The 110,923-nt window shown below is 38.4% G+C and overlaps 2 protein-coding genes and 1 long non-coding RNA gene across 5 annotated transcripts; 1 reads left to right on the plus strand and 2 right to left on the minus strand.

Moving 5' to 3' along the window:
* Positions 1-19,642: 19,642 nt before the first annotated feature.
* LOC122178341 lies at positions 19,643-24,682 on the minus strand. The gene is made up of 2 exons (XR_006178293.1): positions 22,713-24,682; positions 19,643-21,417 (listed from the first exon to the last, which is right to left on the minus strand). It is a non-coding gene; the product is annotated as an uncharacterized LOC122178341 (long non-coding RNA).
* Positions 24,683-31,371: 6,689 nt separating this feature from the next.
* CTPS2 (CTP synthase 2) lies at positions 31,372-88,892 on the minus strand. Of its 3 annotated transcripts, none has more exons than XM_042867675.1 (20): positions 88,691-88,892; positions 85,379-85,588; positions 83,395-83,565; positions 82,998-83,098; positions 81,023-81,139; positions 79,597-79,680; positions 75,383-75,463; positions 73,942-74,093; positions 73,576-73,708; positions 70,450-70,538; positions 69,622-69,716; positions 68,236-68,298; positions 67,595-67,638; positions 45,266-45,362; positions 44,088-44,143; positions 42,377-42,473; positions 38,979-39,123; positions 35,689-35,694; positions 33,812-33,922; positions 31,372-32,215 (listed from the first exon to the last, which is right to left on the minus strand). In XM_042867675.1, the coding sequence occupies exons 2-19, from the start codon at positions 85,542-85,544 to the stop codon at positions 33,853-33,855; spliced, it is 1,767 nt and encodes a 588-aa protein (XP_042723609.1). In that variant the 5' UTR covers positions 85,545-85,588; positions 88,691-88,892; the 3' UTR covers positions 31,372-32,215; positions 33,812-33,852. The 3 variants fall into 3 exon arrangements, with proteins under 3 accessions (XP_042723609.1, XP_042723610.1, XP_042723611.1); XM_042867676.1 differs by lacking the exon at positions 88,691-88,892 and adding an exon at positions 87,698-87,737; XM_042867677.1 differs by lacking the exon at positions 35,689-35,694.
* Positions 88,893-88,958: 66 nt separating this feature from the next.
* Positions 88,959-106,200, plus strand: SYAP1 (synapse associated protein 1). Its single transcript, XM_042868051.1, has 9 exons — positions 88,959-89,244; positions 91,770-91,888; positions 94,039-94,105; positions 95,773-95,846; positions 96,027-96,166; positions 97,539-97,684; positions 102,784-102,842; positions 103,503-103,650; positions 105,068-106,200. Exons 1-9 carry the CDS (start codon positions 89,052-89,054, stop codon positions 105,193-105,195), a joined length of 1,074 nt encoding a protein of 357 aa, XP_042723985.1. The 5' UTR covers positions 88,959-89,051; the 3' UTR covers positions 105,196-106,200.
* Positions 106,201-110,923: the final 4,723 nt, after the last annotated feature.

Consider the following 110,923-nt stretch of genomic DNA (forward strand, 5'->3'; position numbering starts at 1 on the left):
GGAGAAAGTCTCACTTTGACCAAAAAAAAAAAAAAAACACAAGAAGCAGTTCAGCGCTGTTGGAGCCCAGTCTCCAGTGTGGGTATTGGAACTGTGGTCTACACTGTGAACTCACAGTCAAAAAAGACACAAGAGGACCTACTGATGAGAAAGAAAAAATATGAATGATGAGGAAACAGTCATTAGTGGGGGAGCTGGAGGGAGGGGTGTTAGTAGAAGTAGTACATTGTCAGACAGTCCTCTTAGGAGCCAGCTGTTGATGAAAAAAAAGCATTCTTCACTTGTTGCTAAGCCTGTGTGTCTTGCAGCTGAAATTCAGCCATGACACAAATCACTGGCAGCCTTGGAAGTAGCTGGGGGATCCCTTCCATCTCAATATTGACCCTCTGGCCCTGAGCCTGAACTGAGCTCAGGATGCAATGCCTTTCCCTTGGAAAGGAGATGAGAGGAAATGCAGTGTCTCTGGGCCTTCAGCTGACTGTCAAATTTGGTGGAAACTGAACCACAAATGTGAAATTTATTGAGATAAGCTGAAGGTAAACATATTCATTCAGCATGATAGAATGGGCTTAGTTTCTTAGGAAATCAAACTAATAAGTAAAAACTTTGATTATTGTTAACTTTCTGGTTCCCAGGGAAAGCTGATGATAGTGTCACCAAATTGATGGGCTCTGTGTAAAAGTCCACATTTATTCGAAGAAGCATAGAGTATCCCAAGTTGAAAGGGACCCACAAGGATCATGGAGTCCAACCCTTGGCTCCACGCAGCACCACCCAAAACCAAACCCAGTGTCTGAGAGCACTGTCCAGACGCTCCTTGAACTCTGGCACTCTGGCCATGCCCACAGCCCTGGGGAGGCTATCCCACTCAGCCTGTCTTTGAAAGACCAGGCTTTTAACACATACGTGTCTTTCCATTGGAGAAATACTAAATAAGTAGTCTTCCACTCTTCAAGATTCAGCATTGCTTATTTTTCTCATACGGATAACTATTCCAACTCACTAAGGAATAGAGTGACTGATATCAGGAAAAGATGCTGTCGGCATCTTACTTATTTGCTTGCATACTGTAGCTGGTGGAAATGTAGCTGTACATGGATAGCCTTCACAGTACCACCTGAGAGCAGGTCACAGAGACTCCTTTCTCTTTGGAGACTGAGTAAGCAGCTAATGCTTCATGCCTTCATTCCCACTTGCAAAAATCTATTGAGAATCTTCACTGAGAAGAGGCTCCAATCTGTTCTGATTCCATTTGTAAAATATTGGCCAAGTAACTACTAATAAATACTCCGCAAATCCCAGTGGCACGTGATGTTTGGTTCCTCATTGCTCTTTGTGAAGACTTGAAAAAGGATCAGGCTTACTTTAGTTTGCATTTTGAAGGAGAGCTATTGCTACTGTAAAGTCTTCTATACAAATTAACATTGATTGACAGGTAAAGCACTCTTAATGCTTTTCACTTTTCTCTCTCTACTGTGAGAAACTGTTATAGGAAACTCTTATTGGGTTAACTCATCATTCTTGCTGCACATACAGAAGCATACTGAATCAAAAGTGTGGGACTTCAGTTAATTATCACAGTGTTTCTGATTTCCTTTCCAATCCTCTGCTAATTTTAACTCATGTGTTCTCACGATCCTAATGAGGAAAGTTCCCAAACAATCCCAAGAACAAGTTACTTCATGAGTTTGCCTCATTCCCAGCTATGTCCCAGCTCTCATCTTGTCTGATTCTCGTAACTAGAAGTGCTGTTGAATGCTTCACTATTCATGTACGCCACATCTTTCTGTTCCTTGTGTTCTGCAAGCTGCAAATATACAATGTCACTGTTGTATTTTTTTTTTCATTCTGGCTCATTCATTTCTTTCAAAAATCACTTGTGTGATATGTTTTCCCAAAATTTCTCAACGCAGATGACTGTGCCAAAGAACTTTGATAAAGCAAATATTTGTTAGAAGTGAAAAAAAGAGCATTAAAATATTATCTCAGAAAGAATGAAAATGAAATCCATCTCAATATTAGGCAATGAACAAATGAATTATTTGATATGATTACTGGGTATTTTTAAACAGGCACTGAGAAGTCTGGGGGAATGCTAGGGAAAGGCCTGGACCAGTATTCCTTCCTAGTGCAGTACTAGAAGTGTACTCTGTATTATAGTCAACATGTGTACAGCAAGGTTGTCACTTTCAGTCTCAGTTGGTCTGACATTTAGAAATATTGAGTACACAGTCTGTGGACTAGAAGAGCTTCTAGTGACTGTAAAAAAAAATTGCTTTTTCTAAATTAAATACTCAAGTGGGAAAATATATCAGTCAATGTCTTTTTTAATAACTGTAACAAATTATTCTTCTATTCCATTGGTATAATGCTTACTCTTTTTCAGAAGTCCTTCTGAGTCTATTTACTCAGTCTCCTTGTCTAATGCACTTTATTTCATTCTTCTGTATGGAGCTGAGATATATGTTATGTAAATATATAATCACACATATTTTTACTAAACTTCAGGTACTGCAACTGTTTCATTTTTAATCTCAAATTGTGAGATTTAGTCACTTTATTTAATTTTGCTTGACCTTTCCAAGTCCATATCCTGTCCTTACTAGTGCAACACATTACTCATTCAATTCTTGAGGCACAGGTAGTACTTTGGACGAATGCGACGACAGCCCATCCTCTAACAAGCTTACAGCTGACATAAAAGATGACAGAAGAAGCTTGAGCTGGGAGCAATCAGTGAGTGATGACATTTGCACAGTATACACTCGAGGATGAATTGGCCACAGGTTATGTATAGATCATCATGTCCTTGATAGCATGTAGCCATGTAATCAGGATCTGAAAAAGGGTTCAAGACATGAAAGCAATGAAGCTTTAGAGCAAAATTCTTGTTGTGAGGATAAAGGAATAAACTCATGCTCCAGTCCATTTGGCATATTTCTTTTTGAAAGGACTGTGTGAGGCTACTGCCTGTGACAGAGGGAGAGTGGATTTTCCTGCTTTTTTTGCAGTGTTTTTGTATTTACCTAATGTGGACATGGGAGAGAAAGTGGCTTGGTAGGTGTAGGCTTGCAGAAGGTGATTTGCCAAAGCTGTGTGTATGAGCTGCTCACATCCATGCATGAATGGACAAAGGGATGCTAGACAAGATCTGTCGAGAAAGCAGGCTCTTACTAAATGGCTTTCCAGTTGCTTTCCTGCCTGTTCTTGTGATAGATCTTGGCCATCTTCAAGAGATGGAAGCACTGGGTTTATTACACCAGAGATGTGCATTAAGTAAAATATTGCAGTGGACCAGCAAATTTTGAATAAACCCAGCAATGGCTGCTAATGTGCAGTGCCTTTTTGTACTGTCACATAGTGCCAACTCTGAAAACTTGCTGGACCACATTAAGGTAAGCAACAAAATACTTTCCAAATAAGCAGTTTGTCATGGGTTTTGGAGAGCTGATAAAGGCAGGAATGAGAAGGGAGTGATCATATGAGCAGAGAAGGGAAGGGCAGCATGGCTGGACAATAATCTCACAGTTAACTGGGATAGGTTCTTCAAAAATGGTTTCTACTCAAGCTGCAAATAGTGTATTTAATAATAAATAGAACTGTTGGCAGAGTGGTGAGACCTTTTCAGAAAAAGAAACCAAATGATTTATTTTATTAGATAATGGAGGATAAAGTATTTGCACAGGCAAAGCATAACTGAATACCAATTTCTCTATAGCCCTCAAAACACTGCTGCAGGGTTAAAGTAGTGTCTTTCCTTCTTTTCTCCTTTGCCTACCAATTGCTTTTTGGCTGCGTACACACAAATGCACAAACATTCATATCTTCCCACAATCTCCTTTGTTAGATTTGCATATATTTCTAGATTTGAAATAGCTTTTCCTACTGTAGAGAATAGTTCTGTACCATTACTGCTAGCTTCTTAAATACAAGCATTCAGGTGGCAAGGACAGGGAACATCCTATTCTGCCTTTGTGCTTTTGTCACCAGTCATTTGTAGAGACTGAATCCTGGCTAAAATGCAGCCCTCCCTAAATGATTGCTAGCCTAGAAAAAGAGACATCAAAATGAAAATCAGCAGAGGAAAAAGGTGGGGTTTGACTGCAACTTTTAAATTGTTTATCAGATCTCAATTAGGAAGAATTTTTTACATGTGAGAGGGAAATCCAGGGGCGAAGAAATTCCTGGACAGAGAAATCCAGGAGCGTGTGGTTCCTGTACAGCACCCGCTGTTTGCTTCAGAGCTCCTGAGTTTCTCCATGATTTTAGCTGTGTCTTGGTAGAAACAGGGCAGTCTTCACTGAACACTTCATTTTCCATCACTCTGCAGAAGCCGGGCAATTACGTTCTTAAGAACTTTACAAGCACCTCTACGTGCTTTTGCACCTAGATATTTCTACAAAAACCTTCTTCAGATCCTTCGTTCTCTGCCTGCTTTGCCTTCCTCAAATCCCCTTTGCTCTGCCTGCTGAAAGTGCGGCATCAAAAAGGCATCTGGTGTTTCTGTGATTGCTGTCTGCCTCCCTGGCCATTCACTGTCTACCCACAGAAGCTTATCAGCTAATTATATAGTCCAGTACGGACAGTCTTTGACCTGCACTCAACCTCATGGGATCTCGTTCTCTGAACAAACACTCCTGAGCACAACAGCAGTGCAAATACATTGATGAAATAGAGAAGAGACTCTCTGCACAAAGATTCTAAAAAGCTCTTCTCCATTTTCTGTTGCTGTGGAAAAATAAGTTGAAGTTGTTCTTGTGCAATTCCTTCATGAGGTGTCTTTTGCAACACACCCAGCCTGTGCTATTTCAAACCAAAGCTGCTGCCTTTAAAAGCATTCCTGACACACTGTGCATCTTGAGTGCTGACAGAAATGTAGCATGCTTTCCTTGTTTTGTTAAAAGAGTTTTGTTATTGCACTTTATCCTTTTCTGTCTTGCTCTTTGTAATTTGCTTTTAGGTGTCTTTCTGGCATGAGAGATGTACTTTCCTCCATGACTGGGTAGGGAGTGTTTGTTTCTCAGCTCTCTCTATCGACATGTTTCACCTTGCTCTGGGTATTTCAGGATAATTCACTGCTATCAAGGATGGAGAAATACAGTAGATTGAACTTTCCAAAGCTAGGCAGGAACAAAAAAAGATCTTGGGTGTGATGCCTCAAGAGTAGGATTTCACATCAATTTTGCTATGATTTGGTGAGGAAAATGACAAGAACAAGCTTTCCTCACTGTTAAGACCTGCAGAAGCCTTTGAGGTCTTCCTGCTCAAATCAAGCCACAATCTGTTCTCTAGAAGACCACCAATAGTTGTAGGTATGGAAAGCTATAGAAAGCTATGGCCTATATCTCTTAATCCTTAATGAAAAGTAACCCAAGATGTCCCTGTGTGGAGATGCATCATTCTAAACTTTCTGAATAAGTTTAGGGAGAGGGAAATCAGGTAAAGTGCAGAGCAGAGAAGGAAGTGAGAGGACTGACAAGAAGTATGATCTGTGACAGACTCTCCAGAACATGGGGCTCCACCATCACCCTGGGCGTTAAACTTCACCTTGCTATTGACCAGTTTTTTGGGATGCAATTCTGAGTAGAGATTATGTCCTGGAGACTGTTAAGCTACTGACCCACAACTGGAAAAAAAAAAAACAGAAAACCCCAAAGAAGTTTCAGACTATCTTCACAGGACTTTTCAGAAAACATGATTATAGGTGCCGCCAAACCTACTTCCTGCCAAGACTTTGCCTGGAGAACCTGCTTCTCTCTTGTCAATCCAGTCCACTTTGTTTCATTCATCTAAAATAAGTAATGAATTATTCCTTCATGTTCATTTAAAGATTCTGGACTAGACAATACGGGCTCTTCAGTAGCTTATATTTGTTTCAAGTACAGCTTTGTTTCAAAAATAATTGAAACTTCAGATTAATCCAAGCTTTGTTTTTGTTCTGAGCATAGATTTAAGACCAACTGAAGTTACACATAAGCAGACTGCTTTCATAGTTTCCTATGAGAAAAAGACTTCATATCCACCTTGATATGAAGTGAAATGATTGTTAATATCTTGAATGCATTAAAAAAAATATGGTTCTTGGATTTAAAAAGAAAGGAAGAAACAAAGAAGATTTGTTGATAGTTATTAATAGACAAGAAGACACTGAAAAATGTGCTAAACCCTGGAGTGTTCAGCCTTCTCCCACAGTCTTTCCCCATAGTTATAACAACATTAGTATTTTCCTTGGGAATACTTTACTTGTTAGAAATTAAAATTCATTATCGTCTAATTAAATATTCTGATTTTAGATTGTCATTTCCGATTCTAAATATAAAAGTAATTACCCGCACATGCGATCCCTCTAATGAAACAATTTTATCCTCATTCCCGGAAGTAATATCAATGCTTTTGTTGTTTCTTGTAAATGAAAACCCTTTACCATAACAACCTTTTGAAAGTCAAGTAGAAGCTGTTACATAGATACAAAGGAATTAAATAATTGCAGCAGCAATTTAGCAACATTTTCGACTTAGAAGAGAAAAAAAATAAATATGAAAGGACAGTTATTATGCACAGCTATATAGTACAGCTTTTAGCTTTGTTTTCAAACCTGTGGAAAAAAATGACCCAAAATGTGCTACTGAGTCTTGAAATCTGCAACACTGGGATGCAATGATAAGTTGGTGTTTTCTATAAATCTCAATAAAAACTAAGTCCCATCCTATCACTTCACCATGCCAACATCTCTCTGCTGCTCATAAAAGGCTTTTTAAAGCGTGAGCAGTGTATTCATAAAAGATCTTGCTTTCAGGAACAATTTTCTCAAGTACAAACTTGACAGCCATGTCCTGCAGGACCTCTTCACTTTCAGTATGCCATTTCTAGCAGACAAGTGTTTCTGCTAGTATCACCTGCCAGTATCGTGATTTGGTTCTATCAGTCCTGTATGCCCTACACTGGGTTTTTTGTGATTGGCACAGTGTCACAAGCTGGCTAAAATGGAAGTCACGCAAGAAAGAGATTCTTCATAAAGGACAAATCCTTAATGGCACATGTAGTGTTTTGAGTGAGAACTTACCAATAGTTTACACAAGGTCAGTAAGTCTTTTCCAGTCTCTGCAGGACATGCTTTGCATGATCCAGCCAAAGACCACCTTTCAGCTTTCCCACCCTTTTACTTCAGTCTGTTCATCCTGCAGCTGCTCAGTATAACAAGATCATTTCCTTACCTCCTGTGTTTCCAACTGATGAATTCCAGCTTACAGCAGGAATTTTTGCTACTTAGCAACCTTGCATTTCTGACTTTTACAATTTTGTTACTTCTCTATTATGTCAAGATTTAAGATCACTCTGTCATTCCTGTAGTGCTCCCGACTCCCACCTGTCACAATGAAGAGTTCACCCAAGTGTTCTGCTTTTTCTGCCAAACTCTAAGACATTTTTGAGTCCTGCAAACAGTCCATCAGGAATCGAAGTCTTCTCTTTCCTCCTACTGATTATTTCCCCTCCACTGCATGCCTCTTGCCATCTGCTTATTTGCCATTTCCTCAGCTATCACGCAAATAAAAACACAAAACTCCAGACAGATTAGTAATCACTGAAGAGGAAATGTTTTACTGAAGTCCAGACGCACTGAAGCTATCTCATTTCTTTTGTTAATTGACTCATGAGGTATAAGTTTTACTTTGAATCGACACAATCTACTGTCAGGAGACTGTAAATTGTGGTGGCTTATCCCATTTGCCATCTAGTTCCTAGTTCCTTGCCTTTAATTATTCTTTCAGACTTATGAGATTAATACTGTGTAAGTTCCTAGCTTATCTGCATTCATCTCTTTGAATTCAACTTTGTTTGCAGGAATCAGCATATTTTACCATTAAGTTCAGAATTACTTGATTCAACTGAAGATGAGGTAAAATTTAATTATTTGTAATGCTATCTTTAGATTTCCATAATATGCCTATCTGAGCATCTGTATTGCTGAAGAAGTCTTTATTATCTCTTTTAATGTGCATTACAAACTCTAAATAAGTGCCTTTCTTGAAGTTCTTACTTTATTCATAATCTTCTTAATTTCCAAATTGCAATTTTTTTGTTGATCCATGCCTTGTTTTTTTTGCAGATCAGACACACAATCTCCTCTCTCTATCTTGATTCTGAAGAGATTCTAGACTGCTCAAATGCAAGCAGTCTTATCAGCTTCAGTAAAACTAATGATAGAAAGTCATTTGCTTTGCTATTCTTTCTAACATCTTTATAATCATTCATTTATATTCATATGTATTTCTGGTACTGTAAGAGAACTAGTGAACTTAACATTGTTAGATTTAGGAGAAACAAGAAATACAAAGCAAGACAGTAGTGATTATTAAATCAGGATGTTGCCAGGTTATAGAAATTTGCTAATACATATAGAATCATACAATCACAGAATGGCCTGGCTTAAAAAGGACCACAATGATCATCTAGTTTCAACCCCACTGCTATGTGCAGGGTTACCAGTCTCCAGACCAGGCTGCCCAGAGCCACATCCAGCCTGGCCTTGAATGTCTCCGGGGATGGGGCATCCCAACCTCCCTAGGCAACCTGTTCCAGTGTGTCACCAGCCTCTGCATGAAATACAATACTCTTTACCACACTTAGCCACCTTAGGCTGTTTTCTGGACCAACACACTGAAATAAATGCATATGCACAGGTCTTTTGAATGTCATGTATAAGTGGAGGGAATTATAAGATGCTACATTCATTGTATTCTGTTCATTTCGCTCCTCATTCCTTATCAAATCAAATACTATATTTCAGTATAAACAATGAGATTGTCTTGGTGTGAGAAAGTCAAATGGGTTGTCAAGATATTTCAGCACTGTCCCTGGAATGGCATCATTTGACTAAACTCATAGTATTTCATAAAGGACTTCATGGTAATCAATGGCATCAAAGTTTCAGAAAAACAAAACATTGAAAGTCTGTATTAATGTGTCTTTCACGGTATTGGCATCTTAACAAAATGAGACATTTGTTTCAAAGCAGCATGCTGCAAAACCCCTGCAGAGGAAGCCAAGTGTTAATATTTGAAATGTGTAAACCAGGAGCTTTCCTGGCCCCTCATCCTTTCCGGAGCTACACAGTAGATTGGCTGCAGCCTTTTCAGCCTCCCTCACTGACAAGGCATTCCAATCACAGTTCTGACTTCCATCCTATTCAGCTGCATGGGCCTCAGACCCACATCACAGCTCTGCTTCTGCTGCTGCTGCTGATTGGACTCCAGATCTAATGTGTCACCTTACCTCATCTAGGGCTGTTGGTGAATCAGTCACCATGCAGGCACTGCTCAGATCCTGCAGCATGCAGGCCTGTCAGATAGTATCAACGAAACCCAATTTCTTAAGGCAACAAGGCTGACAACTCAGCCAAAGAAAGTACGATCTCTATGGGAGGCAGTGATGAGAAAGTCTTCCCCACTCCAGTTCTTCTGAACAGCTCTGATTCCCCAGGCTAAGGAATAGCCCAACTGGGCACAGCTTGACTGAAGCCTACCTACATTTCTGCTATACCACTTCTTTGGACTCCGTACAGGAAGAAACATGGTAACTTCTGTAGTACTCACCTTTTCTTGCCAGTGGAGAATTTTATTCTGCCTGGAAAAGTCCTTTTTCAAATTAAGCACACTGTACCATAGCAAGTAGCAAGCACAATTTCTGAGGTCCTATGGCAATCCACAGGGCCCAGGAGAAGTCAGCACCTTTTGCTGCTGAATGGCATCTCAGAAATACCAAAGTAGTTCTCTGAGTGCTGATGGCCAAAGATTCTTATCACACCACAGGGTGTTAAAAACTAATTTTGGTTTCCGTAAGGACTTTGCAAAGCACAACTTTTCTTCTCAGACTGTGTTGCTAACCCTTGCTTTCATTTCCATGCCTAGTCACAAATTATCCCATTGATTGACGTAGAACGCTGTGAGGACAGGTTGCTTTTGACATCGAATCACTTTTTAAAAAATAAAGTCTTCACTAGGAATAGATGAAAAAAGTCCTTCTGGTACTTGAGGGGAGCATATAAACAGGAGGGAGAATGACTGTTTACAAGGGTGGATAGTGATAAGACAAGGAGGAATGGATTTAAACTGAGACAGAGGAGGTTTAAGTTAGATATTGGAAGAAGTTTTTCAGTAGAGGGTGGTGACACACTGGAACAGGTTGCCCAAGGAGGTTGTGGATGCCCCATCCCTGGAGGCATTCAAGGCCAGGCTGGATGTGGCTCTGGGCAGCCTGGTCTGGTGGTTGGTGACCCTGCACATAGCAGGGAGGTTGAAACTAGACAATCACTGTGGTCCTTTTCAACCCAGGCCATTCTGCGATTCTATGATGTGCTTTGTCAGAGGCTCATGCAGATAGAAACACAAGACCTGTTAAACTCATAAGCAGACACCAAAACAATTTCATAGGCCATACTTCCATTAATAAAGTGTACTCTAACAAAGGGCTAACATCACTTGAGTATCTCTCACTTGGGGATTTTGAGTGCTTTCAGGACACTTTGAGCTTTGAAGTGATCTGCTGTCATACAGAATGGGGGCAGGAACAAGGTCAGCCTGCCAATAGGCAATCCGTCATCATGAGTGTATTAGCATTACACAGACAATATCAACAATCCCCAAGCTGTTCAGGCACATATTTATAAATAAAACAAACACCCAGCATTCAGGGCACAGGCATCACACCCTGCTTTGCATCACAGAACACAGGTAGAGCCCAGCCCAACTGTACTTTGCGCAATCCAGTCTTGGTGCCTCTGAATTCCTGACTACACCACTTGCTCCAGTAGTAGCTCCCAGCGCTCAGCAGTAGAGATGAAGGGTAGGGGAGCAGTACTTTCCCCATCTGTCCCTAAAGGCATTTCTCCTGGCTCCCAGCCCAGTGTGTGGATAAGCAGCATTCCTGTGGGGCATTGGTGAGGGTCTCTGATTCTCTGGAGGAGGAGGAGATAAAGAAAAAGATGTCCTGGGGCAGGAAAACTGACCCTGAACAGCAATGTTCACTGTAGAAACACGTCCCAGGCTTGCCACCTCAGCTTTGTCCCTGTTCCAGCCAAACACTTGCTGAACCAATTTTCTCCTAATCAGCACCACCCTTTGTGAGCAACATAGGAAGTTTCCCATTTTCTAGATACAGCAAAATAGTGTTGAGATTGAATTTCCTCCCTGGAGAGAGGCAGAAGAAGAAAAACCTTATTCCACATCTGTTCCTACTCTAACAGATCCTCAAAGCAGCATTATCTACAATACCCAGAAATAAATTTAGCTCGCTGACTCCTGAACGAAAGAACAGGACAATCAAGAATGACATAAAACCTGAGCTGTTGCTGCCTCTTTGACTGACAACTCTTTAAACCCAATGTCAGAATGACAGCATGTCCAGGCAGTAAATGACTTAAGATGCAATCTGGCAAGGTTACCTAGACTCCTCCATTTCACTTGTTCCGAAGTTTATCTCCACAACATTTGACTCACTGAACAAACATCAACAGTTGCTGCAGCTATTTTCTTCTTTCAAAAGTGAGGTACTCCTACTGTGTGACCCTCAGAACTAGTAGTACCATGACTAAAATACCCTAATTGGATGGGGGTAGTATATGCCTGCTGGACAATAAATATATTTTTTGCAAACAGTTCCCATCGGGAGTCTTGGAAATCATACAGTGTAGTTAGTTAAACACTTGGCTTAGCTTCAGTGAAGAGATAACACTCAGATATAAAAAAAGAATATCATATTGTGGGAACTTCATCCCATGGTTTAATGGCCCTTGTGGAAGCGTACAAGAAGCTGTGCACAGAACAAGGAAACAGGCAAGTAGGCAGTGGTCCTGGCAAATGGCAGAGTCATTTATTCTAATTAACTGAATTAAATTACAGGGGTCAGGCAAACTATCTTTCCACTACCAGCCAACAAAATCAATACCAAGGATTAGTCATAGCAAATTTAGTAGTGTTGCCTGCTATGAAGGTGGCTGGACATTTCCTATTAGAAGGCCTAATTTCAAGCTAATTATTCCTTGCAAAACTTCATCTGTCTGAACTGAAATTTTCCATATGTGATATCCAACTCTGACAGATCCTTCTGGAAAATTTTAGCAAGAGGCCAATCATGTCCAAGAGCAAAAATAGCAAAGAGAAAACTGCTTGGCCCTGCTCCTTGCTATGGCTTTTCTTTCTGTCTTCTTGCCCCTTGCTTTGGAGGAATGATTTGAAATGCACTAGAAAGTGGAAGCAAGCATCAGGAATGTGACTTTCACCTCCTCAGAGTCTCATGGAGTATCCCCAAAGCAAAACTCTGCTAAGCATCAAGTTCCCAGACACTCCATGGATGCTTAGTAGAGCACGACAGCTGTGCTGCACTCACCAAGGTGGTATCCATGGTCAGAAAGCTCCCTGAGTGCAATCCAGGGAGCAACTTCACTGCAGTCCTAGAGGTGCTGACTCTGCATGATCAGGAATGTCTGGACTAAGAGAGGAAGGAGGACTGAAGGATGCAGTGAGTATGTGACATCAGTAGGCAGGAAAGAACACTGCTATTTCCCCTACTAATGAGAGAAGAAAGGTGGACATTTTTTCTAAAAGCAAACTTCTAAACAATAAATACTAAAAAAAGATAGTAAGAGAAGGTGCTCATTAATTGTTACTAATCCTCTTGCTCTTCATTCTAGCAGATGTGCTGATTATTCCTGGCCTACAACACAAAATGTAACCAAAGCAAATCCAATCATGCAGCAGAGCCTTCAATAACTCCATCTTCAGGATGCCACCAGGAATTCTATTCTAACCTGTTTAATGAGTTTGGGAGTAGCTGTCAGAGCACAATTTGGTGATCTGTTTTAATCATCTTTCCAGACCACTGAGCAAGAAATAAAACAGCATGTTTTATTATCTGGCTTGCTGTGTGCTGGGGCTTGGTATTTTTTCAGTTCTTATCTGAGAAATTAAATCTTTCCAGGACTGGCTCCAAAAAGTTTATGCTCAGTTCCATAGGCTGGAGCCTCAGAGGTTAACCTAACCATAGTGAGTGCCCTTTGCAGAAATGACTGCTGATCACTGTGCTATCACTTCCCTGCTGGAGGTGAACATTGCCCCATCTAAATCAGGAGAATTAGTTGTTTGAGCTTTCCTTAGGTGGTCTTGTGCCAGTTGATAAATTGACTTACTATTTGGTAGATGGTAGTTCAACTTGGCTTAGTTGCCCTGAGGTGAATGTAGAGACCTCATGTTTCATCCACCTGAGGGAGCAGTCCCCTTTGAAATCATCACAGGTTTTCCAGAAGGAGCCATCTGCCTCTATCCTAAAATTGTATTGCATAAATTCTTAACGCAAAGTTTATGTCTCAGAGCATCTGTTTTGCTGCCTATATAATGCTGAAAAAAACAACAACAACAAGTGAAGATTGCCCTGATGCTGACGTATTTCAGCAGCTGACAGACATCTGGGTTGGAGATGTTGGGAGAGTGGCATACAAACTCTTGTAGATGAGCAAAGTAATGTGCACTCTTTATTCACTAAGGCTTCCTATGGTACCTATCTGCCACTGGAGAAGGCTGGCCTATTCTGTGTGTCTCCTCCCCTGTGAATCTGAATTCTGAAAATGCATGATAAGAAAAACAAAGGCAATTCAAATCTGCATAAGATCACATTTTGTTTAAAAAATTGCCATAAATTTGCATGGTTTAGACAAAAAGTCCAAACATAGTGAAAGCATATGCATGTGGTGCGTTTATGGGCAAATCTCATTCTAATTTTCATCCCAAAATAATTTAGCCTTGGTATTCTTAACAAGCAAGTGTCATTGAACAAAACTACGTCCTTCAGTGTCCTTATCCACACTGGTGGGAAAGAAGATACAGAGCAACGAGAAACATGCTTAACTCTTACAATTTCACTTAATTCTTCAAAATACAGGTTGAAAACATGAAAACTCATTTCAATCTGTGTTAGCTATCAGGTATCCTGATTTTTTTGAGGGCAGATTTTGATTTGACTCATATCTTGGAGGAAAACCACAGGGAAAAGACTAACAGCTGGCCACCTTTAGGAAGATGCGTCTGTGGTTCCAGTCATAGCAAATGACTAATCCAAATTCAAGCAAGTGTGAAAGAAGAGGAAGATACAAATGAAGACCCACTTCCCTCCCTTCATCTCAAGTCACAGCATTTACCTGTGGCAGCAGTGCAGAATTCAAGCTTGGCAGGAACAGCCACCAAAGTTGTTCCAAAGAGACAAAGGATCCCATGTAAAAGCCTGGGCAGGCATTGCATCTGTGAGCATCTTCCCTTGATACACACACCACCCTTTAGAGAGTGTATGGGCCTCCTTAAGAAGACTACAGAAGGTGGGTCCATCCCATGGCCTCTGACCTGCGTGTGGCCCAGGACAGCCAGTGATGCAGCAGCATAAGCTTTTAACATTATTATGGGATTTTTAGCAGTATTTTTCATGAGTCAATTGCATTTATATTGAGCACGGACTATGTTGGCAATAAGGGAATGCTGTGGAAGGGAGGGCACAGTGCAAACTCGAACTCTGTTAGGCCTTTTTCTTTGTGAACTATTACAATAAATAAATAAATAAATAAAAATAAAAATAAAAGAGAGGGAGAGAAAAGAACAAATTGCCATTATTTTTTTACATCAGTGAATAAGCTTACCTCTGACTTCTCATACTTCCAGCCTCAAAAGTCTCCTATTCATGTAAGGAACAAATAGATAATCTTGTTTTCTTCATACGGTGTGTCTTCCTGGTTTTGTTCCAACGTGGATCTTGTATTCATTATTAATGTTGTAGAAATAAAACACGCAGCTGTTCATAACAAGAAGAAAATGATATTTTAGGAGTAAAAGATACCAAAGGGGGTTTGTATTCTCTGTTCTTTCCAATCCTAGCCTCCTTTCATCCTCAGGATGAGAATACAGGCAATTTGACTATTTACAGCCTTTCCTTTTTGAAGTACAGGCTGTTAAACTTCTTCCTAGTTGAAGCCTTAAGAAGTCCTTCCTTGCAGTTCTCTTGATGCTGACTCTCTTTATGGAACCAACCTGCTAATGAAAAGAAAGTCCTACGTTCCTCATCACTCCCTGGAAGCTAGTGAATGAAACTGATGTGAATATTCAGATATTTAACCAGCCTGCACTCTCTAACCTTTAACTTTTGCACACGGTTTGGATGGGTGCACGCTCCGCTGGGTGAAACACTGTCAGGATGACTGGGCCCAAAGTGTTGTGGTCAGTGGACTTAAATCTAGTTGGCAGCCGGTTGCAAGCTGTGTCCCCCAGGGCTCAGTGCTGGGCAGCTTCTATTTAACATCTTTATTAATGATCTTGACGAGGGGATTGAGTGCACCCTCAGTAAGTTCGCAGATGACACCAAGTTGGGAGGGAGTGCTGATCTGCCTGAGAGGAAAAAGGCACTACAGAGGAACCTGGATAGACTGGATCAATGGGCCAAGGTTAACTGTATGAGTTTCAATAGGGCCAAAAGTCAGGTCTTGCACTTTGGTCACAACAACCCTACGCAACCCCAGGCTTGGGGAAGAGTGGCTGGGAAGTTGCCTGATGGAAAGGGACCTTGGTGTACTGATGGGCAGTCAGCTGAATATGAGCCAGCAGTGTGCCCAGGTGGCCAAGAAGGCCAATGGCATTGTATCAGGAGTGATGTGGTGAGCAGGACTAGAGAAGTCATCCTGTCCCTGTACTTGGCACTGGTGAGGCCTCACCTCAAGCACTGTGTTCAATTTGGGGCACCTGAGTACAGAAAGGACATGGAGGTGCTGGAGCAGGTCCAAAGAAGGGCAACAAGGCTTGTGAAGGGCTTGGAGAATGTGCCCTACGAGGAGAGACTGAAGGAACAGGGGCTGTTTAGTTGGAAGAAAAGCAGGCCGAAGGGAGACCTTATTGCTCTCTTCCAATACCTGAAAGGTGCTTACAGCAAGAGCAAGGTTGGTCTCTTCTCAGTGGTGACAGGACGAGGGGAAATGGCTTCAAGTTCTCCAGGATAAGTTTAGGTTGGATACCAAGAAAACTTCTTTACAGAAAGGGTTGTTAAGCAGTGGAATAGGCTCCCCAGGAAGGCGGTTGAGTCACCATCCCTAGATGCATTTAAAACCCATTTGGATGTGGTGCTCACGGATATGATTTAGTGGAGGGATGTTAGAGTTAGGGTAGGATGGTTATGTTGTGGTTGGACTTGATGATCTTTAAGGTCTCTTCCAACCTGAGCAATTCTGTGATTCTCTAACGCTAAATGCCAAAGCTCTCATAGTTTCATAGCTATGGCATCATGAACTGCAGCCTTTTAATAAGCTGCTCTATTGATTCTGTTTCTCTCATAGACAAAGTCAGCCCTGGTCTAATGATCCAGCAGTTCTTTTGGTGACACCTGTTCTCAGTCTTACCCAATGTGTTGAACTCTGAAATATCTGCTTCCCATCATATCAAATAGAAGGTCTGGCATTTTAATGAGTGTATCATAGCGAGACTAGAGAAAGCTTAATGAAATCCATGCTGGGATATTTCATTATCCTACAGGCAATAAAGCCACCAAAACAAAGCCATTCATTATCTTTCCTATTAAGGAAGAAAACAAGCAATCTGTATCATTTAGATTATATTATTGTCCTCCCTGGTCAAAAATAATAGTGCCATAAAGATCATGAAAAAAAGCAATGTATATTATTCGGTTGTTTGTTTCCACAGTAGGAAATCAGTATTTTAAAAGTAAGAATAAGCTTGAGGGCTCAACTGCATTAAAATTGTCTATTTTACAGCTCATTGCATTGTTAAGTAACATTGCAGTGCAATTTGGGCTGTGGGATATAGTTTTACAAAAGGGTAGACATAGCACTTGCAAATTTCTTTTAATGTCCCATTCCCCCAAATAACACGTTACATAGAACCAAGTTCAATGTTTGGATTTTTAAATCTTCGCTAAATGGTAATGACTATGAGCACTCACAGCAGCAGGCAGCTTCTGGACCCTAATCCTGAAAATGTAATTGTTTCAGAAGTGCTGTATTAAACACTTCGGAACTGCTTGTCTCTGTTTTCTGTCTTGTTAGAACAGCTTATAATCTCCTCGTGATCCTAGTAAGAGATTTGGTGCATTTGGGTATTCCTCCAAACTCTGTGGTAACAGGCTGGAAATAATTAGGTAAAATGCTCTGTTATTGCCATAACACCCCAGAGAGCCAGGTAAGCACCTCCTCTAGCCAAGTGGCTGCCAGGCACTACCTGAAGCCCTACCTACCAGAGAGGTCTGGCCATATCCAGCAAGGGAATACTGTAGCTGGCCATCAGACCCTAAGGTGAAAATGTCTGATCTGAGAAGGATAGCTCTCAGCTTCCTATGCTTAAAATGGAAGGAATGGGGACCTTTACCACAGCAGAATCCCTGCTGTCTGCAAGCAGAAGGCACTTAGTTTAGACATTGTGTTTAGTGATGATTCCACCAGAATTAGTCCAAGGCAGCTGTGGTCTAGATCGGAGTAGGTTCGTGTAGGGTTTTGATTCAGCCAGGTTAGGATTTTGATTCTAGGAAATGCATTTTCACAGTTTCCGTAGTGCTTTTATTTCAGTAAAACCAAAATGAGATTCCAGTTGCCTTGGCTGTGGGAAGTAATCTGAAGCCAAAACAAGTGGTTTAGAGGCACCAGTTGAAATCAGATGAGGATGCAGAAGAACAAGTCATGATAATGCCCAGCTCTAGAGTGAGGTCTCCTACAAATTAATGACAAAAAAAAGGTGGTAGTAAAGACAGACTGTGAAAGCAATTAAGTTCCAGGTTCCCCCACCAAGGGTTTTCCCAGCACACATAATTTTTTTTAAGAAGTTCACTTGTAACAAGATTTCTTATTTAGTAAAATAAATAAAAATCATGAATAAAACATTTTTCATTTTGTGAGGGAAGGGGAAATTTTGGATTACATTCCATGTTTTTAATAAAAAAAAACTTCATTATTGAATAGTTATTTCTTCAGGCAACTAGAATGATTATTCAATGGTAGCATTTCAGTTCTATATCATTAAATAGACTAAAAAGATAAAAAGGCATCCTCCAAAGTTGAACTTTTCAGATTCACCATTACACCATTACAATATTTAATTGTAGGTCATTGGCAGAACATCTTTTGTAGCAATTTGGCTTTAAAGCAGTGAAGTTCTTAATGCCACTGTAACATAAATTTTCCATGCCATTTTCAGATTAGCTGAAAGCAGAGGACAAAATATTGCCTTTGGGTACATTAATGTAAGTTGCACAGACAGATGAACTTAATTTAGTGTTTCAAGTTATAAACTCTCATTCAAATACATAAGAGCTATATCTGACTCTTAAGCTGGTGTCTAAAATATATCTCAGTTTAGGTCATAACGCATGAAACTATAATCTGTATTAAATTAGTATTTGCTGAGATGAAAAAATTTATATAGTACTTATCAGACACAGTGCTTTCCAAAGGACATCCATCTGGGTGAACTGAAGCGTGTGCTAACAAATTCACTTACTTAAGGTCATGCTGTGAGGAATAAGACCAAGTCTCTCAAGTCTCCCAAGACTCTAATAAGAAGGTAACTTCTCCAGAATCTAAACCAGATATGATTATGCGTGATCACACTTCTATCCTAGAAACCACAATTCTAGTCAGAGATCACAGAATCACAGAATTGTAGGGGTTGGAAGGGACCTCCAGGGATCATCGAGTCCAACCCCTTGTCAACTTGTCAACCTTCACCACTCAGTTCTTCTCTGGTCATCCGAACAACATCCTAGACAACGTTTGTGTTTTCCTCTTTCTAATCTTTGATACAATAAATGCAAACAAGAAGAAAAGCAGGACTTTTAGCAGATCTTCCTTTGTTTTTATTCCAGGCTTGGTATTCAATAATGCTCTGTACCAGCCCTGCTACTGGCAGAAGGCCAGCAATGAAACTTGAAATCAAAGGGAGACAAAGTATTTCATGTTCCCTATTAAATACCTCTGGATATAGCCCAGAATTTTTTTAAAAAGCCCTTCTTAAGAAGTATATATATATAGATGACAACAGAATTGATTGTCATTTTACCCAAAAAGGTAATTTTTATTTTTATTTTTAATATTTTAACAGAAAGTTGATACAGTATCTACTGCAAATATTAGGTCATTAGATGATAAGAAATACTCACTGACTCATTGACTTGACTTTATTACTAAGTAATAAAACTTCAATAACCTTTGTTTAACGCTAAATAAAAACTGCATATAAAAAGATGTTTTTTAAAAAGATATATCTGAAACTGAATAGCCATGGCAATAGAGCAGAACACGTTCAGGATGACTACTAGATTCATAGATAATATGGACAAAATGGTATAATTGTCTTCATTGTGTATGGTAGTTTCAGAAAGCAATATCACTAAGAAGAGATGGGAACCATTTGAGAAACATAGAAGAAAGCATAACAGGCATCTAGTTGTTGATTCATCAAAGAGGACGTAAAACTAATTTCAGAGTAAATAATAGCTAAAAACCCCGGGTTAACATAAATTCGTATATATACACATACATACACACACACACACACACACACACACACACTGAGATGGTCAAAGATATGGAATGAGAAAGAAAACCCTGTAAGAATATTTTGCCAGAAGCAATGTTTATTTGCCAAACACAAGGGCTTTTTCCTTTAAAATTCTCTTCAGGAGTCTCACAATCAGTGATGGTGTGAGCTGAGATACCCAAAGTGCAAGACATGAGATGAAGTAAAAAGATGGCACAAAATGCAGCGTTAAGAGTTTCCTAAAAAGTAAAGATCCTTTGAGACAAATGTTTGAAAACTCAGTTTCAGAAATGAAAGATGTTCTGGTCTTTCCGTATAAAGACTCACTTCACCTTATCATCCCAAAGTTAGAACATCCATACTGTTGAAAAAGTTATGGGCAAAATTCAGTGGTAGATACTTAGTGTATAATCAATGAATATTAAGATGTTATAATGCTTTCTCTCTCTAAGTTTTCAAAGCATCAACAAACGTGAACGAGAGTGACAGCGAGCAAAACATCTGGTATTAGCAGCAGACAACACCTGTTCTTTTATCAGGTTCATGCTGCCAAACACTGCATTCAGTATAGCCAGAATTTTATACACAGTAGATACAAAAAAGACAAATTAACACCCTTGCAAATTAAGGCTCATCAGCATATAAAATCAAAGCAAGCAAGCAGACTGTATCACAGCTTTTTATCTCTTACACATTCACATATTCCTCTACGGGAATGATGACCAACAGTTGTTGAAAGTACCACCTTAGGAAAAGCAATCTGAGAAAACAGCCACTGGCCATTCTATTTTGTATCTGCATTTTTACTTTACACAGTTATATTTTCAGTTATGCTGAGGGTCTTGGTCAAACTTTTACATTTGCATCACAGCAACACTAAGTGGAAGAGCGCATAAACACCGACTGTCTGTGTTGTACAATTCCTCTAACCTGCCCCACTAATGTCCTGCCAAAAGTTTCACATCAACCCCAGGATTTAATCTACACAATTTTCAATTTAATAAGCAGTCATGTCTTCATTTCATACAGAACTCAGAGCTTCTTTACTGTATGTATGTACTGTATGTACTGTATTATTTGAGTAAAAAGGACTTACCACAGGTATAATCTCATCCCTAATTCAGTTACTTATGCCAGCAGCAAATCTTCTAATTCATACCCCTCAAGAGGTCTTACTCTCCTGCTCACAGCACTGTGCTGTCATTGGACTTCATGTGAGCAGGAGATCTTCATGTCTTCAGTTGGTCAGAGAGCAATGTTTGTTGGTCAAGTGGTTTTATTTCTTAAAGTTTGGGTAAATGTGAATGAATGTGCTCCTGAAGAGTGAAATCATAGAATCGCTAATGTTGGAAAAGCCCTCTAAGATCATATAGCCCAACCACTAAGCCATCACTCCATGCCCACTAACCACGTTCCTCATGGTTCTTGAACACCTCCAGGGATGGTGACATCACCACCTCCCTGGGCAGCCTGTGCCACTGCCACACCACTCTTTCTGAGCAGAAGTTTTTCCAAATATCCAACCTGAAGTCTTTGTGAGGCAATAACAACATCAGCAGTAAGATAGGAAAAACCTTCCAATGCAATGTACAGAGAAATAATTCTGAACTTCAAACCTGCTTTACGCTCAACTGACTAAATTTTGTTAGACATCATATTATGCTCCCAAGACTAATACAAGGAAAGTATATTAGCCAGCCATAAGCCTTCGAAGTTAATGTCTGACTGTTCAAAACTTACTCAAATTTCTCAGATCGTGCTTTTCCAGGTAGCAATTGTGGAGGGATTACTCTGGGGAAAGTTTTTTTGTTGTTGTTGTTTTGTTTTTATGTTTACAAGCTTCCTTCAATCCCTTTTGGAAAAAGAAAAAAAAAAAAAAAAAAACTAAATTAAAATTCTGGGTAGGACAGATAAATGAGTGAGTTGCATAGCCAGCAGAGAAAAAGCTAATAAGCATTTCTCAGCCTGAGGTTGGCACCAGCAAAAGCCTGAACACTCAGCCTGAAGTTGGCACAGTTACGAACCAGCAGGAATAATAACTGGACAGACAAAGTAGCAGTGTAGCAAGTTCCAAGCATTAGAAGGTAAAAAAGAGATGCTGTCACTTCTTCCTGTTGAATCTTCACCATTCTAGAGAAAAGGATCCAAGGCTCACTTGGCTAAAAAGTAGAAGCAAAACAGATTCTTTAACCTACTTCTTATGGCACAAGATTAACAAAGGGGGAGTCTTGTGCTCTGGGGCTCCTTTGTAAAAGGTTGCTTTTGTATTTTGTTCAACAACTACTTAAAATATATGCACACCTGGGCTCAGGTTCTCTTGGTTTCAAGGACACTGGAACAGGTTGCCCAAGGAGGCTGTGGATGCCCCATCCCTGGAGGCATTCGAGGCCAGGCTGGATGTGGCTCTGGGCAGCCTGGTCTGGTGGTTGGCGACCCTGCACATAGCTGGGGGGTTGAAACTAGATGATCATCATGATCATTTTCAATCCAGGCCATTCTGTGATTCTACCTATCTGTTGCCTAACCTGCAGAATCACATACTTACTGTTTCTCTGACAACGGAATGGTGTTTTTCTGCAGACAGCTCCAACATCAATAAGACCACAAGGGATACTGGCTTTTAGAAATAGTGTTAACCTTGTTGAGTGGGCAGCCTCCAAAGGAGGGGAAGTCTTGCTGCTTCTGAAACTCAGGAAAAGATTGGCCAGGAGTTCCCAGTCTCCTGGGAAATGGGTTATAATTTCCAGTCAGTCTCACCTCTATGACTGGTAAGGTCAGCTTACAGGAAGATCTGCTGTGAGATAATAGTGACTAATTACCATTTTGGCACCTACACATCATGAAATGGATTCATCCAACCACATATATCTGAGACATTTGGGCCAAGTTCTTCTTTATGGTTCATGACAAGAAAAAAAGAAATATCCACAGGTAATTCCTCTGATTTGCTAAGGATGATTGAAAAGTGCCTGCTGTTTGCTAGCAATTATAAAAGAAGCCTGTGGTAAGTAGCTCAAATATAGACATTGACATTTTGCTAAATTGATACTGTACAGGTGCTTAGATGAGCATGGTTCAGCCATTTTAATACAATGGTAGTGGAACTGCATTTTACATCATGTACTACCGCTTAAGCAGGACACTTACCAGGCTCAAAGGGGGCTCAGATCAGGCCATCCAGCGTAACCTCAGCACCGTGCTATCTGGTTTATGATCTCATGTGGGAACACTGTCCCAGCAACTCAAATCAGGATGGCTGTATGGAACTTTATGAGAGCTTTCAGCAAAATAAATGATGACACAAAGTGAATTTAGTCACAGTTTGAAGTGGTCAATCCTGCCCACAAGTGCTCCATAAATGTTTGGTTTGGAGTTTACTTCAGAACGGATACAGCCAGATCTTTCAACACACATTCAGGATGACAGCTTCTGGTTCAATTAATGTGCTTCCAGTAGCTGGTATAAGTGTGCTGACATCCACATCAGCATTGTCTGAAGATTTCACATGTAGAAGTCTTGTTTCTGTTCCACCTCATGGCATTCTTCAATGGCACTGCTGCCTCCCTGCTGTGAGTTGAGCTGATGCCTGGTGGCTTTTCACACTTGCTTCAATGAGAAGAGGGCAGGAAAAGAAAGAAGCTGAAAAAACTGTTCTGAGCATCAGTAACAATGCCTTGAAGTACCTGATACCCAACCTCTGACATCTTTTCCCTCACAAACAGGCAGTATATCTGGGCAGCTAAAGAAAGACCAGTGAAACACAGGTTACCTGCTTAACAGGACATGGGACTTAGTGACATGGAAAAGATCAGCGTACTCACTGCTTTATTTGTCTTGGGTCTCCACTGGCATGCTGTGCTCTCAGGCCTCCCAAATCCTTGCATTTAATGGCCACGTTTGCTGGAGTGAATAATAATCATTGCAGCTGGAATTGGCCATAATGACATAGCATGTTGCTTAATGTAAGCTATGGGCTGATGGGATGTTTCTGGATGTGTTTTCCCAGTAGTCCTCTCTGAACCCAGGTATGGGGAATTCCAGAGCAAGGCGAGATAACCCTCCCTATCCTTCAGTATAAAGAATCAAAGGCTGAGAAATCCAGATTGGCTCAGCACTATGCTCCCACTTGAATATTTCTGGAAGCTCTTTGTAACAGGTGCCCACCTGCCAGGCCAACCCTGATGCTGGTTTTTAAGGATGTTTCCTTCATTTTTAAAACATAATGAAACCTTGTTTGCCAGTCATCTCAAACCCAATAGTCACTGAGATGACCAAGAAACTTATCTGTGGTACATAGTTGTGACCAGTGTTGTTTGCTTTAGTTCCTCCAAAAAAAAGTGAGATCTAGTGCACAAAAACTGCTGTCAGGAACCAATCGTACATAGTACATGGAAAGCATTTGCTTCAAAACTGCACTATTTCTCCAATTGCTAATTTAGACATAGACAATGAGGAGCATGTTCCAAACTTGAACTAAATGACATCTGAGCTCAGATATTTTAATTCTCAAAGAACTCTGTGAAATAAGTTTATTGAAGCTACTATTTGCTGATGTTATGGTATGCAGAACTTAGAGCAACCCATCCTAACTATTCCTTTAAATAGACTGAGCTTTAGACTACACTTTAATCTAAGACTCAAGTCAGTTCTTAGATTATCCAAATCATATTACTGTTAAACTTCACCAGCAGCTTCCAAAATTTACAGTTCTTTAATTATTAACCAGACAGCCCACAGAGGTAAGAAAGACAGACTTAACTTTCCAGCAGCATTCTTGAAACACAGAATTGTTATCTCCATTTCAGGTAAAGCTAGTTTTCCAGTCTCTGATTCAAATCTGTGAAAGTGTGTTACTAGAAGGCTGATAACAAATAGCAACAAATTTCCTCATCTAAGAATGTTATGAGAAGAGACAATATTTCAAACAAAAGATCAAAGTTTAAAGATTAAAGTATACAGTTTAACAGACATTACTCTAGCAGCTGGTCAGCTAGGTTAGACCAGGATGTTAGATCCTACAATCCACGAGGAATTTTAAGGATCAGGGAAACAGTATTGAAGATAAGTCACTTATATGTGAATAAAGAACAGAACTAGTCCACCACAGTGGACTTCATAAAAAATTAAAATTAAATAAAAAAAAAAATTTTAAAAAAAAAAAAAAAAAGCCATACTGGTAAGAGCAAAAAGAACCAGCCAGAGACTGAAAAAAATCAACATTCCTGAAATTATTTAAGAATGAACTTTCAACTGAGACCTATATAGAAATTTTCTTTGGCTAGCTAATAGATGCTTATGTAAATATTCCAAGTCATCATAAGAGAATGTCACAAATACACAAACCTTCCTACTCTCAAGCTCATCAACAGTCTCATGAAGGCAATTCGGTGTCACCTGCAAATTTACTGAAAGTGTGCTCAATCCATTCATCTAGATCACTGTGAAAAACATGAAATAAAACTAGCCCTAATACTGAGCTTTGAGAAACATCCCTGGTGACTGGCAGCCAACTAGGATGAACTTAATTCACTGTCATTATTTCAGACCTATCAGTTATTCAGTCAGTTCTTCACTCAGTGAACCATACACCTATCTAAGCTAGGAACAGACAGCATCTCCAGGAGAATTCCATGGGAAGCAGTGTCAAATGGTTTACATTTAAAATGCTATTTTAAAACACAGATAGAAGATATTCACAGCTTTTTCCTCATTTCTTAAGTAGATGATCTTCTCATAGATCAATTTATTCAGGTAGGACCTGCCTTTCATAAACCCATACTGGCTGCATCTGGTCACTTAATTCCTTTGGTTTTAGTCCTTAATTCATTTACTTCTGTAAGCACATTCTGATCAACAATTCAGATACAGAAGAATGCTGGAAAAGTCTACTCAGCAACAAAACCCCAATCAAAGTGAAAAATAGTATGTTCATTCAATTCACTTGAAGACTGCTCACTGAGAAGATGCATGAAAACCTTTAACAAGGTAGCAGCTATATCAACAGCAAGGACAGGGTGAACTAGTAAGAGGAAAAGTTTATCTGGAAGCCTTCACAGAGCTTGCTGCTATGGATTCGCTGTTACCAAGAAAAAAAAAGCACGGTTATGAATGAAGTGCTGAGGCACAAAAGTATAACGGGATTTTCACGTAGATGCTCAAGTGAAGAACTCTCCTTCAAATAACGTACAAGAATCACGTGTTACTCAATCCTAGGTATAGAAAGGATTATATTGCTTCTTTGTTCCTTTGTCATGTTGCAGTGAGTTTCCCTAGGATACTGGAGGAGATCAAACTCTCTCCCAGAGCAGACTGTTATTCTGACTTCCTCCTCAGTTCCCTTTACTCCCTCTGCCAGCAAATTTCAGCCACATCACGTTACACACACTACTACACATACTGTTATAGAGAAGTAGGGGAAAATGAGCTTCACTCAGTCCCATATAGGTTTCTACTGACCCAGTTCTTTTCTGTGCTGCTCTGGATTCACTACCAACTATAGCCAAGCTGACTCACAAGTCCTACACACTGTTACTATACTCCATACTGTCATCATGACATACACAGTTCGAGGAGAACATTTCATTTGCTTTGCTATCTTAACCATAACATTGCCCCCATAAGGAGGTTAGCTCAGACTGGTAACTTGCCTTCTGCTTTGACGCAAAATGTCTTTTAACCTGCTTGTACATGTTCTTGCACAGAAAGCACCCCCTACTTTCAAGCTGCCCACTGTTTTCCTGAAACAGCAGGGCTCAGGTGCCTGCAGAAGAATTTAGGAGAATCAACCCAAGTTGAATGCCAGGTGATAGATAGGAAGCCCTCTTTGGTACCACACTGTAATCAACGAAGTCATACCTGTGTAATAGGAGTACTGTGCGCTTTATGAGGCTTCAGACAAACAGCAGGCTAATGCAGAAACTGGACCACATCTCTGCAAATATTCCCTCAGGAGAAATAGTCTGATTGGTCAAATAAATGTTCCACAGTGTCATAGGAAAACTAAGATCTGTACCTCTCCATCAGCCTCTGCAGGTAGTTGACAAATAAAGTGAGAAACTTAATTCAGCTCAGCTGCACCTGACTGCAAAAACAACAAAAAACAATTCTTATTTCCAAGGAATTTCCAATTTCACAAAACACTTATTTCCAAGGATCTACTTTGGTCAAAGCCTTCCATAATATCATTATTATTGTTACGAAACTGTCAGTAATGAGGTTAAGAGGTAGCTAGAGTCTCTCATAAAATCACAAGTTGGCTGAGATTGGAAGGGACTTCTGAAAGCCATTTGGTTCAACCCACTGTGCAATCACAGAATCACAGAATGGCCAGGCTTGGAAGGGACCTCAAGGATCATGAATCTCCAACCCCCTGCCACACGCAGGGCCAACAACATCCACATACAACACTAGACCAATCTGGCCTTGAACACCTCCAGGGACGGGGCATCCACAACCTCTCTGGGCAGCCTGTTCCAGCACCTCACCACTCCCTCTGTAAAGAACTTCCCCCTGATATCCAACCTAAATCTTCCCTCCTTCGACTTAAAACCATTTCCCCTCATACTGCTGTTATCCATCCTTTCAAAGAGTTGATTCCCCTCCTGTTTATAGGCTTCCTTTAGGTACTGAAAGGCTGCAATGAGGTCACCCCGCTGCCTTCTTTTCTCCAGGCTGAACAAGCCCAGCTCCCTCAGCCTGTCTTCATAGTGGAGGTGCTCCAGTCCCCTGGTCATCTCTGTGGCTCTCCTCTGGACCCTCTCCAACAGCTCTCTGCCTTTCTTGGACTGGGGGCTCCACACTTGGACACAGTACTCCAGATGGGGCCTCACAAGAGCAGAGTAGAGGGGGACAATCACCTCCCTGTCCCTGCTGGCCACCCCTCTTCTGATGGAGCCCAGGATATCATTTGCTTTCTGAGCTGCAAGAGCACACTGCTGGCTCACGTGAAGTTTTTCATCTATCAAGACCCCCAGGTCCTTCTCCACAGGGCTGCTTTCAAGGACCGCTCCTTCCAGTCTGCATGGATGCCTGGATTCCTGCAGCCCAAGTGCAAAACTCTGCACTTTGCCAGTTTGAACCTCATCAGGTTCACTCAGGCCCACCTTTACAGCCTGTCGAGGTCCCTCTGAATGGCATCCCTTTCTTCCATTGTGTCAACCGCACCACTCAGCTTGATATCATCAGCAAACTTGCTGAGGGTGCACTGGATTCCTTCATCGACATCATTGATAAAGATGTTAAAGAGCACCGATCCCAAGACAGACCCCTGGGGGACACCACTCGATACCAGCCTCCACCTGGACACAGAGCCATTGATGACCACTGTCTGCGGCCTTTCAACCAGTTTCTTATCCACTGAGTGGTCCACTCATCAAATCCACATCCCTCCAATTTGGAGATAAGGATGTGGTGGGGAACCATGTCAAAGGCCTTGCTCAAGTCCAGGTAAGCAGGGACACATAGAACAGGTTGCTCAGGATCATGCTCAGAAAGATTTTTAATATCTTCAGAGAAAGAGACTACACAACCTGTCTGGGCAGCCTGTGCTAGTGCTCCATCACCTGCTATTGTCAGACTACTGCTGATGTCCTAAATTATTGATACAAGTACAGCCTGTAAGCCTAAGCAACAGCCAAACAGTAACTCAACAGAGAATGAAAAAAATACTGATTTCAGAGTCTGCTGTGCTCCAAGTATATCTTTTTAACCAGTAGTACTTAAACTCAACTTTTGTACGTTAGGTCTTCTGCTCAACAATTCATGCTTCCCACAGATGAAGAACAAATCAAGACAAGGTCACAGAAAGCACAGAAGCAGGTCATGCCCCTCAGAGTAAAACTCTTTTTTTCCTATATATCTTTAATTACATTCTCCATTTTGGAATGATAAATCCAAAGCAAACTGCTTTATTCCATTTTTATTCCTTAAAATCCAAATTCTATGGTTCACATACAGATAAAAACCTGTATGCCTTCAGTTTAGAAATGGCACACTGCTGCCTCTTGTCAGTTCAAGTAGGAGATAGATTTTTCATGGCAGGGATGTGTGTACCTCCAGAATTTAGTTTTTTTGTGTAGTAGGAAGAGGATTGACAAAGGTACTGGATATTTAAGGAGCTGTTTCCAGCTTTACTCCACACTGTTTCCCCCTCAACTTTTTGGGATAAATCACAACTTCTCCATAATGCAGCTACACAAAACCAATTTCAATAGTTTCCTAAGACATTTAACTCCTAATATTTCATCTTGATGAACTAGGACCACATGAACCAGACAGATATGACCACAGACGTAGAAAATTCAACTAGAAATGACAAAGTGAAAAATTCCCGACACTACAGTTCATAGTGATTCTTTAAAACAACATCTTAACACTTCTGAATAACACAAATATATTTGAAAATGCATTTCAACATTACAGATAGAATAAGAAAATTCTGGTTTCAAAAACCAGGAGCCAGTATCTCTTATAGGGGAAGACATACAGTGATACCAATTCCATCAATATCTTCTATTTCTAAGGCACATATTTGCAGATCACTTTAAAACTTTAAAACAATCTCAGCCAAGGGAACATATTTTTTACTTCTTTAGCATTAAAAGTTATTTAGTGACAAGAGAAATTAGTTGTGCAACTTGAGATTTCCTAAAGCAATGCAAAGTTCTCAAACTCACTGTTTTACAAAGCTGTAAAAGGGATATGGTACCTTTTATTTTTGTACAGATATTTACACAGACACTCTGAATGGCTTAAGTTGTAAGAGACTTCTGGAGATCATCTAGTCCAACCTCTCCCATGCCTCCAAGAAGGGCCACCTAGAACACATTGCACAGGATCATGTCCAGGCAAGTTTTGAAGACCTCCAGAAAGGATAATTCCACAGCCTCTCGGGTGACTTGTTCCAGTGCTCCATCACCTTCACAGTAAATAAGTTTTTCCTCATATTCTAATGGAACTTAGTGTGTTTGTGCCCATTCCCTCTCATATTGCTGCTGGCTGTTATTGAAGAGTATAGTCCCATCCTCATGACACCCTCCACATAAGATATTTGTGTACTTTGATGAGATCCCCTCTCAGTCTCCCTCCAGGCTAAAAAGGCTCAGCTCCCTTGATGCTCCAGTTCCTTAATCATCTTTGCACCGCTTTGCTGGACTCCCTCCAGGAAACTCAGAACCAGACACAGCCTCACCAGGGCTGAGTGGAGGCAGAGTATAACGTTCCTCAACCTACTAGCAATGCTCTTGTCCAGCAATCTGAATGTCTTTTTGGACAAAAGGACACACGCTGGCTCATGGTTAACTAGTTTTCCACCAGGATTCCCTGGTCCACAGAACTGCCTTTCCAGCATGTCAGACCCTAATCTGTACTAATACATACGGTTATTACTCATTTAACCTCCACTTTCTGAGCTTACCTATGAGGATGTTATGGGAGACACTGCTGAAAATCTTCTTGTTGTTCACTTTGACTTCAGCCAGTACTCTCTCCCCATCTACAAGGCCAGTTCTTCCTGATCTCTTTTCTTCCACATGCTTAAGGATGACATCCAGAATCAGTTGTTCCATCAGCTTCCCAGGGACAGAGGTGAAACTGACTGGCCTGTAGTTTCCTGGGTACTTCTTGCCCTTTTTGAAGACTCAAATGATGCTGGCCATCCCTGATCTTGCAAAAATAATGGAGTAGCCTAGCAATAATATCTGCCAGCATACTCAGCACTCGTAGCTGCATCCTATTGGGGTACATGGATACACATCATGTTTGCTTAAATGATCAATAACAACAGGAAACTCTCTCCAAACTTTATCTTTTGTCTCCAGAGTATGAGATTCCTGTGGGCTGCTGGCCTTAGCAGTAAAGACTGAAGCAAAGAAGCCATTCAGTAATTCTACCTTCCCTGTACTCTTCATCACTAGGGCACCCATCCCATTTATGAGTGGGTCCACATTTTTCCCTAATCTTCCTTTTGCTACTGATGTAGCAGTAGCCCTCACTGCTCCTGACTCCCCTTGCCAGATTTAATTAAGTGGGCCTTAGTCTTTCCCATCACATTCCTGCATACTCTAACAATGTACAAAGTGGCCTGTCCCTTTTTCTCCCACATACTTCTTTACTCTGAGTTTACCCTGGAGCTTCTTGCTCATCCATGCAAGTCTTCTGCCCACTTCATTTGAGTTCTTACTCGTAGAGGTGCACCGATCTGAAGCATGGAGAAAGTGAAGCCTGAATATTAACCATATGTCTTGGAACACCTACCTTCTACGGCTCTAAGCCCACAGGATTCCCCCAAGCACAGGAAGGTTTGTCTCACCTGAAGTCCAGGTTTACAATCCTACTTATTGCCCTGCTTCCTCCACACAGGATGCTGGACTTCACTCATCTCACAGTTACTGCAGCCAACCCTACCCCCAGCCTTCATATTTCCAACAAATGGTTCCAATAACTAATGCTGCTAAACCTTGTACTAACCTTTTGATCACTTAAAAACACCACTTCACCAAAACCAAAGTGAAACATAAAGCTAACAATTAAAAATTTTCTTTGTAAGAAAGGGGCATTCCAGGCATTTGGGCCCACCAGTTACAGGTCCAACCTCTGTGACAGCTCCATTGTTGCCATTCAGCTCACGGGATCCAAGCTGATACAAAGTACAGCGTATCTCATTGTCTCAGTGATTCGGGCTGCTGTGCTGGCTTTGCAAGGGCAGCCTATACTTGTCACACAATGGTGTAAACTTGCAATTTCTAAATGAAAACACAGTTTTGTTCTACTGGGGAATGAGCCCCGTGACAATGGAGGGATCAATGGATGCAAGAAAACAAGGGTAAACTTTAATTCCTCATTACATTCAGTACTGAACTTAAATTAGTATTATGCAGCTGGATCCCAGATTACACTCCAGGTTTCTGACTGGTTCTTCTACAACCTTCACACAAGTGCACAGCTTGCATTTTAAAATATGAGCATATTTCCTTTCTCTATTATAGAATTTAAATACAAAAGCACCTTCTACTTCACTTCTGTAACTTGGTAGGTCAGAATTATGTTTGGTACAACATTTTTCAGGGAAAACAGAGAAAATAAACTCGAACTGTGGTCAAAAGGAATCACTTATAAAGTGAAGAGACATTTATATCCAACATCAATTATTACAATCATAGAGCTGAAACAGAGAAACAATTTCTTATTTGTACATACTGAGCAGCAAAAAAGTAAACTTTATATATACACACACAACAAGCTTAACAGAGAAGCAAATCTGAATCTGTTTTATCTATGAACAGTAAAGAACAACTTCCCCGTAAGTATTTTGTGCATTTCTACCTCATACAGAAGAATGAATGCATTTTTTCTTACTGTCCTAAGGTGGAAAAATTCAAACCTTCCCTTAAAGCAAAAATAACTGCGAACTAGTGAACTAACACATATTCGCCTGAGATCACTCTGAAATATAGGAGAAGATCAAAAATGATTAATAGCTGAGTGCACAACAATTTATATCATTTTTTAAAGCAAAATATCATTTATACAGAACAGGTTTTGCTAAAGAGAATTACTGAAAACAGTGCAGGAGGAGATACTACAAGGACCTCAAGCAGCTTACTCTTCCACTTTCTTCACTTTGTGTTCAATATTGACTTGTTTCCAACTTTCTGTAACATAAAAAGAGAAGGGAAGGAAGAATGAAAGGAAAAAATAATGATTAAGAGCATTTCTTTAACTCAGCTTAACTCATGATTGTTAGTTTCTCTCAAGTCCAAAGCAGTTTTATGATAAGTACTATAGGTAGATGAATTTCACACAGGTCAAACAGAATAAATAAATTTAAAAAAAAAAAAATACAACTAAATATGATCTACATGCATATCCACCTCTGATTAATGTGGAGAATCATTCCCATGGAAAAAAAACAAACAAACAAAGTGAGCCAATGCTTCTATCCTTTGTTTATATCTGGATTAGTTATTTCTTTTTAGACTAATTATGTTGAATATAGTTGGTAGCCACTAGTGACATGTCCAGAGAAAATGTGCTTGACTACTTTAAAGCATCATATAAGAACATTCATGCAAGCACTGAGAATGTCACAAGTGCCTTGGAAAACAGAATTATCACTTGTAAGTTCTACTGAGAAAAGCAAGATCAAAGCTAAAGAGTCTATCCTGTATTATACAATCTAAAGAAATAGAGCTATGACGATGTTTGGAGGTAGGGAGGATGTGGGCAAGAGTGAAAAGGAACATTATGCACACTTATTTTTTGGTCATTCTAAGACACATGTCAGTATGATATCTGTATGGATCAGATCATGGAATCACTAAGCATTCTGTTCTCCTGTCATAACATAAGATGCAATTTCTAGCACCTCACACCAGTTTTTTATCGTTCATGGAAATGCATCATTCATATGCAGCCTTAATCACTTGTTTAGTAATTAAGCACAGCTGCTTAGTAACTAAACCACGAGTGGAATAAAAATCACAGGAGGCAAAGTTGTATTCTGCTTACAGAAGTGCTCTGAAATACTGAAAAAATGTTAGTGTACATGGATGAGAGTACCACACCAGCCACAACTCAGATTAATGTATCAAGAAAATTAAGATTTACACCCAGATTCTGTGTTGGTCAGGTGGCTCACAGAAAATCTGATCTCCAAATTGAAAAGGAGTTTATGGCTACCATCTTTGCAAGTGAAAGAAACAACCAGACCTACAATAAACATCAGTGCAGCAAACAATACTACAAGTTCATAAAACTTTCGTGTATCTATCACTACACAGATTAAATCCAACTATTTATCTTGGGATATGTTTTGTTACATAACAAGGCAACAAACAAAATTACAGATGAATGTTAAGACAAAATAAAAAGTCATGTTAACACAGTGTACTCAAAATGGTCCATACCTGCAAACTGAAGTAACAAAAAAAAAAAAAAAGAACTTCTGAGTGTACTTTCATTGTATTATCAAACACTAACACAACTCACAACTCGATTATGTACAGCATCTTACCTATAAGCTGTACTCAAAACACTTAGCAGACTTTAATAATGCAATTGCAGAGTTAAGCAGAAGAGAACAATTAAGTGCTGCAGGCAAGGAAGAAAACATTGAAACAGAGAAACAATTTCTTATTTGTTTTCTGACGGGATTTGAAACAAAAGGGAGAATCAAGGTAACTTTGTCTCCTGTTGTAAGTAAGGAATAAGTAAACGTCATAAAGCAGTATCAAAACAATTCATTTTACCTCAATAGCATCATCCATTTTTGTGTTCTCATACAACCATTTTAGCTTGTTTCTGATTTAGGAAACTCTTTCTCTGGAGAGCTGTCATCACTGAGGTCACTGTAGCTTTCGCTGTTAAAAGCAATACATAGTTACAAAACATGAACAGTGATACAAGTTTGATTTCAAGCCCTCCCACACAGATGATGTACATGACACACACTTTCCTCAAATGTTTCCCATTTCCAGAAAACTATTTTAAACTAATTCTGGTATTTTAGAATGTATTCCTCTACAGGAATGGGCTTAAGTTTGAAGTCTAGAAACTGATGAGGAACAATATTTCACCATACAAACAGGATATTCAATTTTTTTCTTTCCCCTGCTTGGATACTGTGTGTTCATTCTACAGTTTGCTGTGGTGTCACACACATGCGATTGTGATCAACAGCATGGAGAACAACAGGTATTCAGTGTTAGACTAACAGAAATTTCTCCTTTAGGATAAAGAAAATTATATTTTAACCAAGAGAAAAGTTAATACTATTTACTCAGAAATCTTCTATTTAAAGTATGATTTTCACTCTTGCATTTTCACCGAGGATCATTCTGACACTTTCTCCTTTCATTTTATCCCCTTTTGCTGTATCTTGAGAGAAGTAGATTTTTTTTTTTTTTTTTTTTTTACCTTTTTTTTTTTTTTTTTTAAACAGAACAAGCTGCCATGCAAGTGATCATTTTATAAGTGGCTAGAAGAAGGAAACAGTGAAGGACAGGAATCACCACAATGACTGAAAGAAAGAAGCGCCCACAAACCACATTCGTAGCCAGCTGGACAGGATCTTGTAGAATCTATTCAGTGATACCTATCAAGTCTCAACATTTATCTTAACTCTGCACAAAATGCACCTCTCCACAAAATACTCCAGACTTAGCTTCCCCCCACACCATGCTTCACCTCTACAGTTTGCTTTCCACATACATGACTTTCCCAAGATTAGAATTCAGCAAAGGAAGCCCAGGGAACTAATGAGTACAGTAATAGTGCTGGCCAGTTCTCTGATACTGCAGAGAGTAGCATATGGTTAACAGAATACACGTGGAGATCTCTAACCTCATTTGTGTGGGAGCACCAGTACCAGCACTGGGTAGCACATCCACTCCAACCACTGCACAACTGCCTTGCCACATCGTGCTCTTATCATGCAATTTTCTCTCTCAGCCAACAGGACTTCAGTCATGTAACCCCCTAGCTCAGGTCGGGATCTCCCACTGGGCCATCAAGCACATAAGCAGCCTATGACCTACCGAGACACAGCTTTTCAGTTGATCTTCAGTAACTGCAGTGTTTCAAGGGGAACTATGTAATGCCATAGTTAGAGATCTTTAATGTAAACTCTAATGAGGAGTGGTAAAGGAACTGCACTCATTCATACTGGTACATGATGAGTACTGCTTTCTAGCCCTAAGTCCACTCTCTCCATTTTGCAAAAACACAATCAAAGATAATGTCAGCCATTTTAACAGAGTGCAACAAGAGAAATGGAACCAACTGCCATCTCATTGAATTTCTACCTCTGACTGCTTGGAAAGACCCCCACAGTTACAGCAAATCACTGTAGCAACTTTCATAAAAGACAAGGTCGGTATTCCAACTACTTAAACAAGTATTAAGACTTTACCTACAGCATTCTGCCCTTTCTTTGCAAGACATTCACATTGTTGATGCAACTCTTGTAAAGAGTGTGTCATATCAGACTAACTACAAATGCTTGATTTGATCACTCCACCAGCTGGCAAACAATTACACAGTTCAAGTGAGGAAAGTGCTGTTAACAGTATGATCAAGCATGCCAGATGCACACACACAAACACAACATCACTGACACCGTACTTACTTCTTTCTGAAAGTACCCATGGAAACACATGGAATAAAAATTCAGTATTATTAAACATTATTATATTTTCACATCAAAGCAAAATAGCAAAAATTGTCTACAGAACACAGAGTAAAATTGCTGATTGCAGAGGCATGCAGTTTCATGATAACTTTGGATTAAACCCAAAACCTTCAGAGAAGAGCTCCATTATGTTTTTCTTTTGTTGGCTCTGCTGCCTACTGGCATAACAAAAACACATGCCAGAGCTCCAAACATCTTTACAAGGCCCCTGGAAATCTAGGTAAAAAATGCTTCAGCACCAGGAAGGTGAATGGAGAAGAGCCCAAGTTCATCCCCAGGAGAAAGATGGTACAGTATAACATTTGATTCCACAACCCAATGAAGGGCTCTGGTCACTGTGTTCTTGACTATTCTGCAGTAGCACCCCAAACTCTCTCCTAATTTAGAGCCCTGCTGGGTGTAAGTCAGTTTTATTTCTCACAGGCAGACTACAGTGGCAAGAAAGATAACGCAAATACTGAGGTAATGGTCAGCCCTTGGGTTACAGACTCAATAACTGTCATTCTCAGTTTTTGCTGTTTGAATCATTTATCTAAGCATCCACAGATAGTTGTGGCATTGTGTTAACAAGAACAATTTAGGCTCCCATAAAACCTGAACCACCTCAAGAGATGAGCTGCAAACAGGCACATGTGAATCTTGGCATATCCAGGCCTGTGAACTATATCTTCAAACCAATAATGATATATCAAGTTCAAAAGATTTACTGTGATATAAACCATATTCAGCTGATAAATAATCTGAAGAAAAACTCCAATCACTACCTCTCAAGAAGAAACATGTGCTTCTTTCCAGATTACACTGAGTTGCTACACAGATATTAAACACAAAAATCTACTACTATTATGTGTGATGTATAAACCTTACCTAAATGAGCTGGCTATGAAAGTGGTGAGGAGAAAAATAAATAAGCCTGGCCTCACAGGGCCTTATATTTATACTTCAGACCAAGAGAAAATCAGAACAAAACACTGAGTATGCACAGCATCACTACATCTAGTCAATCATTTCAGTCTTCTAAGACAGTCCACTGAGTGCGTAGAGATGAAGAATTGTGGTCACTTCAACCCCTTTCTAATCTAGACATAGTTAATGGAAATACAGTACCCTAGCTTGTATTTTGCTTTGCAGTGAATTGCAAGAGGAGTTGCAGTACACATACAATCAGACTGGAGTTAGCAAACATTCTCTGCTGAGAAATTACATTATGGTTTTCTGCTTTGTTTCAGTGCTTTTCCTCAGATCCCCATCTTTTCACAACATAGCAATAAAATCAGCTCTTTGCATGTTTGCCATTATTACCAAATCCACACCCATAGCAGAGGTTTTTGTTCTACTGACAGAAGTTTCATCACATTTACTATGCAGTCTAATGCATGGAAGGAGACAAGATAAAAGATTCAGTATGATATGAGAGGCAGCTAAAAGTTTTTAAGGGCACAAGAGCTATCTATGGAGTGCTACAACGCTTCACCTCAGCAACCAATCTCAGCTGCAAAACTACGAGAACAAACACTCATGAGTAACTTTAAATCTGTATTTCTCAACAATCTGCTCATAAGCTCCAAACTGCCTGCTTTCCATGTTTTTGTCACAAAACACGGGGAACCGTAAAAATGGGTGCTCCTGGTAAGTTTTATTTGTTTCACTTGGAAAATCTTTCAAACTCCTTTGAAAACTAAGCAGTTAACACAGTTTCAGAGGAGCATTTTTCATCTTTTTTTTTTTAAATATATAATTGACTAAAAAATCCTTTTCCAGGAGTGTTAGCAATGTAAACATCTGTTACAGCAATGCTATCCCAAGTAAAGGCAGGAGCTAAGCTAAGTGCATTTCTTCATCAATGCAAATCAAAGATAAATGTAATTACATTTAGTATAGGCTGTGGATGTTTGAAAGAAATAATTGTTATAAGCTTTCTAGAACCTAGTAAAAACAAATCTATCAATTATTATTATTTACCTCACACACAAAAAAATCTGAATGATTAAAATTACAGCTATTAAAACTTTGTGCAATAGTTACAATTGCAGTCACCTCTATTCCTCAATACGTATTTTCAAGCTTTTGTCTCTATAGAACAGTACTATCCACCATCAGCATTTGATTCTATGCTTCCATAAAACACAATTCAATTAAAGAATCCCTTCATCATATACCAAAGTCTCCTCACTTCCAACATGCCAGACTTCTGCACTCACATAATGGGGCCTGGGATAAGGTTTTCATTAGGACACAAAATAACGAAATCTACAACCAAGAGGCCAGAACGTATCTGGTTGGATAAAAGTTCCCACTGTCAGCTGAGTCTCATGCACAGGATTCCATTCACACAGCATCAAGACATCTTCATCTAAGCTTGATATCACCAGCTTCTTACCAGCCAATGGAAACAAGTACTTCTAGGGTATAACACCTCTAAAGCACTCAACTATTAGGATAAGCTAATTGACTTCTTAACAGAGCATACTCTCTGACTGCACAAAATGACTTGGAGTGACTAGTTCAAAACTGTCTGTGATGTTCTGTGTGAGCTTTTTTGGTGGATACTTTTTTGTTTGTTTGTGGCAGTCAACAGCATAACTACAACTCACGTAGTCAGTATAGGGTGAGGTGCGCAGAAAATCATCTCCTCAAATTTGATTAAAAGTCTTGTTATGACATGTCTTAGGTTTAATGTTCAATGACATCATTACTATTCTGAGGTCTAATGGTTTAAATTAGAAATCCTTTCCACTCAGCAGGCAGAGAGTGGTTGCGCTGTAATGAGCAACGAAATTCCCTCCTGAAAGTTCTTCCTATGCAAATGCTTCTATTTTAGCCTTAAAGTGCTTTCCTTTTCCAGTGCTCACTTTCTCTGGGCATACCTTTCTGTTTTATTTCTGCAACAATGAAAAACATAACTGGGTAAGAATTTCATTTCATTGTAAATTAACAGAGTAGGCCAGAAACCAAAATTAACTTCACTTTGCTTTACTAAAGGTTTTTTACTTCCTTCTGGTTGTAACAGGGATCAAACCCTCAGAACCTCTGTACATGAAGAAGGGAAGGAATAAGCTGTTTGCAGACACATTTACACCAGAGTTTATGCTGAGCATACACAGGAATAAATATATCAATATATGAAGAAATCATTTTTCTTTCCTGGTCTTCTGAGCTGATGGACAGAATACTCCTCCCTCCAATAACATGGTTGAAACTGCAGGCAAATAAATAAGAAAGATTACCTTGGAGACAATTTACATCCACGCTGCAAGTATGCGTTAAGTGTTCCAGTTGCTGCAAGCAACAGCCCAAGGTATGGAGGTGAAGGTTTCATAGGTCTTGAGGAAAACTCTGGGTGGAATTGAACTCCCACAAAATATGGGTGATCTACAAGACAGATGTCATAGAGAAAATTAAAAGATCCAAGAAGAGAATACTAGAACAACTGTTGGAATAAAAATTCTTGAAGATACCACATAAGAGTCAAGAAATCAGATCAGCATGTGTAAACTTAAGGATGATAACTTCAACTTTTTTTTTTTCATGGAAAGCAACTGACAATGGTGGCAAAAGGTTAGTAAAGCAAATCAATGAAAAATCATCCCGATTCAACCTTAACGTGCCCAACAATGTAATTAAAAGCTGGATTATAAATATCTACAGACATGTACAGGAGAAAACAATGCTATGTAGGCAACCATAATTTAACCATTTCCCAAGCTTTTTTCCTACTGTTCTGGTATCCAAAATTTATATTTATGCATGCATATTCAGAACGTGCACCTACATGCATCTAAGTGGAAAATGAAAAAGTTTGTAAAAGACTAGGCACTACAATACAGCAACTATTTACATACTAAGAGACGAACACGGAAGCTATTTACACCAAATTTGGGGAAAACAAGTTTCAAACAATTTGGCCTGGAAGGGAACTGCTGAATCAGTAACACTGTTTCCTGCTATTGAATAAAGCTGCATCATGTAGTCTCACATACAAAGGCCAAAAGTCCTCGTAACAACCCCTAGGATTTTTTGCTCCCACAGGAAAGGTGTTAGGATAGTCTCTCCTTTTGCTTAGAAACCTCTTCCTAATTCAGAAGCCATCTTATTTACAGACAAATTGCATCCATTTCCTATAGTGCACTGCTTTCCCACTGTATGTTCTGTGATGAAGGATGAGAATATCATCAGCATTTAGTGTCATTTATTACACTAATCAGTAGTCTTCTCTTCAGTCTTTAGCTGCTTCTCCAGTCAAAGCAACTCATGAATACTGCTTCTGCACCCCTATCTTTCTTGGAAGGATAAGGATGGAACAATATTTTTGTGCTCTTTCATGCCGTGCACCTGTTCCATCTCTAAATATCAGTTTAAAGGAGCCTAATGTTAACCATTTCTACTAGCAGGACACAAGATGAAAGTAAGTACAGATCTCTTCTGATTGGCCAATTTCCAAAACAATCCCAAACATTCAAGGAATTTCTCTGCCATATAGAATAAGTGATAACAAGAAAGTAGGGGTTTTTATTCTCTGAAGATAAACAATATAAGCAAGTATACTGCTCTTTGTTCTGTTGCTATGCCATAAAAAGAATCTGAGATCCTAAATTTATCCTAAAATTTCTCTCTCTCTGCTATGAAGTTTAATTCTTTAAAGCAACAAAATAAGACAAAGCATCAAATATTTCCTGCGGAGATGTTTTCCTAAAAGCTTTGCCTAAGCTATCTAGTATGCTGTTATTTCTGTTCTTCCGCTTCAACCCACCCTCCTCTCTATGATGACTTTAGTAATCAGCCTCCTTGCAGCCCGTTGTGAAATAATTCCAGGTTTTACTGCTGCTTTCATTCTTTTTACAGTAACATGTAATTTAAAAAATCCTGCCTGATTTATTTAATTATGCTCTTTATAAAAGTTGTTTTATGCAGGACAGATAAAATAGTCTCCCAAACAGTCTCAGCTTGCATAAGAAAATTAATCTGCCATGACAGTTAACAGTTAATGAATTCATATGTACTTTTTGCTCTGAGTTTACTCTCTATGTACAGTTGCTTGATATTTCAAATAGATGTCTATACTCAAACCCTGGTTCAAAATGACAAGAATGTTCTTCAGCATACTATGGAGTATAAAAAGAATTCTCAGAAACATCTTTTCAGAAATAGCACTCTATAGAATGATAGTGTAGTTTTATGATAAGTTTCTGTGCAAGCTTATCTAAATCAACAGCATTTGAGGTCACTTAAAAAAAAGCTTGTAAAGTAGCCCTCATGTTCAGGAGTCTGATACTCGCCTAGCCAATGGTGTCTTAACAGTGAGGAATTACTCAAAGATTCAAGCAAAAGCTAAGAGGCTGTCTCTATGAGCAGAACTATGTAAACATTTAACAATAAAAAAAAAGCAGCATACTTTCTTATCATTTTGAGAGATCTTTTCAAAAAAGCATCTAGCCATACTTGGTGTAGTAGTCCAATCCTATCAGATTTTCACAGAACTAAGCCTTTTTATTTATATGAATTACTTCCGTGAAAGACAGGAGTTTGCTTTCTGTATGATTTTCATACTCCATTTTTTTTTCTGATTCTAAATGGGGGTAACTGAAGGAGACACACATTGAGTTTGGAAGGTACTTCAGTTTCTAGTCCTATCTCCTACTCAAAGCAGGGTCAACTTGAAAATTAAGTCAGGCTACTGACTACTTCACTTAGTCAAGTTTAGAAGGTCTCTGCAAAGATGGGGATTTATACAGAGATGTTTCTTAGCTTGGTTATACTGCATGTATACAACTCAGATAAAATAAACCAGTTATTGAAACATGACTGAGAATATCTGAGGGTACTTAAGGCCAATGTAATCACAAAGCTGTTTTTCACCTTTAAAAGGCCAACATGATCAGGGGAGGTCCCTGATGGCCAGAAAAAGACAGTCATCAATCTCATCTTCAAGAATCATTAACCTAAGGAACAGTACAGTCAACTTCAACTTGGCAAATGGCAAGATTACAAAATAAAAGCTACTCCAATCCATTTTCAGACACAAAGGAGAGGAAAGGAATTAAAAATAATCAGTCTCTGAATGAGAGAAGAGCTGTAGCTTTCCTTTACCCTGACTTTAGCAAGACTTTTAACATGGTTTCCTAGCAACCAAATTGGAAGCTATGGAAGGAATGGGTAAACTACAAAATGTCCTAAAAATGGCTAGACTGCTGGGTTCAAAGAACAGTGGCAAGAAGAAGTCCAACCAGTTGCATATTTGGAGACAACGAAAAATTTGACTGGATATGGCTCTCACCAACCTGATCGAAGGTAGCTGTTCTGAACAGAGGGTTGGAATAGACAACTTCCCAAAACATTCTGTGATTCCATGTAGCACTGAGCTAGAATTACAATATTTTGCAGAAACTGTATGTATCTCTCTGATAACCTAATTCATGCAGAATCCCTGAGGAGAAATATAAGACAGTGGCTCTTGAAAGCCACTGAATCTTAATTTATTGTTATACACAAGTGGACTCAACAGTAACTCCTAACATGATCCTGGCTGTTTCAACAGGTAAGTACTGACCTACTTGCCATTTACTTACCTACAGTTTATGTAGTTTTAACAGATACAGAAAGTACTACAGACAAGTGAGACACTTACTCTCCAGTTCAATCATTTCCATTCTGTTTCCTTCTGTATCATGGCCAACAAATTTCAAACCTTTCTCTTCAAAGCAGTGAGTTAATTCTGGGTTCACCTGAAATATTGAAAACAGTTGTAGTTTTATTTATTTTTTGATGCAACTTTTTGATATAACTGTAATGCTTTTATTATGTATGCAAGAACAAAAATATTTGGAAAAAGAGCTGAGAATTTTTGCTTTCTTTGTTGAGACTCGGGTAGTAGCTTTCAAAAAATAGGCATGCTTACATTAACATGAGATGAGTCAGTAACTTAAAAACTTAACAATAAATACAAACAAAAGATTAAAGACAGGGTCCCTTTTGCTCACTATCCTCCTGATCCTAAAGAGCATGTATTCCTCATTTTTGAAATGGCCAACTATAGCAAGTGGAAGGCTGTTCAGTTCAACTGTCTATGGCATAAGCTGTCAAAAATCACCCAGACAGGAGCTCTAGAATGAAATGTTTCATCTCCTTGGTAATGTTCTACTTACTTCATTAATATTCAAACTGAACACCCTTACCACCATTGCACTCTTTTCCCAGCTTAAAGGAAACTTAGCGTTGTTTGAACCAGATTTTACCATGCATACATCTCACAGTTTAGGCCCCTTTAGAGATACTTTCAAATGCCTTCTGAACCATTTCTGAACTAACACAGCATTCCCAACTACTGTCAGTTTCCCTAGACAATAGCATTTTGAATATATAGAGATGCCTTTCCTCAGATGTTCTCGCTGAAGAGGACCTATACCAGAGGCCAGTAGAATTGGGATAATTGCTAGGATGCAAGTGATCTGGATTAGCATCTAAGTTATAGATGCCTGAAGTCTGCCTATGTTTAGATTATAGCAGAATGTGGACTTTCTGAGCATAATCTAAACCCAGTCAGCCCAGGAGCAATACACTTAAAGATTATAAACCTACACCTTTCAGATATCTCATAGTAAGTCAAGTCAGGTAGTGGTTAAAAAATAGTCTAAGAAACAATCTTGTTACTACACTATTCCCCTTTCTTTAAAACTTGTAATAACACCTCTGCAATACCGTGTCCAGTTTCAGGCCCCTCAGCACAAGAAAGACGTATTAACAAAATACTGTGAAATCTATAGGATGTCCACTGGGACATTTAGGGGACTGAAGAACATATAATGCAGAAGAGACTGAAGGAGCTAGGTTTGTTCAACCTGGAAAAGAGAAGGTGAAGTGTGGAGGTAGTTGTTGATTTCAGCTATCTAACGGGATGGTATAAAGGAGATGTAGCCAGACTTTGCTTGGAGGTGCAAAGCAGAAGAGTGAGACATTAAAGACGCAAACAAACACGGAATTTCTGGTAGATATAAAGGAAACATAGCTCGCAATCAATTGTTAAGCAAATTTTCCAAAGATATAGATATATAGATAATCTAAAGATATAGAGCAATCTCTCTCTCAGAATTTCTCAGCAAGGACAGGACAAAACCTTGAGAAGTCTGATCTAATTTCAAAGTTAGCTCAGCACCAAGCACCTATGTAGGTGAACCAAAGCATGAATGTTCCTCACAATATAAATGACTAAACATTAGTAAGTCTTGTTCTACGGTTATGTAAGAAATCTCCCACTGGCTTTAATAAGAGTCATGTCTACCGAGTGAAATAGTTTGTTTAAGCTTTAAGTTTTGAGCACAAAGTCCATTAGCAGTGCTTACCTCATATCGATGCCTGTGTCGTTCCTCCACAAACATTTCATCACCATAAAGTTTCCCTGAAAATACAACAAGAAAAACTAATACTAATGCATTGCTTCAACTAATTATAGCTAATAATTTAAAACTCAGAAGTTTTTCATGTGGAAAACTTTGTAACAGGACACTTTATCTCACTCCAGCTTTCTGGTTTTTTTTGGAATCATTTTAGTTTCTACTTAAGTTTATTCAGGATTCATACTGAGTATTCCTCAACTAGAAATAGCTTATAAGCTTCAGAGTTTAAATTGTAAATGTCTAAATAATAATGAAAACAGACATTTGAGTGAAAAAGTAACATGAAATCCCTGCTAGTTTTATAACAATCATATGCAAAATGTGCAATGAAGTTCCACAGCCTTTTGCTAGCATTCCATCTTAACGGATTATACTCGGCAAATGGCATGCTCCTACTGACAAACAGAACATTGCTTTTCTCTCTGGCTTCTGATCTTTTTAGCAAATGACTCTTGCAGCTCTCTTGAATCTTCTACATCACAAACTAACAAGAAACAAGTTCAAGGTATGCAGTAAACCAGAATTTAATTACTTCTCTCACAGCGACAGCCCAAACTCTGCTTTATCTTAGCATCATTAGTAGTACTGCCTCATTTAAGGTGTTGGTACAAGAACAGAGCTGCCAAAAATTATCTCTAAGATTCTGAAGAGTGATAATACTGCAAATACTAAAGATTAAAATCAGATTTTTTCATTAAATGGACATGCATACTGCAGTGTGATCTCCTGCTGAAATAGATATAACTTCTAAAAACTCAGAAGGACAGTTCCTATAGGTTCAATATCACTAAATACTAATTAGGGCACGGCAATACAGAAAATATATTTATTTAGAAACAAGAAATTCTATTTTACATGGTTTTAGTATCACCTGTATTAATGCTGTATAATAAGAGTCCCAAATGGGCTAATAACAGATCTAAACATTATTGATTATTTCAAGCAGTGTAAAGCACTGGGTTCTAATTCAGCTTTTCAATGAGACTTCAGATTTTCTCATTTCACGGAAACATGATCAGAGTGAATAACATCAAGGAAGCTGCTTGCTTCAGGTTGTAATTCTTTAATAAAATCCTTTAACACCCTATACAAAAGGCAAGTGAAAGAACACAAGCGTAACTTACTTAAAATAGAATTTTGTGTTTTGAAAACGGTCCTCCTCTTCCCTAGTCTCATTGTTCCACCCATATCTCCAGGATTGTGTTCTGGCATGTCGATGACCTTTAGAGAAAAATTGTTTAAACACTGTTAATGTCCAGCAAAGAAAAAGAACAGCACAACAATCACATAACAGGCTTCGTAGATTTATAAGTATTAACATCACTCAGTTTCCTGCCATGCTTTTCCAATTACTATTTGCCTTCAGTTTTCCTAACACTTCATTCTCTCTGTTTACTAGGCCCTTTATTGTACTCTTCCTTATACTATTCTTTATATTCAATTTTCTTTCTTATACCAAGCAGCAGAGAAAGCTGTCTTGTTAAGACAGTGGAGCTCCTTTTTTTGAGGGGAAGAGGGTACAGGGCAGCAAAGAGAAGACAGCACTCACGGCAAGGCTATATAAACCTGTAAAAGCAGAGAACTAGAACTGGTGACCCCAGCACACGTGTTGTCTCAGATGACAGACATAAGTAACTTAACAGAGGGAGAAGATTAACAAAACTTCCCTCCTAAATCACCGTTACCAAAGACTTGGTTTGATTTGTTTTTTGCTGGTTTTGTTTTTCCAGAGTATGCAGTAACAACACTAGAGGCAACCAGAACAAACTTGTTCCCTCTGAACGCCAGGCAGCACTTCTGTGCTTGTGCAGGTAACAGAGCATCACAGAGGCTGTTCAGAGGCTGTGGAGTTTCCTTCCTTGGAGATCTCCAAGAGGCGCTTGGCCATGGGCCTGGCACCCTGCTGTTCTGGGTGTCCTGCTGGGGCAGAGGCTGATGGACACAGAGGTGTGTGCCAGCCTCAGCCATCCTGTGACTCTGGATCATTCTGTTTCTCAGACTGCCTAAGAGTATACAGAATACTGGGCTGCCATACATGTAGAACATACTATTTAACATTTAGAGAAGAGAATGTACAAAGCCTGTTATTGCAGACTGAAACAGATGGATCAAATGGCTGCCTGTGGGTTAACTAACATGGTGGAATTCAGTGGCTGTGAGAAACAACAGTTTAACAGAAGTAGCGTAGTTTAGTTTTTCTCAGTTTGAAAAATCTTGACGAGTCTCATAATTGTGCTTAGAGAAATTGTGTCTCAGAGAGGTAAAATCATTCTGAATAGTACGAACACATGAACTGAAACAACCACCCACATCCCTGTATTCTCTACGTACACTTCGTGAGAAACAATTGACAAGGCGAGGTTCTAAAAATACAAATATTCACACATACGGGTAAATCTGGAATTGGATTTTTATTAACCTTAATTTGCCCTCTGGGAGTAATGAAAATGTTTTCTGATGATACACTTCATAAACTGAAGTTATTCAATTTAGAAGAGATGGTGGAAAGTGCTTAGCCTTTGGCCTTGTGCCAATGCATTTCAGCTGTGCAATTATCTCTGCATAACCTTATACCTTCAAAATGTTATTTATAAACTACATACTCATTATAAAATGTCATGAGCAGAAGTTGTGATCAAACCCCTAGGATATTACAAATCCTCTAATTGCCTCCCAAAAACATGAAGATGAGGACTGTGCAATGTGCTCGGCTTAGAAGTATATATATATATATACATACACACACAAAACAACACCAGCTCAAAAAACACACAAAAACAATGCAGTAAACCCACGTTACTTCAGAAACGGTGAAACTATCTGGTTTCCTTTCATTTACTTAGAAATAATGTTAGAACATTTACAACAACCTGTGTATATGTCAAACACTGCCCTCCAAAATCACATACAAGTTTTCCAGGAGGTGATTTTCCCCCCACCACCACTTGCCCAGAATTTTAAAGTTGCACTCTAGACTCTTGTCAAATGGATGTGAAATGGTCACAAGCAGCTAAAAATGTTTCAAGTATGTGCTTCTGTTCCAATCACAAAGGTTCCACTTCAATGTCTGTTTAATGAATATTTAAAGTTGTCAAGAAAATTATTACTAGGTTTTCCCCTGGTTTTCTCATAACAATTTAGATTTCACAATTTCCTTGCTATTTATTATTTGCTGAGCTAAGATCTTCTATGAAAACATTATGAGAGTAACACAATGAATAGAAGAAAGGATGGGGATACAGTGAGGGAGAAGGATACAACTCAAAAGACATTGTGCAATTCGAACTTAGCAGTTAAAACACTGGCTCCAAATGAAGTGGATCTGCCTATCCAGGTCACAGGAGATTTCACTAAATTACTGTGCTTAAATGTGTTTTTCAGGAAAATTCAAAATCAGCCATTATCAAATAGCATAATGCCAGGCTACAAAAGCACAGCTTTATCTGCTCTGCTGATGTCTTTTGCCAAAATTTGGATCAGAATCTAACACAGGGCTACAAGCCCAACAAAAATTCCACTAGAAGTCTTCAGCATTTCTCCCAATTTGTCTGTATCTTCTGAAAATACTGGATTAGTATTTGAAACAAGATCTTCCTTCCTGATACGCTCCATGGCACTGCTCAACTTCAGCAGCTACCAGCACACAACTCTCAACATTTATACATTACATGAGTTTGCAATAACATCTGTGCAAGCAGCTTTCAAAGGAAAAGCACTACTGCTGCTCTACTAACCAAGGCAGTAATAAGAATCAGAAAACCAATTCATATTACGGAAAACTTTGCTCTATTTTACAGAATTTATTTGAACAGATAAAAGACAAATCATCAAGTGGCTGTTACTGTGAACAGCTGACTAGATTCTTCAAAGAGATTGTGCTTTCCTCCATAAAATAAATCTTACCCATGCATTAGCTCTTTGAAGAGTAAAGAATGGCAAAGGAGGAGAGGAACCACAAAAGCATCAGTAGGGAGGATGCAATACAAGAGAAGACATAAATCAGTCTTGTTTTTGTTTTTCAACCCAAGTCTCTCAAAACTGTTAATACTACAGGGATTTTGCAGGGATCACATATTACACCCCTGACAGTCAACATCAAACAAATAATGAATCACTGACACAACACACCACATTGTAAGTGTAAAACAGTCCAAGGGTCTTAAACCACACAGTTGATGAACAGCAACTTTAACTATCCATGAAATACAGTTTTCTTTCAGAAATCTACCACTTGGGTTGTTTTGTTGCCATTAGAAAACATATAAAAGTTAATGAGAAAAGCCGAGACACTCAACATACAGCAGCGAAGGCACTGAAAATGCAACAACTTGTATCACTTTACTAATCACTTCAGGAACATTAATGCTTTGTCTCTGTTTTGTTTCAGGTCCTGCAATGTCACAATATCTCTACCTTGGCTACCCTGGGTTTTGTTTTGTTTTCGCTAATCTCTTCCCCATCCCATTGGGAGACAGGGAGAGAGTGAGTGAAGGACTGCATGATGCTAAGCTACCTGCTCACCACGGTAAGCAAGCATTTTTTCATTCTATTTTGCTTATTTTAATAAAAGAGTATGTTTATTCAGAAAAAACTTCCCTGTGCTTATTAAGTTTTAAACAAACAGCAACAAAAAATAGACAATTTATAGAGAACCACTGCAGACAGTTCTGAAAGCCAATGTTACACTAGCCCTAGTGCCAAAATCCTGTGACAAATTTAATTAGCTTATTAAGCACTCAGCTGAGTCCACTCTGCAGAACCATGCACACAAAAGAAAAACAACTCAAGACAATCACTGTAACTTTAATTGAAGCAATTTGTTCCGATGAGCAAGCCTGTTTTCTTTTCAGCTCTTTTATATTTAAGCTACAACTTTCTACAGGAGATAATTAAGGCTGAAGTAGTTCTTAAACTCATTTACACTACAGTTATGCTTCTTCTACAACTTCCAAGCCCTTCTACTTTTGTTTTCATCAAATGATTCAATGGCTTGGCTTGAAAGGACTTCCAAGACCACCAGCACATACAGGTCCAACTCACTGGCATGGGTAGGGCTGCCCCAAGCCCCATCAAACCTGGCCTTGAGCACCTCCAGGGACAGAGCACCCACAGCTTTTCTGGGTAGCCTGGGCCCATGCCTCACCACTCTCTGAGGAATTATATAGAAGAGATATCTAGACCTCTGGAAAGCTCTCCTGCAATGAGTAAAGGAATTTTCTTTTCCCACTTCCCATGAAGGAAACAGCACTGCAGTTTATTTCCATGAGTCGTTACCCTCCTTACGACAAATACATCATAACCTTTCTCATCTCAGCTGGAGAACTGATAGAACACAAGCAAGTACTGCTTATCATATAAATGTAATTTAGGCACTTACTTTAAATTTTAGGGTTTCCCAATACTGTAAACAGCAGTCTAACAAAAAATTTAAAAAGATGACAGAGCTAGGAGATAATTTCAAATACAATTTTGTGAGCTAGATTATCTCACAAAGAGTACTTTGTCATTACTGTCTATCCAACAGCTGTGCACAACTCAGTTTCAGAAAACCAAAAGGACTGATATATCAATTTCATAGCAAAGATTAATTACCCTAATTAAATGTGCCAGCCACTTCAAGGATGCTTCAAGTCTCATGCTCTACATTACACTTAATTATTTCCCGATTCATCTAGGTGGTGATTATCCACCTAGATAAGCTTTAACTGGCCAAAGACCATCTTGTGTTGAAGAATCTTAATTCTAGCAGATTATTTCTGACCTGCAATCTGAATTCCTTTTATTTAAAGCACAAGCCACAACGTGCAACATCCATACCGTCTTCCCCATCTGTACTCCCTTCAAAAACCTTATAAACCTCATTGTCCAAATTGTAATGTAGTTCTGCATTCCTTACATCAATTCTCTAGCCCTCAACTTGAAATGACAAGAATCTCTTGGAATTTGCTTTCCTTATTTGCACCTACAGAGGTATATGGAACCAAGTTCTGCATGATTAGAGTTAACATGCCAGCACAGATATACTTGTGCACTTTTTGTTTGCTGGATCACTAAATCAAAGTAATTGAAAGTCCACATATTCATTTTTATGCACAGATATAGCAGACACTTTTAAAATATGAAATCCATCTCCAGAAAGGGAAATAAGAGAAAGTAAGAAGAAAAAGAGAAAGAAAAGTAGATATATGGATGCACGTGGAGAAACCCTAGCAAAAAGTCTAGGGGAAAAGGAGGCTGAGGAGAGACCTTATTGCTCTCTTCCAATATCTGAAAGCTGCTTATAGCAAGATCAGAGTTGGTCTCTTTTCACTGGTGACAGGATGAGGTAAAATGGCCTCAAGTTGTGCCAGGGTAAGTTTAGGTTGGATATCAGGAAAAACTTCCTTACAGAATGGGTTGTGAAGCAGTGGAATAGGCTCCTTACGGAGGTGGTTGAGTCACCATCCCTGGATGTGTTTAAAAACCATTTGGATGTGGCGCTCAGGGACATGATTTAGCAGAGGGTTGTTAGAGACAGGGTAGTATGCTTAGGTCATGGTTGGACTCTTTAAGGTCTTTTCCAACCTGAGCAATTCTACGATTCCAAAAAAGCAAGTGAGGACAAATAGGTCTAAAGATCATTATTTACTAACAAGCTTGTACAAGCTTATAGGAAATATTTTACCTACTAGTTCCAAAGAAAGTAACATCTATAGAGTACTATCACCTCTATACTACGCAAATCAAGTAGGTATTTAATTAGTATGACATCAAGTGAACACACCCAAAATAATTCAGACATCCTCTGTGAAAAGTGTGGGTGGCAGGAGAGAGATCACTTCAGCAGATAATGCAACAACCCCCTCAAATGCTACGCACAGATGTTCACTGAGCAATCAGCAGAAGCACGCCAATATTGCCACACCACAAAAGTTCTAGGCTGTCACCAGCTGGCACAGCATCATACACAACATACAGCCAGCACAGCAGGAACTCTCCTACAAAGTATCACAGAGCCCATACAATTTCTCAAAAGTAAGTGGTGTCCATACAAGAAATCATTTTTATCCTCCCTCCCACACTTCTACTAGGCTGGGTCTAAAAGGGCAAAATGAGGTTAGATAGCATATAAAAAGTTTAAGTTAAAAAGAACAAGTCTAAAAAAAAAAAAAAACAACTGCAGAGTTCCTTCTCAATTATTCAGTACCTTACTTTGCATTAAAGTCAAGGATGGGAGGCAAATATAGAATTAAGCTTTCACTTCTGGGTGACCTTTTCATTTTCCTTCTACCTCTCTGTCAGCAGACACTTTTTTTAAAATGTGCTGTGGGGGGCAGGTATTTATTTAAAAAAAAAAAACATCAGCTGATAGTCTTTATTCGTTATTCATTAAAATGACACAGTTACAAACAGAACTCATATCTCATTAAATACATCCTCCCACATAACTAGGCAACTGATCCGACTCCCTCACTTTTTCTTCTTACGCTCTGAGGCAGGTGTTTGATTCCAGTTCTCACTCCTGGATGTCTGTGATGTTATTATGAACATAATGGAAGTCCTCAGCTGTTGCATAAAATCTCTTCTTTACAGGTATGAAACAAGCATGTTTCACCACCTCTATTCGGTATATGAGAAAACAACCAATAGAAAACTAGTAGAAACAGAAACCAGGACTTCTGTGACCTTGCTCCAAACCTTGCTCCTTCATTTTAGAAACAAGGCTGCACTGGCTCTTTAATGTCACCCAAAGCAAAGAGATGATTAAATATCCTGTCACTTAAGCTCCAGTCAAACAGAGGCAGATGTGTTAGAAGAAGGTACTAATACAAATACATTCAATATGTGACAGGGCCAATGTTACCGAATTTCAACAGCAACGATTCATTTGTGTTAGGGAATTCATACTGTCCTGTAAGTGGTGGTAACAAACAAGAACGCAAAACTTGCAAGGAATCTAGTTATCTCTACTTTAAATACATTGTGTTGAGAAAGTTTAGAATACCTTCCTAAGACAAGGAAAAAAATGTTCACAAAGTCAAGCAGTGCAAGAAAGCAATGGTTGCTGAACTATGTTGTCTGCAGAAAAAGCATGTCTACTGCAATTTATCAAAACTTATTTTTCAGTTTACAGATTAAGCAATAGTGAGGTTTTGCCATTTTTGCCAGGTTCCTGGACAACTGTTTGGCTTCCTTCTCCTCAGACCAGAGTTAATAGCTTCATGGAAAATTAATCTGATCCCTACATGGGCTCCCTGTAATTAGTCAGGCCAAATGATAATCCCAATGAGAAGCCACAACTAAATAAAAACGTTGTCTTTTAGCCACAATATAATAATCAGCAGGTGTTTATATATAAAATGCATAACTCCACACTCTTCATACGCTGATTTTAGGACTTATTATCAGAGGAAGTGATGGATAAGAAAAGGTGAAGGTGCAGACATGGTGGGAAAAATTCATTTTAGTAACATCTCAGAGGAAAACCAACATTTGTCCTTTTTTTTTTTTTTGATGCTTTGCCAGTTCTGACATACAAAGGCCTCATAGCATGCACAGGTATCCTTGGTTCCAAACTGGTAATAACCTTAAGGCACAGTCCCACATGGCACTTGGTGCACACCTTCACAAGCTAAAGGCAGTTAAAACTTCTTCATAAAACCTTCTCCATTCTTGGTTCCAAATCCAAGGAGTTAATTTTAAGAAGCAGCTACTTAAAGCTGTAGTTTGTTTCAGGAAAGAGGTGAACTTCACTGTACTTCTACTACTGGAGAGAGAAAAAACGCCTGTGTTGAAGATAAGGCTCATCATCAATCTAAATTAAACTGGCTCTGTGGTTGAACTTTACTTTCAACTTAACAGAATACAAATCTGTTTATTTGAAGTCCTGTTTTTACAATTCACAAAAACTAAAAATTTCCAAACTATTACTGATATTATTTATTGAAGTTATGATCATCTGACCTTGATTTGATGTTATCTAATTAGAAACACAAAATTAGGCCAGATACATAAGCATTATGGCTTCTGACTATAGTTTTCATTAAGTAGCAATATATTCCTGCCAATAGGCTGTAATTACAAATAAGACATTTAGACAACTGCTCAATATTCTTAGTGGCTAGCTAGTTTTCTCATCAGCCTGTCTATATTTCCTTGACTTAATCTTAGTTCTTAATCACATCCCAGGATAACACTTGACTTCACCAAAAGGGAGAGGGCAAAATAAATTTAAAAAGGATTCTCTATCAGTCTTTTGTGCTTCCATTGTTCCAAATTCCCCTATTAGGAATGACTGAAACAATTATCCACAGCAATTTTAAGAGCTTTTTGACAGTGCCTCTTTGGAAGCAAACCACTAAGTATCTACAATATTTACAAATCACTTCACTGTAGCACTAACAAATAGGGGATTTGTATGCCACAGGTAAAACAATTGCTTTACAACATTTTTATTATATTTCACATACGTAAAGAAAACATCAAACATCTCAAAATAAAACCAATACGCTCTCTGTATGTGGCATTTCACACTTACAGACTTCTGTCTGAGAAGCAGCAATTAGTGCTCTTTCTCTGAAAGTGAGCTCTAAAGCTCTTACCACTAACCACATACAATACCTGTTTACTTGTCTCTGCATTTTGTACTGCTGAGTGACTAGAGCAGCAAGGCTGATCTGGCTGTTGTAGCAACAGTACTGAAGAGATTTAGAGGTGCCTACTAAGGAAGCCTTAAAGAACAGCCTTCATTTCTGTCTCCCTAAGAACACCTCTCATGGTTGCTGATGTTCCCCAAACTCATCAGATCCTGGAGAAAAGTAAGAGCTTCTTTCCTAGAACGTAGAAGCTGTGGTGCCTCATCCCTGGAGGCACTCACAGCCAGGTTGGATGGAGTCCTGGGCAGCGTGAGTTGGTGGTGGGCAGCCCTGCCCATAGCAGGGATTGGGGCTGGGTGGGCTTTGAAGTCCATTGCAACCCAAATCATTCTAGGATTCTAACATGCACCTTTACTCAAGTATTGTGGCACTGTCTCAGAAACTCCCTTCTACTTGAGTAGCAAGGACAGAATGGCTGCAGCAGGGTCACAGTGGTCCAAGGGCTGCTCATAGCACAGTTCTGATAGAAGTCTTCAGTGTCTGAAATCCTGGGCATTGAGTATTTTAATGGCTCTGAGTGCCCACTGTCCCCAGCCAGTGTACCCTCAGGCCTCCCATTCAACAATACACACTGCTACATGTGGCAAAAAGTACATAATTCTCACTCTCCCAACTCCTGATGTTTAAAACAAAATGCAAAATAGTTTTAGAAACAGAAGCCAGAACACATTTCCCATCTTTCCCACATGCAAAGAGAAGAGTAATCAATCACATCAATATAGAAAATGCCATCTTCAGCTATTGTCTTGTTCTTAAAGAAAGGTCCTCTAATTCATATAACATCAGGTCTCTTTTCATTAAAGATTAATCACCTCAGATAAACTGCAAGTGTACATTTTTGATTAGGTCTTTCCAGGATTGAAATGATTAGACATGCAGTTTCTGATTTCCCTTTGGATCGTGCTGGATCATCACATACAAAGACAGTTATCCTGGACTTGCATGAAAGCAGAATGTATCTCTAGACAAGACTGAAGTTGGACAAAGCAGCTTCTTACTAATATTTTCAGGCTTTGGGATTTAGACATCTCAATTCCAAGTAATTCCTACATTATGTGACAACGCTGTTTAATAGTGTGCACATCTAGGCTTCTTTTGAATAGCCTGTCACCTTTCACATCATTGAGAACAACAATGCTTTGAAAAAAAAACTACTGAACCCAATCTTCACATTGCCTCATCAGCCTCATGTTCTCAAAGAGGAAGGGCTCTGAGGCATGACTGAGACATCTAGAGAGCCCAAGCATCTCCAAGACCAGAGGTGACTGAAAGAAGACCAAATTGTTGGGGGAGATAAAGAACTTTCTAATGCCATTAGTACAGCATTTGTTTTCTTATACTTGGTCTACTTGAAACTCAACAATATTTTACTCCTCAGTAAATACATATGTGCCATGCTGAAATGAAGGTTTCTACATTTTTTGAGCACTCTTAGGAATTAAAAAAAAACTTCATGAAGGAACAAAAAAGTGAGCAATTACATTAACTGTAAGTTTCAGCTGCAGCATACTTAAGTACTACAATCTTAAAGCGCTGCTGCATGTGTCAAGGCTCAGAAGGCAGAAGGATAAAACCTCTTCTTGAAGCATGTTCTCCCTCAGAGCTGTCTCACATAGCACGGAATATCTATATCACAGGCAGCTTCAGCAATATCATTGTTTGTCTGCCAGATGTGTATAAATGACACGATAAGCTGACACATATAGCTACAATGAACAACACATCACCAATTTAAAGCTGACTAAAAACAATGCATCATATTAAATCATTCATCTCTTAAGCAGCCGCACCCAGCACTGTTTAAAGGAGGCACCTTCAACATGTATGAAGTATAGTTACAGTATAACAAGGATAACCAATAGTTCAGGTTTGTGAGATGAGACAACCCTTTTACACGTCACCACTAAAAGCTTGACAACAACGGTGGTTTTAACGCAAGGAATGCATCACTCCTGACACATAAAAGATTTTACAACCTGTCTTCAAATTCTAACAGTTTCATACCTCTGAGCGATGTCAGGTTCACCACAATGGCTGCAGTGCAGCTCTCTGAACTTCTCACACAATATTATTTAATTATTTTCAGAAAACCTGTTAAGTGCATTTGTTTTGTTTTTTTTTTTCTCTCTCCCACAGCCTGCCCTTTGTCTTCTCCTACTGTGTTGGCAAGAACACATGGCATTAGCAACATTTAGGAAGCTCTACTTAGTTCTATTTAACTTCAGATGGCAACATGAGGGATTGATGTTTCACAACAGGCATGGATAAATGTGCATTGTTTATACTACCATTGATTCCATACAAATATTACTCTGCTGCTTTATTTGCTAAGAAATCTAACTTATTTGAGTCTTGTGTAAGACTTACTCATAAAGCAAGTAAGGAACTGAGACCAACTTGTTAAATTATTCCATCATCTTTCTCCACTCCAGGAAGTAACCCAGTTTAACAGAGGGCTTTCATCTAATGACTGATGCCTGGAAGCTAGAGATGATGCACAAGCAGTATAAAAGCAGAAATAACTGAATACTAAGCACAATAGTGCCCACTCTCTCTTCTCACATACACAACATCCACAAATATACGCTCCCAGTTATAGCCAACCTCACCTGAGCAGACATTTCTATGCTGCAGTCAGACTGCAACATAAGCCTCAGATACACCTCAAATGACTTCAAACTTGCCAGGGTTCATATGCAAATAACAGTGGTGACAGTACTACAAAATAGACCAAGGAAGCTGGAAAAATACCGGAGGGTTAGGGTGTTAACCCATCAGCAGAGGATTAAACAGGATGACTGAGATAGTTGCTGCCCCCAGGTGACAGCCCCACCTCTGTAACATAGGCTGTCTCTTCCAGCAGTGTCAGTGGCATGGAAATCTACTGATAGACAAACCCAGTTTATAGTCCAACATGTTACAATTGACAAGTTGGAAAGATTCACCTGCCATACAGCCACCAACGGTGGCAAAAAACATGTGATAAGGACAAAAAAAAACAATAGCATCTGAGTAACCATCCCACTTACGCCATCATTAAACATGCTTCAAGATCTTGTGATCACAATGCCATAAGTTCCACCACTCCTACCACTAGCAGTGGTACTTAAACTTCAGCCATCTCTGCAACTAGTATTCTCTCACACTCCAGCAAGATGGAATTGCTTGCATCAATCATGTCCATACATCAGTTTACTAGGGCAATATACAGCAATAGCCAGTGGAGAGAGAATTCTGAGTCTGCAGACACCATCATGAAAAGTGAAATATGGTCATCACAGGAGCACATAATGTGTGTCCCAAAGCAGATTGACAGCACATGATCAGCTCAATTCTTTTTTTTTTTGTTAATGGTCTGGTATCTAACCTACAGTAAAAACATCAGTTCCAAAAGGATATAGTACTTGCTAGTGTGACTTTTCAAGCCCAGGGCAAACTGAACTGAATTATGCCATGAATCACAGGAACAATATAGACCCATATGCCCAAGAAAACACAGGAAAATGTGTAACCAAATCTGAAATGCTGTTTCTGGACCTAAATGTCAGCTTACAAAAATGTAAGTCAAGACTTGATACCAAATACTTACTGTTCTTCAGCATGGATAAATGCTGCTGCCTGCTAGCTGCACATCACCTGATTGAGGCAACAGTAATGTATTCAGACTTCTGTTCTAATACTGGCATAGTGATCGCAATTTGTTACCACTGGAAACATTCTGCCATTGCTGGGTTGAGATGGATAAACTTTTTACCTGTATTGGAGTAGTAGTGTGTCCTGCAAAGCAATCTTGGATAAAGAGAATGAACTGCTCATGCCTGTCAAACTAAGTTCCCTTGTCAATTCTGATAGAGAGCTCAGATGTGTCACACAAGTCATTGGAGGTCATTGTGGTCTAAGTGAGAGAGAAGGACAAAACAACTTTAGGAGATCCAACTACAAGTCCCAAAACTGACACTGTCATTCAGATAGGCCCCTACAGACTACAGTAACTTGTGAACAAACTGATCTGAAGAACATGGACTCACCCCAAATACAGCATGTAACTCTTGTGTAACTTCTGAGCAGGTCACCTAAATTTCCAGACATCAGTTTCTCACTGCCGTGGGAAGATGTTTCAGTAAAACTCGTTATGCTATTTGGCAATCAGTTGTCCTCTTTAATGAACCTCTAGCAAGTTAACAAGGCTGATGTACTGAATTCCTAAAGTTGTGAACCCTCAAAATATAAATTATGCTTTTATTCTAATAAATATGCAGTAGTAAAATGCTTAAGACTGGCAATGTGCCTGCGGTACAAGGGAAGACAAGTCATTTGAAATTTAATCAAGAGTCCTGCAAATACAGGAATGTCAACAACACCTATCAGGCACATCAGGTTCCAGACACTGCTTCTAGAAGGGAAGAAGTGTTTTAAGGCTACTACATTCAAAAGCTATAGGCAAGAAAAATGAGCAGATGGGGGAAAGGGAACATTAACAGATCACCTGGTAATTCATCACTACTAAAGTTTCATCGTACACCAAAGGTGGAAAACAAGATGAAAGGAGAAGAACACAGGACATCCTTCACTCTGCTCATGGAAAGAAAAGAAAAAGAAACGAGGTTTCCTAGTTACCTCGTCATGAATAACCAAGGCACTCGGACATTAACAAAACTGTCTAATAATAAACAACAGATCTGATAAGGAGGCTGTGGAGTCCCCATTATGTAAGTCACTTAATAATAGGTTAACCAGATATCCAGCATAAGCAGCAGTGACCCCAATTAGAGGAAAGGAAAAAACAAATTAGATGATTTCTAGAAGACTCTCCCAGTCCTACTCTAGGAAGTGAGAACAAACACATGAAAGTGGGTTGTTAATGCAAATGAATAGACAATTCATTTAGCAAAGTTCACCAAAGGGAGTCTTCCCAGGAAACCACAAAACTTACCTGAAATGTATCTTAGACCCATGCATCTACAGTTCCAAACAATCAATCCATTTCCCAACGACCCACAAACCTCTTGGTTCAGCAGTGCTGGTAAACCTTCTCAGTAAGTGACACAGAAAGCAAAAGATCTAGTAAGTGGGCCTGCAGCTAAACGCCAAAAAGAGAACTGAAGACATCAGGTAGATTAGAAACTACAGCCAGAGGCAGCAACTCATCACACTATGCAAAAACAGCAGCAGTATTTCATTCTGTGATGGGTTGTGAAGCATCAGCCTGGGCAGAATATCACTCAAATATGCCTCACAGACCATCATCAATTAAACACTGCAAAACCTGCTGAATACAATATTCAGTTATGCTCATTTTTCAGAATCTTAGATTCATCTTTCCTATTTAGCACAGCTCCTTCTTTTTTCATTCCTATCATGGGGTGCTTTGATTTTTAATTTTGGCAACCAAAATTCGATCCCAGAGCATTTTTCTCCTATGCTAGGAAACAGCACCAAATTTGGGAAACTTTGGCAGTGGTAATTATCAATTCACACAAAGGGCACGTGATTCCTTCCTATTTTGCATACATAAAAAAAAAAAAAAAAAAAAAAAAAGGAAAACTACATTTATCATTTTCCACTTAGAAGAAATAGTATACGTATCTACACATAACCCCAAAGCAGCATTTTTAGGCTACTGGGGGTGTGGGTATATCTGCAAGTAAAAGATACACAAACTGAAGACAGAAAACCTCTCCAAGATAGCCTATAAAGGCAAAGGAAACCTACCCTAAGTACAACGATAGATGCTGACAGTGACCAATTTCAGAGATTCAAAAAAAATGTATATATTACTCATTTACACTGGTAATGTATCCTATTCACATGACTACTGAAAACACAATAGGAGTAGTACAATGACTTAATGACAAATGCTGGTTTCATAATCAGGGTGGAGCATGAAAGCCACTATAAAGGCAGTTCCAATCTGAGACTCTCACTTGTGCTGGATACATTTGAAGGCTCTGTATTTTGAGCGAGGTAAGCACAAACTAAATATATTGAGTGTTTCTATTATCTTCATTTGATTTTTTAATTCCTACAAGAATTGTGAGTTTACAGAAAAGGTCTTTTCATCTAGTTTAAGTATTGATGATATGCTTGTGCACCAATGGACAGCGTCAGCTGTATTTCAAAAAACATTCTGTGCATGAGATGATTATTGCCTGCTTTGTTTCCAGTCATTCTTCGAGACAACACCCAAGAAACATGGAACATTTACTCAATGACAACCTTCTGAAATATTTTACTCAATATGCTTTAATGGAGGGTAGCACTAGTGCACTGTCCATTGGTGGGCTGAAAAATCTGCTCCAGAATCAATTTTCACAGTACTTGAAGGTAAGTTTCAATTGTTTTATTCACTGTGCTTCCTATAAAACAGATACGAAAAAGGGGATACAGGCAGTGATACTGCAAGGCAGATTCTGTGCTCAAATGGTTTTACCAGCTCCATAAAAAATCCTTATTAAGGATTAGTTTATGAAACTTTACTTGCATTAATGAACATTAGGGAGATAACATAACTAAGTGGGAAGTTTATAACTAAGTCCTACAAATTTAAATGCAAAAATCTAATAAATTATTTATGGCATTCAAATTTCACCTAGAATATTGCACCTGAGTTTTATAAAATAATTTTATTTCAATCAAAACAATGCATTTTCAATCTAGAATATATATAAAACACCTATAAATAAAGTAAATCAGTACAGCAAGTTTAAAAGTAAGAGGCATAGGCCAGTTTCTATGCAATCTAGTTCTCTACCACTGAAAATAAGAGAAGATTCATCACTTCTGAAAGATTCCAAGAAGAAAAAAAGATATCAAACTAGAGAGAAATGTCTACATCCTGAGGCTGAGGGGGAAAAAAAATTCCAACTTCTCTACCTAAGATCTTTCCTAAACTAGATTAGAACTCAATTTAAATTCTTTTGATAGGCAAATCCATAAATACTGGTTTTTGGATTGCAAGACAAGACACTGGCACTTTTTGCTGGAGATCTGAAAGAACTGTATCTCAATGGAAAATTCAGTAGTTTAAGAACTACAGGAATACAGTTTAGTTTTTTATAAGAAAAAAAGAAAAAAGTCACCTAATAGAACGCAAGTTGTCTTCCCTTGTAAAGCCACCTATCAGAAATCAATTACTAAAACTTTTAGGAAATGTGATAGTATATTCAGAACGATATTGCTTTTTACATTAGCTGTAGGCAGTTTAGGTGGCAGGACCCATTTCCAGAGATTTATGGAAACAGAAGTGCTCAAAAAAATACAGATGTTTTGCATCTGGATATCAGACATTGTCAACCACCCACTCTGTATGCAGAAATACATGGCGCCATAATAAATCAACAAAATAGCAGAACACGACAGTACAAAATAGGCAAAAAGTACTAAGAAAGCATTTTAAAGACCTAATTTATATTTAGAACTATTTTCATACTAACAAGCCTGATCTGTGACGTTAGCAGAATACTTACTGCATTAAGATGTCACATGAATTAAAGAAGCTTATAGCATAAACCAGATTTATTCTACTAACAAGAATTTTCTAACACAGTATTCCTAGTAAAGAGAAGAAAAGGGGAAGGAAAGGGACCGCCAGGCCCAAGTCCACAGCCTACTGAAACATGTTTTCAATAGTGTTTTGTTGGTCCTGGATCTAATAAAGCAGCAGGTGGAATACATATTGAGGACTACATACACAATGAAGCTGCTGCACTTGCTGCATTACCTATGTTTCATAATGTAATCCAAACAAAACTTAGAAGACTGAAGTAACCTGAGTAATACTTGTAGTTGGGTGGTGACAGATGCATTGGCTTTTTCACACATATGCAAACGTCTTCATAGTACAAAACACATCCAAGTATTCAGGTTATTTCACATACTGAAGCTTCAAATTAAAAGCAAACAGCAGCTCATAGTTCTTAAATAGTTACTGTAGCTTTGTTAACATTTTTGAGAGGCATTAGCAAGCACTGTAGTTCTAGTTTAACCAGTAAAACTGGTTAACACATCACCAGTAACATCTTCAAGGAACACTCTTACTGACTGCAACAATTCTTGGTAATAATCCTCACTAGAAAACAGTTGTGGCAATTCACTTCATTCTTTTTTCCCTCCTCCTTCCCCCTCTCCCCCAACAAAAACAGGATTCATTCTCACTTGACAACGTAATTAAGTTGTTGGACAAAAATAATGATGGAAGCATCAGCTTCGACGAGTTTGTGATGCTAATAAAAAAGATCACAGGACAATAAAGCATCTGCCAGAATGAGCACCGTTCCTTTGAGGGAGAAGACACGGCATCCACGGACACTGCGTGCACCTAAACCCACAGATTTCCTTGTTGTAATTTCAAAAAATACACAATAAAGATTTATATGACATAAGCTTTGTATTGTGTTTCCTGTCGACTAGGCACAATTCCCAACAAAAGTGCCTCAAAATTAGTTCAGAGCTACTTGTCTTTATTTTATGCTACTAAAATGCTATTTGAGAAAATGTCATCACATAATATGACATTTTGAAATGCTAAGTTCAATTTTTCTTAAATAAAAAAAAAAGGCATTTATTTTAAATAACAATATAAAATTACTATGGTAAGCATGATGACTACAATATTCCAACCTCAGTTTCAGGTTGTAGATAAATAAGTACATATTTCCTGTGTTAGAATTTTATAAATGAGAACACACACATATGTAAGAGCTGAGTGCTTGCTGCTGCAAATTAAAACATCCATTACAGCTTTTTTTTTGGTGTGGTTTTAATTTCTCCATTTCACAGTTCCCTTGTCACGCTTGCATTTGTCTGAGTAATTCATGGGGATTATCATTTACTTTATTAAAGGAAATGAATGAAGAAGAAAAAGGAAGTAACTTCAATACAAAATAATTTAAAGGATGAGGCATTAATCATTCTATAGAACTCTCAATTTTGGACAGAATTTTATTATCAACATCCTCCATTATGCTGATAGAGCAATTAGGTCCAGATCTCAAGAGTTACTTAAGGACTTAGGAAGCAACTTAGTGATAAAGCAAATCAAGCGCATTAGAGACCACATACAAGTGATCCCTATACTTGGATTTCTTCCCTAACAGAGTGGAATCCAGTGCTGTACCACAGTTGCATGCACAGCAGCCTCAAAAATTACAATATTTAAACAGTAGGAATGTTCTACTGGGCTCTTGGGCCATGCTTTTACACAAACACTTCAGCTGTTAAACTGTGTCACAAGTTCTGGAAGGCGAAAAGGAAATCATAGTACTTGGTACTTTTTTTCTGGTTTATTAAAAAAATCATTGTCCTAAATTACCAGTATACTTTGATGTCAAAACAAAATGTGCCATATTCTCATTTGCGTGCTAAGCAACACTAGCTACTTCACACAAATAATATCACAGAATTATAAGATGTTTCTTTACATAACACATAGGACACACATTCCTTTTCATTTGTTAGGAAACATTTCGTGTTTTAGAATTTAATCTGGTTATGGGCATCCTGTACAAGAAAAGCGGGCATCAACTCACAAGTGTGTTATAAGAGTGTCACCTACTGGCAAAGTCTACTTCTAGGCAATTTCCTGCAAAACACAGATGCCATGCAACACTTCAAGCTTCACAATGCTACAAGAGATGCTACCACAGTTCTTTATGACCTGTCACAACAAGACTTAACTTAGAACAAATACATAAGAATCCTTGCTGGAACAGTTTCATTATGCTGCTGTTCTGTTTGCTTGCTTGCTAGAATGGTACTAAACAGCTGAAATAAAGTTTCAGCTTTTCATTTTGTTCTTTACCAAAAAAGAAAATCTAAGCTTAATACTAGAGGAAGTGAACGCAAAAGACAAGGGAGATGGACACAAAAAAATATCTGTTTTTCCACCCAGTGAATCAACCTCATTAGCAGTTCAGACTGTACAGATTCTTCTTAAAGGAGATTTTAAAATTGTCATTTGCAACAGAAAACTCATACTAAGCACTGCTCTCAATGCATTATTTTTTTCTCAACAGTTATCTTCCCAGCAGAGAGCTGCAATTATTGCTGTTATTATCCAAAGGGCTGGAAAACAGAGCATATAATATATAATGGGAACATAACCTGAAAATAACGAGTCAAGATGATGATAAGGAACATCAGGGACTGATCAATGATCATATATCTGTCTCATTTGCCTCAGGAAAATCAAACATACTTAAAACTAAAAAAAAAAAAAACCTTAATACGTTATTCAATGCAAAATGCATGGTTGGGCAAAAAAAGGTAAAAACTGCTCTAAAGATCATTATCTTTTTTTTACTTCAGACTACACATCTTTAGCTTAAGACTAAATGAAAATACTGAACAAATAACTCCAAATCTTTCAAACAGAATTTATAACCCACAGTCTACTAATGTTTTCAAATTCTAGGTAGCAACTCCTCTAAGTCTTCACTACATCTAATACTTTATTCTTTTTCCTACTGGATTTTAAAAGAATATTTGGGGTATTTTCACATTATAAAGCCATTAGTTTCCTCTTTTTGTTTTATATGCAGAGATTATCATTTTTTTCCTCATCATTTGAAATCTAAAATAATACATCTAGCCATTTACATGCTCAGACTATTAATAAGGATACCTCCCAAAACAGGCAATACAGGGTTTCCCTCCTGTACCAGGTTTCACTTGGGTGATTTTGCAAAACCTAGGTCAAGTAATACTGTCATAATGAGTCAACAGAGCAAGAAGACAAGCAGCTGAATGAAGCAGATATTCAGCATTTCATGCAACACTGCATTTGCACTTTCAGTTCTGTGTTCATTATTTGTCAAAGAAGCACAAGTCACAATTGCCTCATCACACTGAAACTTCTTACAACACTGTTGTTTTTTTTTTCCTAATACAGTGTTCTTCTGTAGTACAACTTGTGCCACTGTTATTGAGAGACATTAACAATAGTAATCACTCACAATTTCAGTCACTTGTATTTCTTCTGGAAGCTTAACTCCCAGTTATTCAACAATCTCAATTTTTATTTTTTATTGAAAAAGAAAAGTTCATTTCCACAACCGTAAAGAAAAGCGTGAAAGAGAACAACCTGCAGGGACTAAAAAGGCTAATAATAAAGCAAAGTATCCCTTCATTTTTTTATATACATGCTTTAGAAGAGACTATTTTGGTACGTACTGTTCTGAGTACTTGAATGCTTAACAAATTAACAAGGAATGCAAGATGTATATTTTATGGTTGCCCCAGAATTCTCCTGATAAACACTGTAGAACATGTTTCCTTTTAAAAACAGAAGAAAACAGAACTGATGCCTCACTAGTGCTTCTCCTCTCTCCTTTCAGCTTCCAAAAGAACAGGAATAAAATATATATATATATATGCTGCTGTGGTTCTAAGTCAGGACTCAGCTGAATCACGCAGTGGCATCACAAGGTATTATCAGTGCTGACACTGTTTCCAATTAATTTTCATGGATAATGAAACATCTGCATCAGTCCAGCAGTTCACAAGCTTCACTGATCTGCTGCTTCTCCAGTCTTTTTTATTGATTTGTCATTACACAGAACACCTAAAGTTTTCAGCACAAGCTAAATAATCTGTTTTAGCAAAGTCTTAGCATTAACAGATATTGACAGTATAAATTTATTTCTTGGAACAATTTACAGCCGTTTCTCACCCAGAACTGAGATGTCAAAGATCAGATTAAGGTGCTGACCAGTATTAACCAATTTCACAGCCTTAGTGCAGCTTAGAACAAAAGAATCTGTTATACATACTGAAAGCATATTGCTTCCACTGTAAATACTGTATTAATCTTCTATGACACTTACATTCGCTCTATTACTTTCTTCATTCAATGCCAACACAACTTTCTTTATAAAACATATACTTTGCTTGACTTTGATTGCTAACTGCAAATCACTCCGTTAATTACTTGTGGAATATAAACTTTGTCTGATATACATTATAATACACACTACCATTTCAGCAATGAAAGAAACAGCCAGTACCACTGCAGACAAGCTTCTATATTCCAGACTTCAGTTAACTGTTGATCTCTGCATATGAACTAGCAAACAATCCTCAGAATAATGGAGGCAAATGGGCAGTTCCACCTCTTCCTCAAGCAGGCTTCGTGACCTGACTGCACTCCAAAAAGTTATCTGAGCTGACCAGATGAAATGTAGTCATATGAAGCTATATAAGATGTATTCCATATTACTTGACTTTAGGTCCCTGAAAATTATGAGTCTCTTTGCACCAGGCAGAAGTATCTCGCATCACCTACACACCTAATTTAAACCACCAGCTCTCTGCCGCAGTCTTAGGCAGCACTAACCCCCCAAAAAACTGATTGTTGCTACAATGCAATAGCAGAAACTTTCTGCACATAGAAAAAAAAAAAATCACATTAATAATGTAAAGAATAATGAACTCAAATTGCCAGTGTTGAAATCCAAATGACACTCAAATCTTTTTAAAGCAGCTGATGGTGATTCAAACCCACAGAAAGCAAGGTATATCAATTGTTCAGAAGACTAAAAAAAAAATAGGCATTGATAGCATTATAACCTTTGCCAACTGAGCTTGAATTACCAGAAAAATAAGATAACTTTGAAAAACCACAAACATCACTTTTGGCTTAAGTTAAAAATCTTAAGGTGCCAAAAGAAGAAACTGTGCCCCATTCTACCCAACAACAGTAAAATATCCTGCATACATAGAATTGTCACTAAAAAACCCTAAAAGCAAAGTCATCACAGGATCAGCCTCCTGTATTATCACTCTTGCTTCCCAAAACAATTATAGTAAGCTTTCAACAACTTCCACATTTCACAACACATTGCTATTTATGAAATGGATCCCTTCAGTGAAGAAGTATGTCTTCTCATACTTTCAGGAAGGCAGAAAATCTCACAATTAATGAAATTGTTGCCGTCTCAAGTTAAGTTCAAAAGCTCAGACTGGATTATCTCTTCTACATACGTAAACAATGACAAACAGGTAAAACACTTCTAAAAACTCCCATTTGCATGTTGCAGATGAAGCAGATGTGAAAAAGTATTTTACTTTAAAATCCCAATAAAGCTCTTTTGAAGGAAGTTTACAAGCTATGTTTCTGTATCACAAGCAATGCACTTAATTCATCACTAAAGGATCTTACACAAAGGTACTACTTCATTTTCCACGTGTTCGTATCTGTCCTATTTTCACTTTTACAAACCCATCCCTACTGACCCATTTTAAGTTTTATTGTTATGGATAATGCGATAGTACATTCTCCCAATCTAGAACATACACCCAGAGGAACTCCATCCCAAAATATTACCATTGGCATCCCATACTGAGAGCCCTGGCTTACCTACAGCACTGAAATTTTTCTGAAAAGGAGAACCTTGAGATGAATGTGCATTGGGGGTGGGGTCAGCAGGAAAGAGTGCCTACTTTCCAGTACTCAAAGAAAGAAAAATTTTTCAACAGCTTTGTTTTTAACTCTTCCTGTGTAAGTTTATATTTTAATGGCTTTGCTCTACACTTTCCAGCTTCTCTTTACATTTTATTCTCCAGTAAAACTAGTGTTATTGTCTACTACCAGCATTTGTTACAGCTAAGGAAACTATTAAAAACTTAATAATAAAATACTGTCGTGGCAAATTACAGAAGTGAGCAGGTGAAGGCAAGGAACTATCCAAAAATAAAATGCCTATATAAGTAAACGTGAATAAAGACAATGGACATCACTTCAGGTAACAGATCAACTGTAACTTCCACAGGGTTCACTTATTTCTAACACAAAACACACACAGGAGAAATATCAGTACTTACAACAGGGTTTTTTGTGTCTGGGTCAAATTCTGTAGAATTTGCATCTAAAAAAAAGTTCAAAAACATACATCACCATTGTTCTACAAGCACTACAGACTCATAAGAGCAGTTCTGTGACACTTTTCTACTTGTCTGCATCTCCACTTCAGTCTTGCCTGTTGAAAGACATACTGTACTACTTTGGAAGAACTCTCCTGTGACCTCAGTCACACACACTACATTTCCCAATTGCCAAACTTTCTTCATCTCCATTTTTAGTGGTAGCAGTTCACTGGTGAGGTAAACCTCTTCAAATTACTGCTGCAATGGGTATTAATTTAGTAACTCCAACAAAGTATGCAAAAGCAAGCGAGGCCTAATTTCACGTTTTAACTCTTGACCACACCTGTACACTCCAGCAAGAATGTTCACAAAGGTGAACAATAAGAGTACTGCAGAAAATGTGCTTAAGTCAGGAAGCAAGTTACAGGCAATCTGCATAACAGGAGTTCCTGCTCCTTTGTACACAGGGTGCTTAGCTCTCGCAACATAACTATTTTGAAGGATAATCCTAGGATCTACCTAAAAATAGATAAATATTTCATGTATAGAATAAAACTCCATCTAAGCAAACCACATCCACACCGGCATTCTGAGCTCACCTTTCCAATTTAAACAGTTTCTTGCAAATTCCACAACCGCTAATTGCATTCCCAGGCAAACTCCTAAAAGACAGAACAACAACAACAAAAAAAACCCAGAATTTAACAGCAGAAAGAACAGGGCAGATAAAGTACTTACTGTTCCATCTTAATAAGACTGTTCAGAAACCTTGTGTATACTCACAGACTTACCAGAAACAAAAATGTCAAACTCTTCAGACTTGGAGTACTGTGAATACGTGTGAAACAATCACGCTGTAAACTCTTTCAAAAACTGTTCCTTTTTTTTTTCCTCCCATCTTCTCAAATAATTATTGCAAAGAAACAAAAGCTGAAAGTGTCCAAAATCTAATTTTATTTTAGCAAATAGCCAAATAGCCACTGTTACTTATAGAATTGTACCAAATCTAGAGTGAGGACCAAAGCTCCAGGGATTCACACACAGAGCATTTAGCTCACAGGCCATATGGAACTTTCAAGAATTGTTATAATAAGATATCAGACAAATCAATAAAAATTAATACTGCACATCTCCAAAGACACTTGTTTTCTGCACACTGATTAGTAAGTACGATACTGATTTCACACTCAGGGGACTGGAGCACCTCCACTATGAAGACAGGCTGAGGGAGCTGGGCTTGTTCAGCCTGGAGAAAAGAAGGCAGCGGGGTGACCTCATTGCAGCCTTTCAGTACCTAAAGGGAGCCTATAAACAGGAGGGGAATCAACTCTTTGAAAGGATAGATAACTGCAGGCCGAGGGGAAATGGTTTTAAGTTGAGAGAAGGAAGATTTAGGCTGGATGTCAGGGGGAACTCTCTCTTTACAGAGAGAGTGGTGAGGTGCTGGAACAGGCTGCCCAGAGAGGTTGTGGATGCCCCGTCCCTGGAGGTGTTCAAGGCCAGGTTGGATGGGGCCCTGGGCAGCCTGGTCTGGAATTAAATGTGGAGGTTGGTGGCCCTGCATGTGGCAGCGGGTTGGATATTCATGATCCTTGAGGTCCCTTCCAAGCCTGGCCATTCTGTGATTTTGTGACATTGAGGTACACAGAACCTCCATGCAAAATGTGAATAAAGTAAATAAAGCCTTTGGAATGCAAAAGGTAGGAAAGGCCTTTTTCTTCCTTCCTTACATAGCAGCTGGAGTACATAACTATGACCCTAGGCATAATTTATAAGGCATATGATGCAAACAGCATACATACAATCAATCCTAAGACAGAATCCTTTATTAGTATTCAATTGACAGTATTCTTCTTTTTACTTACTAACAATATAGTAGATGTCCACGCACCTGTTCTAGCAGGTTGGGAAGACTACTTTTTTTAAATATCAAATTAGCCTTCTCTACACCTCCAAAACACAATTACTGACACTAATGATCTTACCGAGGAAAGGTTTTTTCTTTGTTCTTGCCCAGGAGATAGCTTGGAGTTTGCCTTCTGTTCCCCTAATTCCAAACCCTCCTGGGACGAGAATGCCACTGTAATGACAGCACACATAAAGCATCTAACAAATACAATCAAGTCACCAAAATAAGTCTCTCAGATTGTATGGACTTTTCATTACAAAAGAACAAAAACAGTGCACAAAAGATGTGTCCTACTACCATGCAGAATTTAAATGTGGGGATTTGTCTTATCTATCCATGTGAATTCTCACCTGACTCTTTACTACACAGTGAAGTTCTCACTGCTTTCTACAGCTATTAGCAGTGTACTCACTAAGCGAATATGTTTATTCACCACTGCAGAATCTTAAGACCAAAACTCAATGACTACTGAATAAAACTGAAAAAATAAACGCATCTAAACAACAAGTTACATGTCCTTACAAATAAAATTGAAAGCCCAACAACAATTCATACCAAAAAGGTTTTCAGAGTGGCACAAGCATTTACTAAGCTTTTCTCCACCTTTCACTGTGATCCATGTCCACTGACTAAAGTCACTGACAAACAGACCTGTTCTTTAAGGAAACTATTTTGACTAGCTATCCAAAGCAACTAACAACTGCAATATGTCTAAAGAGATTAAAACAGAGTTTGAGGATGCAGGGCAATTCCACAATTTGTTATGTTTCACTGTCTTGACACCAGTCATGCAAGGCTGTCCCATTCCGTAAGAAACAAAACTTCGGATACACTGAGAAGTGATTCACTGAAATAGTTTTCATCACATTAAGTAAATACCACATTCAAGATACAAAACACTCACTCTGCTTTGCACAGCTTGTGCCATGCCTGATGGTATTTCACTGAGTTCTCCGCTTCTGTAGAACGTTCAAGTTCTGTTGAGTCTATATACTAAGGAGAAAAACAAAAAAAACATAATATAATAGTATTTTCTTCCACAGAGAAAGCAGAACATACTATATAAGCAACTTCTACATGACACAACTACTAAGAGCTTCAGGTGAATTTCTCAGTAGAATACAGCAACTACAGTGAAGACTCAATGTTTGCTCTACTTGCTGCACCCCATGCTCCTTTCTTTGCACATCAGCTCCAGAGCTCTGCTCGTCTCCAGTCCCTGTTTTCCTGCCCTCCAGGTACACAGACTTGCTACAGTGCTCAACAGCCACGTACCCAGCTTTAGTTTCTATGGAAATCTGGGCACCAATCGAGGGCTGGGGCTGACCTTGTACTGACATCCAAATGAGATGTAGCTAGGATGCTTATTTTACTAGCTTTTGGGTGCCACTGCTTATCTAATCTTTAAGACTGGATAAACTTGCATTGTCTAGCCTGTCAGAAGGACACTCATGTGAGTTGACTTGAAAGCATGAACTGTAGAGAGCAAGCCAGGCTCACTGTTTATGTCTTACCAGAGATCTTGCATTAGAATCAATACTGCCACTAGTAAGCATGGCTCCTGAGGCATCACTAGAGTAAATGACTGGGGCAGTTATATACTGCATTAGAGTCACAAAATATCAGAGTTTGATTCATGGTTTTAACAGTCTTTCTGAAAATAGCATAGTTAGTAGCATCCTGCTGTAGTGGCCACACGCTAAGAATTAGATTATCTGAAGTGACAGTATTCATTTGTTTGTAAAGAAATTAAACAGATATAAAGATCGGCCTATGATTTTCCAGATAGAGTTGCCTCCTAGCTAATATTTCTCCTTTTTCCATTCTTCAAAAAGCATCAAAAACACAACAGAAAAATAATTACCTACGGGCCTTGCTATTTTACACTGGTACAAGAAGACAAACTGAAAGGATGCTTTAACACACTAGGAAATTGAGGAAAAAACTAATTACAGCTAAAGTTAATTGTAGTTTCCCTGCCAAGCATAGAGAAGCAGCACGTTCAAGCAGCATCAACAATTTATCATTCACATATGTCAGATATTATGTTGCGTGCAGGATCCCACATACAATATTCAGAAGTTCCTTTGCAACACAGGTTTATATAGAGAACCTTCTGATGAGGAAAAAAAAGTTGATGTATGCAGATAAATACAACAGGAATCCTTGTCAGCTAGCACACTTCAGCACCAAGCTGGAATGAGTTTTAGCAATCAGTTATTCCCTTGCTTGTTAATGGAAAAGCTCCACTGAACTCAGCTTTAGATGCAAGTAAGCCTTGTTAACCATGTACCTGCAAAACTAGGCATAATTCTCCAGGGATGGAGACCTCACAACCACTTTGGGCACACTGTTTCAGGGTTTGACTGCTTTCACAATGAATTTTTTTTTCCTTTTTTCTTCTTTTTTTTTTTTTTTTTTTTTTTTTTAAATTAAGTCAACACTTGTTACATTCTCTCAACCTTCTACTGCACGCTTCTGGAATGAGCCTGACTTCATCTTCTCTTCACTCTCTTGGATACAGACAGCAATAAGATTTCCCCCAAGCTTTCTTTTCTTCACATTGAAGAAACTTACTCTGCTCTCTTCATACATGTGCACTTCAGCCCTCTGATCTTTGTTGCCTGACTTCAGACTCAATCATTATGTCAGTACATAGACTGTACTGGGGAGAAGAAAACTGAATACCACCCCTCATACACAATCTTAAAAGTGCTGAACAGAGGGGAAACAGTGATTACCCTCAGCTACCCTCATCATGTGATGCCACTTACTACCACAGTGTTGTGCAGGATGTTGGAGGCCTTCTTCAAAGCAATGGCACATTGTTGGCTCACACTCAACTTGTCATCTACTTGCAACTCCAAATACCTCTCCACAAGCTACTTGTTAGTCAGTCATGCTGCATCCTGCACTACTAATGAGGTTACTCAATGTCAGATGCAGGACTAGCATTTTCCCCTGTTCAATTTCACAACACAATTTAGCAGAGTGTTGTCAGAACTAGTGTAGTATGGTTAGGTTGCATAACCTAACCATCAAGTTTGATAATCTTTAAGGTCTTTTCCAACCCGAGCAATTCTATGATTCCAACATCAGCTCCTGTCAGCCCATTCCCATAGCCTGTTAAGGTCCCTCAGAGTAATAGCCACCATACAAAGAGCTCCCCTTAATTTAGTATCATCCTCAGACTTGCTCAGGTGCACTCCATCTCATCTTTCATATAATTAACAAAGGCATTAAACAATTTGTTTTTCTCAGTTTCTTCTGTTGGTAAGAAATCTCTTTCTGCCTCCCTAGGAAATACATTAACACACTCCATTCTTTGAAATTTTTTTCTGTAGGGCTTCTTCAACTGCCCACTTTGATTGATCTACCTACTACCTCTTCCTGAAATCACACTAAACCAGCATTTTGATGCTGATACTTTGTGACTATTTACTACTACTTTGCTATTGCAAGTTGCCAAAGTATCCTCTGTACCCATTCATAATGACCAATATACACTCCCACACCACTTCTCTGCCCCAGACCTTCCCACCCCTAGCATCAAAGCCCTAGAATAGAAATGGATAGTTAACAGCAGTAACAAAGCCAACAGCAATTTCTCTGTGTCATTCAACTTTCTATTCTTATTTTAAGACGACAAATTCAATCCTTATACAAGGATCCTCACAGCAGATTTTAATAAGAAAATAAATAGCTTTTTAATTTGTCTATTATCTTGTCTTTCTTAAGCTAATCTCACTAACACAATAAGCAGTCCCATAACAAATGAAACCTAACCTTGAAAGTAAATCAAATAATCAGATCCAGTGTGGGATTATCAATAATATTTTCAGGTAAGTTTAGTTCCTAATAAAACAATTACATTCCTAAATGCTGCATTAAAAAAAAAACTGTTTAGCCAATCTGTATTTATTCATGATTCATTTTCTAATTTTCATCTGAATAAAAGCTGCTTGACATGATGGCAGTTCGTAATGTATATTCAAAATATTCCTGGAAACAAAAATCCAGAGATCCTCACCATTAAATCCAGTTTGTGATTAATCGCCAGTGCAGAGTGTTCCAGAGCCTTGAAAACAGATGCATAGCAATCACTTAGTTTTGTGTACTTGCCAACGAGAGCTATGGAACACACCTTCAGCAACCTTTCATATCTGACAAAAACAAGTTTTTGGATTATTATATCCATTTTCACGTTTCATTTTTCTTAAACTTTATAATGCATCTTTTAAAATCCCTAAAATGTCAATGTTTCTAAACCCAGAGTTTCCACAGGTGTTGCAGCAGCAACATGCTACTGACCCCAGCGCAGTTTGGCTGTTCCAGGTCAGGTAAAACCTAACCTGAATTCAAACACCTCCCAAAAGAACAGCAGGAGTCAGCATACCTGTCAGCCATTTTCTTCCATTTCATTAAAAGATCACTTGGCTGGTCATCAATGGGTAAATTCAACCTCTGTTTAAAATACTTCATGATGCCTTGCTCCTCCAACAGAATTGGTACTCGGTAAGTGGAAGAAACATCATGGATAAATATCACCTGAAGAAAAAAAGAAAAGCACAATATACATACTTACCTAAATATTTCACATAGTAAATACACATTCTATTTTTGCATACTATGTGCGTTCCATATTCTGCATACATTCTACTTTTTAAATAAGTTTCTTTTGAGTGAGCAGGGCAGTTGTCGAACTTCAACTCCAACAGGCAGCTAAGTGCCACACAGTCACGCACTCACTCACCCCTGCAGGATGGACAGAGAGAATCAGAAAAATGAAACTGAAAAAACTCCTGAGTTAAGATAAAGACGAAGTTTAATGGGTATGACAAAATACATGCACAAGCAACTTCTTCCACTACTTCCTACAAGTAGGCAGATGTTTATCTATTTCCAGGAAAGCGGGATTTCATCTCACATACTTGTTAGCTGAGAAGTCAGATGCCAAAACTATGACCTTCTCCCCCTTTCCATCCCTTAGCTTTAACTACAATCAAAGAATCTCAGAATAGCTTCGATTGGAAGGGACATTAAATATCATCTTGTTTCAAACCCCCTGGCATGAGCAGAAACACCTTCCAGAAGACCAGGTTGCCCAAAGACCCAATATGGCTTTGAACACCTTCAGAGATGGGGCATCCACAGCCTCTCTGGGCAACCTGTTCCAGCGTTTCCTTCTAATAAGCAACCCAAATCTCCCTTATTTTAGTTCAAAAACATTCCCCCTTGTCCTATCACCACACTACCCAATAAAGAGTCCCTCCCCATTTTTTTTTAAGCCCCTTTTAGGTACTGTAAGGCCGTTATAAGGCTCCCCAAAGCATTCTTTTCTCTAGGCTGAATAACCCCAACTCTCTCTGCCTGCCTTCATATTCAAGCAGCTGTGATGATCTCTGGACATGAAAAAATCCCTAGCTTTAGCGTTGGCTTTGTTTATCCACTATTCTAAGCATTTTAGATGATTTACGGACAATAACCAACCACAGTTACAGCACTGGTTATTGCATGAGACTGCAGAGTTTTCATGACAACATATAGTAAAAGAACTATATATTTGAAATCTACTCCTTTTATTAACTTTTTTTCCCCCCACAGGCTATTCAGTAATTATTCCAAATAACGCATTAAAATTGTTAATGACTGTTGAATATATGAAAAGTAGCATATAAACTTTTGATGTTCTTAAGTGGTGAAGTGTACATAAAAGCAAGAAAAAGTCAGGAAAACAACTATAATGTAATGAAATAATCTGAAGTGGAAAACTGAAAGGCATGGATGTTTTTATATGCTTTCCCACATATATAACTAACAATAACTGAAGTACTGACCTGTTCAGGCTCCACATGGCAAAACATGGAGATCTTTTCCTTCACTGCCATTTCTATAGGTTTTGCACTTCTGCAGACAATCTGTCATAGCAGAAGAAAAAAAATCTTAAATCTTTCCCCAGAAAAGAAACAATAGAAGACTCTCAGTACTGTTCATGAAGAAGTTCACTTCCTTTGGAAGCACAGCACAAGCAAATGCACTTTATCTTTCTGCACTCTTTTGGAGTTGTACAAAATATCACAGCTCACAGACATCTTCTAGCAAGGTAAAAGTATTCAGTTAACCTGCCCATACTGACCCGTTTTTATTAATCTTTGTCACCTTCTGAATGTATTTTGTTTTCTTCTCGCTTGTAACTATTTGTAATATTCCTTAAATAAAGTGAAGCAGGTCTGTAAGTATAAATAACACACTGAAAAGAAATATTCTTACCAGCTAAGTTCATAGCAAGAATACTTGGCCTATATGCGTGTTTTCTATCATTTCAGTATCTTTTTTGTAGTTCTTAATTTGTACATAACAGTAAAAAGAAGGCTGAAAAATAGGAAACTGTTTCTTAACATTGTGGGTTGCTTGTTTGTTGTTTTGTTTGGTTTGTTTTTTTTTTTTTTTCCCTTCAGGTGCTATTATTATGCTGAAATATATCAAACTCTGGGATTTTGGAAAATACTGATATTTTTTTTTTCCAACAAAGAAAATAAATGGGTGTTTTGCTATTTGTTGGAAGAGATGTTTTATTTTCATTATTGAACATCAGGCAATTAAAGTGTACAACTGCTCTCTGAATGTTCCTATTGATAACTTAACCTACCTCGAATTATTTTGAATCCTTGAAGTATAACCAAGTACAACGATACTGTTAAAAGTTTAATTCCCCATCTTTCTAGTATACACAACTACTTAACCCATTGACTTCTTCTTTTGTTCAGAAACTAGATGTTCTTCAATCCCATTGCTGAAATGCAGTTTAGCTACCCTGATATTGATGAAGTCTTAAATAATTTCCCTTACCCTTGCAAAAACTTCTAGAATAAAGAAAATAAAGGGCAAATTTAAGGGAAAATGTTTGCTTAGTCTTATAAAAATTTAAAATCAAAATGAATGCAACAATTTGTACATTCTCAACTGCATATAGCTTATATTGAAAAATTTAATTCTGTTTGAAAACTTTTCTCATAAATCTTGATAGCACAAGTGCATGATTAAATCCTCTTGGGAATCTGACTTCCTTCCTGGGACAAACTTCAATGTTCAAGTCACAGAAATTTAAAAAAAAAAAGTCAGAAACAGCATGAAAACAAAACTGCAGTAACAGCGGCTGAGATGCATCTCAAAGTAATAATAATACAAACAAGACAATGGGTACAATTCAATCAAATAGGACAGCATGGACAAACATACCATCAGCTTTCAAGACACAGCAACAGAGTCCATGAAAACTGCAGTCACAGTGTGTTCATTAAGCTCTTGGTACTCCCCAAGGAGAACAGAAAGGCTCTTTTATGCAGACAGCTGAGACCAGCACAGGTCCCTATGGTCTCACACAGGGAAGCTGCTGTTACCTGCAGCTAACATAGCCTGGCCATATAGCTTATGAAGGAAGCCCTCCTGACTGCCACTTTTCAAGTATCACCAAGAAAAAGAGAGCAGCTATACATGTTTTCTTCTGACAGCTTACTGACACAGCCAATAGGCATTGGCTGTGCTTCGGTCCTCAACCAGAGCAACAAGGCAAAAACGAAACAAATGCACTGTGCTGCTGGCAGCCCCTGTACTGCTCCAGACAAGGAGATATGTAGAAGTGACTCAACTAACCTACTTCCCTTTGATTCCACACATACATAACAAGTTTTTAAAATTAATTTGGGAAACAAAAAAAATTTGCAAAAAATAAAAGGAGGCACTGGCAGTTATCATAAAGGCCTATTAAAAAAATCACACCCAACTTTCCATATTACAAGTACGCATACGTATACAGAGGCATTTTGAACTTCAGCCCTCAAAGCTCAGAATGTTGAGCAGTGCTGCACATTCATTCCCTCTACAAACATGCCAGTTACCCAGTGAGAGGTGTTTTAAGCTACCTAACACAGCCTTCAAACATCTTATTTATAAAAAAAAACAATTGAATGCGTAGTTAAAAACACATTTGCTGACAAAATGCTAAGTCTTCTCATGCAATAAAACATGAAAATGAATGTAAATAAGTCCACGCTCTCTCCTATCCAATACAAATACAGCTATCTGAAAACAGTGCCTACATTACAAACACAATTACAGCTAATAATGTAAAGATTATCAGTGGCCTCATGAATTGCTGTTCACATGACAAGTATCAAAATATTCTCACGATGAAGACAGGTTACCTGTTCCAACTGAATAAATACTTCATATTTATCTTCCAACAGTAAAAATGCTGGTTGGCACTTCTTGAAATTTTGAGGGAAAACAAAGTAAGCGTGTAACTTTGTAACTTAATGGGAAAACGATGTTATCAACATAAAGTTGCCCTGCATCAGAACTTAATACCAGATACTGATACAGAACTTTTTTTCCCTTGTAATTAGAAAATTACAAGTGTAAAACAGTGCTTTTATTAAAAAAAAAAAAAAAAAGTTGAGGCTAGTGTGGGGCAGATTCACTGTTCTCATTTGCAGTGTTGTATTAGCAAATGAATTAACATCTGGGCCAAGCATTACACAAGGCCAAGTGAACTCAACTGCCCATACTGTTTAATCATTAGTTTGCCAATTTGTTTCTGCTTTGGATACTTCAAGCAGCTATTTGCAAAACAAGCCTGTTTAACAAGGGCCAGTCCTGAAGAAAACTCTACATTTCAAAAAATTGTGAAAAGGGGTAGAAATAAACTTACACATCTCTTTCTTTTTCCCCCACTCGATGTGGCAAATTGTGCCACTAAGGCTTTTCTTTTTTTTTTTTTTTTTTTTTAAATGACATCTATTCCCACTATACCTCTGTCACTAATCATGTGGTTGCACTCTTCCATGGAAAGTACCAACAAGATGAGGCCCTTAAAATGTCCAGACACTAAAAAAAGACATATGCCAAAATAAATTCTTGCAAAAGAGTTTATCACAGAAATCATAGAAAGAAACATAATACACAAACATAACTGATTTGTGCAACTATCCTTTCAAAAATCACTTCTTTGTGAGTATACAAATATACTGAATCAGTGACTAGTCTCACTACTCTTTCATTTCTGAGACAGGTCAGGTAGGAAGCCTTTTCTCCCAGTGGATTTCATAAGAAAAGTGCTCAGTGACTTTGAGAATCAAGTACAGAAAATATTCTTTGACTTAGGCAGCCTCACATAAAAGAACAGAATCTCTTCTGTTCTGAAGAACTAGAAATGCATTGCCTTCAGCTGTCTCAGAAAACTAAGAAGTCTAAGTTTGAACTGGGGCTGTATTGGCATTTGAAGGTGCACTGCCCTGCAACACTTCATTGCAAGCAACACTTGTACAAGCAGATAAACATCCCTCAGTGGAAGACAGGAATTGCCACAGGGAGCTGTAATTAACTTACATCCTTTCTCTGCTCCTTAGGTAAAGTGCCAGTGAGACAAACACTGGTAAATCTGGGCATTAAGCACATACTCAATACTAGAGAACTTAGGGGAGAGAATGGAAGTTAACATTTATCATCAGCTAACAACTCACATGAGGTGGAAATTGCTGGCTTTGCCTTGTCTATAATATGTGATATTAGTTCAACAAAAGGAAGTAATTGAGCAACCTTACTTTGAAGGCTTACCAATTTCCAAACAGCAACATTTCTAAATGGTGGACTTCACAGGTAGGATTGCTTTCCCTTAATCTTGTATAAAAATAAATTTGTGAAAGATCGGTAGAAGGTTTTAGCATTCTAGGTCTTTCCATAAAATGAGCTGATACATCTGAACTTTAGATTATTTTTAAGCATTGCAGAACAGTTTTGCTGCAATGATCCCTTTGGACAAAGAACACTGCTAGAAGCCCCCACATTTGCTAACAGTTACTGGATTGTGTTATCTTCAAGCAAATTCAAGCAATTTAATTTAGTGAAGTAGTACAGTCAATATGTTGCTTTTCTTCTAAAATGCTTATCTCTCATAGGAGACTAAGGCTCATTTTTTGACCACTTGTTGCATACAAATACTTCTAAGGCAACGTGTAAATATAAATCTGTATTTATTGACTTCTGAACTCACCAAATCTGGAGACAAGCCTAAGCCTCTCAGTGCTCGAACACTGTTCTGCGTTGGTTTTGTCTTCTGTTCACCAGTGGCATTAGGCTAGAAGGACATATTTTGAAAGCTCAAATAGCATTTAAACTATATTAACATAGAAGCTGTCAGGTAAAAGAGAAAATTAATTGCAGGTAATAATACTTGCAGGAAGTAAGCATATTGAAACAGAGCTATGACAAAACAGAAACAGAAACTGCACCATAGTTATTACATACATCAAAAATTCTGGGAAGAAACACATGACCAAGTCAGGTTTACTTTGTCTTGTTCCTTCAAAGGAAAAGTTTCAAAATAATTGACTTGGATAAGAAAAGAATCTTTCTTGGGTTTTGCTAATAAATGGAAAACATCCAACAGCATAAACCCGTAAGTCCTCAGAAATAATCAGATGAAGTAGGAAGTTTAATTCTGTGTACTATTTGAGTATTAGCTGCAGTGGTTAGTATCTCTTTAACTATACAAAGCACAATCACATCAACATTATCAACCTTTCATTACCAAAAATTCCCCAGTGAAATTGCTGAAGAAAACCTTCTGAAGTAAAATTTAGTCTGAATGTAAAATACCTTCAGCTCTATACTACAAGTTGTAGTGGTCCTGACTGGAATATTACCACATACCAAAAACTTGGTGCTCCATACAGTAGTTAACCTGAGCAGATTCAGGACTGTTCTATGCAGCACATCCAGCCTGGCCTTGAGGCTGTTCCATCCCACTCAAATCTCCTGGGCACAGGATATACTTAGCCACAGCATAAACTCAGTCAGCTCATGGCACCAGATGAGCCTGCAGGCAGCTATCACATGGTACCAGGGATAGCATCACCGGCACACTCTTCCCTGTATCTAGGAATGCAGTAACAAGTTTGATAAGAACATTATTTCTGCTTAACAGCAGAAACAACAGTTGTTTTCTTTTAAGAAAATCACATAATAGGTCAAATGACTAAAAGGGATCAGCCCAGTATGGTTCAATGCCTCATCACCAGGGGTTTCCATCACCTTACAACATTAGTTCTAACAAACAGAATCCTAAATAATATCCTACAGAAGCTGGATGCCTTTCTTAACAGGATCATAATGTACGAGCACTTTCCAGAGCAAAACACAACCATATTTATGCTTCTAGACAAATCAGCATTGATAAAGTTTTTGTTGATAACTTAATTGCCTTACTGATGTGAGAATGTGTTTCAGTGTTCTAGCAAGGATTTTATTTGTCCCAGTGAGGCTGGCCTTCTGTGATTAAGAAGCCACCTTTTGGCCTTTATCACTCAACCTCTAATCCTTTCCAAAAACTCTTCTTAATCGGAGAAATAAAAAATACAAAGCTCTATTCACAGCAAAGATTACCTAATAATTAAAAACTTATGATTTTAAAAATTTACCTGTGGTACTAGACTAACATGGATATTACAGAAGTTCTCTCGTTTTGCTTTGAACTGGAATTGTCTAAATGCTTCCACAAATGGCATTCCTTCAATGTCTCCAATAGTTCCACCGAGCTGAAAAAGAAAGCTTGAATCGGTCAGTGGCAGAAGATAAATGAAAATACTTTTTAAAGAGTTTCTCCCTTACATATTCAACAAGTTATCTGAATTTTGTTTTAAAAAGAATGCAAAGGTGAATGAAATTTGCAGGCATACTCTGCAAAGAATTCCCATATATCGTGTGTTTTCTTCCCAATGAAAACCACCTAACAGTTTTCCAGTTCCATTATACTCACTTTACACCAAGCATGTTTGGGAGATAGGGAGATACGTAGTCCTACAGAATAATACATGCCTTACTATTTTCAAAGTGGTGATCAATAGTTAATAAATAGCTAAGTTGACAGTATCTGTTTAGAGAAATCACATTTTCCTAACCCCCAGATTAATAAGCAGTCACAAACAATAACATACCAATATCTAACAATAATTATATTAGCACAATTCAATTGTTCAATTAGAACAGCTTTCCAATACTGATAAATCCTACATGGACAATGAAAATTATATTTTAAATTGAAAACAGTTTGAATACTTACTACCAAACCAAAGTCCAACACTAATTCCATGATAAACCTAATTCAAAGACACGAGTTAGATATCTTTTAAAGACCCAAAGAGCTGTAGCAAATACTCAGTGAAGCAGTTTAGCCCAGAAGTTCTGTGAAATAGCTTTATTTCAGAATGATCCTTCTGTGCCACCATGTGGCTTTCTACAGAGTTGCATATTTTTTGTTCACACAGTACCAGAAAATGTTTCTACATTTGTTCTTGATACATATATTCAGCCTAGTGCTTTAAGACTTTTGCAATGGCAAAAAAAAATACAAACCTTTATCCTTACAGTATTAAAGAAAAATATCTTCATGAGGCTGGCACTATAGTGCAAAAGCCTTTACACGGAGGAAACAAAACTATGTCCAAAGTTTGACAGTTCAAAGACTGACAAGGTCACTGCTGATTAACATGCTTGTGCAAATTCCGTATTTACTGGTTTTATGTTTGCATTAAACATTTTATTCACTGTGCACATCATTAAAAAAAATACAGCTACATCAATGAGTGTATTTTGATTAAGAAAAATTGTTCTGTGTAAGAAACACTGAGCAACTTGGTCTTGGGTCATAAAGTTTATCACATTGCTGATTATCATGGTGGCTTCTGGCATTAAATCTACAACATGTTCTTCTGTCAGATTATAAGGTATAAATTTTTCCTGTATTTTTAACCCTAACAGTAATACCCAGCAATTACTGACCGCACTGCTCCAGGTTGTCATCATGCACTATTAAGTGTAAGTGAAACTCATTAGATCCATCATGCAGAACATCACGGTTAAGTGATTAACAAAGTTGCTCACAGAGATCTTCAAAACGAAATTAGAAAGTAGGAAACTACTTTACATAATGTTGAAATATATTCCTGCAAATATGACCATGAGCAGCAAGATGGAGCATTTGAAGCCACACGGATAGCTACAATTGTGTAAGTTCTCCTACTGACCATAAGGTATTTCAGACATTACACAAGTTTCCTCAATACCATTTATAGGACATAGCTTCAGTCAAACATCTGCATCTCTGAATAGATAATCCACATTATAAAATTAAGGTAGCCATTTATTATCAACTAGTCAACTCTGAAGCAGCTCAGTTCCAGCAGGATTTAGTCAAGATAACAAAACCAGTGGAGATACCACAGCCACACCTACTGTTCTCAAAACAAATCATCAAGAATACACAAGAATACAAAATGTATTTGTATTACTGCTCTTTGTAAAGCTTCAGCCTTTTTTTTTTTTTTTTTAAAGCAGTAAATAGCAAAGAGAGAACAAGCTAGCTCTTTGTGTTCACCTGAGAGGTTTTATACTTGCCTCGATTACACAGATTTGTGGCTCTTTTTTGTCATCATCCACAGGAACTTTTGCCTGATTCATTACCCACTCCTGAACCGCATCAGTGATGTGTGGAACAACTACAAGACAAAGCAGGAGGAGTAAGGCAAGCACATCCAACTTTAGACTCACATACTCTTTTTTTTTGTGCAGAAAAAGTGGGGAAAAAAGAAGCAGAAAGTCAAATGGAATCAACAAGCATTTTCTTTAATATATTCCTCCTATCCTTGAACCCAGAAGTCTTACATTACACAAATATGTCTGTATTTCCTAGATTGGAGAAAGGAGCAAGCTGATATAGCAAGCAGCAGCTTGTTCTAGCCACTCCTTTAGGAAGAGTGGATGGACTAGCATGCCACAGAACTGAAAATATCACCTTGAACAGTCTTTCCCAGGTAATCACCATGCCTTTCTTTATTGATAACATGCTGATATATCTTTCCAGTGGTGATATTGTTATCTTTATAGAGATTGATGTCCAAGAATCTCTCATAATTTCCCAAATCTAAGTCAACTTCTCCACCATCATTCAGTACAAAAACTTCTCCTGAAAAAAAAAAAAAGTGAAAATGTTAAAAATAACATAAGGAAAACTGAGGAAGAAAACCATGACAGACAGCAAAGTAATAAAATAGCTAAAATCTGCTAAGTACAAATCAGATCAAGAGAACAAAAAATGTATCTTCAAACCAAACTTTATTTTTCAATGGACATAATGAAAAGATACAAACATTAAAACCACATGCTGCAACTTGATTTGTCGTGTCATTGTGTGACTTCATATTAAGTCATCACTTTTACCCTGAATGTCTATCAGACAAATATTTTTGAACACAGATTAAAATAATATGGTTAAAATATTAAGAGACTTAAAAACCATTCAACAGGTATTTCAATAGCCTGATACAATCCTCAATCAGGAGAACGTAACTTCCAGGAATCATAAATGTTAATAATAAATTTTATTGAATAAGGCTTGCACCAGAAGTAAAGTTATGATGAGCATAAAACGCTTCTTCAAACATGCTCACTATTTATTATTAAGTTGTTTCATCTCATGTATTTGGTTCACTACGCATAAAGCAATAGTTATTTCTGATCCTGAAAAAAATGTAATGTAAATATTCTTCAGGGCTCATATTTTCCTTAAATTTCTGAAGAGTCGCTAGCTTCCGAATCCAATTTCTGAAGAAATCATTACTGCTGGATCCTGACGTAAAGGTAGAAAGGAAAAGGTAAAAAGCTCTGCACAAGAGACAAAAAGAAGGAATTCTCCCTGAAGATGTGATGTAGACTACGAAAATATATATCCCATCCAGATACAACATTCCAGTGAACAGTTTAACAAAAACAAACAAACGCCCTCAACAAAAAAAATATATCCTCAAAGTCTGAAGTCATTACAGGAGTCCTACAATCAAAAGTAAAGGCAGAACATCCTTGGAAAATTGCCTCAGTAGCACTCTGAAAGTGCAGGAGTACTGGGTTAGATCAATTTGGCTTTGAGTGAGGTTTGGTGTACTGCTTTCAGTTCACTTCCAAAAATGTTGATTTAGACTAAAACTAAGCAGGCAAAACTTGACAACTGAAATAAATCAGAAATCCATCTTGTCTGAAGGCACTTGGGAACTTTGAAAACCACTATTTTCAACAGACATACTAACACTATGCGGCACAGATGAATGTTCAGCATTATAAATGCCTACCAGACTGCTTTGCAGCTCATCAGTGTAGTCAGTACAAGCCAACCAAACTAACATCTATTTATAAATAATAAGACTAGTCAGCTTTCTAAGTTCCACTGATGGTTTTGACCATTTAGTGCTAGTGGTGGCAATGGTGATGAGGAGACAGTTGGACTAGATGATCTTACAGGTCGTTTCCAACCTTGTGATTCTATGATTCTATGACTTGACCATCAACTAAAACAAGAGTGTAAACTAACTCTCATGAAAACATTCACATTAGAGACACTGATACCCAGGTAGCAGCATTCACAGCTAATTGCCCAGCAGTACAGCTTCAAAAAAATTCTGCTGTACTATTCCAATTTTTTTTTTTTTGTTGAACAGAAGACAGCATACACTGAACAAGGCCCACAGCTAGAATTTTTCTCAACAAAGCAGAATTTCACAGAAAGTAAGCCTCTACTAACAGAGGTTTCTCCCAACAGCTCCTCTCTTTACTCACAGCAGACACCACCCTTGAAAATATAAAGGGAACAAGACTGCATTGCCAAATAGATGATAAAATGACTAATAACTACTGTACTACTGCTTTTTGTTTGGCTGGTTGCCTTTAAAACATGTGATTAAATATGCAAATATTTACTACAAAATGAACAGTGCTGTTCTTCATACCATGTTCATATGGTGAAAACGTTCCAGCATCTATGTTTATGTAAGGATCAATTTTGATTGCAGTGACACGCAGACCACATGATTTCAGTATGGTGCCAATGCTGCTTGCAATGATCCCTTTCCCAATGCCTGAGATGACTCCACCAGTTACAAGGATGTACTTCATTGGAAAAAAAATCAAATCAAGCACACAGATTTTGAGCTGGAAATCTAAAATGACAAAGAGATACATTTGATTAATGCAAATTCATCCCATGGAATAACATAGTCTCACTATGCAAAGAATTAAAATGACCTTCAGGAACAACAAAATCACCACTTTAGAATATCCCCCACTTATATGTTGGTATTTAAGCTTGATGTCTAAATCCTTTCCACAATCAGTGAGAAAACAGAGATATTAATTAGATTTATTGCCCTGCGGAGATACCAGGGTAGGTATAACTCATCTGACTTCTCTAACATGACAGGAACAGCCAACCACCTTTTAGAAGTTAAGCAAGACTAATCTCACCCTAGATTCTTCCTAAATTAAAGAAATGAATCATTTCATTTGTGTTTTGAGAAGTTAGCTCAAGACTGTTCCTTGCTACATTAGCCAGCACAATCACATTCTCTCCTCAGTAGATCTACCTTCAAAACCTTCAGCACATAGCTACCAGTATCTTTGTATCACCCACTACATTTTTCAGAAGATTTCTCCTCCCTAGCTCACAGCATACCAAATATTTCAAAGGCCTTACCGTATCCTACACACCAATGGAATATAAGAGCAAAAAAGAAAAACTGAACCAAAACATCCACATTTACATGACAGCATATTAACCATGAGCCTCGAAGTCTTGCTTCACATATCCACCCATTCTCCAACAAATTACAGAGAGAAAAAAAATCTAAAAAGAAAAATCTAGCTTCACTAGACTGTGAGATAAAGTTGATACTGTACTAGAAGAAAGCAATGTTATGCCAGTTTTAAGTTTCAGATTTAGAGAACCATTCAAAATTATGACACACAAAGCCAGAACTACAACTTCAGATAGCAGAGAGCTGTGTCATATGGCCTTCAGTATGGCCAACTTCCCCAGGTCTTAGCTTCCTAGACTACAAAGAGAAATAAATGACCCTTTAAAAGGGGTAACTGCAATTATGAATAGTGTTAAAAACTACTATCTGAACAGAAAGCATGACAGTTTAGCTAGCAGGTTGATGGAAGTGATTCTCTTCCTCTACTCTGGCCTCACAAGACTCCACCTGGAGTACTGCATTCAGCTCTGGGGCCCTAACAAAGAGGTAGATTTCTTAGAAGAACAGCTCCAAAGAGGTATAGAGGGCTGGAGCACTTCTCTGTAGGAAGAAAGGCTGAGAAAGTTGAAATTGTCCGGCCTGAAGAAGGCTCTGGAAAGACATGAGGCCTTCCAGGACCTAAATGGGGATACAGGAAAGATGAAGAGGGACTCTTCATCAGGAATTGTAGTGGCAGATGATTTTAAATGAAAGGAGACGTTTAGGTTAAATGGTAGGTGGAAATTATTTACTCAGAATGTGATAAGGACTGAGCACAGGCTGCCCAGAAAAGCTGTGGGTGCCCCATCCCTGGAAATATCCAATGTCAGGCTGGATGGGGATTTGGACAACCTGACCTTGTGGAAGATACCCGTCCCTGTGGCAAGGGGTTGAAACTAGATGATCTTTAAGGCCCTTTCCACCCCAAGCCATTCTATGATTCTGCAATTGCTTGTGTACATTACGTTGCCAAAGCTTCGATAAGAGGATGCAACACCATATTTCACAAGGCTACGCCATAATTCTTGCATACAGAACAACAGCTATTCATACACAGAAACTGTCTCCAAAAAAAAAAAAAAAAAAAATTGACTGTTACAAAAAGCCTAGATAATTAAAATTGAAAAAAAAAATCCACTATGAACTAACAGATTCAAATACCATACCAGGGCAATCATATGATTTTGGATGGGAAAAAAAACAGTGAAGATACTCACACACCTATGCCATCTTGCATAGATGCAAGATTTACCTCTTATTTCCTTGGCTTAGTTATTCCTTTCATCTTGTACCACTCAATTGTCTGGGAAAGTACCAGTGAGTTTTTTCACCTTACAACCTCCAAAAAGTACCAACAATATTTATTTAAACAAAAAATAACTAATTTTATAATTTTATTTCTTCACTTCAGCTTTCACGTATGAACAGATACCTCCAAACATTCTAAGTCACAGCTGATTACATACATTATGTGTGAAAATCTATAGCATAAGTCTGCAGCCCTCCTGAAATAAGTGAATGAAGAATGCAACTCACCTGTAACTGCATTTAGATTACATTCAGGCAGATCTGGGGGCTAACCCTTGGAGCAATTCTAAAACAATGATAGCACAGCATGTCACAAAGCAAAAGGCCTGGGGTCAAGAACAACCTTTCCTTACCTAAATATGCATTTTGTTCAAAACAACAGGCAATAGCATGTGATCTGAAAGCGTTTAAGAAGAATCAAGTTGGGACAGTTCTCTAAACACTGGTAGCAAGCAGCAGAGAGTGAATAACTGTTCTTCTGATATTATTAGTTAACATAAATAAGGCCTAGAGCTTCAGCTGGCAGAGGTCAAAAAGGTAACAATGCTTATTTTGAATGCTTTTACAATGGATAGCAGGAAATTAACAGAGTATTACTTCCTTACCAACACACACGAAAGGGAGACAAAAATCGAAGTATTTAATCCAGAAGAAAAGAACCCTTGGAATTTACTGTGAGCTGGTAACAGGTAGGCATGTAGCAAACACTCATGGAAGAAAAAAGAAAACAAGAAGGAAGCTTCCTTCCATTCCCCTTCACAACCTGCAAATACGCTAGTGACAGAACTTCAGAGTAACATAAAACAAGAAACAAGAAACTGATGAATGAAGAAATGGAAGATCTTCAACACGTGCCACTTCGAGACTCACAGACCCCACCGCTTCCCTGACAGGAACCAGAACGAGAGCTGCTACCTTCAGAAGCCCAGATTTCCCCATTTCCCTGCAGCCCTGGAAGCCCACTGCTTGCTCACAGCAGAAACAACGCACGGCAGGTGCGTTGGGGAACCACAGGAGCTGCTGGAAATGGCAGCCGGCTCCTTTTCTCTCCCTAAGAACTGAAGCCACGAAGTTCCCCCTTCTCCTCCAGAGCTCCACGAGTTAAGGCGCGTCCTGCAGACAGCTTTAACTTCGTGCTTGTAACGCGTGGCTCCGCTTACAGAAACTACCGTAAGCGCCGAAGCACCACAGTACTCCCCAAAAAAGGCTTTCACCCCGTACCAGAAGCTGCGAGCGCCCCACACGGGACGGGGGCGGATCCGCGACGCACCGGAGAACTTCGCACAGCCCCAAGGGAAGAAACGGCCCCTCCTCCGGAGCCGAGGGACGCGGAGCGGACTGCGGGGCGTCACCTTCCGCGCGGAATAGGGAACGGGCGGACGCGCAGGTACCCGCGCGCGCACTACACTCTTCCCACCTCGCGGCCCCGCCTGGCCACGCCCCCTTCTCAGACAGAGGCCCGCCCCCTGCGACCGGAAGTGACGTATGCGGAAGGAGCGGGCCGTCCGGGAGTCCGTGCGGAGAGTTGGTTCTGCCCGCTGGAGCGGCTGTTAACAGCCGCCTGCGCGGCCGCCTCTGCGCCATGTTGCGCGGCTTAGGCAGCTGGCTGGGACTGGAGCGGGTAGGCGAGGAGAAATTGCTGGTGGCTGAGGAGAGGAGCAGCCCCGCGGAGGAGCCGGAGGAGCCAGGCGTGGAGCCGGCCACGCAGAGCCAAGAGCGGGCGGAGCCGCAGGAGGATACGGACGCGCTCCTTAGCCAGGCCAAGGGATTCGGCAGTGAGTGTCCTGGCCTGGCCTGTTCTGCCTGGGTCAGGCCTGGGGATGTCCCACGCATGGCGAGCTGCGGGGGGCTTTGTGCCAGGGAAAGGTTGAAGTGAAAGAACAGCTTTCTTTCTTGCCTGACGTCTTCCGGGAGCGCAGCGATGTGTCTGCTTAGAAATAGTAATAATGTAGCCTTAAAGCACTGAATCTCCCATGGTATAGTGAGAGTAAGGCTGAGAGTAAGGCAGACTGGCTATAGGAGTGAAGGCAGATCAGTTCGGTGCATAGTTAGATGTAAATCCCTTGGCGCTTCTCGTTGGCACTGAGCTTTAACTGAACTAAACAATTGCATGTTTTAGGTTAAATGCTGTTCGCAGCTCTGCACACTTAAAGAGCTGTCTTTGTAGATAATTACACCACCAGTGCAGCTTGCTTAGTGATTCAAAGTAAAAACAATGTGACCAGAATATTTGAAAAGTAAGCAAATAGCAAAACAAGCCCTAAAACATACCTTTCCAGATGTGAATGATAATTTGGGTCATGTCAGTTAATGTAGGAAATTATCTCAGTTACTTTCACGTATCTTTTTTATTTTGTGTTTTCCCATATCATTGTTTTGCATTTCTCACATTTGTTAATGGCTGCATATGTATGCATCACCTAGATGTATTTCCCAAGATCTCACAAGATGGAATTTTCTATACATCTTGTCCAGTCTTCCATAGTTCTCAAACTGTCCTGTGTAAACTGATAAAGCCAGAAGTTTGAAATTGAGCTACTCCTCCAACATTGTCTCCACTATTTGTTTACTTGGTTTGTTTGTTTCTCACAGATTCTTTTTAATTAACAATTACTGGTAATGAGATAGAGTTGCTATCTGTTCTGTGCCCTGTTAAATGATGCTTTCTCACTAGGTGTCAAAAGCCATTGTATAAAATACGTTGGATATTCAAAATATGAACCAAGCAAATGGCTTCAGGTGTTCCTTTTGGTTATCTCTTACTAAATGAACAGCATTTCTTTACCTGTTGTCAGTATGACAAAAGCAATGCATACGTACGAATCACATGCTTTGTGAGGTTGTGTGGATGTTTCTTTGATAGTTTATAGGAATGCAGTATCTGTTTGATTATTTTGTTACTCATCTGTAGAAGTAGGGCTGTAGTTGGCTGTAGGTAAGAACTGTGAATTACTAGTGTAGATTCTTAGGTAAAGTGCTAAGGTTCAGTACTGTACTGAAGGTGCTCCCTGAAATTCTGGCTCAGTGTCTTCTGAGACATCAGTCTGAGGTGTTTCTGAGGTGTACATATCTTGAGCTTTCTGAAATGCAGCAAATTGTCTGTGTGGATTGGTCAGGTGTCTGATTGCTCTTGTAAGCACGTCCTAATCTACTCTGATTGTCCAGGAGGATACTTTGAAGTTTCAGAAAAAAAAATATAGGATGCTAGTGATAAAAATATTTATCCTGTAATTTGCTGTCGTAGTGAGAATTTGGTACAGTGATGTGTGGACTCATCGCCTGTGACATCAAAGAGGGTTGGGATGGGAAGGTTTTTTTTGCATGGATTTGGAGGCTGCTTTTGTAATAGACGACTCTAAAGGTCTAACAGCCAAAGTAGCTGTGAGTGAGACTTTTGTAGCACATTACAAATTCTGCTGGTAAAACTGAAGCCTTATGTGCATTCTTTTTGCTTGTTATTATATCATTACAAAGGCTTAGAAAACTTTGTCGATATGAATCAGTGATAGAAATATTGTTGGATAGATTTTCTTACATAGGCTTCTAAGATGAAGTGTTCTTGGTCAATTGGATGTGGAAGCTTTGTTTTTCCATTACTAATACTATTCTTCTGAGGCTAAGTTGCTCCTCTTACTGAGGTTTGTTGAGTACCTTAGCATAAGAATGTTCAGTCCTTAATAGAAAAAGTGTTTTGCCCTTTAGAGCCTGAACTACTTTGCTCAGTGGTACCAAAGTATTGCTGGGCAGCAAATGCTTCAAACTTTTCCACCTAAAGCACTTAAATATTAGAATAATAGAATGGTTTGGGTTTGAAGAGACCTTTAAGATCATGTAGTTCCAACCTCTGTTATAGGCAGGGACACCTCCCTCTAGACCAGGTTGCTCAAAGCCCCATCCAGCCTGGCCTTGAATAATTTCAGGGAAGGGGGATTAAAAAGATTCCAGGGATACATAAAAGAAATTGTGAAAGATGCATTGTTCAGAAAATATAAAAGAAAGCAGTGTATTGAGCTATTATGAATGTTTGATTTAGTAATCAATGTTCAAATATAATGATCTGATGTACAGAAAACTTTGATCCAACTTGCAGCTTGATTATCACTAAAGAGTTTGTGAACCAGAAAAGGATAAATGAGATTTTAGCAGTTCTTTGTAGGTTGGAAGCTGGGTTAAATCATTCAGAAGGAAGACTTCAGCAGGTTTCAAGTAGGTAATGTTTCAAGAGAAAGGAAAATCTAGTACCAGTCTTGGATAAAGGGAGGTCTTTTTTCAGCTGTTTTTCTTTTTGCCTATATTGAAGGTTACCTCTTCAATTTCGCCACTGCTGCTACAAAAAAGATATCTGAATCCGTTGCCGAAACAGCACAGACCATTAAGAAGTCTGTAGAAGAAGGGAAAATCGACAGTATCATTGATAAGGTATTTTATTTCTCAATTCGTGATCTGAAATATTTGCTTGCTTACTGTTGTGTTGTATATCTGGCATGTAATAGAATTTATTTAAGCTGGCTTTAGGAATTGTGTGTTTCAATAGCACATTTCTCCTGCCATGATAAATGACATGACCAAAATGTTCCTTGAGGGTAGAAGAGCAATGGTTAACTGTGCTTTGCTCAGTGCTGCACCAGTGCTCATTTCCTTCAGGATGTGGATGTACTGGAGAAAGACAGTAAGAAATGGCATCTGGATGACGTTTTACAATATGTGGTTTAGTAGCTTGCAGTAGTAATGCTGATAGGAGAACAGTTGGACTAGATGATCCTGTAGTCCTTTGCAACCTTGTGATTCTATGTGAAAAATAATATATATATATATGCTGAAGTAGGATGAAAGGCTGAACAAGTTGGAGTTGGACAGTTGGAGATGTCTGGGATGTAATTATTTTTCTTTTTCCAGTTAAGTGGGAAGAAATTATATAGCTTCTGTGTCTTAAATGCATCTCTGAAGCAAGATTCAGAATTAGGTCAGTTTTGTGGATATTGTAGAGCAAGGGCCTAGAGCTACACGTGTATGTTTTTGTAAGATCAGGGAGTAAATGAAAAAGCATACTATGATCCTGCTCTTCTCCCCTGCTCTGGCAATGATCTTTTGCTCTCACAGCTCTTCTCTGCTGGATCCAATTGTATAACTTGTGCACCAAGTGTTCTAACAGTGCTTCAGTCGTGAACTTGGCAGGGGAAGGTAGAACAATCAGAAGAACACCTTGTAGTGTTCGGTTTGTGAGCAGAAGTAGCTCAGAAGGGGAAGGGAAGTGACCAAAAGCAACGCAGGTGTGTTGAGTCTGTGCATCCGCAAGTGTCAGAATGCAAGATGGAGCCTGCTCCCTCCTCCTGCAGCTTTGTTTCACACACCCTTTTTGGGGAACTAAAGCATTGCCTTATTTGTTGATTTAAAATACAGTGAGTATTAAGTTCAGTTTCTTGGTATAATCAGTGTTCATGTCATCTGCCAAATTAATAATTAAATGACACTTTTAAAATTCTGTTGTGATTGAATTTTATCTCCAAATTTCATTGACTTTTTAGGGACAACTGTCTATGTATGATAACAGACTTATGTTTCCTACAACAATATGTTAGAGTCTATCTAGCACAAATCCATACGCTGGAAAAAAAGAGGGAAAATAGGTAAGAAGGTTGTTTGATAATTTATTACAGGGGCTGTAATGTTTATAAAACATACTGTAGGTACTTAGTACAGTTTCTCATGCCTAAACTTCAGGTTTTCTTCTTCTGATAATGTGAATTCCCTGTTTTGACTAAAATGTGTGTGTATGGAGAAGTAGAGTTATAGCTCCTGTAGCATTCTAATGCTTTTCTCTTACACCAAATAACATTTTTATTCTGTAAATAGTAAAAATTCAATAACTCGAAACTGGAGGGAACCACAACAATGTATTGTTATCATAGGCACTCTCTCACAGATGCTAACCTAAAGCCAGAATGCTGGATCACTGAATGAGATGTTCTTACAGTATCTCAAAGTAGGTTTAAATATTCACTTCTAATTTCCAGTGTCATTCCTGTTTTTTCTTTCCTTCCCGTGCTTTCAACTACAAAACAGTATTTGCATTGTAACCTGGATTATGGCATTCCTGCCTCAGAAATCCCTAAACATTTCACTGTAAAATGTACAGTGCTGTTTTACATCAAGCATATGACTCTTCTGTGACCATTTCCAATTTTTTCAATGCTGATTTCTGTATAGGATATTTCTGAACATAATCTCGTGCCGTGCATTTGTCAGCACTCAGCTAAGCACACATTCTGAAAGTCATACTTAGCAATTTGATAGGTCTGATTTATTGCGATGGATGTATTTCATAGCCAAGACTTCAATCTTACTACAAGGCCAAGGGTATCTTGAAGTGTTGGTGAAAGCAGGTGGTAGTTTTTGTCTCTATTTCATACGTAAAATGTATGTAAATGTATGAACAGTATAAGCCTGTAAGCTGGGATTTTCCTTTGTGTTTTCATCTGCTGAACTTGATAAAACTATAAATATTACTTTGAAAGAGTGTGTGTGTCTATAATGTTTTACTTATTGAGGTTTCTTGATTTTTATTTTAGACAATTATTGGAGATTTTCAGAAGGAACAAAAGAAGTTTGTCCAAGAGCAGCAAACAAAAAAATCAGGTAATGTATGCTATCTTGAGCAATGCATGATGTAACAAACTAAAATCTTACAGGTAGCTGGATATTTGAGCTGTATCTAAGCACAGTCCGTTGGATTTCTGTGTAAGGAAACATTTGTATGGCCAAACTTAATATATCCTGTGGGATAGGAAGATTATTTTTTTAAGCAATGTCATCGTTACACTATCTAGTAAGATGATATTTGTTTTTTAACCAAACTCAGCTTTTTAAAATCAACTAAAACATCAGTGTGCTGGCAAAGCTGATCTCTTACGCTTGTTTTGAATTTTAAGTCTGTATTTACTGAAACTTATCATACTGATTAACTTTCCTGTAAGCTTTAGCAATTGTATCATGCTTTCATAATGAAATAGAAAATGTGAGTTAGAAAGTGCATTATAGTGTCTGATGAGTTGCTGTAGGAATAGTGGTGCTGCTTATACTAAAGGCATAATTGCTCTTCTGCTTTCCCGTAAGTCATTTGCTTTATAATTATCTGTGTATTATTGAGATCTATGAACCTATTTGAAACTTTAAAATAAGCACTTTTTTCTACATTTGGCTTTATCACTGCATTAATCCTTTTTGATGTGTAACTGAATACAATGATGTGTAACAGTTTGAATAATTATTGTTATTCTGGAAAATAGCTTTATTGTTAATCTAGAAAATAGACTGATTTTAAATGAATCATGATGAGTTTTTTCATATTGTCTGTAGGTAGTATGTGTGTCTTGGTTTTCTCTTGCAATGCCACTTACGTGATCATGCTGTCTGTATGTTGTATTTTCTGTATCTTATCAGTAAACCTTGACATCTTCTAAAACATTTCTACAAGTTTCATGAAAATAGCTAGCTTTATTGATAGTAAAGGGGAGACAGATGGTCTAATGGAAAGAAGCATTGGCATGGGAATCCATGTGGGTGGAAGAGCTTGCTTATGTCAGTTGTACAAGCAAAAAAGCATATTAAATTCACAATAATTATTTATTAACTGGTTTGGCTGAGTTATACTGTCTCTGCAGGCTAAATTTACATTGAAAATGAAGAGCTTTCTATACATGTAGAATATTTTTTGTATTTGTACAAAAAAGAAATATTGTGTAAGTATCTGTAAATGTACAAAGCAGGTCAACTGCAGTATGTTTATTCCATGTATAGTCCATTGCAACTTATAACAAATTTTTAAATTATTTTTCTTCTTCTCCTGTTTCTTTCTTCTAAAGAATTTGTGTCCTCTGAGTGCTGGAAAATTAATATACTAGTACATTATTTTGAAAACTTTAAATTAGGTGAAGTTTGCACATTTATAGTGACTAGAAATTTCTCTTGGCAGTCAGATTACCCAGTGACACAGCTTTTACCGCAGTAACTAAACTAAGAGACAGTTAAGTTCTGGCTGAACACATAGGGAACAAACCTCCATATTTTGTTTTATAATGACATAAATCAGCAACTATTTAAAGTATTGTTTACCTCTGATAAATCAGGATCCGTGATAAATCAGGATCAGCCTAGAGTGACCTTATGGAGATCTTATGGCTTGAGCTTAGTTTAGGAAGAAGGAGCAATGAACTAACTTAGTGATGCAAGTCTGCTTATTTTTGTGACTTTTTATTTTCCTATGTTGCACAAGCACAAATAGTTTTTCCTCCTTTCCGTAACAGAAGCAGCAGTTCCTCCCTGGGTTGACAGCAATGAGGAAGAGACAATTCAACAACAAATACTGGCCTTATCTGCAGTAAGTATTCAGTTTACTGTAAGATCAACAATATGATTTTTCATTTTTATAGAAGGATTTACAGTTTTATGATACGATAAAATTATGTGAGAAGTGGGATTGTTTTGCTGGTCTTGTTTGTGAAAAGTGAAATCCTTTTTCTGGTATCAGTTAATGACTGTAACATCTTCTTCTTCAAAGGATAAACGAAATTTTCTGCGGGATCCTCCAGCAGGTGTTCAGTTTAATTTTGACTTTGATCAAATGTACCCTGTTGCAATGGTGATGTTACAAGAAGATCAGCTTCTCAATAGGATGAGGTTTGATCTCGTTCCTAAACAGTAAGTAACTTTTTGATGGTTGTTATTGCATTTTCAGTGTATCTGCAAATATGTGTATATTATTCATTTTTCCTACTTCCTTCAATTCTTTTGGTAACTACTTTCTCTGTATTTTATATCTACCCAAATACATCAAATACTGCACCACTTTGATACAAAAAAAAAAAAAAAAGTCAAACTAACAAACCTGCTGCTGCATTTATCTTTGTTTTGGAAATGAATTTGCAATTTAGCACAGCAGATCTATTAAAAATTAAGACCTCTCCCATACTGAAATCAGGGTTCTTAGTAGTTCCGAATTCTGAAATTCTAAAAAACAATAAAAACAAACAAACAAAAAAAAAACCCAGTATTATTGTAAGCAAGAGGAACAATGAGAAATGCTCCTTGTTGTTACCACCTTTCAGCAGACCCAACTAAAATATCCCTAAGTGTCCCAGAACTTAGTCTGTTCAGTATGGCTTCTTGATCCCAGTTTTATTCCAGTTCTGTTCTCCTTTGTTGTCCAATTCAAGGTTCTCTCTCTAAGCTTGTTTCACAAGTCAGCATTCTTGTTATCTAAGAGTTTCCAGTATTAGTCTCCATGTCTGAAGATGGAAACAGGAGAAAAAAATACTTTTTGTGAGCTTTTCTGTCTTTAGTCTCCTTTTATAAAGCTTCCCTTCTCCTCATTCTTTCTCCCCCTTCCCTGCTCTTCTGTTTCTGTTCTGTCAGCTCTCTGGCATGTTGTAGGTCTTTGTGAGATCTGTCTCTGATGCTCTTGTCTTCAACCTTTGGTCCTGCTGTCCTTGCCTGCACTGCCTCATTTCTCAATAGCTGGTTTTGATATTTTTCAGTTTTGTTTGCCTGACTTTGGGTGGTTGTTTCCCAAATGGCACTTTCTAATTACGAAAGGTCCCACAGACATGCTGAAAGATAGTGGAATATTTCTACTGCAATCTTGGACTCGCTTCTACTTGTAAATCAAAGATTACAGTTGTTTCTGAGGTCTAAGGAACATATAGATAAAGACAGTTCAACAGTAAAAGAATATTGAGTTTTTAGAGAAAGGGATGAAAATGTTAAGAAACTCAGATGAATATTACAGCATAATGTTTTACCAAATTGCGTATTACTGCATGATGTTAGGTTTTTTTGTTTGTTTGTTTTTAAGAAATAACACCTGATTGTATATTAAGCCCAATGTAACTGTTGTAGAAGAGATCAAGAATTTGTATAATTGTAGATTTTTTTTAATTGATTAAATCACACATGTCAAAGTGACAGTTCTGCTTACTCCTTCCCTCTGTATGTTTCCTTTTAGTTCATTGCTAGATGGTAAGAGGAGCCATATTTCCATATGTAGTACTCAGTATCTGTTTGTTCTCTCTAGCGTAAAGGAGGAAGTGTTCTGGAGAAATTATTTCTACAGAGTATCCCTAATTAAACAGTCTGCGCAACTCACGGCACTTGCTGCTCAACAGCAAGCAGTAGGAAAAGAAGAGAACAAAGGCAGAGAAGAGGATAGTCAACTGACAGGTATGGAAAGGATTTCTATTGTCACAGCTCGTTAATTTGTTTACTGACTGTATGTATCAGGTGCCAGAATTTTTATCCTGGATTTTATGTGAAATCAAGACTTCTCTCCCCATGCTCAGCCTGTTTGTCCAGGTGGGGAAGGGAGTTCTGAGTGCTTTTTAACCAGTTTTCCTATTTCAGCCAACTTTGCCATAACGGTGCAAGTCCCAAGAGATGAGATGCTGTACTTGATTTATTACAGGTTTCAGCCACTAGTGGTCTCTGGTGCACTATTTTGACCTGTCAGAAGCCAGGGGTAGCTTTGGTTCACCTGTAAGACATCAGGCACTAGCCAACCCAGCCAGCTGGCATGCACTCTCCTTTTTTTTTTTTTTTTTTTTTGCATAAGCCTCAGACCAGATGGAAATAAGTTATGATATGAAATAAGATATGATATGGGAGTATAATTACTGTGGTGGTGGAGGCAGATGTGTGTAGGACATGGAAAGGTATGCAATGTATTAAAGAAATGGAGTAAGATGGGTACATAGGCTACTTGAGATTCAGCCTGGAGATGAACAAGCTAACTTAACATAGGCTTTCTCAGTTATGCTGATCAATGTATATCAGTGTATCATTACTGATCCTCTTTTGAGTCATTGGACACAGACAAATTCTGAAAGCAGGAATAAAAGCTGCTTTAGGGAATAAAGCAGTTTCTGGCTAAGACACAGTGATAGCTTATAAAATCATAGTCTAATGAGTGCACTCACTATCCCTGAGGAATCTGCAGGTTGGGTAGGCATTGGGCAGGAGGAAGAGGCCCTTGCTGTACCTTAGAACAGATTTATATATCCTCTCAGCATGAAAAAACAAGTTATCAGATCCACCAGTGCTGGTGTTCTAATTACAGCCAGCTTGACTGACAGTCAACTGATCAATGTCAAGCTGACTTCCTTTTCCCTCTTTCAGATACTATGTCTTTCCATATTTTTATTTTTCTTCTTGAGTCCTGCACTGCTATTGATTCCATCTTTGTAAGCCTCCTTCAGTCTGTAAATTCACCTTTCTTATCTTCATATGTACTTGTTCACAGCCCTTTTGCACAATTTTGCTAATTTTCTGTGCTCTTTGAGCCAAGTTTACTCAGCTGGGCCTTGGTTCCTTGGATACAGGAGATGAACCTTGGGATAAAGGGAGATTTATCAAGGGGTAACAGAGCTAGGGTGGCATGTTGCATAGAATATACTTGTGTCAAAAAAGAATTGTAGTTTCCTCAAGCTTTTTTCTTTTTTTTTTAATGATTGCCTATGTTGTCATTTTATCTCAGTCTGTTTCTTTTGAGTTCTGTCATAGTTCATGCGTGTTAGCACAGGCAAGGTCCCCATTTAGAATGAACAAAACAGAATGGAGTCAATGGCGTCTTCGTTGTAGAGTTGTATTCTCACTGATGTTTTGACACTGTTAAAGGTGCTGCCTTTGTTTCCACTTTCCCTGCCTTTGTGGCAGCTGTTTCAGCAGATACTCTCTGCCCCATTTATGTTATGCTGTTTGATTTTGTTTATTGGTTGAATCCTTTTGTCTTATTCCACTCTCATTCTTTTTCTTTTAATTCACACCTGTTTAAGTAATGTCCAAGTTGAACTTCTTTTCATTAGTGATGTTAGTAAAATTTACCCCTCTGATTTTCATGTATCGTGTAGCTCTTCATTGTCCTGTAAATGTAGCATCTTGTCATAGGTATTTTATCAAGTTACATTTTGCTTGCCCAAAACCATAATCATAATTTTTCTCTTTTTTTTGTTTTTCTTTTGACCATACTTAATTACATTATTTGGAAATCAAACACCAACAATATTACTATACATCTTAACTGATATTTAGTATTTCTGATATTTTTGTCATAACATTTTTCACGTATTCATTCAGGTCTAACTCTTTTGCTTTTGAAATGTGGACCAGGAAGCCATGAAGGGGTCAACAATTATAAAGAATAGGTTAAGAAAGGTGAATAATTCAAGAAATCGATATTGAAGACGCTAATTCTTTACAAATTTCATATAATTTGATGTCCGAGTACAGGAGAAAAAAAATGGTTGAAATGAAAGGAAGATGTCAACATCCAATCACTTCTTAGCAGGCATAACTAGGAATAATCTTGCAGGGCTCAAGTTTTATGGAGGCTGCAGCTTGAAATTTTTTCCTCATGTAAAAGAACTAGTCTTTAATGCCCTGCACTAACTTTTTATCAAAGCAGGCATTTTCTGTCTTTACCTTTTGGTGCAGGCTGTAATTAGGTTTGTTTCCTAATTGTGCATGTCATAGTACTTTCACAATCTCACCATATTCATCTCCCATTTTTGTCACTTTCTAAGCAACTTTTATTCACTGTTGCTCTGTACAGGAGCCATCCAACTCAGGAAATGACTGGGATTCTCACTAGCTGCACCTGTCAGGCATCTAAGTGCGTTTATATTGCTTTGTTTCTTTTTTGATTTTCTTTGTTCTAGTAAGAGGTTGGGGTGATAGTTTTGGCTTGTTTCTATTTGTTTATTTTTAATTTTGTTTCTTTTGGATTTTTCATTACTCCAACTGACAGGACTCTATTGTAGAGTGGTGACTGTCATCTCTGTTTTTTGTAGTCCCTTACAGTAGATCTTTATGGATTGGATCTTTTCGCTTACTGCTGTCTTTATCTTTATATAGTGGAAAAGATTGCATTTGGAAAGATCAGAAAACATGAAGTCTCACAAAAGAGATTTTATTCACTATTATTTGTAAGCGTGTTGCTTGAGAAGTCTGGTTGCTATTAGTATGTTTCTCCTTACCACTGATATCTTTATTTGATTTCTGTTTCTGCATGTCATTGCTTCAGTAGACCAATTTTAGAGACAAGAAAGCCACTACTCTTGTGGCTGACAGTCTAGTCACATAGACAGAAGGGTTTTTGTCATTAACTACAGTGCAGAAGGTTTCCCTTATGCAAGTTAAGTATGTGCTTAAATTGACAGTCTTGAACTATGAGTTCCTAGAGCTTTGCTTTTTAAACAGTACAGTACTCAAATTTGCCAAGCCACAGCTGTTTTAATGGAAGTGTCTCGACTCTACAGGAGAGACAGAGCACCTGAACTTATTGAGCAACAGAACTGTTACCTCTGAGTCATCCAAACACTTGGGAATTTCCAGTCAAAGTTGCTGGGTTATACCCAAAGAGCTCTTCTAGTAGAACTTACCATTATGACTGAAAATGAAACATTTTCATTCAGGGGAAAAAAATGCATCACTTTTTGACCTGTAAAGCATCTCATGTGATACAGAACACCAGTATAAAATATGCAAATAGATTTACTGCCCCAGTAACTATATTTTATCTAATGGCAAATATATATTTACCAGTCTTTAGTAAATAGGTTTTTTTTATTTCAACACTGTATAGGTCTGAAGAGTTTTGAATTGTTATATGTTATATGACTTTTTGAAGGTTGAATTCACTAATTGGAGGCTAAAAGTAGAAGTAATTGCCTGTTGGTAACTTCTCATAATGTTCAGTGTCTTCCCAAAGCTGACTCATGTCTATGAAATAGAATTAATTGCCTTCCATTTAATCTTATCTGTCTCCTCCTTGCATGCTGTTTTCAAAGGGTTTCAGGTCAGTCATGATAGTTAAGTGTGAATAAAAGGAAAGCATTCCATATTCTGACCTAGAAGCCACATGTATATATGCTCTGCAAAAAAAAAAAAAAAAGCTAAGTTCTGCTCGCTCTTTTGGTAGAACTATTTACTATTGGGAATGAAGTTATCTTAGCAGCAGTGGAACAGATGATGCCAAGCTAGAAGATCCAGAGCAGTGCTAACGGTCTGTTATTGACATTGGACTGGTGCTTGGCTCAGCACAGAACTGCTGTGCTGCGTCTGCATGAGAGAAGGCTTGGGGCCTGAGGCTCCTCTCTTTCCCAGTGCTGTGGGACTCTGTTGAAGAGCAATGTTTTGTGCCATGTTCTACAGCCTGCCTGAGTCAGGAGTAGTGGAGCCCTTCTGGATGCAGTATTGGGTACAATAACAGATCCTATGAAGATTAGGGAGGGAAAGGAGGAAAGAGGGTATGACAGAGCAGTGGCCATTGAGTAGATGAGCTTTACAAGCAGCGACAGCTACCAATTAGAAAATTATTATAATTAGAGCTGATCTTGGAAATTAAACCTGAAAAAAGTCCCTCTTCAAAAATCACTGCGTAAGCAGAAAAGATCCACCTGCAGTAAACACAGCTGCAAGTTCACAACTGCTTTGCATGTTTAAACAAAGTGCTAAGCAAGCACTTCATCACTACTGCAACTTGCCCTGTACATTAATTGTTCTTCTAGCCACTTGGCTCATTAATGTGACTCTTCTACCTCACTAGCCATGTGGGAGAAAAGCTAGAGTGTTCTTTTCCTGAGAAAAAGATCTTTCCTCCTTTGTAGGCAGCCACTGTCTCCTTTATACCATGCTACTAAATTAAGAACATACAATGAGTTTTATCAGAAAATTTGGAATAGCTTCTAGGGTTTGTTTTTCAGTGACTTCTGCCTGTGTGAAATAAGGTAAGGCTTTGGAGCGCTCTTCTTGCCTGGTTCACAGTGTGCACACAGATGCAGCCTGCTGTACCTAAGAGCTGTCTAATACCTGTGTCAGTAAAAGCACACAGGCAAGGGAGCTTTAAGTTTTACGGTAGGTGGTAACTGGATTTCTTGAGGAATTCTACACCTTTGTAACTTCAAAGGTCTTGCAGCATTTAATGCTATTGTGAGCATTTTATAGAAGGCATTCTTCCCCATTTCCAGCTATTCCTATTTATGTGGTTCTTTGGATTGTTTAGTGGGGCAGGAGGGTTCCTGGAATTTAACTTTGGATTCATAATAAGAAAATAATTTGCTGAATTTGCTTTACTTAATTAAAGACAGAAATTTGTGTTGCTGTTTTTGCTTTTGTTGCGAATGCTTCACCTATAACTGAATTCAGCCTTTGACCACCAGATTTCCTTTAAATTTAAAGTAAAATGTTTCCTTCTATACTTGATAGCTATTTAGAATAAATGAGATCTTTAATATTAAAATGTAATTACCTTTTTTCCTTCTTGCTAGAAACAATACGGCCAAAAACACCACCTGTAACAATAAAACCTCAGATAAAATCTCAAGAGGTAAAAACGCTTATATTTTATTTGCTATTTGTTATGTGAAACTGTCATTCAGTAGGATGGATATTTACTTAAATAAGTTGTGATATGAAACTATAACAGTACCTAACAGTCTGATGTTAACATACTGCTGTTCTGTTGCGATACTCATTTTCAGTAGTAGAAACAGCAATGTATCTGAAGTATACTTTCATTAATATCCTGCATGTTATAATAATAAAGATATTTTGGTTTTTTCATCTGAAGAAACATTTCCAAAATGTTGAGAGTAGAAGGTTTCTATTACATTTAATCACAAGGGATGCCTTCATAAAAATATGTGCTTATACTATGTTTTGTCCAGTGTAAAGTACAGGAAATCTAAATCATACATTGCCATAGCAACTACCTTCTTGCAACTGCAGGAGTAGCTTTGATAGTACAAAACCTTTAACTTAGACACCTAATGACCCTTGTTCATTTCTGGGTCATAAAATCAGTGCCAGAGAACACTGTTGGCAAAAGCAGAGCTGTGTAATATATTTGGTTTTATTTTGTTTTTGTTTTTTTTTTTTTTTTGGGTCTATAACTAAAAGGCAGTCAGCTGCATGAGTAAAAGTTTATATTGGGGCCATTCTGTGTCTGACTTTAAGGATGAGCTTATATAAAACTTTCTTACTACAGGATGAGGAAGAGATTTCCACAAGTCCAGGTGTATCAGAATTCGTGAGCGATGCTTTTGATGCCTGTAATTTGAATCAGGAGGACCTAAGAAAAGAAATGGAGCAATTGGTGCTAGAAAAAAAGAGAGAAAAGACTTCCGTAGTAGAAGGTAAAACTGCTAGTACTTTCTGTCTTAAATACAATAATTCTAAAATAGGTTGACTTAAATCTATATATGTACTGTAATTACATTTAGGAAAGTAGGTTTGTGACCCTTCTTCAAAAATGAATGAAATTAGTGATAATTCTTTCCACAATCAGTGTCTTGTGCAGAACGTTATTTGTGACAGGTTCCAGTCCAAATAACAGTTTGTAGATGGCTCTTTCATAAAAGTGTCTACCTTCCTCCTCCTTTTCCTCTTTCTTAGATTCTTATCTGCATGTAATTTTTCTTTAATTGTGGGTAAAATACATTATTTGGAAATCAGGCTTTTGTTAAACCAAGTATTTGCACCAGTTGTGAGTTTGCCCAGTGCCTTTGTTGTAAAAGGCTTACATGCATGCATTTGCAGTGGTTAAAAATTAACAAATAGCTTTGAGTAAGATGAGGGGGAAAAATGGGGCTTATTCTAAAACAGTGATCCAGAAGAACTAACGTTGGTGTCAAATGGATGAGAACAGTCTATAATGATGTGACTTTGGCCATACACATTGAACTATTTGTAATGAAGACACTTCTATCAGTAGATAATTATATTTTTCAAACTTTGCTTTGCAGTGTGTTTTGGACATTGCAAAATCTTTGTTTTCTGAAATTGTTGATTTTTTTTTTCTTTTTTCAGTAAGTAGCCAAGCTTGAGGAAATTGGTTTCTCGCATCTAGGTTTTTAGATGGAAGTGTTTCAATAAGAGTAATTTGTTCAGATAAATCTCAGCTGGCCTTACTGACTTGGACTGTGGAATTACCCACCTTCGTATCTAGGCTTAAGTTCTAACCAACACGTAACACATCAAAAACCCACCTCCTCCCCCATGATCTTTCATATCACAGGCAAAGTTAATTAAACAGATTAACAACACAGGGAGTGCCTTCTGACTCATTTTCTTTTTGCCCTGAGGTATGAAATATGGTTACCTTTAACCTGGATTAAATGGGTTTGCCTAGCTACAAATGTCAGTGAGGAGAATACCAGCTATATTTAAAACTATCCACAGTATTTGATCCTGATTTTCTTCTTAACAGTATATTCAACAAACTTACGTTCATTTTTTTTCCAAATAGCACAGCTTCTTCCCACACCAAGATTTAAAGGCACAAAGTGAGATTGAGTTGATATTAAATTGCAAGTCTGTAGGAAATTAGTTAGCAAAGGGACACATGATAAAACTGTTTTTCTCTTATCTGTGGGCAGTCCGAAGATGAAGATGGAATTTCCCATCTTGAAGTTTCTTTAGCTTTGAAGAATTATTCATAAAGTTCAAGAGAGAAAAGACAGACTCAATGCAAATTAATCAAGTTTCTAGTTTTATATAAATAGTGTGTGACAATCAATTTTGATAGTATAAGATGTTGCTTATCTCTTGCAGAAGAGACTGCTGATTGGGAAAAGGAATTACAACAAGAGCTTCAAGAGTATGAAGTGGTGACAGAATCAGAAAAGCGCGATGAAAACTGGGATAAAGAAATAGAAGAAATGCTGCAAGAAGAAAATTAAGCATTTTCACAAAATCACTGTAACCCCAAACTTTTCCTGAAAACGGATATGGATTTCCTCCTTCCTACTTTAAAGACCTTCAAAAGACAAGAAAATATACAATTGTACAATTCCATATTGGGATACAACCAGTATTTCTGTTCTTTATATGAGCAATATCTGAACTTCTTTATTCTTTTAAATGAAAGAAAGGAGACAGACACTGCAGGTTATATCTAACAAGTGAAAATGATAACATGAAGCAACAGTTTAGTTTGAGCTATTAGGTGATCAAGAAGCTCTGCAAGAGTTACAAGTCTAAGAATCTCAAGTTAAGTTTGTCTACAACCTGTTTGGGATGTAGAAATGGATGTTGTACATAACATTGTCCCTGAAAATAACTTTCTTTGCTTTTACACTCTGATTCCTGTATAATCTGTAAATGTGTACTATTTTCAGTTTCTTGTAGCTAGTAGCTTTCATGTGTATTTAACTTCTCCTTAACATACGTAGCCAAAGAATGTATAGAAGACCCCAAAAATAATTTCTGATGTTTAAAAAAAAAAAAAAAAAAAAATCAGACTCGAAAAGAATTGCTCATTTATTATTGATCAGATATGATTAGTAGGCAAACATTCAAGCATTTAAATAAGAACCAAGTTCCTACCTGCTTGAAAAACCTGATGTTTTTATTAAATTGTCATATTGCCTTTCCCCACAGAGACGATTGGCTTTAATGCTTCCTTTGTTCAATGACTGTTTTGTTTCAATTTAATTTTGCTGAGGAAGAGCAAATTGAATTTTTCTCTTTACTTTAAGTGGTGAAACAATTATGTAGAACTTTGGCTGGTTTGGACATCTTTATTAAATATTGTAGATATGTATAAAATCGGCTCATTTATTTGGAAGGAGGGCATATTGAGGGGAAGACATTTCAGACTTATGCAGATCTCAAAAGTATCCTTTCACACAGTGTGTAAGACATGGAATTTAAATAAAAACAGTTTTGTTTAAGGGCTTTTTCAATTTGTGTTAGACATGGGTATTTCCTGTAGTTTTATCATTATGTCAATTTCTTTAGATGCATTTTCTTTAAATGAGAAATTTATCGTTCTATTTGCCATCTATATCATAAGCTGCGATAAAGGAAAATGGGTGAAATGCAGTTTTAACCACAATTGAATTATAGGCATGTTACTTGCAGAAAGTTGTCCTAATGACATAATTCTGCACAGCTTTTTTGTGAAGAGATTGAGAAAGTTTATAGCTGTAATTATTCAGGCCGTGTACATCCTGAAAGGAGCCAAGTAGTTTGAACTGCTGTTTCACTAAGAAAGTACTAGTCAAAATTGTCTCAATTACCAACTTGGACAGAAAGCCCTCCTATAATTTCCATCATGGAGACTTTTTCAAACATGCAAATGTTTGGTTTCTCAAATTGTTTTCATTAGTTCTATATATTTTCCCAACTATAAATCATCTTAAGCAAAGTTTTTTACAGTGTTCTTCACTTCTAAGGTCTGCTTTCCCTTCTAGTTAATAGATATGAAGTAAGTCATGTGGTATTGTGGTAATAAAGAGGTGGTGTAGGATGTCATATCAGGAATTAAAGAACAACAGATGGTGTGACTCTTATGCTCACTAATATTTAGACTACTCAATGTTTAATGCTTATTCTTAAATTTTGGCAAATGCTGACAGGCTTAAGCTGGAGGCATTAGGATATCTGCTTCACCTTAGGTTGGATATTAGGAAACACTTCTTTACAGCAGAAAGGGCTGTTAAGCAGTGGAATAGGCTCCCCAGGGAGGTGGTTGAGTCACCATCCCTGGATGTGTTCAAAAACCATTTGGATGTGGTGCTCAGGGACATGATTTAGCAGAGGGTTGTTAGTTAGGGTAGGATGGTTAGGGTGTGGTTGGACTTGATGATCTTTAAGGTCTTTTCCAACCTGAGCAATTCTATGATTCTATGATTTGACACAACACCTACCACAACTTACGAAACCCTGCTATTTTTGTTCTTTCAGTGGCAGATTTTCAATGGATGATTCAGAGCTCAGTATCACTGCTCTAACTTTGTGATTTCTTGAAAACCAGTCTGATTGTTCCTGATGTTTTCAAATGAATCACCTTTTTATTTGCACAGGGTTCGTACATCATGTATTATCTCCCTTTTCATGTAAGCATAGCCTATATAATGGTTATAGATGTAAAACACCATCTTTCAGAAAAGATCATTCCTGCATACAAGTGCAATGAAAAGCCAGTAGCTAAGTAGCTCTGTGTTTGAGAAGGCAATCATGTAGCAGGGCTTGATCTGATTGAGCTCTGCCACAAAAAGTCTTATCAAAAAGCATCTTAATAATCTCAAATCTGTATATCTGATTTTAACCCGGGAAGCTGTAATAATTTTTTGTAGTCCTGCATAGTTTTCAGGACTGTTTTAGCTTTACAAATGTCTAGCAGCTTTAATTGCACTTTACCAGAAAGTGTCTGTTCTACTTCTGTAGTAACAAGGTGAACATAACTTGATCTGGACTAGAGTCATGTGGATGGTAAAATACAGCAAAAGAACAGCAGTGTGAAACCAAAGGGAGGTGGATGGTTGTGGAGCTAAATAATAGTATATTAAACTGTAGAGGTGATATAACAAAAAAAAATTAGTCATTTAAAACATTGAGGAAAAGCAAGCAAACTTTTTAAATCGTTTTCTTCAGAAGAAATTAAGCTGGAAGATTTTGGAATTAACCTTTGTGAAACAAAGAGAAGATTGCTTGGGAGTGATTCAGGTTAGCATGAAATAAAAGGCATAGCTTTCTTAAGCCATTTGTAGTCATTCTCTTAAAAAAAAAAAAAAAAAAAAACCTTTCGATTTCCAGAGTTAAGTAAAAATTTTTTATTATTTTATCTGTTCATTTGGATCATGAAAGTATTTTTCTCTGCTGTTTGACCATCTTCCCATTAAGTTGATGGGGTTGTGCGTGTAGTACAGCACAGTATGCCCATTTTTACCTCACGTATTTACTAAAATAACCCTATGTGCACGAGTGTATCACCTGACTGTGAGATGCATCCTTGAACTGCTGGACTCTCCAATACTATTGACTTTTTGACTTTGCAACAGCTGTTACTTAAAGGAAGATGAAGTGCATCTGGGTTAGTTACCAACGCCCTGAGAAGCAATAGCAGCCACGCTGTAGAACATGCAAATACAAATGTAGGTATTACTGTACCTAAACATATTCAGGGACTCATAAAGTACTTTGAAGCTGTTGCTTTTAACTAAACAGTGCTGCAAGAAGAGGAGCAACCCAAATAATTAGTTTGTCACTGTCATTTTTAACAAGACAGCGCTCTGCAGAACTTCACTTGAAGAATGAATCACGCTTCATTTTGTAAAAGCGTGCTTTTCATTATGGCACAGACTGTGAATAGTTTTCCTTTGCCAACTCAGGGATTCATGAGGCTATGACAAACCTTTCCAGATGTTCTTAAGACATGTGCTTTATCCAAAACCACACGGGTAGAAAAATTACTTTTTCTCAATGTTTGTGATCCTGTCAAAGCAGGGAAAGCCAGAAGAGAAATGCAATTAGTTAAGGGGCATATATAAAATTGGGTAAAGATTTCATACCTGTTTTCATATGTGATGCTATAAATAAGACAAAGATAATTCAAAGAGTGTGCACTCTTTGAATTGTAAGCATGCGCCAAACCTTAATGCTGCAATTGCTTTTCTTTATTTATTCTCTGAAGTGCTGGATTCCATACTCTAACGTGGATGCTCAGAGCTAGATAAAGTTACTGTTTCTCTATGTTTTCTGTCCCATTGAGGAGAAATGACCCAATTTAACAGCTAGAACTAGTGAATACATCGATTGCATCTAGCTGCTTCTCCTGCTGATTTCAGAAATGTTAGTGCTGGCTGTGCACTCTTTTGTAATGTCGATGCCTGCAATTTAAACATCAAAGTTTTGCTTTTGCTGTATCATCACCAACTTGCATCTGGCTGCATCACGTATAACAGGACTTTCAAGCCCATCATGTGTTGGGTGGATGAAAAATGCTACTCTGAGAGCATTACTTGGGCAGAGAGAAGCCCTGGCATACATTTAGTGTGGATATGGAAACAGTGAACTGTCTTGGTGGGAAGCAGCCTCAAGTAGTGGGAATGTGAATGAAAGACCTGGAACCGTTCCCTAAGCAGGCAAAAATACTGGAGCATAGGATCAGTAAGGTGAAGGAACTGGCAGAGCAAGCACGCTGTGTCTGTGTCAGCTGAGCGGTGACTGAGCTCCTGCTGGCCCTGAATGCCTGCAGGGAAAACTCATGAAGATGTCTGCTCTGAGACAACTAGCCATTTTTGCGTTGGTTCCTGGCCACTGAGTTATTACCAGTGGAGGTGGCTGAGCTGCCCATCTTTGGAGACTGAAAAGCTAGGGTGTGATGGGGAATCTGCCTTGGCTATGTGAACTTCAGTGCTGGCAGGTGTGAAAAACAACATGAGGGTCAGGCAGAGCAGGGTTAACTGGATTCCCAGACCAATCACCCACTCAGGCATGACTGAAGACTTGCCTTTGGGTGCCCATGAACGACATCTGTATTTTCCTTCAGAAAACATTTGCAATAGCCTGTAACTGGCAATAATTCTTACCAGTACAAATATCCAGCTCTTTTTTCCAGCTCTTGTCCCTGAGCTTTGGAGCCCACACTCAGGAATGGAGGTGTGACATCAGCAAGGAGCACGCAGGAGAACACACCACTCAGATGACACATGCAGCTTCTATTTTTCTGTTCTACTCCTCATCCCATTCTTTATGCATCCTGGCATCTTGCTTGTTTTTTTAATTACAGCTGAGCATTAAGCCAGTAGATGTTTACAGGACTGTTTAGGTAAGGCCCTAGGATAATCTCTCTGTCATCATTTAATTCTAGGACCTTGTGAAGTAAAGGAGTGGTGACTTGTTTGGTTGCTTTTTTTCCTTCCGTCTCCCTCCTCCTTGTTCTTTTTTGATTATTCATTTTGTGAAAAGTAACAGCAGAAGAAGTTCAGTTTCTATTTGGAACCAGGAAGAAAGTATTCCAAAGAAGAGCCTGGTTAGTCTAAAGCTTCTTGAAGAGGTCAGTGGAAGCTGAAAAGGACAGAATCAAATTTACTTCTGCATTTCAACAGTTTTCCTCCCAGCCTTAAACGTAGTAAGAACGCTGTAAGAAAAGAATTAATGCCTTTATGTCACAGTTTTACCATCGGTAAGTTTTTACAACGTTTTGTTTTAGTTATGATCAAGGTGTTGTCACTGATGAGTTCAAACAACTTTTGGGTGGTGCTGTGCAGAGCCAGGGGTTGGACTCCGTGATCCTTTGCGGGTCCCTTCCAACTCGGGATATTCCATGAAAGAAACACTCGAAAGGAGTCGAACGGGTTGTTTACGTGTGCCCAGTTCGGAAAGCAGTATTATTCTAAAATGTGCTAACAACCACGTAGTTTGGCTGCAGTTACGGGCTGTGCTCGCAGCGCCGGTGCCGGCTGCCCGCCTTGCGCAACGCGGCACCTGACAGACAACCGGGTCAGCCCGCGGCGCCGCTCGGCCGTCCCTTCAAAGCGGTGACGAAGGCGCCTCAGAGCGTTAATCGGCACCGGGAGGCGGAGCAGAGCCGGGAGCAGGGAGGGAGCTGCTCTCCCGTCGCCACCAGCCCGCGATAAAGCTCTTCGCCCCGCAACCGCGCTGCGAGCCTTAGCGGCCTCC

This window comes from Lagopus leucura, unplaced genomic scaffold, assembly GCF_019238085.1.
Source record: "Lagopus leucura isolate 7727_CA_CO unplaced genomic scaffold, USGS_WTPT01 Super-Scaffold_100001, whole genome shotgun sequence".
Classification (NCBI taxonomy): domain Eukaryota; kingdom Metazoa; phylum Chordata; class Aves; order Galliformes; family Phasianidae; genus Lagopus; species Lagopus leucura.

What these genes read in the sequence shown, in the direction of transcription:
- CTPS2 (XM_042867675.1), bottom strand. Translation starts at nt 85,544, where the DNA reads ATGAAGTACATCCTTGTAACTGGTGGAGTCATCTCAGGCATTGGGAAA. An exon ending in GTTTTCACCATATGAACATG is followed by an intron (nt 83,566 to 85,378) that starts GTATGAAGAACA and finishes TTTTTTTTTCAG; the next exon opens with GAGAAGTTTTTGTACTGAAT. An exon ending in TGGAAGAAAATGGCTGACAG is followed by an intron (nt 73,709 to 73,941) that starts GTATGCTGACTC and finishes TGTTTTTGTCAG; the next exon opens with ATATGAAAGGTTGCTGAAGG.
- SYAP1 (XM_042868051.1), top strand. Translation starts at nt 89,052, where the DNA reads ATGTTGCGCGGCTTAGGCAGCTGGCTGGGACTGGAGCGGGTAGGCGAG. An exon ending in CCAGGCCAAGGGATTCGGCA is followed by an intron (nt 89,245 to 91,769) that starts GTGAGTGTCCTG and finishes CCTATATTGAAG; the next exon opens with GTTACCTCTTCAATTTCGCC. An exon ending in CTCAGATAAAATCTCAAGAG is followed by an intron (nt 102,843 to 103,502) that starts GTAAAAACGCTT and finishes TTCTTACTACAG; the next exon opens with GATGAGGAAGAGATTTCCAC.